The sequence below is a fragment of the Pinus tabuliformis genome, chromosome 1_1 (assembly GCF_031772625.1).
Source record: "Pinus tabuliformis cultivar Carrire ecotype Pingquan chromosome 1_1, CPIR1, whole genome shotgun sequence".
NCBI classification, from domain to species: domain Eukaryota; kingdom Viridiplantae; phylum Streptophyta; class Pinopsida; order Pinales; family Pinaceae; genus Pinus; species Pinus tabuliformis.
Genome location: NC_142297.1, coordinates 561766579 through 561910757, shown reverse-complemented (window position 1 = coordinate 561910757; position 144179 = coordinate 561766579). Strand labels below are relative to the sequence as shown.

General features: G+C 37.9%; 1 protein-coding gene across 1 annotated transcript; it reads left to right on the top strand.

Annotated features, from left to right (window-relative positions):
• Positions 1-32210: 32210 nt before the first annotated feature.
• LOC149214387 (UDP-glucose 4-epimerase-like) lies at positions 32211-106535 on the top strand. The gene is made up of 8 exons (XM_089389377.1): positions 32211-32382; positions 33431-33633; positions 96693-96707; positions 97074-97123; positions 97554-97687; positions 105473-105578; positions 105789-106006; positions 106459-106535. Exons 1-8 carry the CDS (start codon positions 32211-32213, stop codon positions 106533-106535), a joined length of 975 nt encoding a protein of 324 aa, XP_089245503.1.
• Positions 106536-144179: the final 37644 nt, after the last annotated feature.

The following is a 144179-nucleotide window of genomic DNA, read 5'->3' as shown; positions in this document are numbered from 1 at the left end:
GGGCAAGTGTATGGATTCACAATACACATAACAATCATGCGGAAGGTCATGCCTATAGACTGAATTTCAAATGCACGAATAACATGACAGAGTATGAGGTTCTGCTTTTAGGCCTTAAACTGCTCAAAGCTCTAGGAGCTACAAAAGTGTCTATTTTAGGGGACTCTGACTTAATCATACAACAGATGAAAGTTAACTTTGTTACCAATGACAATATAATGAGGGCCTATAGGATTGCTACCACTAATATACTCAATGCATTCACTGAATTCAAGCTGGCCAAGATTTCAAGAGAGCATAACATTCATGCACATAGCCTAGCCACCTTTGCTAGTACATGTAAGATTCCTTTTGAGCCAAACCATCACTTTACAGATGAAATAAAACATAGGCCTACTGTCCCAAATAATGTTAAAGATTGGCAAGTGCTTGAAAATGATGCTCAGATCAACAATTTCCTCACTCTTGAGCATGAGTTTTCGAATATTAACATTGACATGGATGCTATGAATGATGCCCAATAGCAAACAAATGAAAACCAGTAGGTTGTAATAGCTGCAAAAACCAAACAAATCCTAAACCCGACTGTTTTTTATCAAACAAACATAGAACAGCTGAAACAAATGCATTTGGAAGAAATTGCCAAAATAGAGGCAGAGATCATTGACCTAAAGGATAATTTTCTACCTGCTGGATTAACCCCATTAGAAGACATGTTTGACGCCAATGATGTTCCCAGAAAGCCAAAATTACAACCGTTGAACGTTGCTATATAAGAACACAACATTGGGACAACAGAGAATCCCAAAATGATCAAATTGTCCAAAAATTTACCACCTGATCAAAAGCCCAAGTACATTGATTTGTTTAAAGAGTTCCAAGATGTATTTGCTTGGAGTTATGAGGACTTGAAGTCCTATGACACTTCAATAGTTCAACACACCATTCCCTTAAAACCAAACCAGAAACCTTTCAAACAGAAACTTAGAAGAATTAATCCTATGCTTCTTCCCATGATTGAGAAGGAAGTGAAGAGGATGTTTGAAGAAGGCATAATAGCACCCATCAGATTTTCTGAATGGGTATCCAATCTTGTTCCCACAAGAAAGAAGATAGGTGAGATTAGACTTCTTGTAGATCTGAGAAATTTAAATCAAGTCTCCCTAAAAGACCACTATCCTTTTCCCAAGATGGATCACATCCTACAAAGAGTAGTGGGGTCATCTAAAATCTCTTTGCTAGATGGATTTTCAGGTTTCAATCAAATACTTGTTCACCCGGATGACCAAGACAAGACAACCTTTACCACTCTGTGGGGAACATTTAAGTATGTTAAGATGCCATTCAGACTTAAAAACGTTGGCGCTACCTTTCAAAGAGCAATGGATATTGCCTTTGCCAAAGAAATACATGACTTCCTAGTTGTCTATCTTGATGATCTCACCCCATTTTCCAAATCTGATTAGGAGCACCTCAAACACTTAAGGAAAATATTCATGACATGTAGGGAATATGGCATTTCCTTAAATCCCAAGAAGTCCCTGTTTGGCCTTGAAGAAGGCAAACTACTTGGCCACATCATATCAAAAGATGCGATTAGAATTGATCCTGAAAGAATCCAAGCCATCCTCCAAATCCCATATCCCAGAAACATGAAAGAGTTGCAAGCATTCCTTGGAAAAATCAATTTCTTAAGAAGATTTATCCCAAATCTAGCAGAACTGATACAGATGTTAAGCAATATGTTAAAAAAGGATTCCAAGGCAAAATGGTCTCTTGAAACCAAGCAAGCATTTGAGAGTATCAAAACGGCCTTAACCCAAACCCCTGTCCTAACCAGCCCACAATTTGACAAAGATTTTATCATTTTTTCTTTTGCATCTAATCATACTATAGCTGTTGTCCTTTTGCAAAAGGATGAACAGGGAGCTGAAAAGCCGATTGCATTTTTCAGCCGAGCCTTAAGAGATGCCCCTTTGAAGTACCCAATCATGGAAAAGTAGGCCTATGCACTTGTTAAGGCCATCAAGGATTTCAGAGTGTACATTTTATATTCGCATGTGATTGCCTATGTCCCAAATGATGTTGTAAAAGACATACTAACCCAAGAGGGATTAGAAGGCAAAAGAGGCAAGTGGATAGCAAACATCCTTGAGTATGACATAGAAATAAAACCAACCAAGCTGGTAAAGGGACAAGGTTTAGCCAAACTGATGTCCGAAACAAACTTTCAAGCCTTAGACATTAACCAGCTGGAAAATGAACAGGAGCTGGCGACTCCATAGATCAGTGAGACCTTTTTTCAATCTCCATGGTATGCTGATATATGTTTTGTATTGTTAAACCTGTTTGCTCCCCCAGGATTTCCTAGAACCAAGAAAATATTTTTGAAAATGAAGGCTTTAAAGTTTTGTGTCATAGATGGTGCATTCTTTTGGAGAAATCATGAAGGTATATTGCTTAATTGTTTAACCATGAATGAAACTAACAATGTCATGAAATAATTCCATGCAGGTGACTGTGGAGGACATCTATATTGGAAGTCCACTGCTGATAAAATCTTAAGGGCTGGTTTCTATTGGCCCTCTCTTTTTGCAGATGTAAAGAAGTTTGCCATGTCATGTCACAAATGCCAAATCTTTGAGGGCAAAAGAAAGTTGTTGCCCCTGCCCCTGAAATACATATCAACCGAGAAGCCTTTTCAACAATGGGGTCTTGACTTCATTGGAGAAATCCATCCCTCTTCCTCAGGCCAGCACAAATGGATCCTAACAGCCAATGACTATTTCACTAAGTGGGTTGAATCCATTCCCTGTAGGCAAGAAAATGACACCATCATTATCCAATTCCTTGAGTGCAATATCCTTTCTAGATTTGGTTTCCCTGAGAAATTCATCACTGACAATTCCACTGCCTTTAAGTCCAAAAAGATGATCAATTTTTGCCACCAATTTCATATTACCTTGGGCCACTCTACAGCCTATTACCCTCAAGGTAATGGCTTGGCCGAATCATCTAACAAAAGCCTCATCAACATCATAAAGAAAGTGCTAGAAAAGAACAAGAAGAACTGGCACAAGAAGCTGGTAAATGCCCTATGGGCAGACAGACTTTCAACTAAGAGGTCCATTGGGATGAGCCCTTATGAGCTAGTATGTGGCATGGAGGCTAGATTTCCTTCATCCTTGGGCATCCCTACTATCAGACTGTTACAGGAAATTCAGGCTGAACCAAATGATATCCAAAGAAGAATTAATCATACCATTCATCTTCAGCAAACCAGAGAGCAAGTTTATGACAGAGCTCAAATTTTGCAAGAAAAGCACAAAAAGATGTTTGATAAGAGAGTTAAAGCTGAGGATTTCTCCATTGGTGACAAAGTTCTAAGGTGGGACTCACGAAGAGAAGACAAGGGAAAACATGCAAAGTTTGATTTTTTATGGAAAGGGCCATTCGTTATTTCTGTTGTTCAGGGAAATAACACTTATTTTCTCAAATCTGTAGAGGATAGTTCTGCTGAAGAAGGCCCTGTGAATGGCCGTATGCTGAAACATTACCATGATCCCTTTTAAGGGATACAGTGCAGCTTTGTATATATATTTTGTACAATAATATTTGTATATATCAACGTTTGGTTTTATTTTTCTGAATGCTAGAGGAGGAACAATAAATCTTGTGAAGACACAGCCAATACAAGTGTTCCAGATTTAAAAGCTCTGTCTCTGTACTAATTTCAACAAAACAACAAGAGTGGCATAGTCACATCACAAAAATTCAGGGTAAAGGGGAGCTGTTTGCAGTCTTCAGTCAAAAATATCAAAACAAAGGAGTTTTTAAGTTTTATATCAACACCCTTGGTCAAAGCACAAATAAAGCAAACACATCAATTTTTGATCCATGTTTTGAGAATGTTTCAAAGGAAATGCTCAAGCAACATTCTACATAATAGCAAGCACGCAGAAGAAAGCAGGCAGTGCTATGCATTTCACAATATTTCAGTTAAGGAGGAGGTTGTTCATATTACAAAGTTTCAATCACCTAACAGCCAACACCAAGAAGTTTCTTCAATTTACAACAACAACAGAAGATCAGGTAGTCTGACCTGCTGTTCTTGGCTTTTCACAAGGAAAAGCCATCCCCAAGTGGAGCCACTGTTAGCCTCCTGTTGCGACAGGTGTTCATTTTTCATGATTGACATTTTACATACCAAATATGTCATACTTTGCATGCTGCAATGTTCCATATTTCCAGAAGAGATCAAAGAAGAAGCCATAAAGTGTGCTAGTCCGAATTCCACTGCTGAATTCCAATATTGATGACTTAACCATTTAAAAAAAAAAAAGAATGTCCTATAAAATGGATAGACCAAACAGCTTAACCTTGGTCTCCCTAGGTTTCAATTTCCTGATTTAGAATATAGAGAATGATATCTATCGAAACAGCTTAATCTTGCAGATTTGTAGATAGGTAGAGAATCAAAGGAGCCCAACTGCTTAATCTGGGCCCCTAGTAGAAATAAGTGTAGACTTAGATAGGAGAACAGAAAAAAAGAAAAAATTGTTAAGCTGGGTTTGCAAGTCTAAGTGCACCCAAACCAAAAAGAAGAAAAAATGTTAGGAAAGTACGCTGGGTAGGTAGTTTTTGAGGTTGCAGAATGATGATTCATGATCAATTTTATGTTTCTAAGTGTTATATCTTTTCAGATCACAATCATGATGCAGTCTTTCATCTGGAGGAGCTCAAGTTGGACATAACTAACTCCCCTTTCTTCTTATTCCCCAAATCACTCACTAATTTTCCCAAAGAGGTCAATATCTGCTTGAGCCTCTTAGTCTCATCATGATTCCATAACATTGGCCTTGGTGAAGATCTGCCTCACTCAAGGATTTCCATTCTTTTGTTACAAAGTTATATTCCCCCAAAATAGCTTAAGATTCCTTACCTTAGCGCTTTCTCATCATCTTCATATTAACCACTGGCTCTATTATGTAAATCCCCATTTGTTTTCCCCTTCCCCTACTAAATCTATGTTAATAACTCCCCTATGTACATATCCTACCTTGTAGCACTATAGCTATGTATTTTTCAGTCCTGGGACATAGTAGTCCACCTGGGACTATTATGAACCCATCCATGTCATGAAACTGGGATTAGTCTAAACCTCTGGTTAGACCAGGAACCTTTACCCACCTCGCTGTCCTTAAAACCCTGTAACTTTACCCCTCCGCAATTGTTTGAACAAAGATAATGTTTAAAGGTTTTAATAAACATTAAGTTTTGTTTTTCCCCGCCTGTATAAACCCATTGATTAGCCCCAATTTTTGGTACAATTTGGGCTCATTTGGCCTACTTGCTCTGCTCAAACCATTCATTTTTTATTGCTTATGCATTCATTTCTTGGTTTATTCGTGTTGTTTGTAGGAAGAAGGGCAGGCATTCTATCCACGTGACTAATACACGATGATTTCAGGTTTTGGCATTAAAAGGGAGCAAAGACCACGAGAAAGGAGACAAGGAGACAGTGAGGTGGCACTGCTGGTTTTTAGGAGAGGATGTCCACGGTCTTGGGGACCTTCCTCGTGATTCCCACCATAGCTCCGAGCTCCAATCAATCTCCCCACCGAGCTTAGAGGCAGCCAACTGTTCTACAGGAACAACAGTTATAACTGTTCTACAGGATCAACACTTTAACCTTCAGTTGGACAGCCGAGCACCACAAATCAAGGACACCTGTTGGATGATCATTTTGCATAAATACTGAGGCCGTAGCCTTGGATAGAAGCTTTTTGAACTTTTGTATTGCTCTTGTAATTAGGAAGTACGAGCTACAGCTCGGTGTTTTGTTCCTTTTGTAAGCCAGTTTTGGCATGACACTAGATTTTCGTTTATGAATAAAGGCAGGCAGATTTTGATCTCATTCTGAGTTTCTAAGGGAGCTATAGCTCTCAGGTTAGGGCCAAACCTGAGAGCAATAGATCTCCTCGGTGTTGTAATGTTGTTTGCATTTCGTTCCAGCACTTTGAATTTTTACTTTAACATGCAATTCGAATTTACAGTCTATTAATTTAGTCTTTTTCATGAGATTGAATATGATTAGTTTATGGTGAATTTGTTTCCAGTTGCTTAGGTTAGAAGAGGATAGATATAATTCATTGGAGCTCCAAAAAAATGTTGTTAGAGCTCACTGCCATCTCTGCTTAGGGATTGGGGTGCAGTCCATAACCAACCACCAAAAAGAAACGCAGTTCTTCTCACTTCCATGCAAGCTGCAACATAGACATTTTCGTTGAAGATCCATCCATGCACTGTTGATATTGAACCATACTTCTACATTTCACTTCCATGCACGAGTTTCATTTCTTGGTTTTCCATTGTTGTTCATAGGTTTAATGGCACAATTATCATAGGTTAATGAATTCTCGTTTTTGGTGCATAAGTCATTTGTTTCATTTACACTGCTCCATATCATTCCACTTCCTTTTTCTTCTTCTTAACCTCTCCTCAAGTCGCCTACTCGGCCTCTGTCCAGCTCGTTTACCCTCCAATTCATCCATTGCCACGTAGCTTCATCTTTTTGACCTTTTGTTGATCCCATCCTTCCAGCCATCAACCCACTGCATGCACTCTTCCTCCATCTGATTTCTCTGCTCCTGAGCCATCACCAGTTCCATCTCCATCTCACCTATCCTCCCACACCACTCCAACACTTCACCATCTCCCAAAACTTCCACGGTCAAACATCCTGTAGAATTGCACAGACTTCCTGTAGAAATCCCTGAGTTTCCTGTAGGATCCCCTGCAGACTTGCTGTAGAAGCCTGCAAACTCAGTTGCTGAGCATCCGAACGTGGTAAACTTCTGTGGACTGATGCGAGAGACCCTCTGGGACCTCCCCTAGCCATCCTGACCTTGCCCATGCTTTCCTTTCATTCCAACCGCTCCTACACAACCAAACCCTAATCAAAAGCATCATCACAATAAATCCAACCACTTAATGAAAAAATACAAAAACATGTCTTTTCAGATGCAAGTAGCTTAGATGCATGTATTTCAGTTCACTGCAAGTAATGGCATTATTGGTAGTGGTTTCATTCACAGTTTTGCATAGTAAGGGTCTAGCTAGTCAAATTAGGGTTTACTAGGGTTTTCATGCTTTGTTGGCTTTCAGTTTCTTTCTGCAAATAGACTAGTCTCCTTTGAGTTAGCTTTCATCCATCATTCATAAAGCTTCTTCTGTGAGCATATAGAAGTTGGCTTGAGCCCTAGCGGACTTGTGCCAGCTGACCAAGTGACAGCTGCGACAAGAGCTAGTACTTGTGCATACAGTACCATCGCTTCCAAGTTTGTACGAACTACCGGGTTGATAAAATTAGAGATATGAAGCTCCAGGAGTTGTAGCATTATTGCTACAATACTGGAGCCCACCATCTTTTTGGCGCCATTGCCGGGGAAGCATTAGAGTATTAGTAATTGTTGCTTTTCTTCTACTTTCTTACTCTTGCCTTCTGCTAAGTAGTTTACTTCATTTCCATTCTGCAAAAGTAGCATAGACATTTCCTGCTTTCATAGATTAGCATTTCCTGCTTTCATAAATTAGCATTTCTTGCTTTCATAGATTAGCATTTCCTTTCTACAAGCGTAAACTAGCATTTCCATTCTTGCAATTTCATTTGAGCAAAGTAGAATAGTTCTTTCCTGCTTTCATTTTAATTCTGCATCTTTCATAGTTAGTTGTAGATCAATCTGTCTCAGCTTTGCAGGTACCAAAAGAAAAGCAAAGCAAAAAAAATCAAAAGAAAAAGAAAGTCTTTTCCATTTCATGCCTCGTAGGAACTGAGATAGATCAGGCAAATTCCTACCAAACACCCCCACCACATCACTGAGCCACCCTTCTCTCTTCTTTGGTGACAGTGACCCAGAAGAACCTATAAGTGAACATCTTGAGATATACAAAGATCCTATAGTAGAAGAAGAGTTAGAGACCACTCCATCTGAAGCTATGGCTGACAATAGAAGAGAAGATGAGAGAATAGAAGGTGCCTTCCCCATCCGAGAGACTAATGGAGAGATGAAAATGAAGAACATTAGCCCCTCCGCCTTACCTCACTTCCATGGGCTGACCACTGAAGATCCGGATACCTTCCTGTTTTAGTTTGATGTCCTTTGTAGAACCTATGACTATACTGAAGATGAGCAAAAGTTGAAACTTTTCCCTTCCACTCTTAAGGATGCAGCACTACGCTGGTTCATGGGCTTACCTGGGAATAGTATCACCACTTGGGCTCAGATGCAGCAAGCTTTCAACACCAAGTACCAGGATTACTGTAGGTCCAAGGAAACAAAGGGGGAAATCTTTCGGATGTCCATGGGAAATGATGAGTCCTTAGAGGATTATGAGGAGAGGTTCCAACTAAGCTATAAGCGGGCCAGGTGCACACTTGACCCTGAATCCCTCAAGTTGGTCCTGCTCCGAGGAGTCCCTGAAGACCTCTTAGATACCCTTCACATGTTAGCTGGGGGGGACATTTACCAACTGCCTTATGAGGACATCAAGACTATGTTTAGAAACCACTCCAGGGCAGCTCGGAAACGAGGTAGAGGAAACCACCTCTCAACTAGTGTCCCTTTCTCCAAACATGAGCTTGCAAATCAATTAGAAGATGTTAAGAGTGAGGTGAGATAGACCATTGCCATGCAACTTGACACATTCAGGATTCAGCAAAAGAAAGAAGAAGCTGAGAGAGCCTTGGCTGTCTTCTGCCCTAGGTGCACAAGGAGACACCCTAAGAACGAATGTCCATTGCATTCGGTTGAAGTGTGTTTCGTTTGTGAGGAGGACCATCCCACAAATCAGTGTCCAACCTTACCTGGGTTTAAAGCCATGTACCAAGGGGCGGAAGCTCCCACTGAACCTCTCTATTACCTCAACCAAAGGAGGCCACAGGGATCTAGACCTTATCAGCAGGGGATGCAAGGGGCATCTCAAGCTTATTACAGCCCCAACCAATCGACTCTCATGCCTTCCTGGGGTCCCCCTGCTCATCCTTCATGGTCCATGCCTCCTCCATGGTCTTATCCACCTCAGTACCCCACTCAACCTACTTCTCATTCATATCACTCACATGCCCAGCCACAGCCTCAATGGAATGCACCTCAGTCGGGGTGGAGGCCCCAATACAACACTCCTCCTGCCATCTTGCCTCCACCACCAGTTCAACCTCAGCCATTACCTCCTGCTCCTCCAAGGCAACCTCAAATGCCTGCTCAACCGAACCCGAACCCCGACAATAGACAGGCCCAGCAGGTATACACTGGGGAAACCTCATGCCCTACCTATGATGTGGAGATCCAGGAGATCAATCTTCGATCTGGAAAGACTCTACCAGATCGCCAACCTCCTCCCCCAGAGGATGAGGAAGATAAATAGGAAAGTGAACCGAAGGTTATTCCACCCTTTCTTGAGAGACTAACAGCCACCACACAACCCAACCTAGAAGAGGATGAGCTTCTGGGTGAGCTCAAGCAGTTGTGTGTAAAAATACCACTTCTCCAAGCCATCAAGGATGTGCCAATATACAACAAACTGGTTAAGGAGAAGTGTTTCAAACACCCAGGCAGACGAAAGAAAGATGCCTCAACTATCAATGTCATAGGACAACTGTCTGACCTTATGTTAGGACAAGTCATCTGCCCAAAGTACCTAGATCCTGGAAGTCCTGTAGTAGATGTTCACATCAATGGCACCATTATACCTCACACCTTGATTGATCTGGGGGCTGCCATTAATGTGATGACCAGGGATACCATGCTTAAGCTTAATCTTCAGGGTTCCTTGAGGAAGACCTCGACAGTACTGCAATTAACAGATCGCTCCACCGTGACTCCCGAAGGGATTGTGGAGGATGTCTTGGTCTCTATTGACTCTTGGGAATACCCTGCAGACTTCCTGGTTCTGCAACCAAAGGCCAAAATTACTAGATATCCTCTCATTTTGGGAAGGCCTTGGTTAGCTACTGCAGATGCTTACATAAGTTGTCGTGCAGGAAACATGATCATCAAAAATGGTCCCATGTCCAAGCAGCTAGTCCTATAGCCTCCTGCCCAACCCTCCTTAGAGCATGACTTACCACTCTGGTTGGAAGAAGGAGAGGAAGACGAGGTGTACTCAGCACCTCTGTGCACGTTAAATACCACTAGAAGAGACCCCCCAACCGAGGATGACTTGATCGATACCTTGATCCAGAATCCACCTTCCAGTGCACTAACCTTAGAGAAATTGGTGGAGGATGCCCAAGCTAGCACCTTAGTGGATCTTTGTAAAACCAACCTGTTACTCCCAGAGTCAAGAATGTGGTGTTTGGCCCTGAGAAAGCATTGAAGATCAGCTCCTCCCTATCTCCTTCCCAAGAAAAGGAGCTGTGTAGTCTGTTGGCCAACCAGCTAGATGCTTTTGCTTGGAGCTATAAGGAAATGAAAGGAGTCCATCCTTCGGTCTGTACCCATCATATATACATCAAAGAGGATTGTCAACCAGTTAGGCAACCTCAAAGGAGAATGAATCCAGCCCTTAAGGACATTGTCAAGGAAGAATTGCAAAAACTGTTGGATGCCGGGTTCATCTACCCCATCTCAGATAGTGAATGGGTGTCCCCTCTAGTGTTGGTTCCCAAGAAAAATTGGAAATGGAGAATCTGTGTGGACTACCGAGAATTGAACAAAGCTACCAAGAAGGACCATTTCCCTCTACCTTTCATAGATCAAGTGTTGGATGGACTGGCAGGAAAGAAGTTCTTCTCTTTCCTGGATGGGTTTAGCGGGTACAACCAAATCCAAATCAGCCCGGAAGACCAAGATAAGACCACCTTCACTTGTCCTTGGGGTACCTTTGCCTATCGAGTCCTTCCCTTTGGGCTATGCAATGCTCCTTCTACCTTTCAAAGAGCTGTCTTGAGCATCTTCTCGGAGCTGGTCCATGATGTGGTGGAAATCTATATCACTTTACTCCTTATGGGGCCAACTTCCAGGAAGCATTGTCCAACCTGGGAAAAGTCCTAACCAAATGCACCGAGATGAACTTGTCCCTTAGTCCTGAAAAATGTGAATTCCTAATGACTGAAGGGACCGTGCTAGGCCATACCATTTCTTGCCAAGGGTTGCAGGTGGATCCTAACAAAATTGCTCTCATCAAGAGGGTTCCACCTCCCCAAAAGGTAAGGGATGTCCGGAGTTTCTTGGGATTAGCAGGATACTACCGGAGATTCATTAAAGATTTCAGCAAGCTAGCCTCGCCATTGTTTGGCCTGTTGGCAAAAGATGTGGAGTTTAATTGGACTGACGATTGTCAGAGGGCTTTAAATGAATTGAAGGACAAGTTGGTGTCAGCCCCAATCCTGAGAGGTCCAAACTGGGCCCTACCTTTCCACATCCACACTGATGCCTCGAACAAAGCCATAGGTGCAGCTTTAGGACAAGTTGACCAAAAACTTCCATATGCCATTTACTTTGTTAGCAAAAACTTGTCCAAAGCTGAGCTGAATTACACTGTAACCGAGAAAGAATTCTTGGTTGTGGTCCATGCATTGAACAAGTTCCGACATTATATTACTGGTTACCAGACCTTTGTACATACTGACCATGCTGCTATTAGATATTTAATGAATAAACCAGATGTGAATGCTCGTATTATTAGATGGTTACTTTTATTGCAGCAGTTTGATTTGACCATTGTTGACAAACCAGGTAGAGAAAATGTTGTTGCTGACTTTTTATCTAGATTGGATTTGTCTGCAGATGAGGATGGAACAGTGGATGACCAGATGCCCGATGAACATCTGTTTGCTATTTCAGTACTCTCTCCATGGTTTGCTGATATAGCAAACTATCTTGTTTCAGCACAGTTCCCTCCACACCTATCTTCCAGAGAGAAGAGCAGAATCATCAGAAAAAGTGCCTCATTTACTTGGATCGGGGGCAATCTGTTCAAGCTTGGCCCCGATCAGATCTTAAGGCGTTGTGTAAGGGAGGAGGAAGTCTTTGATATCCTCCTCACTTGTCATGATGGGCCTTGTGGAGGACATTTTGCAGCAAAGAGAACTGCCTTCAAAATCCTGCAGGCAGGCTACTATTGGCCCACACTTCATCAAGATGTCAGAAGATATGTCAGTCAGTGTGACCAATGCCAAAGAATGGGGAAACCGACCCAAAGGGATGAGATGCCTCTCCAACCTCAAGTGACTCTTGTACCATTTGAGAAGTGGGGCATGAACTTTGTGGGCCCAATCAACCCCTCTTCGAGGCAAAGGACTTACATCATTGTGTGTACTGACTATTTGAAAAAGTGGGCAGAGACCAAAGCAATCAAAGCAGCAACAGAAGAAAAGGTGGCCGAGTTCCTAAGAGAAAACATCTTCTATAAGTTTGGCTATCCAAGAGAGCTGGTCACCGATCAAGGGAGCCAGTTCACCTCCAACCTGGTTGAAGATCTACTAGCCCATCACAAGATCAAGCATAGGACTTCCACCCCTTATCACCCTCAAGCAAATGGGCAGGTGGAAGTCACCAATAGAGCATTAGAAGGGATCTTGACTAAGGTGGTGAGCAACAGCAGAAAGGACAGGGCAGATCTCCTGGTTGAAGCCACATGGGCTTACAACACCACCTGGAAGACCACCACCGGCTTCACACCGTATGAGCTGGTCTATGGGAAGAAAGCTTTGTTTTCCATTGAGTTTGAATACAACACTTTGAGGATGGCAGCTCAGCTGGACCTAGATCTCAGCCATGCACAACAAGAAAGGCTACTGCAACTGAATGGCCTGGATGAGCACCGAATGCAGGCCCTCGTTCACTCAGAAGTGGTTCAACTTCAGAGAAAGGTGTGGCATGACCAACATATCCATGACAAGCAATTTCAGCCAAGAGATTGGGCTTTGTTGTATGACTCCAGATACAAAGACTTCAAGGGGAAGCTGAGAACCAGATGGCTAGGACCATATGCAGTGGAGAAATGCCATGACAATGGATCTGTCCTCATTCGAACCATTGATGAGGAAGCCATTCCCATGCTTGTCAATGGGCATCGATTGAAGATCTACAAGAGACCTCTCTCAAGACAAGAGTTCATCAAAATCGTGGAGAAATCTGTATTGGTCCTAGAGAGGGGTTCTGCCTCTGCTTTTGGCATACCCTGAGGAATATGAAAAAAAAAAAAAAAAAAAAAAAAAAAAAAAAAGGAAAAAAAAAATAATAAAGATCCTTGGGTGAAAACCTCTCTGAGGCACCCAAGGCAGGTGGTAGGGGTGAAAACCTCATTGAGGCGCCCCTATTGTCTTTCAAAAAGAAAGAGAAAAGGTTTGAAAAATATCCTTGAGTGAAAACCTCTCTGAGGCACTCAGGGCAGATGGCACGGGTGAAAACCTCTTTGAGGCGCCCCTGTTATCTTTCAAAAAAAGAAGAAAAAAAAAAAGAAAAAAAAAAGAAAAAACAATAAGAAAAATATGGTAAAATTGCATGCAGGTTGCAGATGTTCTATGGAGAAGAGGAAGCCCTTCAACTCAAAGCCAAGGGTCCTTATCATGCTGTCAAGATACCTCACCAGCACCTCCTCCAAGGGTACCCATGTTTTTTCAAGGTATGTGCAATTTTATCATGGTTTGAGTCGTCTACAGGAAGATGCAGTCTTTCTACAGGAAGATGCAGTCTTTCTACAGGAAGGCGTAGATTTTCTACAGGAAAGTATAGACTTTCTACAGGAAGGTCGAACTTTCTACAGGAAGCTCTGTGTTCTACAGGAAACTTCCTGTAGAAGTTTGCGACGGCCCAGAATTCATCTTAAAAGGAAATTTAGCAACTACGAATTGGTTTGGATGCATGCAAGCCTCTGTTGGCACCCTTGCACATCGCGGTCACCTTGCTCCACCATCCTTGTCGACATGCAACCGAGTTCCCTGCACCAACAAAGCAGATCGATGAGTTCTCGCGGGAAAAGCCATTTTCAAAGTTAAACAAATGCTGGGATCTCATACCGCAGGCATCAAGAGCTCCGGGAACGTGATTGAAAGGCCAGATCCTCCGTCGTGCAACATGCACCCAAGGAGGAAGAACTGTTACGAGACACCTCGCGGGAATCCTGTAACAGTTCAACCTTCTAGAGTGGATACCATTCACAGCACCGCCATCTGCAAGGAAACGCGGGCGCATGCCACCCAAGCATCCACTCCACCGTCGGCAGCCTGTAACCACGAGCCTCCGGGTCTGTGTAAGTTCGCATGCAGCAGGTAGATCCACTCACCATCGTCCAAAGACTGGAAAAATCGTGTGCAGCCACGCAGGTAGGTGTCTCAACCCTTCCTTCCATCAAATCGCATGAATTTTACTTTGAATTGTTTGCATGGCGTAAAAGTGAATGGTTGAGCGGCCGTATGGCCAGTCGACTGGCCACGTCGGTTAGTTAAAGTGTAATTGGATGTTTGGGTGGCGGCCACGACAAAGAGAATGAGCGGCACGTACGTGAGAACACTCCCGTCGGAAACAATGAGTTTAGCAGGAAAAGGCAGCGGCAGATCTGTGGGAATGGATGCGGCAGCAAGTAAATACGCAGGCAAATGATGGATGACGTCGCCCAACGGTCTGGCGGGGACAGCTCACCCCCTGCGCCACGGATTGCGCCGATTCAAAATCTAATCAGCTAGATCATGCGCATGCATTTATCAACCACCACTTCAAACTCGGGTGGCTATTCTGATCTCCTCTGCACTTTGATACGCCGAGCTGTTGGCTACCAGAACTCCGGTGAAGCACACCTCGAGCGCGGGCCAACTACAGTCCTCCCCGAGAATTGCGCACTGGTCCTACAGGAACACAGTTTCTACAGGAACGCAGTTCTATAGGAACGTAGTTCTACAGGAACGCAGTCTCTACAGGAACGCAGTCTTCTACAGGGAAGCGGGTGGCTCACAAAAAAAGGTGGCCAATTAAATAGGTAACCCTGAACTCTTCATGCAACTACTTAGTAAGAGTGGCAAGACCATCGTCCACAGTCTGGTCATAAAGATATTGGTGGAATTGTTGTTTGCTGTGCCTACGCTATCGTTCTACAGGATATCAGTATAAGTAGACTGTGTTGAATTTTGTGGATTATGTGCATGCTCTGTCTTAATAGACCAAATCTCTTTTGCATTTGCCACCTTTAATTAAAACAACCGTGTTCATCATGCCGGGGGGGTTTATAAGACGGGAACCCACTGATTCAACCAAATTAAGGGAAAACCCGACAGTGGTAGAGCTCTTCGCCAGAGCACAATGGATGCCTTTTTGTGATAAGCTGCAGGGTTACGATGATGAAGTGGCCGAATAATTCTTGCAGGCTCTGAAGCCTAAATCCCAGACACTGGCCACAGTGAACTTCAGAGGTCTAAGCCTCAAGCTCACCCCGGAACATATCAGTCGGATCACAGAACTTCCTATGGGTTTGCCGTGGGATAAGGAAGAAAGAAAGCTGAGCCAGCAGACAAAGAAAGAATTCTTTCCACCTGAGGAAGAATTCAAGGAGGAAAAAAATGGGGTGCAAAGAACGAGCTTGTTGCCACCATGGAATGAAGTCAGTTTGCAAATCATGAAATATATCACTTGTGAAGGCCGTTTCAGCATCGTGTATGCATATCACTTTCAGCTGCTCACTGAATTGAGGCACTGAATTGATCTTCCTGTAGAACAAAAACTGAGCATCCCTTATTACCTACTGCAATCTCTAATGGAGTGTGCCACAAAGCTGAAAGAGGGCATACCAGATCAGATAGCCCACCATGGGTTGATCAAGCTTCTTGTGGAGGATGCGCTGCACTCATATAAGGTCCCCCTCTCATGGGAATCCTTCCGGAATTTAACAAAAGATGGAGACATTAAAATGTTGATCGAAGAAATGTGTTCCTCCAGCAGTGAGGAACAAGAAGCAGTGGCCGAGGGACAGAGAGAAGAAGGCCAGAAGACCCCGACCACAGTACAGAAGAGAGAACAAAGGAAGAAGCATGAGGAAAAGGAGGACAAAGAAAAATGTGGCACACCTATCTTGTCAGCAAGAGAAAAGAGGATTAAGAGTAGAATGGACAAAGCTAAGGTGGTCCACGTCAGCCCAAGTACCTCAACAACACCTGCAACCAAAGCAAAAAGCAAAACTTAGGCAGGCAAGCAAGCGGAGGTGGAGACACCTGTGTCTATAGGAAAGCAGAAACAGGTTTCTACAGGAAGCCCGAAAACAAAAACAAAGGCTTCTACAGGAAGCCCGAAAATCATTGAGAAAAAGGCTTCTACAGGAAGCCCAAAAACAAAGATAAAGGCTTCTACAGGAAGCCCAAAAACAAAGACAAAGGCTTCTACAGGAAGCCCAAAAACAGAGACAAAGGCTTCTACAGGAAGCCCGAAGTTGCAGAAACAGGCTTCTACATGAAGCCCGAAGACAGAGACAAGGGCTTCTACAGGAAGCCCGAAATTGGAAAAAGGGGCTTCTACAGGAAGCCCGAAAGTCATTGAGAAACAAGCTCCTACAGGAAGCCTGAAGACAGAGAAAGGGCCTTCCACAGGAAGCCCGAAGACTACCAAAGCAGGGGCTTCTACAGGAAGCCTGGGAGTGGCTAAAGCCGAGTCTTCTACAGGAAGCCCAAAATCGGGAAAGAAAGAATCTTCTACAGGAGGCCCGGAAGTGGGCAAAGCAGGGTCTTCTACAGGAAGCCCGAAATCTGAAAAGGAGGGACCCTCTACAAGGAGCTCTAGAGAGAAAAACACAAGAAAGAGAAGGCTGGTATTCTAGAAAAGGAGGCAACAGCGGCGCTGGCCGCCCTCAGTACACCTCCAAAGCCGAAGGTGAAGAGAGAGAGGGAGACCCCTCTACCATCTGAAGCCAGGAGAAGCAAGAGGATAACCACGAGCAAGCCACAGCCTCCACCCAGCAGCCAAACCATTTTAGGGGATGTCCCTACTTCACCCAGTGCAAGAACCCCCTCTAAAACATCAGCCACCCCCGAGAAGGGAAGCCCAAAAATAACTTCCTGGACACGAAAAATAGGCCAATCGCCTTCCGAAGCCCGGCTCAAGGAAATAGAAAAGGGGGAAGAAGCACCACCTTCGTCACCACCAGGGGCAGCAAAGGCAGGGCCGCCAAAAACAGGAAAGGAAGAAGCGCCACCCTCGGCAGAAAAGGCAGGGCCACCAAAAACAGGAAAGGAAAAGCATGCTCCGGGCTCTAGTTCTCGGCCAAAGACGAGGAGCCAGAGCAAAGTTGCTCAAGGATGAGCAAATAGTTTAGCTGGGGGGTGATGATGAGCCCCAATTTTTGGTACAATTTGGGCTCATTTGGCCTACTTGCTCTGCTCAAACCATTCATTTTTTATTGCTTATGCATTCATTTCTTGGTTTATTCGTGTTGTTTGTAGGAAGAAGGGTAGGCATTCTATCCACGTGACTAATACACGATGATTTCAGGTTTTGGCATTAAAAGGGAGCAAAGACCACGAGAAAGGAGACAAGGAGACAGTGAGGTGGCACTGCTGGTTTTTAGGAGAGGATGTCCACGGTCTTGGGGACCTTCCTCGTGATTCCCACCATAGCTCCGAGCTCCAATCAATCTCCCCACCGAGCTTAGAGGCAGCCAACTGTTCTACAGGAACAACAGTTATAACTGTTCTACAGGATCAGCAGTTTAACCTTCAGTTGGACAGCCGAGCTCCACAAATCAAGGACACCTGTTGGATGATCATTTTGCATAAATACTGAGGTCGTAGCCTTGGATAGAAGCTTTTTGAACTTTTGTATTGCTCTTGTAATTTGGAAGTACGAGCTACAGCTCGGTGTTTTGTTCCTTTTGTAAGCCAGTTTTGGCATGACATCAGATTTTCGTTTATGAATAAAGGCAGGCAGATTTTGATCTCATTCTGAGTTTCTAAGGGAGCTATAGCTCTCAGGTTAGGGCCCAACCTGAGAGCAATAGATCTCCTCGGTGTTGTAATGTTGTTTGCATTTCGTTCCAGCACTTTGAGTTTTTACTTTAACATGCAATTCGAATTTACAGTCTGTTAATTTAGTCTTTTTCATGAGATTGAATAGGATTAGTTTATGGTGAATTTGTTTCCAGTTGCTTAGGTTAGAAGAGGATATATATAATTCATTGGAGCTCCAGAAAAAGGTTGTTAGAGCTCACTACCATCTCTGCTTAGGGATTGGGGTGCAGTCCATAACCAACTACCAAAAAGAAATGCAGTTCTTCTCACTTCCATGCAAGCTGCAACATAGACATTTTCGTTGAAGATCCATCCATGCACTATTGATATTGAACCATACTTCTACATTTCACTTCCATGCACGAGTTTCATTTCTTGGTTTTCCATTGCTGTTCATAGGTTTAATGGAACAGTTATCATAGGTTAATGAATTCCCATTTTTGGTGCATAAGTAATTTGTTTCATTTACATTGCTCCATATCATTTCACTTCCTTTTTCTTCTTCTTAACCTCTCCTCAAGTCGCCTACTCGGCCTCTGTCCAGCTCGTTTACCCTCCAATTCATCCATTGCCACGTAGCTTCATATTTTTGACCTTTTGTTGATCCCATCCTTCCAGCCATCAACCCACTGCATGCACTCTTCCTCCATCTGATTTCTCTGCTCCTCAGCCATCACTAGTTCCATCTCCATCTCACCTATCCTCCCACACCACTCCAACACTTCACCATCTCCCAAAACTTCCACGTTCAAACATCCTGTAGAATTGCACAGACTTCCTGTAGAAATCCCTGAGTTTCCTGTAGGATCCCCTACAGACTTCCTGTAGAAGCCTGCAAACTCGGTTGTTGAGCATCCTAACGTGGTAGAATTCTGTGGACTGATGCTAGAGACCCTCTGGGAAATCCCCTCGCCATCCTGACCTTGCCCATGCTTTCCTTTCATTCCAACCGCTCCTGCACAACCAAACCCTAATCAAAAGCATCATCACAATAAATCCAACCACTTAATGAAAAAAAATACAAAAACATGTCTTTTCAGATGCAAGTAGCTTAGATGCATGTATTTCAGTTCACTGCAAGTAATGGCATTATTGGTAGTGGTTTCATTCACAGTTTTTCATAGTAAGGGTCTAGCTAGTCAAATTAGGGTTTACTAGGGTTTTCATGCTTTGTTGGCTTTTAGTTTCTTTCTGCAAATAGACTAGTCTCCTTTGAGTTAGCTTTTGTCCATCATTCATAAAGCTTCTTTTGTGAGCATATAGAAGTTGGCTTGAGCCCTAGCGGACTTGTGCCAACTGACCAAGTGACAGCTGCGACAAGAGCTAGTACTCGTGCATACATCACCGTCACTTCCAAGTTTGTACGAACTACCGGGTTGATAAAATTAGAGATATGAAGCTCCAGGAGTTGTAGCATTATTGCTACAATACTGGAGCCCACCACCCATAAAACCCACAAAACCAAAGTTTAACCCTCCCTGCAGCGTTTATGAAGATCCGAATATTCGCGCAGATTCCTCGCATAAAACCACTGCCACCTCCGCGCTCCGACCACCGTCGGATCGGGCCCTCCCCATCTGACGGCTCTCGGCGATTTCAGAGGCACCCCGCTGCTCGGCCGTTAGCTTCCAATGGCGAGGCGGTTTCTCCGCCGTACCTGTCCACCTTCTATTGCATCGGAAGGGCTCTGACGGATACCGCTCCCGTACAGAAAGCGGTCCAATGAAACCGTTTTTTGCCTTCTGTACGCGCGCCCCATGTCACCTATCCTGTTCTACGTGCCTGCCGAGTCACCCTTGCCATGTCACTACCACCGTGTCACTGCCATGTCACCCGTCGTACATGATGACATCATCTTTCTGACGTCACCATGCTGATGTAATCCGCCGTACTGGGTCCCGCCCACTGACGTCATGCTGACATCATCATCAATTTTTGGAGCGAGAGGCGAAAATCGTGCTTAGGAAGCCCGGATTCAAATTCTGAGGTAGTTTTTCATGCACGATTAGTGCCTAGCGCTAATCGCGCATAGCTACGGGAAAAGGGCCGAAATGGAAAACCCCTCATTGCAGAGCCCCCAGCAAGCCCAAAAAGCGTCGAATGACCCATTTTTCTTCGCGAGGCATGCAGAAAGGATCAAAAGACAACTCTAAAGGAAACAGAGGGCCAAAAAACGACCATTAAGTTTTGATTTGACCCATAGCAAAGGAGAGAACCGGCCCGATTCATTTGTCAAAGAGTGTCAGAGGAAAGATGAAGCGACAAAGAGTATCAGTTAAATTTTTTAATGGAAATATTCAGTTCCCAAAGCAGGTCAACATTGAATAGCCTCCAGCAAAGTCAAATCAGATGGTGTAAGCCCATCCCAGCTCTCAAATCACAGTTAAAGCAATTATAGCCACCGAACTACAATGGAGCAGAAGTCCATGCATAGTTATTGCAGAAGCACTGCACCAAGCCACCGAGGACAACACATTAATTCAATTTTGATATGGATGCCCACAACACAGCCCATACATATTTTCTTGCATTTATTCCTGATAGGTTTAGGTTAAAGTAATCTTTTACTTTTAGACCTGTTTAGGTCAAAGCTGTAATAAACAAATTTTGGAGGATTTTTTCTATATATACGACCCTCTGTATTGTTTCAAGGGTTGGTTGATTGATAACTTTTCATTAGAGACTCACACTGTATGTCTGATACTTTTTCTTTAATCAAAGATTGTTGAAGAGATTGGAGGAATGACTGTCTGATGTGTTTTTAATGGTCTCTGGAGACTGAATGATGGAATTCTTGTGCTGCAACATGAATCAATAAGTGCTTCTTACCTCTATTTTCATCTTTTCACCATCTAAATAGCAGAAAGAAAGATTAGCTTAGAACTTGTTTGACTACACTCTAGGCTCAATTTCTATTGTTTCTTTATGTTTTCATCTGAAATGAATTGGACATGAATATGAATTCCCCATGGCTCATATTTACCCTAATTCACATGTGTTTGACAGTTATCTAGGGATTCTTTACTGCCCTTAGATAGAGCTCATCCACCCTTCTCTGTTAAGCTAACTGAGAGATTCTTAATTGCCTCTCCTTCCTTAGCATTCTTTCCATCCTTTAAACTTGAAAAATTGTTCCATGTGCAGCTACCTTGCTCCTTATTCCTCATATGACCAAGAAAATGCACCAGCAGTCTTACTCCTTGACTCCATGCCCAATGGTTTGAAACTTTCACACTATACCTGCCTCTTTACCTGGAAACATCAATCTTCTCACCAAAACACAAACAAAACCCCTGAACTCAATAACTAGCCTAAAATCATCATCAACAAAGCTAAATCAGAAAGAGAGAGCCCTCTCTGACTGTAGGTGGGCTAGAACCTGTAGTCCAAAGTTGGTCTGTGGTTACCTCGGCCATATCCCTTTACTCCAACCTGAGGGACAACCTGAGTGATAAAAAATTCTTCACTCGAATCCCAATCCTCTTGGTCTGACCCATGGCTATGTGTCTCAGGAACGCCTTTCCTTTACTAAAGACAACTTCGTATCCTTTATCCTCCAACATGACGATTGATACCAAGTTCTTTTTCAGTCCTGACACATACTTCACATCAGTGAGGGTGAGAGGAGCTCCATTCTCCCTCTTAAACACAACCGTACCTTCACCTGAAACACGGTACTTTCCATCATCACCCATCTCTATGCACATCTGGAGGTCCTTCTCCTCCAAGGTACTGAATAATCTTTTATCACCGGTCATGTGCAATGACGCTCCATTGTCAATATACCAAACACTACCCATCATCGATGACACCATGCATGGAAAGAGGGTAAAGTCCATTTCGAACTAAGAGGCTAATGCATAACCTTCTGATCCTTTTGAGGATGCCTTCTTGGACTTCTTTGATGGGAAATTAGTTGCATAATGTCCCATCCTGTGAATTCAGTTTGCACCTGCAACCCCAAAATTCAAACTTCGAATTCTTCTCAGTAAACTGTTCACAGCTATGATAACCTTTTTTCCGATACCATGTAGAACTTTTTCTACAAAACCTCGCTCTGATACCATGTAAAACTTTACATCTTGTAGAGAAACTATAGATTAAACTGATTATGCAATGTACTAAAGTAAAATACTTGATCTACTTCTACTATCAAACTTTACAGAGCTTAATCAATTTGAGAAAGATCAAACATAACACATATAATAAAGAAGAAGATTCAATCACACATGAAACATAGAAGAATACTCTGGGGAAATCCTCAACTAAAAACCCTGTTATCTGTATTATCATACAAGTGGAAATATCTCAGGATTACACAAAGCTTTAGCTCACAAGCTATCTAGCTCTAAGCACAATCCCTCACTACTACTCATAGATAGAATAAACATCACATATGCCTTCCTTCAATCCTCCAAGCCACCTATTTCCTTGCACAGTTTCTCCTGGGTCCTCTAGCTGCAACCTGTGTGATTATCACCTGACACACAACATTGACCTCTGAAATAACTGCGCAATCATGAAGGAGATAATTCGTTTTGCATGGATGAGTTTCCTTTATATGAAAAATCCTCCAACTGAGAGTACAATGTCCTTGTCTTTAATCTCAATTGGGTATTTCTCTGAACTGACATGCATTGGTTATTTATGAGAGAATATTCAGTAATCTGGAGAACACTAGTTACATGCATGCATGCATTAATTGACTGAACTCACAATTAGTTCCTCCAACTGTTTGGAACTAATTTAACTGGACTTAACTTAGTTAACCGAGCTAACTAACTACAACTCAAATACAACTCATCCTTATCTCCTTAATTAAGGAATAACTTCCTCAATCAAAGGGATATCTATTGCATGTCTTCACAAGGACTTCTTGTTTGATTTTCTGCAACTAATTAACTGAAGACGAATTAAGTATTTATTTTTCAAACAACTAGTGAGACTAAATTCGAATTTTAATTCTCAATTTTGATTCAAGGACAAACCAAAATTGGAATATATCCCAAAATGCGATTTATAGCAATGCTATTTTTAGCATTTCTATTTTTTGCTATTTCCAACAGAGTTGGAGTATATCCTGAAATGATATTTATAGCAATGCTATTTTTGACATTTCTTGTTGCTATTTTCAACATAGTCATGTGATGTGAACATCCGCTATCTATGTACCATTCATCATCTTCTTCAAATGAGAAAAGTTCAAGGCCACACCTTATACGTTCTTCTTCTTTCTTCTTGTTATGATCACTTTTCGTGGATCCATCTCTTTTAGGTCTTCTGACATTAATATTCTTATCTGTTTTCTAGCATTTTGTCTGCGGAGATCCATAGACTTGTTCCTACATTCTTTTTCTACATGCCCAAACTTGTTACAATCATAACATCTTATATGTTTAATATTCCTTCTATTACAATCAATGGCTTTGTGACCAAATATATTGCAAGAAAAACATGTCCCTTCAAGTACCTGAAAGATGATGATATTTCTACGAGGTGGTTATTATCTTGAAACATTCTACTTCTACAATTGGTTGCAATGTGTCCATAATTATGACATATAGAACATTCAAAATTACTGGTCAGAGTTGAAAATAGATTAACACTTCTATAGTTAGGAGTAAATGATTTCCTTTGAAGATTTAGCTTCCTTGGTTGTTGATGAGGTTGACTTATTATCTCTTTGTTGAGAATTTCATATTTTGCATTAGTATTCATTGCCTCAACTTGTGAACTGGATTCTCCTTTAACAAATTCATGAAAACTAAGATCAGATTTGATGGCAAAAGACCTTTGACTACTAAGAATATTATCCAAAATCTTAGTACTATCTTGAAATCACAGATGTTTATCCTTTTCTTCTAATTTACCTTTTAGGATGTTTACCTCAACCTGATATTTCTTTTTCTTTCTAGATACTACTTCTTCATAACTTCTTCAACCCTTCTTCCTTCCTCCATTTGCTACTTTAATTTAAGAATATATTATTTTAGCCCATTTTCTTGTTCTTAAAATGCTTAAAGTAGTTCTTCATTCTTCTTATTTGATTTTTCAAGATATGTTCGTAGAGGGACTACCTCAGCTTCAAAACCTTCACTATATTTGCTAGATATCAAACTAACATGATCCTTGTTATCATAAGCCTACAACTTATCTTTAAGATTAACAATATTTTTCAAAGCAAGACCAAGTTTTGTTCTAAGATCAAAAATTTCTTCTAACCTCTCTTATTTTGAATCAACAAATCCATCTGTCATTTTGGACACATTGTTAGATATAAGATTACCTGAGGAATCTTCCATTGTGACTTCTTCGTGTATTATTTGTAGCTTATCCCATACTTGCTTTGCAGTAGTATAATGCATAACCTTATTCAATATTGAATTAGATATGCTACAAAATATGTTACTCAAAGTCTTACTATTCTTTTGCACTTCCTTGTATGATGGAGGAAACTTGGTGTAGCCATTGCACACTAGATGCTAGACATAAAGATTCATTAGATTATACTTCATTTTTTCTTTCAATTGCTGATAATTATATTTCCTTAGCATAGGCACATCTGTATTGTCCATTGATTCTAACTTTCCTTAATTTGTTGCTTCTAGAGGCATCATTTTTTAATCTGTTTTCTCTTTAGAGTGCTTACTTTCACTTTTACCCATGAGTTTGAGCTTAGTGATTTCACTATCATTATTGCATACACAAGAAAATGGATCACATTTTGAACAAAAACATAGACATGTTGATGCTTCGTCTTCTTTATTATTTATCAATAGAAAGCGGGTTTCTCCCAAACTTGAATATTTGCTGACATTTGTAACTATCACTGCATCTGATATATTTCTATCAAAGTTTTCAATAAAATTACCCTTTTCTTCTAGGCCATCAAACTCATTACTACTTTTAGTTTCAAATTCCATAAGTAAATGAAAATCTTGATCAGACTCACCTTCTTCACCATTTGAAAGACCATCATTGTCTTCATGTGTATAAAAGCTTCTCCTGTTTTCAAACCTCTTACTATCTATTTTTGTAACTTCTTTTCCTTTCTCCTCAATTTCTTTAGAGGGACACATAGTAGTGTAATGACCAACTCTACCACAAGAAAAACATTGGAAATGAAGCTTATCTCTAAATCTTTCAGTACCCACTTGGAGTTTCTTTACGAAGTTTGCCTCTTCTTCATCTGATACATTACCTGATTCTTCCTTTTATTTTCCTTTTGTAGTAACTTTGAAGGTTTCTTCTCTCATGTCTGAAGGACCACCTTTTCTCATCTCAAATGTCGTCAATATTCCATGGAGTTTATAAAGTGTGAGATTTTTCATATCCTACATTTCTTCCATAACAGAGACTTTGGAATTGAACTTTTGAGTTAGTGATCTCAAAATATTTTCAACAATAACAGAATTTTTTATTTCTTCACCAAGATTTCTCATGGAATTAACAATTTCATCTACTCAAAGAAAAAAGGTTGCAATGCTTTCATCATTATTCATTTTGAATATCTCATATTGTATTATGAGTGTTTTAAGTTTAACAATTTTTTAACTTGGTTTCACCCTCATAACTTTGGATTATCTTATCCCAGATTCCCTCTGTTGTGTTCAGTTGCATTACCTTCACAAACTCAGACTCGGCTAGACTTCCAAAGATGACATTTACAACTTTTTCATTAGTTTCATATTGTTTCTTTCTTGCAATAATTGAAGGAATGGAGGTTAGAAATTGAAATCCACTTTCAATGATTTCCCATATATCACCTCCTAGTGCCTTCAAGTATGCTCTCATCCTAACTTTTAAACAAACAAAGTTAGTTCCGTTAAATATAGGAGGTAGGATAGAAATACTCCTTCATGACTACTCATCTTGGCAGATCTCCTTCAAGTGATCAAGATTTTGCTAAAGGACCTGCTTTGATACCAATTGTTGGGAAAAATACTTGGGGGGCGGGGGAATCAATATTTTTAAATCATTAAACTTTTCATTTTCACATCATGGTTTTTGAATGCGAATTTACTGAAGGGAAATCACGTGTGTATGCAATTGTTATTCATACAACTAGCATATATCAAGTAAAACATATTTTCCAATTCATCTTATGTTTATCTTAATATATTGCATTAGTACTTCATTCAACATTATATAAATAGTAACCATGTGCAGTAATAACAAAATAAACCATCACACATAATCAACACACATGAACACTAGGATTTAAGGTGGAAAACCAATGTGGGAAAAAACCATTGTTGTTGTCATCTCTGCCTTCTTTAATATAAAGAAATGATTTTTACAATCATGTAACTGCACAAACTCTTACTAGCACACAAGAACCCACCTGCAGAAGGCTCAAACCTTCACTTGTTCTCTAGCACCCACTGGAAGGGAGCACCAACCCACTGATCTTGTTTATCGGCACCCATCGGAAGGGAACTCCAACCCCCTGATGTGATTTACCAACTACCACTGGAAGGAAGCTTCAACTCCCTCATTTAAGGCTCCAACCCTCAACACCTTCAAGGAATGCGTTTCATATATTTTCATATGGGACGCACCTGCTTCAAAACATCACAACTTGTAGGCCACATTTCATCAATTTTTCATACTCGACCCATTACCAACATTTAAGCCCAAAAACAAATATCAAAACTGAAATTGATCATTGCACTCAATCATCAATCTCTGACACAATTGAATCAGTGATCAATTGAAACCCAATCACTGAATCAACCAAATAAAACAAAACTCAACCAATCAACTGAAAACCAAAATAGAGCAATCAGATCACTGTAACCAGAATACTAATCAACATATTGCACATCACATAAACCAAATTTTGTTAGTGCAAACCCTAATCAACCATATATCAAAATATACGCTACATTATAGTACAAAACCTGCATGTGTATGCACTTTCCATGAAGCATGCTTGTGTACAAATCTTGCACCACTAAAACCTGAAAGTGAACCATTTTCATCTTGAACTAAATATTGTGTCATACACAAAACCACTGCATCATTCTGAAATAATCACAGAACCTTCACCGAACTTCAATCACAAGCATCAAGTATCATCATTGTTCTTCAATCAATAAATATTCAATCAAAAGATCATTGTTTAAGCCTAAATCATCAAGAAGAATTCACTGACAAACATCAAAAACACAACAAGACTAATTAAACTGATCAGACATCCTTTTCATAAAGAACCCTAGTTTTTGTACGCACTTTCCTCAAAGCATATCTGTGTGTATACATGTATTTCAGTAAACAAACCCACGTATAGAGCGTGATATATACATGACTTAGTAGTATCAAACCCACGTGTATATGCACCTTTCAGGTTATAAAACCACGTACAGGTATGTATTTATTGGCGCAAAACTTTGCTACATCACAAAACTTAAGGCATACCCAGATTTTGACATACACAAAAAAATCGTGGGTCAAGACACTATCAACACATATCAAATCATCTCATAAGAAATATTTTCATCTCAAATATATTGGATTTGATCCATCATCAAATTCTCGAGCACATAATTAGTTTTAGATCAAACAAACATCAACAACCCATTACATGTATATTTTCTTCAGATCTAACTATTCATAAAATATTCGTCACTTGCACACACCCTACCACTTTTATCTTCATCTCCTTATATATCTTAGCCCTTATCCAATACCACAAGTCAAAACCATACTCCAGCTGATGGTCTTCTTAGATGGGATCAAAATATTTGTTGTTGGGCTCAATACTAGAGGGAAATACCATGGTAAGGACCATTGATATTTAAAATATCATGGTGCAGAAATTGTATGCTTCTTTTCTTCTTCATACCTGCATGTGCGCATAAATTTTCTTCACAGAACCCACGTATACTCTACTTTGCTTCACCAAACCTGAGCATGTACTCTACCTTTCTTCATATAACCTATGTATACTCAACTTTTCTTCATAGAACCTGTGTATACTCGAATTCGCTTCACCAAACCTGCGTATGCTTCTTCAAACTTCATATTTATAATTTATTTATCTCTAACTTGATATGCCTTCCAAAAAACTAGTCATCTTCATCAAGTAGGTTTCCATCAAAGGACAACTCATAAAGTAGGTTGTCATCAAGGACAATACATAAAACATAATTACATACATTAGTCATAATTCCAATAGGAGGAACATTGTATATCATGCAATTATAGGTGGTATTAATTAGAGACTTGGGAAGAGGAATTAAAGTAGAATAATGATTTCCTTTTATAGAATTCATTTTAATAAATGGCTCTAATATTTCCTAGGAAACAGTGGGAAAATTTAGGAAAAGATAGAAGCATCATCCTAGAAACAAGCATCTCATCAAGAAGCAACCAAGAAGGAGAAATAAGAAAGACTAAGGTAAGAATAGGAGGAAACTTAGATAGCACATGAAGTTACCATAGAAACTCAAGAGCTTGAACAAAATGAGTAGGGCACTAGTAAAAATGAGAAATTAGTGACTAGGTGACTAAAAAATTTAGTCACGACAACTTTTCAAAGTGAAATGCTACCAAAAATGAGCAATATCAAGTGGCCCAACTAAAAACGACTAACATCATAAATAACTAATTTACTCTTGGTTTAAAATATATGACTGACTAATAAGTAATACAACTAAAAATGACTAACATAAATGACTAATTTAGTTTAGGAACAAAAATACAACTACCTAACAAGTACTACAACAATACAAATTAGTCTTTTATGTTAGTTATTTTAAATGTGTCACTGTAGCAATCTAAGCTTACATGTGATAGGGGATTCAAAGGCTATTAATATAGATTGGTTGAAAGGTTATACTTCCTTAAACACTTCTTTATTGGAATAGTGGATGAATAGAGTTATGGATCTTATTATATCTTCCGGGTTATATCCTTTGATCACATTCGCAGGGGATTAAATCTAGAGGTTGACAGATTATCCCAAATGGGAGTGGGCATACAGTTGGATCAAATACATTATGAAGAATACTTGCAAGGAGTAGTGTTGGTTAATTAGTAGATGACACACTTTTTAGTTGATGACTTAAATATTCATGCGTATCTATATTTCTTACTATTAGGGTCATATTTATTGAACCTAGGATACAACTAGTTTTTAACCAGGATACCAAGTTATTTATCTAGTTTAAACATACATTATGAGCATAGGAAACAATGCAAACATTTAGAGGTAGTGGTTGAACGTGCAATGCACACATAACAAAACCCTTTCCCACATATATATGGACCAATGTTGACCCATGGTCTCCTCAACACCTGCCAAATGACATAACTCAATACCTTAAGGTAGCCATGGGTACCCTACTAGTGTGTGAGGCACACATAACATTGATTGCAAATAGAAATTTGGATTAAAGCCTACACATGTTATCCTTAAGGCCCACCAAAATTAGGGAGGATTATCATATAATCAATTGGTAATGTCATTATTCTTACATGGGAGATGTGTAAGGTTCAAATCTCCCCCCCATGTTCTTTCGACATTGAAATGATTACTACAACTAAGGCCATAATTATTTGGTGTTAGAAATATTATGGCCACATCCATGGGCCATCAATTTCTTCTAGCTAGGACTTCCACCCAACCTTTAACACAAGCAAACAAGAGCATGCACTTTGGGATTGAGACTTGAACCCAAGTCATCATTAAGGTAAGAACTCCAACTTATATGTAGACCACAAGTCAACAAATATCCCATTCCCATATTAAGTGGGTGCTTCTAAAGTCAATTCTCTTGCAAGTGATAGGTATAAGGTTAAAATTTATCCCCCCTTCCCTTGTTTCTCTTCACTAAAATGGTAATTGCAACTAAGCCACGATAAAAAAATTCATCATATCCATGCATTGTCAATTTATTTTAGGACTTCCACCTACTGTTGAATATGTCGACATTATAAGAGCACAATTTTTCAAGTTGTGACTTAAACTTGGGCAATCATTATCATAAGTTTTCCAACTTGCTACCAAACCATAACATGACAAACCTCTCCCCTCAATGTTAAAGTGGGTTTTTATAATGGATTAATGTAGATTATTATTCTTACCTTATTAGAGATCAAACCAAACCAATGATTGAAAATAATGATTGATTACTTGATATCTATCAAAGATTGAACTCTAGCCATTTATGGCATATGTTAAATAACACACAAAATGTAACAATTTATAGCCACGATTTCAGATGGAATTCAATCATGGATTATCATTACATTTGGATCATAGTTTTGCTCATGGCCCTACCATGATTAAAAGTGTTTAAGGATATTTGATTGGATTTAAAACCTCAGAAAAACATGAATAATGTTAGATTAATCAAAGCCTTAAAAATTATTTTTCCCAACAAAACTAGATTAAAATATATGCATTTTGTCTATTATATATACAACATTGTGAATTATTTTTTAAATATTATTTTGATAGCCTATCTTTGTATTTGAGCTTCAACATTCTACTGACTAATATTGACTTTAAAAGGTCATATATTCAAATATTAAAAAATGAAGCAAAACACTACTAAACCAACATAGAAGTTGCCCATCATTTTAATAAAAAGATTAAACTCAACACATATTAACATGGTTAATATCCTTGTCATATATATATATATATATATATATATATATATATATATATATATATATATATATATATATATATATATATATATATATATATTTCTTTCTTCTCGACAATTATCACCATAACCACATTTTCACCATAATTTAGTTTTTCACAATTAAATATATGAGTATACATAGACATAGAATGAGAAGAGATGTATATAAATATGCAATAAAGACTTGAACATAGGAAGTGATCCTTTTTTTCTATTAGCATCTTGAACATAGGGAGTGGTCCTTTTTTCTATTAGCATTTGGCATTGGTGAAGAGGTAAGAAAGACCTCTTTGTTACCCTACGTTTTATTAAAAGGTCATATGTTCAAATCTTAAAAAATGAAGCAAAACACTCCTAAACCAACATAGAAGTTTCCCATCACTCAGATGCGGGTGACATTCAATGGAACTTATGAAGAATAGAATGGATGGTGGCGAGAGGACAGGCCACTTGGCCGATGGCATTTCTCCCCACACCACTCTGAGCCAATCTCATGACAGACTGCAGTCAACATTTAATGCAGGTTTGGATTGAGAAAGAGCTATTACCCGCCCAGACATGGACTCCCCTCATATCATTGTGTCTCCTTCTCCTCTGCTCCACTGCAACTGTCCGCCCCAAGCTACTGAACCCAACTCCCACACGGTTACAGGGCATCGCTGTTGGTCAGGATGTTGTGTTGATTTCGGTAATGAGCATCACCATTCCCATTCTAGGTTTTGCCAGTTAACCACCATCGAGTCGGTCCTTGTTCCCCTTCTCTATCCTTCCACCGTCACTCCCACTGAACACTTAGCTAGGCATTCTGATATGGTTCGCCATCGCGTGAGAAGCCAAAGAGGAGGGACTCAGGGAGGTAGTGTCTGCGTTCAGATGGAGTTGAATCCTGTGCCTACTGCCTCGTCTCCTTCCCCTTATCTTTATCCCCCCCATAGCTATGTTTCGGGAAGATATCCCAACACTCGTAGTGGTCGGGGTCGTGCTCTGTCTCCGGGTGAAGGTCGCAGAAATTTCATGGTTCACACTACCTATTTCCCTTTGCCCCTCACCCCGCTCCCCACTCGACGTAGTTCATATTTCGTAGCACCCTAAACAGACCAATGATTACTGCTACAATCACCATACTTTTCATCGAAGACAATGAGCAGACAGCGACCCAAGTGGAAAACTATGAATTGCGGCAAGAGGAGGCTCACAGATGCAAGAATGGATGGGACACAGGAAAGAATCTGCTGGTTGAAGGAAAAGTTTCTCTACATGGCAAAACTATGGGTGACAGTCAGCATGTTGAGGGTGGTAGTTCCAGTACCACGTGCTTCCCAGGTGGAATAGGGATTGAAGGGCCAGCTCTGAAGGCTGTAGCTAGCAGCCATGGTGTCGTCCAACTTGTGGGTGGGCCACACGGTAAAGCGTTGACAGAGGAAGCGGATGACTAGGTGTGCCCGATTGTTGAGAGGCTTATTCCGGAAGAGGATGACTAGATGAAGGATGACTAGACGAAGGATGACTGGACGAAGAATCTGTTGGGTGAAGGAAACGTTGCTCTGCATGGCTAGACCATGGGTGGCAGTCAGCATACTGAGGGTGGTAGTTCTAGTGCCACGCGCCTCCCAGGTGGAACAGGGTTTGAAGGGCCAGCTCTGAAGGCAGCAACTGGTAGCCATGGTGTCATCCAACTTATGATTGGGCCACATGACGAAGCGTCGATGGAGGAGGCGGATGACTGGGCATGTATGATTATAGAGGAGCCCATCGCGGACGAGCACAAATGATATTTGTTAGTTCGACTAGGTTTTTTCTCCATCTTTTTATGTCATGGTGAAACTTCTCTGGTTTTTGTTTTTTCTGGTCTTAAAGTCTGATATCCCATCTGGTTTTTTGTCTCTGCGGATTGTTTTCCCCAATTTTGGGGTAGTAAAGATATTCTCTGATACACTATGTTAAGCTCGGCTGAGGCCCATGCTTCTTTGTATATTTTTGTTACATATTATTAGATTAACTTAACTTAAAAAAAGAAACATAGAGGTTTCCCATCATTTTAATAAAAAGATTAAACTCAACACATATTAACATAGTCAATATCCCTGTCATATATATATAGATATATATATGTATATATATATATATATATATATATATATATATATATATATATATATATATATATCTTCTCAACAATTATCACCACGGCCACATTTTCACCATAATTTGGTTTTTCACAATTAAATATATGAGTATGCATAGACGTAAAATGAGAAGAGATGTATATAAATATGAAATATATACTTTAACATAGGAAGTGGTCATTTTTCGCTATTATCATCTTGAACATAGGGAGTGTTCCTTTTTTCTATTAGAATTTGGCATTGGTGAAGAGGTAAGAAAGCCCTCTTTGTTACCCTTCGTTTTATCAGGCCTTATTTTTACCTCTTTTAATGATCACTAAGTTTTTTCTAGTTTTCCTTTTTTATTTGGCTCCACACATTTATTAATTTGGTTGGAAAATTCTTTTATATTTCCCTCCACGCATTTATTAATTCGATGGGAAACTCATTTTATATTTCCCTCCATGCATTTATTAATTTGGTGGGAATTTAAGACTTTTGTTGTTTTGCCTCTGAGAACAAGTAGCCATCCAGAATTTGTCTTGCACTACCCTAATGTAAATCTTATCATCCCAAAGCTTGGTTTAATGGCTTTTAGTGGGGTTACTATATGATTGGATTTCTGCAATAACTATGTAACCATTGGCATTTTTATTTTTATTTCGAAAGAGCAGTGTTGCGAAGTGCAGTAGCATGGACAATTAGGGGTGTTGAAGAGTGGAATGGGTCCAGTTATGGCACAGGAAGAATGTCATGTCACTCAATATCCTCAATTTCAAATTTTGAATGCCGGAATGGTACTGGAAGGGTGCAGGGAGATGTTGTAGGTGACAATGAGAACTCGAATAGGCTATTTCCTGAAAATTTCAGTGGAGAAGTGAGTCATCATTCGATGAGCCATAATTCAATGATAATTACCTCTAGTGCAAGCACTACTTCTAATTCTACTCCTATTTTTTCCTCCTCCCCTTTGTCCTTATCACTTAGAAGGTTTCAAGGAAAGGATGGGTTTTCTTATGCCAATATAATGTGATCAGCAAATAAATTTTCAAATTCACTTAGTCTCTATGTAATTATTCTAGAAACATAGCCTACCAATCTCGATGAAAATGTCTCCAAATGCAAGGTCTCATTCTGAAGGCATTTTAATGCTTTGCTGAAGTTATTGCACTTTATCCCCAAAATGCTTATGCTCTCATGCACTGTGGATTTTTGTACAAGGATGAAGGGAACTTGCTAGATGAAACAAAGGTTTGTTTTTCACATCTGACATTGTTTGGAATATTTTTCTTTTTTCTTTTCTGTGCTTTTTTTCGTGTTAATTTTTTGTTCAATCTTATGTATAGTAATAGTATTTTATAATGGAGTGGGTTGAACAAGAGGTGTAACTTCCTAAACATTTTCGAGGTGAGGAGGGTCTATTTGATTGCCAAGGAAATCGCCATCTTGTTAGGAGTGCCAATAATCATGACATGTGAAGGAACGATAGTCAAGGATTGTATGTCCTTTCTAAACCCCCCAAACCTCATTTGTGTTGTCAACTAGGATTGTCAATAGTGTCATACTGTCATCATGATGTTAGGTGATAGGAGATTTTGCATATGGTGAGGGCTTTAGTGGGCTACACTAGATGTTGCAACCTTCAAGTGGATCCTTAATGAAGTCAACCTTGTCCTCAATTTTTTTTGCATTTAGGGGGTGGGAAAAATAGGGTTGCAATAGAGAGCAAGGATGGATATGGTTAAACCATAGGAACTAGGCCTATTGGGCTTGTAGAAATATTATTCAACCACATTTCTTTCATATCTTCTTTAACCCTATCCACTGAGCTATCACTTTGCTCCTTGTATATAAGTGTTAATGATTGTTTTCATATTTTATAGCATATATATAAGAGAAATAAAAAATATGACGAGTATTGGGTAACTATATGCACATATTGACCAAATCAAAGTATAAATGGAATTATTATTTATCTCATGGTCTTTGAGAATTCTCATAGTCTCTACTAAGTGTACATGTATTACATAATTGTTTCCATCTGAATGTTCTTCCACATATGCATTATTTCTCTCTTGCACATTGTAACCTCATGCATTAAATGAGTTTTCCTTTTTAGTTCACTTCTAACAGACATCAGAGTGAGGACTTGGATTTTTTTTTTTTAACTTTATTCTCCCTTAACTAGATACTCTTCACCATCCTTAAGCTATTTGATTACTTTTCTTCCTTCATAGACTCTATCTCCTTCACTTATAGCTACTTTGAATTAAATATTTCTACACATTGCACTTCACATGTTCAAGGTGTATGGAATTTTTTCATCTCAACAGTTTACTTCAATTTTATTCTAGCCACAAAGAAGAAAAAAATCCACTTTGCATAGGAGATTTTATTTTCATATTTTTTTACTTTCTTCTACTATCTATTTTTTGGGGGGTTTTAGCACTTTCCTTTGATTAGCAAAACATCAGACTCCTCATCTATGCTTCACTTTGATAACAATATTCAATGCTTGGTGATTCTTTTGGAAAATAAATTTATTGTTCAACAATGAAAAGGGCTTAACTAATTTACCTTCGCAAAATAAGGATCTTGAGTCTATTTCCCTATGGTGTCTCTAGAGATATTCTTCACTAGCTCAGTGCCTTAGCTTGTGAGGAATATTAATCATCGTTGTAAATTCTTGCTTAAGTGAAGAGAAAGCATGGGGATGGTCAGAGCATAGGCACGAGGTCTATTGGCCCTATAGAAATCTGATTCTACCACATTTCTTTGAGATCCGCTCCAACCCTAGCCACAGAGCTATCACTTTGCTCATTGTGTATGTGTTACTGATTTTTTTCATCTTTTATAGCAGATATATAAGAGAAATCAGAAATATGATGAGTATTGGCTAACTATCTATGAATATTGACCAAATCAAAGTAGAAATGGAATTATTGGTTATCTCATGCTAGAATTTTCATGATCTCTACTAAGTGGACAAGCATTACATAATTGTTTCCATATGAATGTTCTTCCATATTTGCACTATTTCTCTGTTGTACAATGTAACCTCATGAGTTAAATGAGTTTGCCTTTTTAGTTCACTTCTAATAGGCATCAGAGTGAGGACTTGGATGCCTTTTTTAAAACTCCATCCTTAACTAGATACTCTCCACCATCCTTAAATTGTTGGATTCTACCTTCTTCCCTCAAAATACTTTTCTTCTTTCATAGACTATCTCCTTCACTTACAACTACTTTGAACTGAAGCTTTCTACACACTAGAATTCACCTTCTCAAAGTATTTGGATTTTTTCTGCTCAACACTCTACTTCAATTTTGTTTTGACCACAGAAAAGAAAAGAATCCACTTTGCATAGGAGATTTTCTTTTCATATTGTTTTTATTTTCTTCTTTTGTCTATTTTTTGTGGGGTTTTAGCACTTTCCTTTTATTAGAAAAACAATGGACTCTTGATCTATGCTTAACTTGGAGAAACATCTCCAACGCTTGGTGATTCTTTTGGAAAATCACTCTATTATTCAACACTGAAAAAGGCTTGACCACTTTACCTTCACAAAATAAGAGTCTTGAGTCTATTGAGCTATGGTAGCTCAGGAGGTATTTTTCACCAGCTTGGTGCTTTAGCTTGTGTAAAATATTTACGCTGTAAGTGTTCGAAATAATACTGAGAGGGGGGGGGTGTGAGTTAGTATTAGTCAAATCAATAACTTTTTCTTTTCATACTCTTATTTATATACACTACTTCAATGAATGTAACTCGCTTTTACACGCCATTGTATTTAAGGCAACCAATGTATATCAATCAAACTTATGATACAGTTAATTCATCATATTTTGATCTTTAATCAGTGCATTAGTACTCATTAACCATATAAACAGTATCCATGTGCAATAATAATAGAACAAACCATCACACATAAGAAACACACATGAACACCAAGATTTAAGGTGGAAATTCAATGCGGGACAAAAACCACTTCATGTTGTTAGTATTATATATATAATAAGAAAAACATGTTTACAATCTTGTATAGGTGTAGACTCATACCAGTACGTAGACACCCACCCGTAGAAGGCTACAACCTTCTCTCGTTCTCCAGTTTCTACCGGAAGGGACTTACAACCCCATAGCTCTTATACTAGTTGATCCCTTTATGAGTTCGTAGGCACCGATCTATAGAAGGCTCCAACCTTCACTCTTTTTCCAGCTACTACTAGAAGGGAGCTCCAACCGCCTGGCTCTTGTTCTAGCCGATCCATTTACTAGTACATAGGTGCCAGCCTACAGAAGGCTCCAACCTTCACTCATTTTCCAGTTGCTACTAGAAGGGAGCTCCAACCCCGTGGCTCTTATACTGGATGATATGTTTACCGGTACATAGATGTCACCCTATAGAACGATACAACCTTCTCTCTTCCTCCACGGAGCATGTTTCATAAATTTTCAGACTGGATACTCCTTGTACACGACAACATAATATGAAGGCCACATTTCATCCAATTTTCATACTGGACCCATCAGTAACATTGAAGCTCAAAATCAATCACCACTGCAATACAACAATCAAATACATCTGCATCAACCAATCGCTGAAACTAAATCATCAATCTCTGAATCAATCGTTGTAAACCCATCATTACTGAAGCAAATCACAATCAATCAATCTGAACATTCAGAACACTATCACCAGAATACAGACACCAAAACATAAAGTAGAACCCAGAACTCTACATTAACAACTAGAACCAACTACAACTTCAAACATCATATTTCATAACGTATACGCTACTTTGATTTCCCGAACTAGCGTGCATATGCACTTTTACCAAAGCGAACCAGCGTACAGATCTGCAAATACTAACTTAAAACATTAAAACTATTCTAGACTTCAGTCATGCCCAGATCAAAACATTTACAGTGTAAATCATGGATTAGTATTCAGATCTAGACTATCCATGATCAGGCCACATAATGATAATTCATTTCAGGCCTTATGATCCTGGTCCATCATCCATCATCAACCACATAGGTGCATCCTTAGTTCAGATCAAGAAAAACATCAGAAACCCATAACCTACATATTTGATCTAACACTTCATAAAATGTTCAATACTTACAAACATTGGCCTAATGATTTTCTCCTCCTTATATAGTTTTAGGCCTTTCTCAATACCTTGGACCACAACCACTTAGGACCAATACCTTGGACAAAATACCTCAAACCAATAGCTCAGACCAAATACCTTGGACCAATCCCTTGGACCAAAAGCTTGATTTTCCATCCCATACGTGCTTTTCCTTATGTGAAAGTGTGTGTATACGTATACACTCCTTTTTTTCTATTAACCCGCGTGTATACGCTACTTGGACAAAGTGAACCAGCGTATACTTCTTAAACTACTCTCTTTCTTCAATATCAAGAGTCTGGTATGTAATTCTTTGCGGTTATCCTATTTCACTGTGAACTGTCATATGTGTTTGTTTCCATCAAGGACAACACCTATATCATAATTACAACAATCTCCCCCTTTGGAATTGATGGCAACAAAACAACAACACCAATACACTCTCCCCCTTTGACATCAAGGGCAAAGGGTGGACCAAGATATTCTACCCCTTTGATATACATTATGTTGTCCATGCTCCCCCTTAATACATGCTAAGATGCACTAAACCGTCCATGCTCCCCCTGAGCACATGCAATTTCTGCAAAAATAATTTCCAAATAATAACATGACTCTATAAATCAACTAAGTGAGTATGAAATTCCTATCACTAGTGACTCATACATACATCAATCTCCCAATCAAGTGGGGATACACCAATTTTGACTCCTCCACCCAACCAAGTGGGGATATACCAAATGTTTATACATTACTGAAATAGAAATTATTACATAATCCTTCCCATGCATAGTGCGGTTACAAATTAAGTATTTTCATGACCTTTACATCAAATGATATACATGACATTTGTAACAAGGACAACTGATCTAAACAAGACCATGATAGTCATCAACGACTTTCATACACCATATATGATCTACATTGTCAGCATCTGTCAGCAACATTAGGATCAACAACCTATTTTGTAAATCAAAACAACTATGTGGATTAGGCAATATAAGTATCTTCATGTACCAATATCTTCTAACATAATGCCAACAATGCATTATTAGAAGTATATGCTCCCCCTTAACCTGTGCCAATTGTTCATTGTCAGATCCGATCATTGCAAATATCAGTAAGAATCATCAAGGCATCACCATCAACCAATTATTCATCAACTTATTAACAACTTATGAGGGCCAAATACTTCCACATATCATCAAAAAACTGTAACCAACATCAATCAGAACAGATAATTGATAATTGATCGAACCATATTATATCACTTTTATGAGTCTTTCCCACTACTTTTTCCTCAAACCAACATATACGTGACTGTGTAGCTTTGAGCTCACATATATATGCGACTTGTCTTCATGATAACTGCGTATGAGATTTAGAACACTGAAGTCTAATACTTTGAGCTCCCCCTAAGTCTGTTATGTTAGTATACTGTGCTATGCCACATATTTTTTGTTGTACTTCCTTCTTCTTCCATACCTTGGAGTGTGATGATGCTTTCTCCTTTTGGTATGTTGGCCAAAATTTTCTCCTTCATTATTTTGCTATGTGCCCAAAAATGCTACATGCATAACATATTACATGTTTCATATTCCTTCTATAACAGTTAATGGCTTTGTGACCAAACATATTGCAAGAAAAACAATATCCCTTAAAGTACCTAGAAGTTGATGATCTTTCTATGTGACAGTCTTGACCCATTCTACTTTTGCATCTCGCTGAAACATGTCGAAAATTATGACATATAAAAATTTCAACATTATTCATAAGAGAAAATAACTGACTATCACTTCCATAGTTAGGAATAAAAGATTTTCTTTGAAGACATTTTTCCTTGGTTGTTGATGGGGTTGACCTCTCATCTCCTTGTTGAAAATTTCAGATTTTGCATTGGAGTTCCTTGACTCATCCTGTGAGCTAGATTTACCTTAAATAGATTCATGAAAACCAAGACCAATTTTTATGGTAGGATACCTTTGACTACTAAGAATATTATCCAAAATCTTAGTACTATCTTGAAATTGTAACAGTTTATCCTTTTCTTCTAATTTACCTCTTAAGATATTTACCTCAACCTGATATTGTCCTTCATTTTCAAGGTATTGTTTCCTCATGATTTCTTCAGCTTTTCTTCATTCTTCCACTTGTTGCCTTAATGTGAGAATCTCATTTTATTGTTCTTCATCTTCTTGAGGTAGTTCTTCATTCTGCTTATTTGATTTTCCAAGATCTTCTTTTAGAGAGAGGGTCTTAGCTTCAAGAATTTCACAGTAACCAGATCTATCTTTAAGTCTCTTTATTATTGTACTCTTTTCATTTGCTTCATTTCTTAATGATGTCAGTTCATCCTGTAGCTTTTGACATTGATCTTCATTTTCCTTGTATTGATTTGTTACTTTGTTTCCTTCCTCCAACTGAGCTTTTAATCTGGTAACTTCTTCTCTGAAGGCACAATCCCTTTTGTTAAATAGATCTTGTTGATCTATGATTTTATATACGAGTTTTTTAACTTCTGCTTCAATGTTTCTTTCACAGTCACTTTCAATATATTCAACATTGCTTGAACAAAGAAAAGTACCACTAGAAGATAAAAAATGTGTACCTGATACTTCTTTTTCTTGTTCCGAATCCGAATACTTGTTTCCACTTGATGGCGCATTTTCTCTCCTGTTGTCACTAGTTCCTTTGATATGTCTTCTTCTTCTTAGGCACTTTCTTCTTTAGCTTCTTTCCTATTGTTTCTACAAATATCCTTCAAGCGATCAAGCTTTTGCCAAAGGACCTGCTTTGATACCAATTTTTGTAAATAATACTGAGAGGGTTGGGGGGGGGGGGATGAATCAGTGTTAGTCAAATCAATAACTTTTTCTTTTCATACTTTGATTTATATATGCTACTTCAATGAAGGTAACTCGTGTGTACACGCAATTGTATTTAAGGAAACCATCGTATATCCAGTAAACTTATGATTCATATAATTCATCATATGTTGATCTTTAATCAATGCATCAGTACTTCACTAACCATATAAAAAATAACCATGTGCAGTAATAACAAAACAAACCATCACACATAAGAAACACAAATGAACACCAATATTTAAGGTGGAAACCCAATGTCGGACAAAAATCACCTGTTGTTATCATTATTATATATCTAATAACAAAAACCTATTTACAATCTTGTGCTAGTGCATACTCATAGCAGTACGGAGCACCCACCTGCAGATGGCTGCAACCTTCTCTTGTTCTCCATATTCTACTAGAAGGGAGCTACAATCCCCTGGCTCTTGTACTAGCCGATCCGTTTTCTAGTACATAGGCGCTGACCTACAGAAGGCTCCAACCGTCACCCGTTTTCCAGCTGCTACTGGAGGGGAGCTCCAACCCCCTGAGTGTGTACTAGTTGATCCATTTACTAGTACGTAGGCATAGGCCTATAGAATGCTCCAACCTTCACTCATTTTCCAGCTGCTACTGGAAGGGAGCTCCAACACCCTGGCTCTTGTACTGACCAATATGTTTACCAGTACATAGGTGTCCGTCTATAGAAGTATACAAACTTCTCTCTTCCTCCAGGGACCACGTTTGATAAATTTTCAGACTTGATACTCCTTTTACACAACGACACAAAATGAAGGCCTCATTTCATCCAATTTTCATACTGGACCATTAGTAACATTGAAGCTCAGAATCAATCACCACTGGAATACAACCATCAAATACATCTGCATTAACCAATCACTGAAACTCAATCATCAATCTTTGAAACAAACACAATTGGATCAATCACTAAAATCCCATCATCACTAAAGAAAATCAAAATCAATCAATTTGAACATTCTGAACACTGTCACCAAAACACAGTCACCAGAACTCAAAGCAGAACCCAAAACTCTGCGTCAATAACCAAAACCAACTGCAACTTCAAACATCATATTTAATGTATACGCTACTTCGATGTGCTGAACTAGCATGTATACATGCCTTTACCAAAGCAAACCAATGTATATATCTACAAATACTAACTTAAAATTCAAAACTATTCCAGACTTCAATCATGCCTAGATCAGAATATTTACATTGTAAATCATGCGTTACAATTTAGATCTAGACTATCCATGATCAAACCAAATAATGATAATTCATTTTAGACCTTATGATCATGATCCATCATCCATCATCAACCACATAGGTGCATCCTGAGCTCGGATCATGCAAAGCATCAGAAACCCATAACCTGCATATTTGATCTAACACTTCATAAGATATTCAATACTTGCACACATTGGCCTAATGATCTTCTCCTCATATTGTTTTCGGCCTTTCTCAATACCTCAAGTAAAAATCGCTTAGGACTAATACCTTGGACCAAATACCTCGAACCAATACCTTGGACCAAATACCTCGGACCAATACCTTGGACCAAATACCTCGGACCAATACCTCAGACCAAATACCTTGGACCAAATACCTCGGACCAATGCTTTGGACCAAAACCTTGATTTTCCATCCCATTCACATTTTTCCTTCTGTGAAAGTGCGTGTATACGTATACACTCCTTTTGTTTGTTAATTTGTGTGCATACATTGCTTGGACAAAGTGAACCAGTGTATACTTCTTAAACTACTCTCTTTCTTCAATCTCTGGAGTGTGTTCTGTAATCCTTTGTTGTTAACCTATTTCACTTTGAACTGCCATCTGTGTGAGTTTCCATCAAGGACAACACCTATATCATAATGCCAATAATATCCGCCTTTGGACTTGATGGCAACAAACCAAAAACACTAAGAAAATCTCCCCCTTTGACATCAAGAGCAAACGACAGACCAAGATGTTCTCCCCCTTTGATATACATTACGTTGTCCATGCTCCCCTTGAGTACATGTTGAAATATTTGATTAATATCGTCCTTTGTGTTAGAGTCGGTCTGGTCAGCCCTCCGTCAGAGATCAAAGCTCTTTGTGCATTTCAATTTTAGGTGTCCAGCTCCATCCACTCAGCTGCATTTCGCTAGGGACATACCATGATCTGACGAAGATAGTCATGCTACTCATTTTCCCTCATGTCTGGCCCCTGCTGGTTCAGGTCTTGGTCCATAATCACTGAAGTTCATGATAATCAAGGTCTGTTCATATTACAGGACAAAGTCATTTTTATTGTTGGGTCTAGGAAATCATCAATGTGGTCTTTGAAAAACATGTCAAGAACAAGCCATGCAGGCTAGAGGGAGACCTTATACAGCTATAGTTCAGAAAGCTTCATCATCACCTAAAGAGACATCGAATCTTATTCAAAACGCTATTTTGAAGAAAAGTCAAACATGGTCAACTATGAATTTTTTTTCCAAAAATCGCCAGTTAACATTTTCAGATGCAGTCATGGATTTCAAATCCAGAGGCCCAGTCACACAGTCCCCGCAAACAAAATGCTGAAAATTTTATCATGAGAGCCAAAATTTCAAGGAAAAGGGGAAAAAGTAGAGTGTTTTAAAGTCAATAAAAAGTGGGTTTTCAAAGAGGAAAAAATTGAACCCAACTCTCTCAAGGCATATATATATATATTTTGACCCAAAACTAAGTCATTGTGATAAGGAAAAGCTTGAGAGAGGCATTGGTGAAGAAAAGAGAGCTAAGTAGGAGGAATTCGAGTAAGGAGGGCAGATTTCTAGGTGGCGCAGTGCATACACCAGGGTGCAATGCACACGGAGGTGTGACGCATCGGCAACCAACCCATAGTGAAAAATCGACAAGGGCGCAACGCACTCAGGGCGCGCGACGCACTGGGCTTGGCGCGCGACGCAGACAGCCAGGGAGCCCAAAACACTTGCAAATCTGTTCTATATCCCGGTTGAAGGCTAGAAAAGAAGAGGTAGGCTCAAATGGAACCCCTTCTTTGTAAATTTGGTCAATAGTGGTGTTTCTAAGAGGTTGAATGAGATCCAAAGCATATTGGCCATCCATGCAAATCATCCTCAAATAAAAAATGATAAACGGGGTTTTCAAATTCGAAGACACCACCAAGGTTTGGTTCCCCTCCCCTTGTCCCCTCACTCCTCGTCATTTGTCACCTCTATTGCACCTTGCCTCCTAAATAAATCACCCAAAAATTCCCTAAATCCCTCTCCCCTGTTTTTCCAAGCAAATGAATGTCTTTGGACAGTGCGCAGCGCACACACAAGGTAGCGCGACGCACTCAGGGCGTGCGGTGCACTGGGAGCCCGGCCACAGTGTTAACACTGCACTAGCGTGGCGCATACCCGGTGCGCGGCGCATTGGGCAAAGCGCGCGGTGCACAGGCCTCTAAGCCTAAAAAAGCACCGAAATCGCCCAAATTTTTTGAAATTGGCTCTCAACATTGCAAAAGTGGCCATAGATATTTTAATCATTGATCCTTAACTCAAGGAAAAATATGTGTTGGTGACTGTGAAATCAAGGGCAAAACTTTTATTAAGTAAACCCAAAAATGGCACAAAGAATGGAAAAAAAAACTAGGGTTTTGCTAGAGTAACATGATTTCTAAATAAGCTCCTATCCTACCTCTATCAACCAATTTCCCTGTAGCATTTTCCCATTACCATCACCCTAGCTACATTGTAATCATAATCTATGCATCCCTTTCATTCATATGGCCCGAAATATCCCAAACCCTACCCCATCAAAACCATACCCCAAACACTCCCAAATCCCTGATAAATTTCTCCTTTAAAACCCTATTCCCCTTTTCATCATTCCTCTCCTACCACTCCCCTATTTTATTTTCCCCTTGGTAACATATTTTCATAGCATTCATCAGTATCATTGGATTCAAAGGGAAGCATTAAACTCTGGGTACCAGCAGTAGTGATGGCATCAGAAAATTCATCAGATTATGAGGGGGATACACACAGTGACACATCTTCAGGAGAGAGGGCCCATAGGAGACATCACCGGAGTGGCAGACATCTCAGGGACGAGCCAAGCACCCTCGCCGAGCTGCAGGCATGCCCACTTGCCATGTCTTGTTTCCAGCACTTGGCATGTTATGAATTTTGTCAAAGGGTGGCGAATGTCAAAGTCCATCATGAGTTGGACCACCTTTTTGCACTTCATCTACAGGGAGGCCAATCTGTCCTGGCTGGGGTCACTTTCACCTTGACACCAGAGGCTATATCAGTAGCAACAGGGATACCAAACATTGGGGAGCAGTGGCATAAGAAAAAGAGGGTGGAGAGGCATCACTATGAGCCCTACATCAAGAACAGATGTTTGAGCCATCTCACCAGGGTTTTTCCATTCAGATTTTTGAAGGATGAGTATGCCCCACTCATGAGATTGATCATGAAATATTTCAGTTGCGAGGGGAGTTTTTCTCGACTTAATGCCTATCACATCTGCTTCCTCATGCACTTCACCAAGGTGCGGATGATGAGCCTCCCACTTTTCATCTACAACAACATTGAGAAGATGAAAAACTTCATGCAGCGCAAGACCCCATGACAGTAGCTAAACTGTGTCTATCATTTTTCTCTCATCCAGATTTTAGTGGACCATCAGTTGGGATTGCAGGGTATTGCTTGGGAGGAATTCATCTCCCGTGATTTCTTTAGTTCTCCACCGATGATATCAGAGGTAGAAAATGAGGTGGGAGGTCCTTCACATTAGTTTGAGCCTACGATGGGACGTCCTTCACATCAGTTTGAGAGCCATGAGATTGCCACCATGCCAGTTTTCATCACATATCAGAGAGGCTATCCGAAACGCACTAGACCATTGTTCGTAGCAGCAAAGCGAGTGTTATCTCCACCCGGGGTGGAAGGGGCCTCGCTTCCGCCATCAGCATCACAGGAGCAGGGTAACGGCAAGGATTCAGTGTAGGAGGAAGGGCAATCAGGGGAGCAAGAGACTGAGTTTTTTCTCCTCCGGGATGATGAGACAGATGTAGAACCCACCAATGGGGAGCTTATAGAGATCATCAAGGAGCAGCAATCAGAGATTGAAGACTTGACCATTGATTTAGAAAGGGCCAAGTGGAACATGAACTACCTGGAGTGGAGAAAGAAATAGATTGAAGACCAACATATGATCATGGAGCTACAGAACATCCGTGAACAACGCCAAGCTGCTCAAAGAAGAAGGGTTCCACTCACCTTTTTGGAGCAAGAAATCAATGAAGACCGGGAGTCCAACCTTGAGAGAGTCAACATGAATTTGGAGAGGCTGTTGGACAAAGAAAATAGTGAGAAAGACATGCTGAGGTGCATGAATCATCACTACCAGGCCCACAACATGAATTCCAAAGCAAGAATCAAGAGCCTAAAGGCAAAATTGAGCAATGCGAGAAAACAGGCAAAAGAGGCAGAGGAGGCAAAGGAGCAATATTGGCTTCGAATCTTGGCTGAGGATTCCTTGGAACAACAAATCACTTCATAGTGAACCTCCAGTCCAAATTTCAAAAAATTTGGGCAAATTGTGGTCACAGGCAAAATTTTTTAGCACAAAACAGGAAATTTCTCCCTGTGCGCCACTCCACTGGCGTGACGCTAAAATTATATCACTCTAATCAAGAAATGGCTTGCATATTTGGATTCAACATCGAAAAATACGTCTATTGATGTCCGGGAAATAAATTTTGACAAGTTTTGGGTCTCCTAAAGGTCAAAAAATCCCAAAAATTACCTCTCTGCCACTTTTTGGACACACAGAAAGCAGTCTTGGGAGAAAGACGTTTTGGAGGGGCAAATGAGCTTCAAATTCAGAAATTCTAGTTGGGTTGGAAAGTAGATAGGACAGGCTTTCCAACAAGCCCACTTGGGCACATTTTGGACTCCTGAAAGTGCCCCAACATAGGCTCCAACGTGGCACGACACACAGGAAATTTGGCGCGGCACACAGGGGAAAAAACTACCAAATTGCTCCCATTTCGCAAAATTTCGGGTCGCGACTTCTCCAAGTGCTCTTCGGTTTTTTGGCACCAAAGGCGGCTTTTAAAGATTTTTCTCTCCAAGTGGCAAAAGAATGCAGAGGGTCACCCCAGCCAAATGTCATGCTTGAGAGTGCTGCACCTGTAGCTGATGGTTGGCTCTCCATCTCCTTTTCGAAATGATTTGAGTAACTTCCCAACCCCTAGGTGCTCCATCTCTTCTCTACAATTTCTATATATTGTATGCAAGTTATTTGCAAAGGGTTGGATGGCTTGTAACTTATAGGAGACTGTGGGAAAGAAACTCTGTTTCTGCACTGTGTATTTTTGACAGAGAGTTAATGAAAGGCAACGACTTTGTTTCATTAGATTTTTGTGGTTGTGAGTGTAGAAAATGTGTTCTTATGTTCCATATGCATCTTGTTATGTTTCATAATTCATTTCATGTTTCATTTCAGTGAAATTTTCTAAGTGAGATTAGGTAGAATTCAATTTATATTGCTCTGCCTGTGGGAAAATTTCATGTGTAGTGTTATTCTTCTGTTGAAAAGGATTCATGTGACCATGCCCTTTTCACTATATTCAGCAATCTTTTCATTCCGCGTCACCTTAAGTCAAAATTGTTGCGCTTCCCACCTACCTTGCCTCACGGAATAATCTGTGCCTTCATTCTCAATTCTCTGTTCTTTGCTGAGCGCCGGTCCCATATACACCCTATAAGCTCGGTCACTTAAAAAATCTTTTCCAAAATCCTTTTTCACTTACTAGCCTAAGGTAAACATCGCATTGTAAGTCATCTCAGACCATTTTGCCTAACTATTCACTGAGTGTGACTCGGAGAGAGCCCTCTCCTGCTCTGGTAGGGCTAGCTACCAGACTGAGCATGGTTTGTGGCTACCCTAATTTTTTCGTTCCTTCAGCCTAAGGCAGATTTAGGTGCTAACATAGTGGCGACCATGCTGGGGACAAGTTCAAAATCAAATCCCCTTGTTTCATAATAATTCTAGGCTTTCGGATGATGAGCTTAGGATTGGAAAGGCTGAGTAAGTTGGTTGTGTCCTGTAATTCCTCTCAATAGCACACTGGCTTCAAGATGATATACCAGAGCGAATCTGGACCTGGACCCTCCTCATATTTACGAAAATCCCAATTTCATTCCAAGACTCCTTCGTCAAGAAAGCACCATAACTCTCGTGTTCAAATCCCATTCATGTCCCGACATTTTTGAGTATCTTGAGGAGCTTGAGTTTGACGAACGATTTGAGATATCACTGTTTGAATCTAAATCCGAAAAGGTCGTTGATTACACCGTCCCTGATCCACAATTTCTTGTAGACCTTAAGACAGAAAGAGCTAATAGATTAATTGATAACTACATTGCCACACAGCCCCAAACTCCAAGTGCAAGCCCCTTGCAAACTGTGCACACTCCTCCAACACCTCCAAGGCCAAATCCACCAAGAATGATGGCTGCCCGTTTCGCACCCCTTGTTCTGCCCCAAGTCCTAGATGACATGCTAAATGACTATCAAAGTAAAATCCCGTTTTTTTATGGCACTCCTAATAGTATTACAACTCAACAACTTGTGGATAAAATGGCAGATTTCTATGAACTTCATGAGATCGATGCGGAGAACGTGACAATGAGGCTCTTTGTACAAACATTTGCAGGTGATATGTGTTGAAAAGTGTGCAAAAAGAAATGCTTGTTGAGAGTGCAATAAGATGATGGAGCTTAGTGAAAAGAGTCGCCTTCACTAAGTGGGCCCGCAGGCTATTTTTGGTGCAAGTCTATTTTTAGACTATGTCTATTTTTAGACATATGGATCATGTCTATGGATGATTGATCAAGTTGGGAAAAATAGATGGACTTCTATTTTTGATGAAAGTGTGAGTGATCACAGTGTGAGTGATCACAGTGTGAGTGATTACAGTGTGAGTGATCACAGTGTGAGTGATCAAAGTCAAAAATAGAAAAGTCAAATATTATTATCTCACAATAATATTTGGACTATAAACTTAATCTTATTCTCTTGGAGCACTTCAGTTTGAGCTACGGAAGTGGCACATGCAGCTGTCAGAAGGAAATTCATTTTTCTTATGAGTCAGTTGAGTTGTTGCATGCATGACTTCAGTTAGAACTCAAGTGAGTTGAGTTTAGTGGACTGGAGGTACAGTTGATGGAGTTGTGTTCAGTTTAGCTTTGTTAAACTGGTTGTATTTAGTCTAACTGATCAATAGACTAAAGATGAGTTGGGTGAATTAGTTATTAATTAATTCACAAGTTATTACTCATAATGCAACTATAGAATACATCAGTTAACTCAGTTGCATGTCAGTGCATGTTCAGTTCAGCAGGGACAGGTGTTAGAGGATCAGATTGCTATTAGTTGTGACTATAGTTGTGCATCAGATCTTGCACAATCAAAGGATTGAGTATGCCAATGAGTTTGCTCACGTATCTTCATGATATTATAGCTGTTGCTCACGTCCAACATAGTGTGGGTGACTATTTTGCAGTGTAAAATCGAGTTTGGGAAGCTATTCTCATCAGTTCTCGAGCAGGTTTGAGCAGTGGAGGCAGGCAAGCAGCGGGAGAGATTTGGAGATCAAATCTGAGCTGTATTGTGTGTAACAGGTGGAGATACTTGTGAGAAGTATTATGCTTTGTATTGTTACATGATTCAATCAATATAATATATAGATAGTGTGGGGTTTTTAGCGAGATGCTTTCCTCGGGATACATACTGTGTTTATGAGTTTGATTGATGCTTCTATGTGTGCCTGTGGATGTTTCTGCTTCTGTAAATTGATGATCAACGTAGAGGAGATTATGTATTATACATGTTCCGCTTAAATTGTATGATCAGGATAATCTCTGTTGAATATGTGTCATATTATTCAAAATTTCTACATGGTATCAGAGCTAGATAATTATAGAAAAAGTTTCTACATGGTATCAGAGCTAGATGATTTGTAGAAAAAGTTTCTACATGGTATCAGAGCAGCTTGATTTGTAGAAGAGATTTTTACAGGATATCAAGCGAGGATTGATCATCAGATCTACTATTAAAGAAGTGTTTACATTCTATTTCTTTAGGCAGAGTCTGTAATCGGGCCAGGTAGCCTCTGGATTCATCCTTCCTTTGGAAGGTGAGATATCCGGTGAATGCCCGTACAGTCAATCTCTGTATAAGAAATAATTTGTTCTCACGAATTCTAGATCGAAAGCGGTTGAGTTTTGAGCTGGTGGAATTCGAATTTAATTCCAAAGCGAGAGATAAACTCAGAAAAATTCAGTGTGAGAATGGAGATAGTATGCCCCAGTATCTCACGAAGTTCAACCAATGCCGGGATGAGCTGGGAAGTGTCGGGGTGACTATCGGATGAGGATGGTGAGTCTAGCACTCCTTGACCTTCCTAAGAGTTGGCATAGCTACCAGGACTCGGTGAATGGAAGGGAGAAACTGCCAAGATGGGAGAGACTTTGGTTAGATCTTGTGCAGGAGGAGATTAGACAGAGCACCAGAGACAGTTCTTCATCCATGCAGGATGAGGAGAACTGTGCCTTAGTGAGTAAGGCAAAGAAGGGGAAGGGGAAGGTTTCTCTTTCCGAATCCAGTTCTTCCAATGATGGGAAGAAGGTTGACAAGGCGAAGGTGAGATGCTTTCGTTGTCATGAGTTGGGTCATTATGCTACTAATTGCCCAAAGAAGAAGTCCAAGAAGGGATCCGGGGAAGGATCTGAAGGTGAGGCAGCCTCACTTGCTTCACAGTTTGAGTTGGACTTCACACTCTTCGCATGCATGGTTTCATCCATGATGGGAAGTGGTTGGTTTCTTGACAGTGGAGCTTCTTTCCACATGACCGGTGACAAAAGTTTGTTCAGTACTTTGGAGGAGAAAGATCTTCAGATACTCATAGGGATGGGTAATGATGAGAAGTATAGTGTCTCAGGTGTAGGCACGGTTATTTTTCAGAGGGAGCATGGAGCTCGCCTTACCTTGACCGATGTCAAGTATGTACCAGGACTGAAGAGAAACTTGGTGTCGATCGCGATGTTGGAAGACAGAGGATATGATGTGGTCTTTACTAAGGGAAAGGTTTTCCTTAGACACATCATCACTAGACAGGTGAAGCAGATTGGTTCACGGGTCAAGAACCTGTATGCTCTTGAGGTTCAAGATGCATGCAAAGCCTTGAGCAGCAAGGCAACTGATGGAGACTTGGTGGTTGAGAGGGAGCGTATATTACCTCTCAACATGCAGAGCCAGAAGAAGTCTCAGACGATTGTGGAGGAGCCACGATTGGTGCAACAGCTTCAGGAGGTTGTGGAGGAGCCACAACAAGGGAAGCTGAGAGGAGATCGAGTAAAGACATCTACTCATCCAGAGACCTCCAGTAGGGGGAAACTTCAAACCAGGTGGGCTGAGGGATCGCATGCAGCCATACCTCTAGGTAGGAGGTGGGGTGATGTGGATTGATTGTCCCAAGGAGGAGGGGCAAGATCCTTGAGGTACCCAACCTCTTGGATGAGACCTTGCTATGGGAGCCCCGATGTGTAGTAGCAGGAACTGACTGATTGGGTAGAGACAGATGCGGATGGAGCGGCAGAGAGAGCGACAGTGCAGGGAATCCCAGGACAGCGCATAGCTAGCAAGATGTAGCAATGCGAGAGGCACAAGTGTTTTGCACAGTGTTAGGTGGCACAGAGAGGTGTGCAATGGTGCGAGATGCATGGAGATGTTGCAGTAGCACAGATGTCAGAGAGGGAGCACTTGTCAGCAGCAGGTAGAGCTTCATCATCAGAGGATGTTTCTATCCCAACAGGGAGGTTAGTTGGGAGGTGCAGTGCGGATGCAATGCTGGGAGATAGAACCAGCAGCAGCACGGATGCAGTCAGAGTTTCAGTCGACAGAGGCAATAGCAGTCAGAGACTTTGATGATAGAGCAAGTGGACCGGCCAAATGTGTTGCATGGAAAACATTCCAGAGTTACAGGATCGGGTTTGAGAGGAAGCCTTTCTTGTTGAGAGGGAGTGTTGAAAAGTGTGCAAAAAGAAATGCTTGTTGAGAGTGCAACAAGATGATGGAGCTTAGTGAAAAGAGTCGCCTTCACTAAGTGGGCCCGCAGGCTATTTTTGGTGCAAGTCTATTTTTAGACTATGTCTATTTTTAGACATATGGATCATGTCTATGGATGATTGATCAAGTTGGGAAAAATAGATGGACTTCTATTTTTGATGAAAGTGTGAGTGATCACAGTGTGAGTGATTATAGTGTGAGTGATCACAGTGTGAGTGATCAAAGTCAAAAATAGAAAAGTCAAATATTATTATCTCACAATAATATTTGGACTATAAACTTAATCTTATTCTCTTGGAGCACTTCAGTTTGAGCTACGGAAGTGGCACATGCAGTTGTCAGAAGGAAATTCATTTTTCTTATGAGTCAGTTGAGTTGTTGCATGCATGACTTCAGTTAGAACTCAAGTGAGTTGAGTTTAGTGGACTGGAGGTACAGTTGATGGAGTTGTGTTCAGTTTAGCTTTGTTAAACTGGTTGTATTTAGTCTAACTGATCAATAGACTAAAGATGAGTTGGGTGAATTAGTTATTAATTAATTCACAAGTTATTAACTCATAATGCAACTATAGAATACATCAGTTAACTCAGTTGCATGTCAGTGCATGTTCAGTTCAGCAGGGACAGGTGTTAGAGGATCAGATTGCTATCAGTTGTGACTATAGTTGTGCATCAGATCTTGCACAATCAAAGGATTGAGTATGCCAATGAGTTTGCTCACGTATATTCATGATATTATAGCTGTTTCTCACGTCCAACATAGTGTGGGTGACTATTTTGCAGTGTAAAATCGAGTTTGGGAAGCTATTCTCATCAGTTCTCGAGCAGGTTTGAGCAGTGGAGGCAGGCAAGCAGCGGGAGAGATTTGGAGATCAAATCTGAGCTGTATTGTGTGTAACAGGTGGAGATACTTGTGAGAAGTATTATGCTTTGTATTGTTACATGATTCAATCAATATAATATATAGATAGTGTGGGGTTTTTAGCGAGATGCTTTCCCCGGGATACATACTGTGTTTATGAGTTTGATTGATGCTTCTATGTGTGCCTGTGAATGTTTCTGCTTCTGTAAATTGATGATCAACGTAGAGGAGATTATGTATTATACATGTTCCGCTTAAATTGTATGATCAGGATAATCTCTGTTGAATATGTGTCATATTATTCAAAATTTCTACATGGTATCAGAGCTAGATAATTGTAGAAAAAGTTTCTACATGGTATCAGAGCTAGATGATTTGTAGAAAAAGTTTCTACAATATGAGGAAATGGTTCAGAGGTTTGATGACTGCAAGCATCACCACCTTGGCTGAGCTACAAAGACAATTCTTGAACAGGTGGGAAGTGAAAAAGAATCCCCTTCAAATTCTGGTCGAGTATGAACAAATCAAGCGGAATGTCGGTGAGTCAATCCAAGATTATTGTGTTATATTTAATACAGTCTACAACGACATCCCAGACCATCTTAAGCCACCTGTGAGACTAGCAATGATGAATTTTCTGGATGGTTTTGATGCTGACATGGCGTACCAGTTGAGAGAGGGAGAACCGACTACAATGGAAGATATGCAAAAAATTGCAATCAGCGTTGAGGCTAACCTACTGTCCAAAAGAGCAAGAGCAAAAGCAGAGAAGAAAACCATGGTGAAAGAAGAATCTTCTTCAATGGATGAGCTGATCAAGAAGGTAGAATAGATGCTTGAAAGGGTAAAACTTGACAAGCCAGAGCCACAGCTTAGGAATCCTAACTTTCGTGGCCAACAACAGCCACAGTATAGGATAATACAAAGGGATCAATGGACTCAAGAGCAAACAGCACAACAGCCGGTACAAACACCTTTGTAGCAGAATTTCATGCATGGACCAGAGTCAGATGTGGAAGGGAATGTAATTGGTGAGGAAAACCATCTCTTTACTCCAGATGAGCTGCTTACTTACGTCACCGAAGAAGAGGAATGTGTAGTAAATTCAGCTACACACCAAGACACTGATTTTATTCTAGCTAACGAAACCGTGTTGGAGGAAGAGTCAGATGAATATCAAAGTGGGTATATGAATGCTTTGTCCACACAACAGCAGCAATATTCCCTTTGAAACAGAGATGTACCGACTAAACCAATTCAGAAAAAGAAGGAGGATGAAACAACAAAGAAGGATCTATCAGCTACATCAAGAAAGGGAAAGGAGGCGGTTGTTCCGGAGAGCAGCAAATCGAACTCAACAGAACAATCACAACAAACAGCCACCTCAAAAGAGAAGGAAAGGAAAGAGATCCCAGTCAAAGAGGTAGAAAGAACTCCCACTTTCAGCCTAGAGAATGAGATTTCTAAGCTAAAGGTATCCATCCCTTTGACTGAAATCATGAAGAACATCAGCTATAGAGGACAGGTTTCTAGAATGTTGAATTTGGACCTAATGTCCAACATGGTAAACATGGAAGATGATCATCCTGAAATTATTTTTGGGCCAGCGAAAAATGGTGAGTCTCATGAGAGCGAGGTGCCACCCTTCTATATCAATTTACGATTGCATGACTTTGTGCTACACAATGCCATGTTCGATTCCAGAGCCTCTCACAATCTCATGCCCAAGGCTATCATGGATAAGCTTGGTTTGGACATCACCCGCCAATATCATGATCTTTATTCATTCAATTCCAACAAAGTAAGGTGCATAGGGCTCATCAAAGACTTAGTTGTGAGTTTGGATCAGCTCCCTATGAAAAATGTTCTGATGGACGTAGTGGTAGCGGACATTCCTCCAAGGTTTGGCATGCTTCTTTCCAGGTCTTGGGTAGCGAAATTGAAGGGGACACTACAACTAGATTTCTCCTATGCAACAATCTCGGTGTTTGGACAAATGAGGAAATTATATCGGGAACAAAAGATGAAGTATATAATCACAAGAAAGGAGAAACTGATAAATCATCCTATAAACTATGTACTTACAGATTTAGCGTATTTTGTTTGGTTTTCAAATAGTTTAAATGAAATAGATAGTTAGATAGTAGAAGCAGATGACATTCCAGAGATAACAGAAAATTTTAGAGAGATTTTGAAGAAAGAAAGACAATAAAAGCAACAAAATATTGGGCAATCAGTTGAAAACGATGGACAACAAACAACGATGGACAACAAACAAACAATGGACAGTAAAAAAACAATGGATAGCAAAAAGATTTTCAACACTTGCAAGAGGAACAAGAAGGCTTATGGACCATGGATTTTGATGGAGCAGTAGGGAATGATGGAGCTGGTATTGGAATTTGGGAACGCAGTCCTTTCTCTGCCCCAAACAAAGTGCCTAGCAGTGTGAGAGTTTGCTCTTACAAGCTAACCTTTGAATGTTCCAATAATGAAGCTGAATATGAAGCTCTGATTGTTGGCTTGAAGATTCTTAGAAAGCTGAATCCGAAGAGGATTTCAATATATGGCGACTCTGAGTTGGTGATAAAACAGGTCAGAGGTGAGTATCAAGCAAACATCCTAGGATGCGGGCCTATTGTAATGCATTTTTGGACATCTTGAAGCTATTTTCCAAATACACCTTGACATGTGTGCCACAAATACAAAATAGCATCGTTGATGCTCTTGCCAAGGTAGCGAGCAGCTTGAAGGTCCCCATGAACTCCAACAACAAATTTGAAATCCATGTCAAGCATCGTCCAACCATTCTAGACAATCAACGACATTGGCAAGTGTTTCAAGAAGATGAGGAGATTAAGGATTTTCTGCTCAACAAAGGAAAGTTCAAAGAAACCTTAATTGATGTGGAAAATGATGAGAACAAAGGGAATGGTGCAAAAGAAGTGCAGATCAATCAAATGGACGTATTACAGCTAAAGAATAACATCATTCCTAAAGGCTTGATACCCCTAGAGGAACTTTTTGATCAGGATGATGTAGCCCGCAAGCCAACTTTGCAGCCCACGGAGAAAGGTGTAGAAGAAGTCAACATCGTTACAGCTGCAAATCCAAAGTTAGTGAAATTGTCCAAAGCATTACCGCCAATGATCAAGGATAAATATATTAGTTTGATGGCTTCATTTGCAGATGTATTTGCTTGGGATTATTCTGATTTAAAGACCTGAGAAGGAGCAATCCAAAGTTGCTGCCATCCATCGAAAAAGAGGTAAATAGGTTGTACAAGTCAGGTATCATTGTGCCTATCAGATTTTCAAATTGGATATCTAACTTGGTGCATGTACGAAAGAAGACCGGTGAGATCTGCCTATGCATTGATTTCAGAAGTCTAAACAAGGTCTCATTGAAGGAAAACTATCCACTGCCCAAGATGGACCATATACTTTAGTGAGTAGTGGGGGCATCTCATATGTCGCTGCTCAATGGTTATTACGGATATAACCAAATTTTAGTCAATGAAGATGATAGGGATAAGACAACATTCACAACTCCATGGGGAACATTTCACTATGCCAAAATGCCATTCAGTTTAAAGAATGCAGGTGCCACATTTCAGCGTGCAATGGAATTGGCATTTGCAAATGAAAAGGATGCGTTTTTGGTGATGTACTTGGAAGACTTGACAGTGTTTTCAAAATCTGATGAAGAGCACATGCATCACCTAAAAATTGTCTTTCAAAAATGCACGAAATATGGTTTATCGTTGAATCCTAAGAAGAGCTTGTTCACCATGGAGGAAGGAAAATTACTTGGGCATATCATTTCAAAGGATGGCATCTGCACAGACCCAGCACGTGTCCAAGAAATTCATCAAATCGATCTGCCTAGGAACAAAAAGGAGATACATTCATTCAATGGTAAGATGAATTTTTTGCGTCGTTTTGTGCCTAATCTTACGGAACACTTGAAAGAAATGACCAATATGCTTAAGAAGGACAGCCAGGTGAAATGGATAGATGAGGCTATAAAATCTTTCAACTTGGTCAAATTGGCCCTCTCTTCAGCTCCAGTTCTAGTCAGCCCGGATTATACTCAAGATTTCATATTGTTTTCATTTGCTACTGAGCACACTATGGCAGTGGTATTGTTGCAGAAGAGGGATGATCATGAAAGACCCATTGCATTCTTCAGCAGGGCTATAAGGGATGCAGATTTGAAGTACAACATCATTGAGAAGCAAGCCCTGGCATTGGTGAAGGCACTGAAAGATTTCCAGGTGTATATCCTACATTCTCACATTTTGGCCTATGTTCCTAATACTGTTGTGAAATATGTTTTAGTGCAGACCGATCTGGAAGGGAGGAGAGGCAAATAGATCGCATCCTTGCTAGAATACGATGTGGAGATAAAGCCTACAAAGCTGGTCAAAGGACAGGGGTTGGCAAAGCTAATGGCTGAATCAAATTTGCATGCATTGGACATAAATCTGATCATTGCCATGTCCGATGAGAATGAGGAAGGAACGCCAATTCAGGTATTCGAAATGTTTGCTTTGTCCCCATGGTACTATGATATAATATATGTGCTGAAAAATCTATCACCACTACCTGGCATGGCTAGAAGCAAAGCGAGAACACTTAAATTGAAGGCTGCCAAGTTTTGTATCTTAAATTTTGCATTGTATTGGAAAGATCCCGGTGGCATTTTGCTAAATTGTCCGGTGGAAGAAGAGGCAAAGAAAGTCATGGAGGACTTCCACAGAGGAGAGTGTGGTGGACATCTTTTTTGGAAGTCAAAAACAAACAAAATCTTGAGAGTAGGGTACTACTGGCCTACTTTTTTTACTGATGTGCATAAGATGGTAAAGCGTTGTCATAAGTGTCGAATTTTCGAAGGAAAACAGAAATTACAGCCTTTTCCACTTAAGCCTATCAAAGTGAGCACTCCATTCCAGTAGTGGGGGTTGGATTTCATTGGGGAAATTCATCCCACCTCTTCCAGATAGCATAGGTGGATCCTTACAGTGACGGATTACTTCACAAAATGGATTGAGGCAGCTCCTACTAGACAAGAAATGGATGTGGTAATCATTTCATTTCTTGAAAATAACATCTTATCTCGCTTTGGTTGTCCAAACAAATTGATCACTAATAATGCAGCAACTTTCAAATCGAAAAGGATGGTAGAATTTTGTCATAAATATCATATAATTCTAGGTCATTCAACTGCCTATCATATGCAAGGCAATGGATTGGTGGAATCTTCGAATAAATCTTTGGCCAACATCATCAAGAAGTTGTTGGAAATAAATAAGAAGAGCTGGAACAAGAGGCTGGTCCATGCACTTTGGGCAGATCGAATCAGTCAGAAAAAGTCTATTGGTATGTCACCGTTTGAGCTAGTTTATGGAGTGGAGATAGTATTTCCCGCTTCCCTTGCTGCCCCTGTGGTCAAACTTCTTCAGGAGGCCGGTAGTGAGGAAGATCCCATGCAGAGAAGGCAGAATCAAATGATCCACTTGCAGCAAACAAGGGAAGAAGTTTTCAAAAACACATCCAAGTTGTAGGAGAAGATAAAGAAAATCTATGACAGAAAAGAAAAAGCAGATAAATTTCAGTTGGATGATGTGGTTCTGAAGTAGGATGCAAGGAATGAAGAGAAAGGAAAGCACCGAAAGTTCGAAAATCTATGGAAAGGTCCTTTCAAGATTGCAACATATAGAGGTCAGAATGCCTTTCTTCTGAAAGAAATGAATGGGGAAGACTGTCCTGGAGGGCCGATCAATGTTTGGTTTCTCAAGCGATATCATTGTTAATCCATTAACGTTGCTTCCACTGTCATTGTAAATACCATTTTTATTTCAGTTTCTTTTTAGTATGTAAAGTCAGTTTTTGAGTTATTCCAATTGTCAAGTTTGAGTCAATTTCTTGGTTATTCCAGTTTTATAAATAAGTCAGAGTCTATGTTGTTTATCAAAATGATGACTCCATAGCCCAATGGACAAAAAGGCACTATCTAGCTCCTCTAGAGATATGTTGTTCTTGGCACCTCCAAGGAGCTACCATCCCCCATTGGAGCCAATGTTAGAGTCATTCTAGTCAGCCCTCTGTCAGAGATCAAAGCTCTTTGTGCATTTCAATTTTAGGTGTCCCGCTCCATCGACTCATCTACATTTTGCTAGGGACATGCCATGATCTGATGGAGATAATCATGCCACTCATTTTCCCTCATGTCTGGCCCCTGCTAGTTCAGGTCTTGGTCCATAATCACTGAAGTTCATGATAATCAAGGTCTGGTCATATTACAGGACAAAGTCATTTTTATTGTTGCGTCTAGGAAATCATCAATGTGGTCTTTGAAAAACATGTCAAGAACAAGCCATCCAGGCCAGAGGGAGACCTTATACAACTATAGTTCAAAAAACTTCATCATCACCTGAAGAGACATCGACTCTTCTTCAAAACTCTATTTTGAAGAAAAGTCAAACAAGGTCAACTATGACAAAATTTTCCAAAAATCGCCAGTTGACATTTTCAGATGCAGTCATGGATTTCAAAGCCAGAGGCCTAGTCACACAGTCCCCGCAAAGAAATGCCGAAAATTTTATCATGAGAGAAAAAATTTCAAAGAAAAGGGGAAAAAGCAGAGTGTTTTAAAGTCAATAGAAAGTGCAAAACATAAACATTATAAAGTGGGTTTTCAAAGAGGAAAAAATTGAACCCAACTCTCTCAAACCCTATATATATTTGTTTTGACCCAAAACTAAGTCAGTGTGATAAGGAAAAGCTTGAGAGAAGCATTGGTGAAGAAAAGAGAGCTAAGTAGGAGGAATTCGAGTAAGGAGGGAAAATTTCTAGGTGGCGCGGCACATACACCAGGGTGCGATGCACATGGAGGTGCGACGCACCGGCAGCCAACCCACAGTGAAAAATCAACAAGGGTGCAACGCACTCAGGGCGCACGGCACACTGGGCTTGGCGCACGACAAACACAGCCAGGGAGCCCAAAACACCTGCAAATCCGTTCTATATCGCGATTGAAGGCTAGAAAACAAGAGGTAGGCTCAAATGGAACCCCTTCTCTGTAAATTTGGTCAATAGTGGTGTTTCTAAGAGGTCGAATGAGATCCAAAGCATATTGGCCATCCATGCAAATCATCCTCAAAGCAAAAACGATAAACGAGGTTTGCAAATTCGAAGACACCACCAAGGTTTGGTTCCCCTCCCCTTGTCCCCTCACTCCTCGTGATTTGTCACCTATATTCCACCTTTCCTCCTAAATAAATCACCCAAAGATGCCCTAAAGCCCTCTCCCCTGTTTTTCCAAGCAAATGAATTTCGTTGGACAGTGTGTGGCACACACACAAGGTGGCACGGCGCACTCAGGGCGTGTGACACACTGGGAGCCCTGCCACAGTGTTAACAATGCATTGGCGCGGTGCATACCTAGCGCACGACACACTAGGCAAAGCACGTGGTGCACAGGCCCGTGAGCCTAAAAAAGCACCGAAATCGCCCAATTTTTTTGAAATTGGCTCTCAACATTGCAAAAGTGGCCCTAGATATTTTAATCATTGATCCTTAACTTAAGGAAAAATATGTGTTGGTGACCATGAAATCAAGGGAAAAACTTTTATTAAGTAAACCCAAAAATGGCACAAAGAATGGAAAAAAAATCCAGGGTTTTGCTACAGTAACATGATTGCTAAATAAGCTCCTATCCTACCTCTATCAACCAATTTCCCTGTAGCATTTTCCCCTTACCATCACCCTAGCTACATTGTAATCATAATCTGTGCATCCCTTTCATTCCTATGGCCCAAAATATCCCAAGCCCTACCCCATCAAAACCATACCCCAAACACTCCCAAATCCCTGATAAATTTCTCCTTTAAAACCCTATTCCCCTTTTCATCATTCCCCTCTTAACACTCCCCTATTTTATTTTCCCCTTGGTAACAGATTTTCAGAGCATTCATTAGTGTCATTGGATTCAAAGGGAAGCATTAAACTCAGGGTACCAGCAACAGTGATTGCATTAGAAAACTCATCAGATTATGAGGGGGATACACATAGTGACACATCTTCAGGAGAGAGGGCCCATAGGAGACATCACCGGAGTGGCAGACATCTCAGGGACGAGCTAAGCACCCTCACCGAGCTGCAGGCATGCCCACTTGCCATGTCTTGTTTCTAGCACTTGGCATGTTATGAATTTTGTCAAAGGGTGGCGAATGTCAAAGTCCATCATGAGTTGGCCTGCCATTTTGCACTTCATCTACAGGGAGGCCAATCTGTCATGGCTGGGGTCACTTTCACCTTGACACCAGAGGCTATATCAGTGGCAACAGGGATACCAAACAGTGGGGAGCAGTGGCATAAGAAAAAGAAGGTGGAGAGGCATCACTATGAGCCCTACATCAAGAACAGTTGTTTGAGCCAGCTCCCCAGGGGTTTTCCATTCAGATTTTTGGAGGATGAGTATGCCCCACTCATGAGATTGATCATGAAATATTTAAGTTGCGAGGGGAGGTTTTCTTGCCTTTATGCCTATCACATCCGCATGCTCATGCACTTAACTAGGGTGCGGATGATGAGCCTCCCATTTTTCATCTGCAACAACATTGAGAAAAAGAAAAACTTCATGCAGTGCAAGACCCCACGACAGCGGCTAAACAGTGCCTATCATTTTGCTCTCATCCGTATTTTAGTGGACCATCAGTTGGGATTGCAGGGTATTGCTTGGGAGGACTTCATCTCCCATGATTTCTTCAACGCTCCACCGGTGATATCAGAGGTAGAACATGAGGTGGGAGGTCCTTCACATCCATTTGAGCCTGAGATGGGAAGTCCTTCACATCAGTTTGAGAGCCATGAGACTGCCACCATGCTAGTTTTCATCACATATCAGAGAGGCTATCCGAAAGGCACCAGACCGTTGTTTGCAGCAGTAAAGTGAGTGTTATCTCCACCTGGGGTGGAAGGGGCCTCGCTTCCACCATCAGCATCACAGGAGCAGGGTAAGGGCAAGGATTCAGTGCAGGAGGAAGGACCATCAGGGGAGCAAGGGACTGAGTTTTTTCTCCTCGAGGATGATGAGACAGATGCAGAACCCACCAATGAGGAGCTTATAGAGGTCATCAAGGAGCAGCAATCTGAGATTGAAGACTTGACCATTGATTTAGAAAGGGCCAAGTGGAACATGAACTACCTAGAGCAGAGAAGCAAACAACTTGAAGACCAATAGATGATCATGGAGCTATAGAACATCCGTGAACAATGCCAAGCTGCTCAAAGAAGAAGGGTTCCGCTCACCTTTTTGGAGCAAGAAATCAATGAAGACCGGGAGTCCAACCTTGAGAGAGTCAACATGAATTTGGAGAGGTTTTTGGACAAAGTAAACAGGGAGAAAGACATGCTGAGGTGCATGAATCATCACTACCATGCCCACAACATGAGTTCCAAAGCGAGAATCAGGAGCCTAAAGGAAAAATTGAGCAAAGCGAGAAAAGAGGAAAAAGTGGCAAAGGAGGCAAAGGAGAAAGATTGGATTTGAATCTTGGTTGAGTCTTCCTTGGCACAGCAAAGCACTTCATAGGGAACCTCCAACCCAAATTTCAAAAAATTTGGGCAAGTTTTGGTGACAGGAAAAATTTTTGAGCACAAAACAAGAAATTTCTCGCTGTGCGTCGTGCCAATAGACGCTAACTTTCTAGGACTCTAATTGAGTAATGGCTTGCATATTTGGATTCAGCATCGAAAAATACGTCTACTGGTGTCCGGGCAAGAAATTTTGACAAGTTTTGGGTCTCCTAAAGGTCAAAAAAACACCCAAAAATGGCCTCTCTGCCACTTTTTGGACACAAAAAAAGCAGTCTTGGTAGAAAGAAGTTTTGGAGGGGGAAATGAGCTTCAAATTTAGAAATTCTAGTTGAGCAAGAAAGTAGGCAGGACAGGCTTTCCAACAAGCCCACTTGGGCACATTTTGGACACCTGAAAGTGCCCCAAAATAGGCTCCAAAGTGGCGCGACGCACAGGGAATTTGGCGTGGCGCACAGGGGAAAAAACTGCCAACTTTCTCCCGTTTCGCGAAATTTCGGGTTGCGACTTCTCCAAGTGGGCCCGATCATGTACTCTTCAATTTTTTGGCACCAAAGGTGGCTTTTAAAGAGTTTTCTCTCCAGTTGGGAATCTATCCAAGTGGAAAAATAATGCAAAGGGTCACTCCAGCCAAATGTCATGCTTGAGAGCACTGCACCTGTAGCTGATGGTTGGCTCTCCATCTCCTTTTCGAAATGATTTGAGTAAATTCCCAACCCCTGGGCATTCCATCTCTTCTCTACACTTTCTATATATTGTATGCAAGTTATTTGCAAAGGGTTGGCCAGCTTGTAACTTCTGGCAGACCGTGGGAAAGAAACTCTGTTTCTGCACTATGTATTTTTGACAGAGAGTTAATGAAAGGCAGTGGCTCTGTTTCATGAGATTCTTGTGGTTGTGAGTGTAGAAAATGTGTTCTTATGTTCCATATGTATGTTTTTATGTTTCATATTTCATTTCATGTTTCATTTCAGTGAAATTTTCTAAGTGAGATTAGGTAGAATTCAATTTATATTGCTCTGCCTGTGGGAAAATTTCATGTGCAGTGTTATTCTTTTGTTGAAAAGGATTCATGCGACCATGCCCTTTTCACTATCTTCAACAATCTTTTCATTCCGCATCACCTTAAGTTGAAATTGCTGCGCTTCCTGCCTACCTTGCCTCACGGAATAATCTGTGCCTTCATTCTCAATTCTCGGTTCTTTGCTGAGCGCCAGTCCCATATACATCCCATAAGCTCGGTCACTTAAAAAATATTTTCCAAAATCCTTTTTCACTTACTAGACTAAGGTAAACATCGCATTGTAAGTCATCTCAGACCATTTTGCCTAACCATTCGCTGAGTGTAACTCGGAGAGAGCCCTCTCCTGCTCTGGTAGGGCTAGCTACCACACTGAGCATGGTTTGTGGTTACCCTAATTTTTGCCTTCCTTCAGCCTAAGGCAGATTTAGGTGCTAACACTTTGTACATGCTGAGATGCACGAATCCATCCATGATCCCCCTGAGCACATGCAGAGTCTATAAAATTAATTTCCAAAGGAATAACATGAATCTATAACTCAACTAAGTTACTATGACCTTCCAATCACCAATGACTCATACATACATAAATCTCCCAATCAAGTGGGGATACACCAATTTTGACTCCTCCACCCAACCAAGTGGGGATATAGAAAATGTTTATACATTACTGAAACAGAAAGTATTACATCGTCCTACCCATGCATAGTGGGGTTACAAATTATGTCTTTTCATGACCTTTACATCAAATGATATACATGACATTTATAACAAGGAAAGCCAATCTAAACAAGACCATGATAGGCATCAACAACTATCATACACCATATATGATCTGAACCATCAACATCTATCAGTAGTATCTGGATCAACGACCTGTATATTTCCATCATCAAAAGAGTCTTCCGAATCAATACAACTATGTGGATCAAGAAATATAAGTATCTTCATGTACCAAGATCTTATAACATAATTCCAACAATGCATTATTAGAAGCATATGCTCCCCTTGAACCTGTGTCGACTGTTCATTGTCAGATCTGATCATTGAAAATATTAGTAAGAATCATCAAGGCATCAACATCAACCATTTATTCATCAACTTATTAACAACATATGAGGGCAAAAAATACTTCCACATATCATCAACAGATTGTAACCATCATCAATCAGAACAGATAATTGATAATTGACTGAACCATATTAGATCACTTTTATGAGTCTTTCCCACTGCTTTTTCCTCAAACCAACATATATGCGACTGTGCAGCTTTGAACTCACGTATATACGTGACTCTGCAGCTTTGAAATCATGTATATACGTGATTTGTCTTCATGATAACTACATATGAGATTAGGAACACTGAAGTTTCAGACTTTGATCTCCCCTTGAGTCTGTTATGTCTATTTACTCTGCTATGCCACATCATTCTAGCTGTACTTCCTTATTCTTCCATACCTTGGAGTGTGATGATGATTTCTCCTTTTGGTATGTTGGACGAAATTTTCTCTTGCATTCTTTTGCTATGTGGGAAAACTTGTTACATGCATAAAATCTTACATGTTTTATATTCCTTCTATAACAGTCAATGGGTTTGTGACCAAACATATTGCAAGAAAAACAATATCCCTTAAAGTACCTAGAATTTGATGATATTTCTGTGTGATGGTCTCAAACGATTCTACTTCTGCATCTCGCTGCAATGTGTCCAAAATTATGACATATAAAATTTTCAACATTTTCATCAGAGAAAATAACTAACTATCACTTCCATAGTTAGGATTAAAATATTTTCTTTGAAGACTTTCTTTCCTTGGTTTTTGATGGGGTTGACCTCTCATCTCATTGTTAAGCATTTCAGATTTTGCATTGGATTTCCTTGCTTCCTCTTTTGAGCTAGATTCACCTTCAATAGATTCATGAAGACCAAGACCAGTTTTGATGGTAGAATACCTTTGACTACTAAGAGTATTATCCAAAATCTTAGTATTATCTTGAAATCATAACAGTCGATCCTTTTCTTCTAATTTACCTTTTAAGATATTTACATCAACCTGATATTGTTCTTCCTTTTCAAGATATTTCTTCTTCATTTTTTCTTCAACTTTTCTTCCTTCTTCCACTTGTTGCCTTAATTTGAGAATCTCATTTTCTTTTTCTTCATCTGCTTGAGGTAGTTCTTCATTCTGCATATTTGATTTTTCAAGATCTTCTTTTAGAGAGAGGATCTTAGCTTCAAGACTTTCATAGTAACTGGATCTATCTTTATGTCTCTTGATTGTTGTACTATTTTCATTTACTTCATTTATTAATGATGTCACTTCACCCTACAACTTTTGACATTGATCTCCCTTTTCCTTTTATTTCTTCCTTACTTTTTTTCCTTCCTCCAACTGAGCTTTTACTCTGGTAAGTTCTTCTCTGAAGGCACACTCCCTTTTGTTAAATATATCTTATTGATCTATGATTTTATCTGAGTCTTTTAACTTCTTCCTCTATGTTTCTTTCACGATCACTTTCAATATCTTCAACATTTCTTGAACAAAGAAAAGTATCCTTAGAAGACCAAAAATTTGTACCTGATACTTCTTTTTCTTGTTCTGAATTTGAATACTTGCTTCCACCCGATGGCCCATTGTCTCTCGTGTTGTCACTGTTCCTTTGAGATGTTTTCTTCTTCTTAGGCACTTTCTTCTTTAGCTTCTTTCCCATTTCTTCTACAGAGCTCCTTCAAGCGATCAAGCTTCTGCCAAAGGACCTGCTCTGATACCAATTGTTGGAAATAATACCAAGAGGGGGGGTGAATCAATATTAGTCAAATCAATAACCTTTTATTTTCATATTATGATTTATATACACTACTTCAATGAAGGTAACTCGCGTGTACATGCAACTATATTTAAGGCAACTAGTGTATATCCAACGAACTTATGATTCAATTAATTCATCATATGTTGATCTTTAATCAGAGCATCAATACTTCATTAATCATATAAATAGTAACCATGTGAAGTAATCACAAAACAAACCATCACACATAAGAGACACAAATGAACACCAAGATTTAAGGTGGAAACCTAATGCGGGACAAAAACCACCTATTGTTGTCAGTGTTATATATCTAATAAGAAAAACTTGTTTACAATCTTGTACTGATGCAGACTCATACAAGTACACAAGCACCCACCTGTAGAAGGCTACAACCTTCTCTCCTTCTCCATGTAGGTTTTAACCCCGTATAGAAATTACCTGCATACAAATTCTAAAACACAAAAAATAAACAATGCGATAACATAACACATAAAACACATATACACAGAGATTTTCCCCAGGATCCAGAAATGAGACTACCAGCTTGATTTTTCATTATGTTCCTTTCAATGCTATAATACATATTTATACATGCCGAAGCATCCAATACCATGGACCAAAAACCATTGCGTCCAAAACCATGGACCGAAAACCATCGCGTCCAAAACCATGTGCGAAAATCATGCACAAAACCATAGGTAGGTTTTCCCAACCTAATATAGGGTCCAAAAAACAAAATTTTCTGGGGCGCTACCCTGGACCCCATTAAGGGGGGTTACTTGCACTCCTCAAACCCCCTTTTTCCCCCCCCGCTACATAATCGGCGCAACGAAGGGGGTCCCCCTCCCCCCTCTAACCCTATAGTTAACTACGCGGGCTAGTCGTGGAAAGAATATAACACAACCCAACATTCTCCCACTTGTTGTTCTCTTTCCACAATGGGCCATAAGAGAGCTTAGTCATTTATCCGACCCTGCAATGCCCATTGTTTCTCTACACCAAGAGAACTTCTTAGAGCTCATATATTTTGTCAATGCATCTGCAGTATTCTTCAAAGTGTCCACCTTTACCAGCAAAACATTTTTGTCTTCTATCATTCCCTCACAAAGTGATACTGAACATCAATGTGATTTTCCTTTGAATGATATGAAAGGTTCTTTGCCAAGAAAATTGCACTTTGGTTGTCACAGTCTATCCTTATACCTCCCTGTACTAATCCCATACTTGAACACAATCTTTGCAACCAAACTGCTTCCTTGCTTGCATGAATGGTTGCCTTGTATTTTGCCTCTGAGTTGATAGTGCCACTACAGATTGTTTCTTACTCATCCAACTAACTACACCTCCAAATAGGTTAAACACATACCACTTGTAGATCTTCTCTGATCCAGATCTCCAGCCTAGTCTACATCAACAAAGCCATGAATATCCAACACTCTATGCAATCCTGGTCTTCCTTGGTAATAGAAACCATAATCACTAGTGCGACGCAAATACCTGAAAACCCAAACCTACTCAATACTCCCACTGCATGTGCAATGTTTGGTCTATTACAGACTATTGCATACATCAGGCTACTGACAACACTTGCATATGGAACATGGGACATGTCCTCTTCCTCTTCTTATGTCTTGGGACACTATTCAACAAATAACCTCACACCTACAGGAATAGGAACCTTCACTGGTTTACAATCCTACATATTAAACCTCTGTAGTATTGTCTTTACATACTTCCTCTGGTTTAACCAAAGCTTCCTCTTTTCCTGGTCTCTTTTAATTTCCATGCCCAAAATATAGTTTACAGTATCAAGATCTTTCATGTCGAATTTGGAGGACAATGAGGTCTTCAAAACCTGGATAATTTCTTTGTCATTTCCAACCAGCAAGATATCATCCACATAAAAGACCAGATAAATAACACGGTCACCAATTAATTTAAAATAAACACAGTGATCTACTTTGCTTCTGGTGAAGCCAAGTCCTCCTATAAATGTATCAAATTTTTGATACCACATCCTTGGTGACTATTTTAACCCATACAGGGACTTCTTTAACTTACATACCATTTCTTTCTTACCCTTCACCGCAAAACCTTCAGGTTGCTTCATGTAGATATCCTCTTCTAGATCCCCGTGAATAAATGTTGTCTTCACATCCATCTATTCTACCTCAAAATCAAAAGCAGCAACAACAAATAAAAGTAATCTAATAGAATCCACCTATGCAACAAGAGAAAAATATCACCAAAATCAATTCCTGGCACCCGGGAATAACCTTTTGCTACCAACCGATCTTTGTATTTCTCTACCTTCTCTTCTGCATTTATCTTCTTCTTGAACACCCATTTGTTGCCAATGGGTTTCCTTCCAGCCGACAACTCCACCATATCCCAAGCCTCATTTTTTTGCAAGGATGCCATTTCATCAACCATGGCCTCTTTCCAGAGTTTTCCATCCTCTGAATCTACTGCTTTCTTCACAGTTTTGGGATCATAATCAGTAACAGATAAAGAAAAATTTGAACAGAAAGCAGATGGACTATACCTTTCTGGCTGCCTTCTTTCTCGAACTCATCTTCTCACACCTGGAGTTTGTGGTTCTTCATCTTCTGATTCCTCCTCTGTTGTAGAGTCTAATTCTTCCTCCTTAAGCTCAAACTCTTTCTTCTCAAGTTCCTTTGGTTGGACTTCATGTTTAATAACATCTTTCACCTCTCTGAACACCACATTTCTGTTGTACATAACCTTCCTTATTACTGGGTTCCAAAGCTTATAACCCTTTAAACCATCCTTATATCCAATAAAGATGCACTTTTTATATTTACTATCCAACTTGGTTCTTTTCTCCTTTGGATCATGTACATATGCATCACATCCAAATACCCTCATATGTGAAAGAGAGGGTTTCTTACCAGTTCATGCCTCTTGTGGAGTCTTATCCTCCAACACTGATGAAGGTGATTTGTTGACCAGGTAACATGTTATCTCCACTACCTTCTGCCTAGAATTCCTGTCTTAGCCCGACACCATTGAGCATGCTTCTTGCCCTTTCCATCAACGTCTTGTTCATTCTTTCTACAACTCCATTTTGTTCATGTGTGTATTGAGTAGTCTTCTACTATGCTATACCACACTTCTTACAAAATTCTTCAAATTCCTTACTGCAAAACTCTCCACCATTATCTGTCCTCAACACTTGTATCTTCTTCTCTGACTAGTTTTCCACCAAAGCCTTAAATTCTTTAAACCCATCAAAGACTTCAAATTTCTTCTTAAGGAAATATATCCATGTATTCCTTGAGAAGTTATCTATCACTAATACATAGTACATAGACTTACCCAATGATGGAACCTTCACAAGTTCAAACACATCACTGTGCACAAGCTCTAACATTTGTTTCACCCTCTTACCACTAGAGGGGAAACTCACCCGATTCTGCTTCCCATATACACAATTTTCATAGAAATCAAAATCCAGAGAGATATTGCTCATACCTTCTACCATAACTTTACCATGAAGTATTTGAAGGCCCTTCTCTCGAATATGTCCAAGCCTTTGATGCCACAACATGGTCTTGTCTCCAGAGACCAATAGATTTTCTGCTCCTCTTTCAGGAACCACATAACTGTTGCACCCATCAACAATAGTTCTACCTTGTAGCTTGTACAAAGTTCCAATACGAACTCCCTACATCAATACCAGTGCTCCCTAAACCATCTTGCAGGTATCCTTCTCGAACACTACTTTTACACCTGCATCATCCAGCTTTCTTACGAAAATCAGATTTTCGGCCAATGCAAGAATATGCAGAACAATCGGAAGTGTTCTAACCCTTCCACCTTGCAACTTCAACTTTACTTTTCTACGACCAATGATTCTAGCCTTCCTGTCACCCCCCAAGAAGACATCACCACCATCATATTTCTCATATTCGCAGAACCACTCTCTATGGGGAGTGAAGTGAAAGGATGCACCTGATTCAATCAACCATGCCTCATGATCTACATGTGTACTTGAAGAAGCCAAGTACACATCCCCACCTTCATATGAGGTGGTTTTCACCTTTGCAGAAGGATCATCATCAGATCCCTTTCCTTTGTGAGGAGATTTAGATTTACAGTCCCTTTTGTAGTGCCCTTCCTTTTCGCATTTCCAACAAACCACCTTTATAGGTTTTCCTGGAGATCTAGATCTCCCTCTAGATTTATATCTCCTCCTCGATGACTTATTTTTGTTTCTGTTTTGGGAGTGCCCTCGTACATACTAGGCATCACTGTTCTAGCTCTCCATATTTTTCCATCTCATCTCCTCTATCAGCAAGGATGAGACTATTTCATCAAACTGCAAGGCAGTTGCATTGCTACCTATTGCAATAACTAGACTATCCCACGAATCTGGTAGAGAACACAAAAAACTAATGCACTTATCTTCATCTGAAATTTTAATATCAACACATAATAACTGACTTACCACAATATTAAATGTGTTTAGATGCTCTGTCACCGAGTCTCCATCTTTCATCCTCAGGTTATACAACTTTTTCCAAAGGAATAGTTTATTCACCAAAGACTTGGATTGGTATAAAGTCCCCAACTTGTCCCACAAAGCCTTCATCATAGCTTCCCTTGATACATTCAACAATACTGAATCTGATACACACAATCGTATTGTGCTCTTTGCCTTCCGATCCAACTTCTTCCATTCTTTATCGGACACTTCGGTTGGTTTAGCACCCAGATCTACCATGATCTACTCATCTTTATCCACCAACAGATCCTCCATCTTGAGTTTCCACAACTCAAAACTCCGACCATTAAATTTCTCGATCTCTATCTTTCCACTGCTCGCCAGCTTCTTTCACCACCAGAATCGATGTCGCAGATCTCCCACTAAACAGGGTCTACCATAGGCTTCAACGAAACCCCTCAGCATCAAAAGGTGTCCCCTTGAGGCCAAAATAGCTTTAATTCCAAATGTAGGTTTTAAACTCATACATGAATTACCTGCATACGAATTCTAAAACACATAAAATAAACAATGCGAGAGTAGAACACATAAAACACATATACACAAAGATTGTCCCCTGGATCCCAAACCGGGACTACTAGCTTGATTTTTCATTATGTTACTTTCAATGTTACAATACATATTTATACATGCCGAAGCATCCAATACCATGGACCGAAAACCATCGCATCCAAAACCATGGACCGAAAACATCACATCCAAAACTATGTGTGAAAATCATGCACCAAACCATAGGTAGGTCCACCCAACCTAATATAGGGTCTGAAAAACAAAATTTTATGGGGCACTTCCCCGAACCCCATAGAGGGGGGTTACCTGCACCCCTCAAACCCCTTGTGATCCCCCCGCTACACAATCGGTGCCATGAAGTGGGGGCTCCGCCCCCCCTCTAATCCTCGGTTAACTATGTGGGCTAGTCATGGAAAGAATATAACACAACCCAACATGTTTATCTCTGATTTTATCTACAAGTATTTTAACTTTTGCCTCTATGTTTCTTTCACGACTGCTTTCAATATCTTCAACATTGTTTAAACAGAGAAGAGTATCACTAGGAGACCAAAAATTTGTACCCGATACTTATTTTTCTTGATCTGAATATGAATACATTCTTCCACCTGATGGCCAATTGTCTCTCTTATTGTCACTGTTCCTTTGAGATGCCTTGAGGTGCTTTCTTCTTTAGCTTCTTTCCCATTGTGTCCACAGATCTCCTTCAAGCGATCAAGCTTTTGCCAAAGGACCTGCTTTGATACCAATTGTTGGAAATAATACTAAGAGTGGCGGGGGGGGTGAATCAATATTAGTCAAATCAATAACTTTTTCTTTTCATACTCTAGTTTATATATGCTACTTCAATGAAGGTAACTCGTATATTTAAGGCAAAAAATGTATATCCATCAAACTTATTATTCAGTTAATTCATCATATGTTGATATTTAATCACTGCATCAGTACTTCATTAACCATATAAACAAGAACCATGTGCAATAATAACAAAGAAAACCATCACACATAAGAAACACACATGAGCACCAAGATTTAAGGTGGAAACCCTATGCAGGACAGAAACCACCTGCTGCTGTCAGTACTATATATATAATAAGAAAAACTTGTTTACAATCTTGTACTAGTGCAGACTCATACCAATATGCAGGCACCCACCAGAAGAAGGCTACAACCTTCTCTCGTTCTCCAACTTCTACTAGAAGAGAGCTACAACCCCCTACCTATTGTACTAACTGATCCATTTACTAGTACATAGGCGACAAACTACAGAAGGCTCCAACCTTCACTCATTTTCCAGCTGCTACTGGAAGGGAGCTCCAACCACCTAGCTCTTGTACTAGCTAATCCATTTACTAGTATGTAGCTGCCAGCCTATAGAAGGCTCCAACCTTCACTTGTTTTCCAACTGCTACAGGAAGGGAGCTACAACCCCCTGGCTCTTGTATTGGTCGATATGTTTACCAGTATGTAGGTGCCATCCTACAGAAGGCTACAACCTTCTCTCTTCCTCCAGGGACCATGTTTCATAAATTTTCAAACTGGATTTCTTCAACTTGTTGTCTTTGCATCCATCTGAAATAACTCCAAAAACTGATGCTAAAGACGTAATAGTCCTGATAGAAGTATACCTGGCAATTGGAGCAAAGGTATCCTCATAGTCAACTCCCTCTCTCTTGTAGAATCCCCTCACTATGAACCAAGCCTTGTACTTATCTATGCTGCCAATAGCTGCATGCTTCACCTTGTAAAGCCACCTGTAATAAACAACGGATTTCCCCTCTAATCTAGGCACAATAGGGAAGCTGGGGGCTCCCTACAGGATATGGGGAATGAGCTTGATATCCATCTGCTTCTGGAACTACAATTGGAATTGGATCGGGAACTGGATACAGATATGCAATTGAATCTGGATCTCGATCTATTGTGGTGCCCACCTTTGCCTATGCTGACCAAGGTATAAGAGCTATTGGTGGAGAAATAGGCTATCTAACCGCCTCTTCCATCTCACTTGCAAGCATTAATTCATAGCGTCAGCATTCATGAATCCATCCCCTCCATGTCCATCCTTTTGCCTTAACTGCTCATTATGGCCCCCTTGTCCAACTATCCCACCCACTACTCTATTATGGGGGCAAATGCACTTCTTTCTCTGTATCAAATATGTTACGCCTTACCGGCCGGCTGACTCGCTCGACTTGTGAACCTCCGAGCGGTAGAGAGAGGACGAGGCACTCACTCGTATTTTTGCCGAAATCGAGGTACGTAGTGACTCGACTGATAAGGAGAGGAACCAATCCATCCAATACAGTAGGCACCTGATAGGAGGGGTTAGGTAAACCACAGAGAATAATGCTGAACCAACCAAACTATGGAGGTTCGACCACAGAGAGTATGACGATGAACTTGATTTCCGATACAGCATTGAACCAGAAATCTTCACCGATACAGACGGACAGACAGCTGGAGAAGAATTATGTATGCCTCTATGCTGGCTGATTACTGGGGAGATCTAAGGCAGTGCAGTAGGATGGCTATAATCCCTATATGGATGGGTGGATGACTGGGCTTTGGTGACCCCGGCTGTGAGAAGAAACCTACTCGGAAGTAGTTGCCATAAAGCTGGGTAATAGATCCTCCCTGCTTGCTTCCAAGTAGTTGCCTACCCCAAACCCCTTCGTTCGCTATTTATAGCCCCGGCTAGGACCGGAGGGGGGCCTTAGGTGCTCGTCCTTGGTTCATGCTTCCCTAAAGATAGATGGCTAATAGGTAGGTAGGTGTGGAAGAAGCTTCAATGATTTCATTCCAATATTGGGAGGGGAGCAGCCAAACATAAAGCCAGCGCGGCATGGAGCAAGCAGTTTTGTTGTAGTGTCATAGACTAAGGAGTGAAGTTTTTCGGTTCAACAAACAATCCATAATCTATCTATTAACATTGAAGCTCAGAATCAATCACCACTTCTATACAACCATCAAATACATCTGCATCAACCAATCACTAAAACTCAATCACCAATCTCTAAATGAACCACAACTGAATCAATCAATGAAAACCCATCATCACTGAAGCAAATCACAATCAATCAATCTAAACATTCATAACACTGTCACCAGAACACAAAATAGAACCCAGAACTCTGCATCAATAATGAGAACCAACTGCAACTTCAAACATCATAATATTTCATAATGTATACACTACTTCGAGGTGTTGAACCAGCATGCATACACACTTTTACCAAAGTGAACCAACATGGAGATAAGAAAATACTAAACTAAAACATAAAAACTATTCTAGACTTATTCAGATCTAGACTATCCATGATCAGACCACATAATGATAATTTATTTCAGGCCTTATGATCCTGATATAGCTTCCATCATCAACCCCATAGGTGCATCCTTAGTTCAGATCAAGCAAAACATCAGAAACCCATAACCTGCATATTTGATCTAACACTTCATAAGATATTCAATACTTTCACACATTGGCCTAATGATCTTCTCCTCCTTATATAGTTTTAGGCCTTTCTCAATACCTCAGACCAATACCTCATACAAAATTCCTTGGACCAAATACCTCGAACCAATGCCTTGGACCAAAACCTTTATTTTCCATCCCTACGTGCTTTTGCTTCTGTGAAAGTGCGTGTAGACATATACGCTCCTTTTTTTCTATTAACCCGCGTGTATACGTTGCTTGGAAAAAGTGAACCAACGTATACTTCTTAAACTACTCTCTTTCTTCAATCTCTGGAGTCTAGTCTATAATCCTTTGATGTTAACCTTTTGCACTGTGAACTGTCATCTGTGTGAGTTTCCATCAAGGAAAACACATATATCATAATTCCAATAGTAAGGCGTTCCCTTTGAGAACAACTCCCCCAGTTGCAACTGTGTACCCGTCTACACCATCATATGGAATGTTAGACAATTGAAGATTTGTAGGCCATTGGATTAATAGTTAATAGTTAAGAGAAAACTAATATCTAGGGCGCGTAATGGGCATGTTCAGAAGGTAATCAAAATAGTTTCTTGATGGCTTAACATGGAGGGTTTTTCATTGTAGATACAACAGGCAACTCTTCTCTCTTTGATGACAACATGTACGAAGATTAGAAGTGGGTAGGGTTTACTCTGAGTACCTAAATTTGGCCTTTTGGTTTCCTTTCTCTTTCTCTGTTACCTGAATTGTCTCCAAGAACTCCATTTGGGCTCTTGTGAAAGTCTAATTGTGCTTCCTAGCAGTTTGGAAAATCTTACATCATTGCAATAACTCTCCATCTATTTAAAGTCGGTGTATATTTACACAAGTCGGACTACAATTTCATTCAAATGGCATGGGTTAGTGGTGCATGCAAAATGCCTAATATTTTCCTCACAACTGACCCTCGAGAATTCATACAGATTTTATTTATTATATTGTTGTGCAGATCGTTCATTAGCATAGGTTGTTCTCAAGACATTCAAACTTTGACAAGCCTGAAAAAATGCTTCACAAACGAAATTGTCCTCACTGACTAGCGAGAAAGAAAGTCTTATCCTCGTGCATGGATGGGTATACAATGTATATAGGGAAGTGTTTTCTCCCTATATTTCTCCTGCAATAGGAAACCTGACATTTTTGCAGAGTCTGAATGTGAGCAATATTGCACTGAGAGGGAAACCACCTTCACAGCTCTAGGGTCTTCCAAAACTCGAATATATAGACTTAAGAAGAAATTATCTATATGATGTGCTGCCCCCTAAGATTGCTAATCTTTTCAATATATTTTAAATTTTAATTCATTCTCTGGTAGCCTTCCTATTGAGCACGACAATATTGAAAATTTGAAGTATTTTGATCTCAGTTCCCATATATTTTCTAGTAGCATTCCCCCCCCTAGACGGGGAATTTGATAAAATTATTGTATTTCGATGCCAGTGAAATGTTCCTTCTCTAGAGTTTTCCCTACTGAATTTGGCCATCTTACTAATTTAGTCTCTCTAGGTCTCAGTTATAATGCACTATCTGCATTGTTGCCAAAGGAAATTAGTGGCATGGAAAATTTGGTATGTCTATGGATAGGATCAAACTCATTTAGTGATGAAATACCATCTAAAATTGGAAAACTTGTTAAGCTTAATATATTATATTTTCAAGGCTATAAGTTCAATGGGCACATTCCCTCAGAAATTGAAAACCTTAAATCTTTGACTAAACTTGACCTCTCAGAGAAAAAGCTTGAAGGATCATTACCATACAACATTGGTATTTTGCACAAACTTTTGTATCTAATTACTACGATTAATGAACTAAGTTGGTGGATTCAAAACACAATTTCAATTTGTAGAAAATTGCAGGTACTAGATTTGTTATTTAATGTGCTAACTAGGCCACTCCCCGATGTTTTCTCAAATCTGGAGTCAATTCAAAGTTTTGTTGTTGAGGCAAATCTTTCGATAGTACCCCTTCCATCCTGGCTTGGTGGATGGAGAAGAGTAACTTCTATAAGGTTATCCAAAAACCAGTTTGAAGGTCATTTACCTCGGGAACTAGGCAACTGTTCGTCTCTCAAAACATTGGGAATTGATGCTAACAGGCTCTATGGATCAATAACATCAGAGCTTTTTCATGCCAAGAGCCTAGCCTCTCTCTCGTTATCACTGAATCAGTTTACAGCTAGCATAGAGGACACTTTCTAAGAGTGCATGAATTTGATAGACTTGTTATTGGATGGGAACAATTTTTCTGGTGGAATCCCTTGCTATCTTTCAAGTCTTCCTTTGGTCACCTTAGAAATGGAACATAATAATTTCTCTAGAAAATTACCAGATGAGCTTTGGATTTCACAGACTTTGCCTGGAATATCACTCAACAATAACTTCATTGTGGGTGGGTTGTCTCTATCCATGTCTACTACCAGCAATCTCCATAGGTCTCACCTTGATAAAAAATATTTACAAGGATTTATTCCTAAACGGGTTGGAAAAATGAAGAATTTAACAAATTTATCACTTCATGGAAACAGACTAAGGAAAAATTCTTCTTCAACTTTTTGAATGTTCCAATCTTGTGGTTGTTCATTTGGGAAGTAATGATTTCTCTAGCACAATCGAAGAAATTTTGGGCAACTAAAAATGTTGGATAACCTTTTACTTTCTCATAACAAGCTTTCTGGTTCCATTCCAGGTGAAATTTGTGTTGGATAAAAGAAAATATTCCCATTACCTAATTCCGAGTTTACATAGCACCATGGAATACTAGACCTTTCCTAGAGAAATTTGACTCATAACAGTCCTGAGAAGATTGGGAATTGCATTGTGATAGTTGAGTTAAATTTACAAGGAAACCTACTTACTGATCGTGTTCCTCAACAAATTTCTTGGCTTGCAAATATGACTTTGCTAGATTTTTCCTTTAATTTTCTTAGTGGGCCCATTTTACCTTATTTCAAGAAACTCCAAAGCCTTCAAGATATAATTTTTGTCTCATAACCAGTCTTCTGGTAGTATTCCAATGGGGTTAGGAAAGATTTCAGGCCTTTTGACGCTTAATTTAACAAATAATAAACTAACGAACACCCTTCTTACAAAACTTGGAAATCCAAAAAGGCTCGCTCATTTATATTTGAGCAACAAAAATCTCAGCAACAGTATCTTAACATCATCTTTACCAAAACTGGGAAATCCTTTATTGTTTTTGGGTTTGACCAATAACATATTTACTATAGGAAATCTATCTTCACTAGTGTTTTTTGTTGTTCATAATAATCGTATTACTGGAATCATTCTTGCGAATAACAGCTAACCTAGCATTGCTGATGTACTTGGACCTATCCTCCTATTATCTTGAAGGTATCATTCCTCCCAATTTGTGTAAAATATTTTTCATCGAGTTCATAAACTTATCGGAAAATTCATTACTGGGAGAGATTCCGAGGATATGCAAAAATTTTAATTTGTCATTGCTTGCCAACCCAGGACTATGTGGGCAACCAATTGGTATTGTGTGTCCGTCAGGATCCTTCTTGAGCAAAGGTGTTGTATGGGGCATAGCAATAGGGAGTACAATTTCATTGCTTTGCTTGATCTTGGCCATTATTAGGTGGAGTATGTTGAGTCAAGTGGCTTTGGTGAAAAATCCAGAGAAACCAATGCTCACATATCCTCTTGAAACCAGTGACTATGGCTCTATGCTTCTTGAGTCTTTATCATCCTAGAATTTAGACTTACCATTGTCTTTGCTAAGTAGACATGTACTAATTTTTGTTTCTATTTGAATTCTCTTTCACATCTGTAGTATTCATCTCTCACAAATTCTAATCACACACATTAAATGAGTCCACCTTTTTAGTTCACTTTTAACATGTGTCAGAGTGGGGACTTAGATTTTGTTTTGGAAAATCAACCGTGCCTTTAATTTGAGAATATTCCATCATTAGGCTACTGTATTATGTTGCCTTCACTGACCATGCTTTTCTTCCTTCACAGACTATGTCTCATTTTCCTACAATTTCTTCCAAGTGAAGCTTTCCACACATAGGACTCCACCTTCTCAAGGTGTTTGAATTTTCTCCAGTCCATAACTCCATGTTTTCTGAAAGTTATATTATATATTTGAAATATTAAATTATTTCTTGCCTACAATAAGAGTTTGTAGAAATAAATCATGAGATAATGGAAAGAGATCATAAATTTGAAATTGATGTTCCTTTTTTCCTATTTGTTAAAAAGACAATGATTCAAATAAATCACATAGGAAACATCAGCTAGAAGAGTATATTTATATAGAAAATCACCCAAAGAGGGGGTTCCAAAAACAAATACTATTTCTTACATATTATTAAGAGCTAAAATGTTAGGAGAAATTTCATGTACAAGGGTACAAGGAAGAGAATATCATGAATTCTTTGAGCTGTTATCTGGATTTTGGAGGAAGACTGAGAAGGATATTCCTACTCCAAGTCAACAATCATTGTATATACATCTCTACTAACATCCAAGGTTGTACAGAAGAAATCCTGTATAGATGGATGACTAGATGAACTTGTGAAATGTGTTGTTTCCTGGAAGAGGCATATCACTAATGGTGTGTAGAGGAACTTAAATTCTTGTTGGCATGACATGAACTATCTCAAGCTCTAAGATGGAATTCTACGGGTCCCCTTAGGAGGGCGAGGCAACTCATTGATGAAGAGAATATGATCCACTGAGGTCTCATGGATCTAGAATCAAAGAAGGTGTTGCACTTGGCTTGCCACATGGTGCCTCTAGTAGATGGGAGCATTGAGAAAAAATATGTGATTGTCCCAAGGGTCTCCTGTATGAAAAAAGAAATGCCTATATAATTTAAATATTAGAAGAAGGTAAAATTTGAGTTTGGTAATCCTTCAAATATATAGTAGAGCCCCCTTTTGATAACATAATGAATGGGACAATGGAGTATGAAATTTCCTTATTCTTAGTCTCTTGTAGATGTGTAATAACCTAAGTGGGTGTTACCCAAATAACCACCTAAGCTAGACATCCAACTGAAAAACTAACTTGTGAGAGGTTAGCATATGAATATGCTATATTTATTGGTGTTATGATTTTTTGGTGTCATCTTATTAGTTATTTGAAAAAAAAAAATCTTCTTTGATTTATGATAAAATTCTTGATAAACTTACTGTATTTGTCTTGTTCAAATTAGTTGCATATTTGGTAGTCATTAATATATTTCCATGCATATGTTATAACCTTAAAAAAATAAAAATTAGAAGATAATTATTGGCTCAAAATGTGCATGATTATTACTATAGGGGTATATAAATGTTGGTGTTGCAGTGAAAAACCAAAAACGAAAGATGATTTTTGAGCCAAAGTTGAAAATTTCAAAAGAGAGTATGCAAACAGAAAATTGTGGAAACAAAGTGATTGATGGAGAAGAGGAGGTTGCTTTCATTCTTGGTCAGATTAAGGATTATGAGGAAAACCTTTCATCTAGGAAGAATCAAATTTAGGTAGAAGGTGAAAACCAAGCAATGTTGCTTAATGTGGAATATGTGAAGAGAAACAAACTTATAGAGAACTACTCTGTGTAAATAGAACCAGATGAAATGAATTATGAAGAATGTGGTATTTCTCTTATGAAAATACACAGAGCCCCAGTGGCTGTACCCAATACAATAGGGAATTTAACTGAGGCTGTAAGAAGCTTTGTTGTGAAAAATGACGTGGAGATTGAATCTGTTGTTGCTGACAAATATGATAAGCTAGGAAAAGAGACATTTATGGCTCAAACTCAAAATGAAGGTTTTTTAGGAAAGGATCATGGAGTAAAAATTGAAGTGGATCCATTACTCAAAGTTCATTATAATTTGGACTAGATAAAAAATTCTTATGGTGAAGATGAGTTTAGTTATATTGATAGAACAAAAGTTTTGCATAATATTCATAACCATGATTTGAAAGTGGACTAACAAATCGATAAACAAGAATCCAAGTGAAATGCAGCATCAGAGGTCAATGATGGAAATTTGTTTTAGAAAGTCGAAAAAGGATAATTGTTCTTGGTGTAGGGCCTTATGAGCTAACATTTACTAGGCATTTTTAGTCGCTAAATTGTCATGTAATTGTTTTGGAAGCATGAGAAAAGGTAGTTTGAAGAATTTATATAGATTTTCCAACACTTTTAGTGCCAATGGATCTAGGTGGTAGCATTATTACTGGTGTTGAGGATGATGTGGCAACAGTAAGAAAACTATATCCATCTACATTGCTTTGTACACAACTTGGCCTGGAGTTGACAGTGTTAAATAGTTACTTCCCTCTATATGATTTTGTGACTGGTAAAAAGTTATTGCCACCTTAGATGAGGCACTTGAAGCAGAGTATAACATCCCACTTGATGATATGGTGATTCTTCTTGCTCAAAATGGAGATGTAGTAAAGAAACTTTCTATGGATGAGGGGTTAGAATATGCTCTAAAAAAGGCAATGCATTGCTTGATCAAGCTCAATTGGTTCAGAGTTGGCAAGCAATAAAGGTCTTCTTAACAATTATGACTCTCAATTCACAATTATGGATTCCTTAGTGGGAGACTTATAGGCATTGAGTGCAACAATTGATTCTATCAAAGGAAATTTCTGAAAATAACGTTTTAATAGTTTCAAGTATGGAATATGAAATTAACAACGTAATCTCAACCCGATAAACTAAATTTATCTGACAATTCCAGTATAGAATAAGAGAGCCTCAGTCCATTTGAAAGATGAATTATGGATTAGCATTTCGCTAATTTGTAGTATGGTTGTGCAACAAAACTTAGTTGGGTTTCACTCCCTTACTGGAATTAGGATGATTCATACAAAGGTTTTGGAGGAGCTCATTGTATGATTAAAGGAGTTTATAGCACTATTATGGAGGCATTAACTGAAGGTCTTAATATCTAGCTAAGTCAGGTTGTAGCAAAGACTTCATACTCTACGAAGGACCCAAATTCAAAAGGTGGAATAAATAAAGAGGTCAAAGTTTGCACTAAGAATAAACATGAGTTGTTGATGATGTAGTTCTAATAACTGTACCCCTTAGTTACTTTAAATAAAATACAATAGATTTTTCACTAGCTCTTCCAGATTGGAAATTAGCCTCCATTCAGAAACTTGGATTTGGTGTCTTGAACAAGGTAGTTATAGGATTCCCGAATGTCTTTTTGGATGAGAGTGTGGATTATTTTGGGGAAACCACAAAGAGCATAGAGTTATGAGGCCACGAACAATTTTAGGGGCTAATATTCCTAGGTGGGCTAATATTCCATGGTTTTTCAAAAAAAAGATTCGCCAATTTCCATTTTGCTAAAAATGAATTCTTGAAAGTTTTATAGTATAAGATTGTTGTACCTTAAAAACCACTAATACTATATATTGACTAATATAAAATACTTAGAGATCTAAACATTTTTGCAAAATTATCATCAAACATTTTAAAATTTTGATATTAGGGACTAGTAAGATTCGCCAAGTTTGCTAAACTTTAAGATAAACTTCCATCCTTAAAATTTTCCCTATATGAGGCTGTTATTTTATGTTTTGGAATATGAAAAAAATAGCTGGTGCACCAGTTCTAATTGCTATTATAGTTAGAAACATTACAATAAATGGATATGATTTAGAAACCTTTGATCATGTTAAACATGTACTCATGATCCTCCGAAAGTTTTTTGGAGAAACTGCTATACCAGACCCCATTACATTTGTTGCTAAAAATTGAGGTGGGGACCAATTCATTAAGGGTGGTTATTTGTATGTTGTCTTTGGTGCTTCTAGAGAGGACTACGATGTTTCGGGAAGGCATGTAGAAAATTTTTTATTCTTTGTTTGGGAGGCAACCAAAGAGAATCTTGATACTTTGGTGGTGCACTGATCAGAGGTCTTTGAGAATTTGTCTGAAGCATTGACATTCTATAAAATAGGGAGGAATCCATGGAAAAGGCTGAGGCTATGGTTGTTGCACAAAGGCGGTCTGATAGTGAAAGAATTGAAGTGAGAGACATGGTTAAGAAGCTAGATGCGGGAGAGATTTCCATTTTTCTTTGAAAATGATCTCTTATTGGGGAACAAAATCCTTTGAGGAAATATGCTTTACTTCAAGACATGTTTAGAAATGCAAAGACAACAACTGGGTGTTTATGTTTATCAAAGAAGATGTTGTAGCTACTAGTTGAAGCTATGAAGGCTTTTGCTGGCACAAAAGAAAGGTTTGGAATTCTTAACATATGGATCCTAGTATGCTAAATGAATTTTTTTGAAAAAAATTGCAAGTCCATCTAATGGATTTGAATCAATTATCAAGGATTACCTTGTCATTTCATTTTGCAAGGATATTGTAAAACTATGAGTTATTTCAAATTTCATTGGTGGCATTCCATTATTTATAGATAAATAAATTGTGTATATTATAATTTTTTATGCATCAATTTTCCTCTAATAAGCTCAAATGGAAGTGTTGTATGGCTATTTTCATGTGGCATTAAATTGCTCTCATTCCCTCTCCAAAAATTTCCAATTTTCTAATTGAAATGGTTGTTCATATTAAACTGGCATGGTTTGTGAATTTAGGAACTTTTGATTTATTGTCTCTATATTCTTCAAGTTTAAAAGTGTAATGAAGCCTCATGCACCTTATTATTATAAATATATTTTCAGTTTGTACTCATTTACTCTATATTTGTGTACTTCTATAACCTAAACAAGTCAAACTTTAATATAATTGTAATTGTATTTAGTTCTTGATTTGCAAATGACATTAAAGGTGTTGTTGAAAAAATATTAGAAAGAAACATGGGTGAAGAATGAAACTTTATGTTATAGTGGACTAAGGGAATCTATATTTTTTCCTTTTACATGGGGCAAACAAGATTTCATGGGTAAAGTTGGAACACAACACTTGTGCCACTGTGTACGGTTCCTACTGATTGCTTTAGCTGATATGATTGCAGTACAACAATCTGGTAAAGACATTGGAACTTCACCACACCTTGTCATTCTTTTTTGCTATTTTTTTCCTATGCTATTTTTTTAGTGATATAGTTGATCCTAGATTGATCAAGTGCTCAAGTTTATGCTCAAAAATAAAAGTTCATAGAATGGAATGGAAACTGTATGGTTGGATAGATCTCGGTGATTTGACTCCAACATAACTTGTTTAATCGAAAATGGAGTTCGGATGCTCCCAAAAATGAGTTCTGATCATTTTTATAAACATGAAAAATAAGTGCACAATCAGCAAGTTCAAGTCTCTTCAGCCAATCGAGAGGCGCCAAGTATCACTCTATCACTGGTCCTGCAAGTTTTCCCATCGTATCGTATCAACATAAGGTTGTTGTTAAAAATTGGCCCTTGGTCTCGCCGAGATGTGATATCCAATATCACATGGATCTTATCGCAAAATTGCATCACATTAGGAAGTCTTGTTAAGAATCACCCACTTGCACTAATAGTGAAACACCGATGGAACCAGATGTGAAAAGAGAATAGGTTGTAATGTACGTAATGGTCAGGTCCTATGCTGATTGCGACAAGCTGATATATACCAGACGAAAAATTGTTATGAACTGTGGTGCATAAATCGTTAAGTTTTCCATCGCAAATCGCTCATTGCAGTTTCAAATGTGTGGCGTATTATGTGTGCCCATTTCTTCGCTGATTGGTGATCACAGTTTTTGAAAGGATTTGTTCCGTCCGTCTCTCTACCAACGCTGATTGAAATTTCCGAACCCACCGAGAAGTATGGCTCTGATGGCCAAAATGTGGAAAAATTGGCATATTTCAGGTCGAATTTGATAGTTAGCGGATGACAGAGGGGAATTTGTTGAGAAAATTGTGGGAGAACTGGGACAGGTCATCAATTCTTTAATTCTTATCCAAATTAGGTGAAAAAAGAGTTAATTCTAGTAGTTTTGGCTATTCTAAACTCATTGAGACAGGTTTTAGAGGCATTTGAGCATTGTAAACACACTTTGTTGTAATTTTGAGCATAATAGAGAGGCCCAACCATTGGAAGCTATACCAAGGAGACATAACCCAGGAGGGGTGAACTCCTCATCAAATAATTGTGTTGTGTGTTGTATTTTGAGGTTCTTTGCTGTTATTTTGTTCTTGTTCAACATATGTTTTATATTAAATTGTTTATAACATTTACATAAGAATCTCTCATGAGAATTAGTTAATTAAGAAAAAATGGTGAATCCTTAAGCACTTGATAAGCAAATGATAAGCATATTGGGCTTTATTCTAAATGGGGAATTAGCAAAACATTACTAATTTGCTCCATGTGAGATGATATATCCCTTGAATGCTTTAAATGAATATATCAATTTTTTCATGTTCCAACAATGCTCTTTTGATAAATAACAAAGTAAATTTGCTTCTTGATTTTACAATTAAGAGGAAAGTTTATATTTGATTCATTATATATTTGCAAAAGTTGCTAGCCCACTTCAAAAAAGAAGATACTCATAGTTCTATGGTATGTTTAGTTAGTAAGAAGTCTTATTTTCTTGTTCACGATGTATATTTCAATCAAAAGTGTTCAAAGTTCACTTCTATCAGGGAGCCACAAAGAATCCATGGTTGGGAAAGCATTGTTATGTAGTAGAAATTCATTAGGTGAGAAAGGCTCACACTCTAGAAAATTATCTGACAAGGGAATAAATATTGCTCGAGGGGATATCATTAATAGGTTTATACTTGATACTAAGCCTTCCTAACCCATCTCGAAGCCCTACTAGAAGTGTAAATTGTGGATTGAATGTAGATAAAGAAATTCTTAGAAACCATGGGCTTTCTCATGGATATAAAGAAAACAAGATGTGCACTATGGGAATATAAAAGAACAGAATATTATTTTTTATGATAATTCCTCTCCAAAGGTGAATATAGAGAATTTCTAGAGAAATAAAACCAAATCTGTAAGTGTTATACCTATTGAGGAGTGCAACATTAATGGTGAAAATAGTGAAAAAAATGTTGTAAATGTGCAATACATCTCAAATTTTATCTTCAGACCTTGGTGAAAGGGAAGAGTGAAAGGAATACTTGGTAGAGGGGATTGTTGAGATAGAAAGATGATAATATTGTGAGCCTAATGAGAACTTAGAAGGTTCTAGTGAAGGCTTCTCTATCCATTCTCAACAAAAAATAGTAGCATGGATGAAAATGTATTGAATTTAATGGAAAGAACATTTGTGACTGAAATATCAAAAGATGAGAATGAAAATGTTGTAGGTAGTCCTGCAACAACTTTCATGAGAACATGAGAGAATTTAGGGCATGATGGTTTGTCAAGTTAGGTATCCAAATTCAATTCACCTCGTAGTGATAAAGTAGTAGGTCAAAATGTGTTGAATATGAAGAAAGATGAGAATGATCACTATTCCATGGATCATCTAGATTCTTCTAGAACCAACCTGGATACATTTCAAAATGTGGGATTTACTGGTAAATAGGAGGATGCTTTGAATTCCTATATGAGGGTTTTGGAAACTGGAAATGTTGCTATGGTAGGGGATGATACACTGGGCCTTATTGAAAATATAATAAACATCACTCATGTTCAAATAGGGGTGGGGAACAACCAAGGGATGAGTTCTATTATGATGTTGAAGAACTGTGCATTAGAGGAAAATATGGATTGGATTCAAACTATGAAAAAAATATGAAGTAGAGAGAAGAAACGAACAAGAGGGACTTGGTGGACACCAAATAAAAGATGCAACTAATTTACAACAGGAAAAGGTAAATGTTAGGGGCATTAGTGTACAAGGAGACAACCAAGGAAGTAGTAAACACTACTTGGAAAAGGAAGAAGATGTTGGAAGTGAAATACCATAAAATCCCAAGTGAAGGATATGTTTCGTGCATAGGGACCTTCGATTCTGATGTTAGGGAGCTAAATAATTGTTATTCAGGCCTTTCTAACAATGATTTTGTGCAATCCCACAGGGATTTGGATTGACGGTGAATGGGTGCACTGTTAAGGCACTCCTTGCGATAGGTCACCAGTTCAAATCCCCTGTGGGTACTTAGGTTAGTCTTAACTACAAAAAAAAAACAATGATTTTGTGCAAATTACACATCGAGTGGAAAACAACGTTGGCAAAAGAAGAGGGCCATAACAAGTGGTCTGACTATAATAAGATGCTTGATAAATATGTAGAGGATATAAGTTTGTACTATGAACACAATAAAAGTAATGATGTGCTTCATTGCAAGGAACATCATTCTACCTCTGGAATTGAACATGAAGACTAAGAGAAGGGTGAAAACAAATGTAATACACATCTTCATGTTTCCAGGAGCATCACATATAAGGATGATAGTTAGGAAACTTTGATCGAAAAAGAGAGTGCATGGAACTAGAGAAGACTGTGGCATCTGGAGAAGTAGAAAATAAAGGAATTGGTGTGACTACTAGTTATGACAAGAAAAATGTTACTACAGAGATGGGATCTTGTATTGTTCTTGATATTTGTGGCATTGAAAGGAAAATTCAAATCAAACATAATGAGCTTTCAGAGGTATCTTCTAATATTATTTATGAAGGTCCACAAAGAATTATAGTTGTATCTTCAACATTTGTAGAACATCAAGAATTATCTTTGAAAACAACAGTACAGAGCGTGTGGTAAGATGAACTGCATTCTTTTCACCAAATTATGGAAACGACTGTCCCTCTACAAAATTATGATGGAAGTAATGATTCATCATAAATACCTACTTTTGACTTGATGAATCTATTGAATTGGATGAAGTAGGTCGTTTTGACACAACATTATCCACATCATCATCTCGATTATTAATTATTCCTTACACAAGTGCTTTTGTTCCCCTTACTGTATCGTGCACTGGCTTAGAAACACTAATTGTAGTGGTTTCTAGGTCAAATGAACCTTTCATTCCTTCAATAAATATATTGCAAAGCATATGAGAACTAGGTTGGAAAGGATCTGGAGCAACAAGTGCTTTTTGAACAGCATATACTAGATAAATAATTGATCTACAACATCATATCTCCAAAATACCATTTTCATATTCTGATGCGTTTAATTAAATTGGAAAAAAAAATAGAGCTTTATTAGATATTGATCTTAATGTGGCTTATGAGAAAACATCTAAATATGGGGTAATAACAATGCATTTATCTCCTCAAATATGTGAACCATCAAAACACTTTGGATGCAAAGATATGAGTGTAAGAGAATTTTTATTTTCAATTGTTGAACCTTTTTCTCCTACCAGGCCTTATAGTCCTTTGAAGTCATATTTAGAATTGAATTGAATTGAGCGGGGAGAATGAACTGATCAAAATGCATCTTGGTATTGGTGCTGAAAATTTTGGATTGACTTTGAAGACTGACACCAGTGCATCATCTCTTGGAGCTTCATGTGTTCTGAGAGATTTTGACTTGAATAATGGGCCCACTTTTTATTATGGTGTAGATGAATTGTTGCCTCATAATTTTAGCTCATGTTCCCGACATGTTGCTGACCTGAGAATGAAGGTCGATCTATTCAATTCATCATATTATTTTTCTGCTAGAGATTCCTTTCAGTCATTTACAATACCTTTGCATTTTAAAGATAGTAAAGATGACCAAGTTATCACTATAGTTGCATCTACATCTCATTTTAATAAAATTTCATTACCTAGTCCTAATTTTTTCAGTGGTGATATACATATAAAGGGCAGACATCATTCTCTTCAAATCTTATTATTTCCTTTTCAAATGCCACAAGTAAATCATACCCATTTACTGGATTTCTTTTTGGGTCATGTTATCTTAACTCTGCTTCTTTTTCAAGTGTCTCACCTTCCTATCTAGAATCATTAGGACTGGGATGTTTTCCATCCACTGCTCAACCTCATCCATTCTCTATATGTCTAGTCACACACGAGTAGGAAAATGGATAAACCTTGAGATGATTGTGTCAAAAATTATTCTAGAAAAGGATTTCATTGAAATTAAATGCTTTCGAGTTCCAACCGAAGGAATGCAAATATTTTTCACAGAGGTGGTGTACAAGTGTTCAAATACAGAGCATGCAATGCAATGTAAGCAGGCTCCATAGGACTGGACCCCAAATCTTGTCATGTAAAAAAACCATGCTTTCTGGTACTGCAGTGCGGGCACTCTAAATTTCACAAGCATATTGTTTTCTTCATTTACACAAAACCAAAAATCCCTGTAATATTATGACTTTCCAGTGCCAGATCTAGAATTTTCCTATCATTAATGCCCACATCACACTAGTTATTTGCCATGGAAAGGATTACTCTCATATTTTTTATTGGAATCCAGTGAGATATTCAAGGATTAAAACAACATGATTCGTATACTCTACAAATTTATTATTTGTGAATCCATCTGTAAAATAAAATGAACTATTTCGACTCATTTTTTACTGCATGAATCATTGGAAAAAGATTTGAAATCCAAGTACCTTAGCATGTTTTGGTCCCAAATTTTTAATCCTCTGGAAAGGACACGTAAGCACATTCCTATAACTAAATTATAGTAGACACCCATAAAAATTGACTCTTTAAATTTAATTTTAGGCATCATCTCCAACATCTTTTAGATGAAAATTGTGATGATAATATCACATGTAAAATATATCACATGTCAAATATCTAATATCACATGTTTTTGGAGACTGAAACTCTGCAGTTGGGGAAAGGGTTTTTAGATACTTGAATCTATATTGTTGGAAAAGGGATTGTTCACAGATACTTGAATCTATACTGTTGGAAAATATATTGTTCACGGATACTTGAATCTATACAGTTGAAAAAGGGATTGTTCACCAAACCACTCAAGCTAGATCCACATAACTAGCTATTTATTTCTCTAAAACCATCTATATATTGGGATAAATCAACATTATTTTCATTTGGAAGCTGGAAACTAGCATCTCATCAAAAAACATCTATGTATTACGTACTCATGTAGATGGGTGTTGTTTTCTTTCGAAAGCTAGAAACTACCTTCTCTATTGGATTGAGTGTGTGGAACCTATGAGTTTTTGTTTGTAATGTGAGTGGATGGATAAGATTATTTCTACAAAAACTCCATGGTTGGGTTTAAATTGTTTTATATTTGAGGATTGCATCCTCACAAATTGAACTAGAAACAATAAAATCGACATGTGGGTCCTATTTCTCTGCATGTAATTATATTTGTGTGGCCCCGGTAATAATAATAATACAGTGACCCATTGTCTGAGTGTGCCATGGATAAAAATCTGACTCAAGGATGACAAGTGAAGGATGTAGTTAACCTCACATTGAGGATTGGTTGGTAATCAATATTTAATTATGACAAGTCGTGATAATTTTCCTTAGATATGAATTGAACCAATAATGGCACATTCATTACACTCTATTATTCTCTCGCGCTAGCTAGTATAGGGAAACAAAAGCTTTGAACGATTCAATGTTAGGTTTAATTGGTGTAGGAGGAAATGGTTCTTTTACCTAAAATTTGGTAGACATTTCTAGGAATTATAAGTTTAATTTGTTTATTTTGTGGAGTTCCAATGCCGCAGTAGTTTTTTTTAGTGCCACATAGATCAATCTTTTGACTGGTTGATTCAGGTTTAACCACATCCATAGGGAATTGTTCAAATATCCAAGTTTTCAGTAGCGACATGTGTTTCAAGCATAGGAGAAAATGTTGGGTTCCTATAATACTAGTGATTACCCCATTACTATTGTAGTTATACCCCTTATTTATATTGTTGTGCCCCTATTACCCCCATATTGTTATTTCTGTGCCCCATAGAATCCCTCTATTGTTATTTTTGTGGCTTTGTATTATTATTTTTAGGTCGGCTGGATTATATTGTGACTCCTTAGACTCCTATATAGAAAGGAGGTTTTGTCATTTGTATCATCCAATAATTGTTCATTTATGTAATGTAAAGGAGGTTGCCCCCTCGAAGAGGCTGAATTATAAGGTGTTAATCTATCTTTTCTATCTTTTCATGAGCCGGTTTCATAACATTTGGTATCAGAGCTTTGGATTCTAGGGTTTTACTGCTACAAACAGGTCATCGTCGCATTTTCGCTATAACTTTTTTTCTGTGATGTTTCAGAAGTCGCAAAAAAACCCATTTGAGAAGAAATCGCACTGAACCTTGGATCCAAATTTTAGAGCTTTTCGCGTGACATTTGTGGAGATATGATCTGAGGAATTTGGTCTTTTTGCAAACTCCTGAATTACATTCAAAACAAGTGACCCTGGGAAAATCGTCATAACTTTCTCTCTGGGAATCAGATTGAAATTTCATAAGAAGGTACAGAAATAAGACGGACTATAGTTTCTTTTATATCTTTTTCAGAACCAAAGATCGAAAATTGTACACGTGGCACTTCATACAAGTTCGCTCTTCTGGAAAGGTCTATAATCAGGTCATCTTGGGAGATTGTGCATAACTCTTTCTTGGAGAATCCAATTTGGATCAGACTGGTGGCATTGGAAAGAGGACACAGAGAGCTACTACAGGTCACAAATTCAAAACTAGATGATTGGCAAGTACAAAGATACATCAGAGGCAATATCAAGCTCCTACAAAGTGAAAAAAGGTGTGTAGATTTTTTTAAGCTTGGTTTGAAAATTTATTTTGAAGGAATTCAAAGGGCATAGTAGAGCATTATTATCGGTAACTGATGCCCTGAGGAAAGAAAATCTAAACACCTAGTAAGGAACCTGAAAGCTCTAGCTTGACTCATGAAGAAGAGGAAGAAATGCTACATGATATATTAAAATTACAAGAACAAGTGCAACAAATGTCACACTCACAAAAGTTAACAGAAGCTAACATAAATGGCATGGAAGCTAAGATGAATGGCATGGAAGCTAAGATGGACAAATTGAAGATAGATTTGAACACAAATTTGAAGACAGGCATGGCAGATTTGAAGACAAATTTGACAAATTTTCTACAAGAAATACTTACTAATGGTGAAAAGGTAGTAAAGGAAACTCATAATGAGAAAAAAAGAAATGTTAATCATGATTCCATAGACGCTAATGTTGGGTCGAAGAATCGCCATATTCCAAAAATCGATTTGAGGAAGTTTGATGGAAATGATCCCACCACATGGATATTACAGATGGAGCAATTCTTCGATCTCAATAATGTGCAAAACGCACAAAAGGTACGTATGGAAACTGTATATTTGGAACCAAATAAATTTGTATGGTATCAATGGCTTTGTTCTCGTAAACAATTTATCACTTGGGCAATTTTTATGGAAGAATTGATAGCACATTATGAGGATACAAAAAGCAACACTTTTTTTAGCCAATTGATAAGTCTCAAACAAAAGGGTTCAATAATGGAGCACATTGAGGAGTTCCAAAAATTGAACATAAGGGTAAAAGATATTCCAGAGGAGCATAGGATTGATGTGTTCATAGGGTCTTTAAAGGATAATATCCAACATGATGTTCGCCTTTGGGAACCTGATTCATTAGAGAAGGCATTCAGGTTAGCAAGAAAAATGGAAAGCAAAATTATGGCAACTAGGAAGCATACCGTTCACAACTATAAAGACGGAAGTGTTGTTGCCCCTAGTCTTCCACAACCTACAAGGTTGACACCACAACAATTGGAAGAAAAAAGAGCAAAAGGGCTTTGTTACAATTGTGATAGCAAATACACAAAAGGTCATAAGTGTGCTGAGAAGAAATTATTCTACATAGATTGTGAAGAGGAAGAAGAAAAGGAGCAAGAAAGGTCAAAAGAAGAGGATATACTCCAGGAACAAAGCCTAGATGAAGAACAAATAAATCCGACCATATCTTGTAATGCATTGGTGGGAATTACCACTCCTCAAACCATCAAGATAGAAGGACAAATCAAGAAGAAAAAGGTAATAGTGTTGATTGATTCAGGAAGCACCCACAATTTTATTCATTGTAGGGTAGAAAAAGAATTGAATTGCTTCCTATATCTAGCACCAGAGTGTCAAGTGATGATTGCAAATGGAGGAACAATAAATTTCTCTGGAAAGTGCCATAATATCAAGCTATCCATGGGAGAATATGTATTGACTAGCCCAATGCTTTCCATTCCAATGGGAGGTGCTGATGTTGTACTAGGAGTCCAATGGCTACAATCCTTGGGTACAATAGCTTTTAATTTTCAAGAACTTTTCATCAAATTTTCTACGGAAGGAAAGGAAGTTGAATTAAGGGGTATTGCAGGGAAACCAGGAAAGATAATCAACTCTAATGGCATGACAAAGCTTCTAAAAAAGGAGCAAAGAGGTGTAATTGCACAATTATGTTCGCTAGATGTTTCCACATTGGGATCATCTATTTCTCCAGATCTCCAAAAAGTCCTGGACAATCATTCCAAGGTATTTGAGACTCCCAAAGGTCTCCCACCTATGCGTGATCATGATCATGCTATTCATCTGATTCCAGGAAGTGTTCCTCCAAACATCAGGCCGTACAGATATCCCTATGTCCAAAAAAGTGAAATTGAACGTATGGTTGCAGAAATGCTAGAGGCTGGTATAATTCAACCGAGTCAAAGTTCTTTCTCAGCTCCAGTAGTATTGGTGCACAAGAAGGATGGATCATGGCGCATGTGTCCGGATTATAGGGAGCTCAACAAGCTCACTATTAAAGATAAGTTCCCCATTCCTGTCATTGATGAATTACTGGATGAATTGCATGGATCAATTTACTTCACCAAGTTGGATCTTCGTTCGGGATATCATCAAATCAGAATGAAGATTGAAGACATTCCGAAAACGACATTTAGAACTCATGAGGGTCATTATGAATTTTTGGTCATGCCTTTTGGCCTTACCAATGCACCTTCAACATTTCAAGGTTTGATGAATTCAATTTTCAAACCATTCCTTAGAAAATTTGTGTTAGTATTTTTTGATGATATACTAATCTACAGCAAGTCTTGGAAGGATCATGTTGAACATGTTGACAGGGTGCTACAACTATTGGAGGAGAAACAATTATATGCAAAAAGATCCAAATGTTTCTTTGGAGTCCAGGAGGTGGAATATTTGGGTCATATTGTATCTCATGAAGGAGTTAAGGTAGACCCTAGCAAAATTAAAGCCATTAAGGAATGGAAAATCCCCACATCCATAAAGCATCTGCGAGGATTTCTTGGGTTGACAGGGTATTATCGCAAGTTGTTAAGCACCTCTAACAACATTATTGAAGAAAGATTCATTTTCATGGACTCCAGAAGCAACAAAGGCCTTTGAACATCTTAAAGAGGCAATGTGCCAAGCACCGGTCTTAGCTACACCAGACTTCACAAAAACCTTTATTGTGGAATGTGATGCTTCAGGAAATGGAATTGGTGTTGTTCTAATGCAAGATGAAAGACCCATTGCTTTTGAAAGTCGTCCAATCAAGGGAAAGTTTTTTTAAAAAGCTATTTATGAGAAGGAAATGTTGGCAATACTCCATGCACTTAAGAAATGGCGACCCTACCTAATGGGAAGACACTTCAAGGTAAAAACGGATCATGATAGCCTTAAATACTTTTTAGAACAAAGATTATCCTCTGAAGAGCAACAAAAGTGGGTCACAAAGATGTTGGGTTATGACTTTGAAATCATCTACAAAAAAGGGAAGCAAAATGTGGTGGCAGATGCACTCTCAAGAAAGGATGAGGATGTGGAAGCATTGTTGTGTGCCATTTCTATTATCCAACCAGATTGGATAAATGAAGCAAGGGAGGAATGGAAGAATGACGAAGAAGTGTGGGCACTTATTCGAAAGCTACAACAAGATTCCAGTACTTCTGATACATTTAGCTGGCAAAATGATTCGTTATGGTACAAAGATCGCTTATACCTCTGTAAGAATTCCCAGCTAAAACAAAAGATTCTTATGGAATTGCACACTTCTCCCTTAGGAGGGCACTCAGGATTTTTAAAAACTTACCACAAGGTTAAGAAGGAATTTTTTTGGGATGGCCTTAAATCAGATATTCAAAAGTTTGTGGCGAAATGTTTGGTTTGCCAACAAAATAAAGTTGAAACAATTAAGACACCGGGTCTATTACAACCTTTATCCATTCCAAGCCAACGTTGGGAGGAGGTTTCAATGGATTTTATCACAGGTTTACCCAAGTCTGAGGGAAAGAGTGTCATCATGGTGGTAGTTGACAGACTTACCAAGTATGCACACTTTTGTGCATTATCACATCCATTTAAAGCCAGTACAGTTTCTACTGCATTTATGGAAACAGTTCAAAAGCTACATGGAAACCCAAAGATTATTGTAAGTGACAGAGATCCCATTTTCACTGGAAATTTTTGGACAAAATTATTTTCTTGTCTTGGTACTCAGTTAGCTCATAGCTCATCTTATCATCCTCAATCTGATGGGCAAACTGAGATAGTAAACAAATGTTTGGAAGGATATCTTCGTTGCTTTGTATCTGATAAACAGACACAATGGGTCAAATGGTTGCCTCTGGCTGAATGGTGGTATAACACTTCCTTCCATACAACAACAAAAATGACCCCATTTATGGCACTTTATGGGTATCAACCACCATCCATCACATCATATTTAAGAGAAAATTCTAAGGTTCAGGCAGTGGAACATCACATCGAACATCAACAACAAGTCCTCCAACTCTTAAAGGATAACCTCGTGTTGGCACAAAATAGAATGAAACAACAGGCAGATCAACATCGCAGTGAAAGAAGTTTTGATGTAGGTGATTGGGTATTCCTATGGCTACAACCATATAAGAAAATGTCCCTAAAGCAAGCTAAGAAGGATAATAAATTATCACCAAAGTATTATGGTTCGTACAAGGTGTTGCAAAAGATTGGTACTATGGCATACAAATTGGAGCTTCCTGCAGCTTCTCGATTGCACCCAGTTTTCCATGTTTCATGTTTAAAGAAGGTTATAGGCAACAAGCTCCCAATTCAAACAATATTGCCAGAACTTGACGAGGAAGGAAAAATTATATTGGAACCGGAAGCAGTCACAGAAACAAGAACTCGACAGCTATGAAATCGATCAATTTCAGAGTATCTTATCAAGTGGAAGAACTTATCCGTTGAAGATTCCACATGGGAGGATGAGAATTTTATGCAGAAGTATCCAGAACTACTCAAGCATTGAGGACAACACTTTTTTGAAGGAGAGGGGCATGTTGGGTCCCTATAATACTAGTGATTAACCCAGTATTATTGTAGTTATACCCCTTATTTATATTGTTGTGCCCCTATTACCCCCATATTGTTATTTCTGTGCCCCATAGAATCCCTCTATTTTTATTTTTGTGGCTTTATATTATTATTGTTAGGTCGGCTGGATTATATTGTGACTCCTTAGACTCCTATATATATAGAAAGGAGGTTTTTGTCATTTGTATCATCCAATAATTGTTCATTTATGTAATGTAAAGGAGGTTTTCCCCTCAAAGAGGCTGAATTCTAAGGCGTTAATCTATCTTTTCTTGAGCTGGTTTCATAACATAAAACTAAATTGCTTCAGGAAGAGGCACAAACTATATTTCTTCCTGAAAACACACAGACTATATTGCTTCAAGAAAAGGCATAGGTTGTATTGTTTTAGGAACAAAATTTCAGCTTCCATTGGCGTTTGGGGACACAAATTACAATCACTTTAGCAACAAAAACAAGAGATAATGTATTGGGAGAATTGACAAGAATGTATGATAGGTGAAGGTATCAATTTTTTTTTTTAAATTTAATTTACTTCTATATAACTAAAAAAAATCATGTTAAAAGAACGAATTCCTATAAAACACTATGATTTCAATTGCGGGATTTGAAATTTGAGGAATTTTCAACTTCAGCAAAACAAATTGGTAAGCATGGTGACATAGCATATGTCCTTAGATAATCTGACTTATCTTTTGTATTTTCTTAAAATATATACTTACTCTTTATATTAAGGCTTGTCTTACTGTTTGTTTTGGGAAGATATATTTTTTTGTGGTTTTTGGGAAGATTCATTTTTTAGACAGAACATTTTAACTAGCTGTACCTTTCATCTCCTTTTGATTGCATTGATTTCAACAAAGAACCATGATGCTTGAATTCTGGATATTGAATTGTGTGTAAATTTTGTAAAATCTCTAATATTTTGAGAGGAAATTACATCCATCATTATGGACAACAAGCCTTTAATTTGCATGTCATTTGCAACAGTGAAGTCTCCTCTGTAAATTAGTTGGATTTTGTTTTTCTAGAAGAATCGATTATATCTTTGAATATATATTAATCTGTGATTATGGTGTAATGATAGAAAAATGGTGCTATAATGACAAGAATAATCAAAGTGAACAATGCTTATGATTGCAGGGAGATATTTGCAACAAAGAGGATATAGAGAAGGTTTTTTCATTAGTCAAGTAAGTAGTATATCTGGTTATGCATATTGCATTCTTCATTCTAGATACTAAATTCAATTTTATATGTTTATTGTTGTTATTTTAATGTTTTTATTGGGTATAAAAAATTTTAATCATTCCTTTACATATTCCATTTGTATACCCATTTGTTTACATTTGTAGCTATATTTTGTTTCAAGATTGCTTAGGTCATAATTTTTGTTTTGTCATCTACAATTTAGTATGTTGATTAGCACCATATATAAATTAGAGACAGTTGTAGACTATTGAATATTATCTAGCTTTAGACTACTTATTTCGATGGTTGAGTTGTTGATGAATGGTTCTCTCTTCTTTCTTTTATGTATAATCCTTCCATTTCTTGCACCAGAACCCTTACGAGTAGTAAATTATATAATATAATTAGAAGCTTTGCTTTGTCATGGTGCAGATTTGATGTCGTCATACATTTTGTTGGATTGAAGGTTGTTGGTGAAAGTGTAGCAATTCGATTACGTTATTATAAGAACAATCTAGTTGGCACTTCAAACCTATATGAGATTATGGCCAAACATGGTTGCAAAAAGGTAATGCTAAACCTTGCCACTGTTAATGATGTTTATAATTATGTATATTATAGAATTGTGCCAATGTAGAGACATTCTAGTAGAGTTATCAAATGATATCAACATAGTGCTCCTTGAGTTTATTTTGCATATACCTACCAATTTTTGCAATGTAAATCTTTCCAAAAGAACATGTTATACCGTGGATTCCTTTCTACATTTTAGGATCGATTAGGTCATTTACATAGTCTAGCTTACCTGGTATGATATTTGGGGGGGAGATGGTGACTTGTGTGCTACCCCTTTTCACATTTTCTATGATTTTATGTCACTCCCTTGATGTAAGGAAATGTTATTTAATATTGTATTCTCTTCTTCCTGCCTTCTTTGGGGATCATCCTTTCCTTTAGGAGTCTGTTGTAATATTTTCTCTCACTATAACCATTTATTTTGAATACCTTTGCCAAGCATTGTACTTCTTTCTTTGTGCTCATCTTCAAAGGTCCTAGTGGCTCATTACTAGAGTTTTGATTATATCTTGTTTTTGCACTAGATAATTAGGAGAATCTACGTGCAAGTATCTAGTGGTATGTGTTTTATTCTAGTAAACTTGATGGGATAAGCTAATATGGATTGATATAAATTATTTTTTATGAGAACCTCAATGAAGGGAATGCTCCTATTATTTTCCACCTCCATCATGAATCTGATGCTTTCATTTTGGTTGTTGAGATGATTGAGAAAATTATTCAGGATTTTCATTCCATGAGAGCATTCGATATTCATACATCTACGAATTGGTCCCTTGGATCTAGTTTTAGTGGAAGGGATCCTGTTATGAAACGAGCTCAAGAAAAGATAGAAAAGATAGATCAACGCCTTAGAATTCAACCTCTTCGAGGGGGAAGCCTCCTTTACATTACATAAATGAATAATTCTTGGATGATTCAAATGACAAAACGTCCTTTCTATATATAGGAGTCTAAGGAGTCACAATATAACCCATCTGACCTAACAATAATAATATAAAGCCACAAAAATAACAATAGAGGGATTCTATTGGGCACAATAATAAAAACATGGGGATAATAGGGGCACAAAACTATTAATAAGTTATGCAACTACAATATTAATGAGGTAATCACTAGTATTATAGGGACCCAAGAAGCCCCTCTCATTCAAAAAAGTGTTGTCCTCAATGCTTAAGTACTTCTCGATGCTTCTGTATAAAATTCTCACCCTCCCATGTGGAATATTCAACGGATAAGTTCTTCCACTTGATAAGATACTCTGAAATTGAACGATTTCGTAGCTATCGAGTTCTTGTTTCTGTGACTGCTTCCGGTTCCAATATAATTTTTCCTTCCTCGTCAAGTTCTTCAAATATTGTTTGAACTGGGAGCTTGTCACCTATAACCTTCTTTAAACATGAAACATGGAAAACTGGGTGCAATCGAGAAGCTGCGAGAAGCTCCAATTTGTATGCCATAGTACCAATCTTTTGCAAAGCCTTGTATGGACCATAATAATTTGGTGATAATTCATTATCGTTCTTAGCTTGCTTGAGGGACATTTGCTTATATGGTTGTAGTCATAGGAATACCCAATCACCTACATCAAAACTTCTTTCACTACAATGTTGATCTGCCTATTGTTTCATTCTATTCTGTGCCAACACGAGGTTATCCTTTAAGAGTTGGAGGACTTGTTGTTGATGCTCGATATGATGTTCCACTACTTGAACCTTAGAATTTTCTCTTAAATATGATGTGATGGATGGTGGATGATATCCATAAAGTGCCATTAATGGGGTCATTTTTGTTGTTGTATGGAAGGAAGTGTTATATCAACATTCATCCAGAGGCAACCATTTGACCCATTATGTCAGTTTATCAGATACAAAGCAACGAAGATATCCTTCCAAACATTTGTTTACTATCTCAGTTTGCCCATCGGATTGAGGATGATAGGATGAGCTATGAGCTAAATGCGTACCAAGACAAGAAAATAATTATGTCCAAAAATTTCCAGTGAAAATGGGATCTTTGTCACTTACAATAATCTTTGGGTTTCCATGTAGCTTTTGAATTGTTTCCATAAATGCAGTAGATATTGTACCGGATTTAAATGGATGTGATAATGCACAAAACTGTGCATACTTGGTAAGTCTATCAACTACCACCATGATGACACTCTTTTCCTCAGACTTGGGTAAACCTGTGATAAAATCCATTGAAACATCCTCCCAATGTTGGCTTGGAATGGATAAAGGTTGTAGTAGACTCGGGGTCTTAATTGTTTCAACCTTATTTTGTTGCCAAACCAAACATTCTACCACAAACTTTTGAATATAAGATTTAAGGCCATCCCAAAAAAATTCCTTCTTAACCCTGTGGTAAGTTTCTAAAAATCCTGAGTGCCCTCCTAAGGGAGAAGTGTGTAATTCCATAAGAATCTTTTTTTTTAGTTGGTAATTCTTACATAGGTATAAGCGATCTTTGTACCATAAAGAATCATTTTTCCAGCTAAATGTATCAGACGTACTGGAATCTTGTTGTAACTTTCGAATAAGTGCCCACACTTATTCGTCATTCTTCCATTCCTCCCATGCTTCATTTATCCAATCTGGTTGGATAATAGAAATGGCGCACAACAATGCTTCCACGTCCTCATCCTTTCTTGAGAGTGCATCTGCCACCACATTTTGCTTCCATTTTTTGTAGATGAATTCAAAGTCATAACCCAACATCTTTGTGACCCACTTTTGTTGCTCTTTAGAGGATAATATTTGTTCTAAAAAGTATTTAAGGCTATCATGATTTGTTTTTACCTTGAAGTGTCTTCCCATTAGGTAGTGTCGCCATTTCTTAAGTGCATGGAGTATTGCCAACATTTCCTTCTCATAAATAGCTTTGTGTAAAAACTTTCCCTTGATTGGACGACTTTCAAAAGCAATGGGTCTTCCATTTTACATTAAAATAGCACCAATTCCATTTCCTAAAGCATCACATTCCAAAATAAAGGTTTTTGTGAAGTTTGGTGTAGCTAAGACTAGTGCTTGGCACATTGCCTCTTTAAGATGTTCGAAGGCCTTTGTTGCTTCTGGAGTCCATTAAAATTCATCTTTCTTCAATAATGTTGTTAGAGGTGCTGACATTCTCCCATAATTCTTAACAAACTTGCAATAATACCCGAGAAATCCTCGCAGATGCTTTATGGATGTGGGGATTTTCCATTCCTTAATGGCTTTAATTTTGCTAGGGTCTACCTTAACTCCTTCATCAGATACAATATGATCCAGATATTCCACCTCTTGTACTCCAAAGAAACATTTAGATCTTTTTGAATATAATTGTTTCTCCTCCAATAGTTGTAGCACCCTGTCAACATGTTCAACATGATCCTTCCAAGACTTGCTATAGATTAGTATATCATCAAAAAATACTAACACAAATTTTCTAAGGAATGGTTTGAAAATGGAATTCATCAAACCTTAAATGTTGAAGGTGCATTGGTAAGGCCAAAAGGCATGACCAAAAATTCATAATGACCCTCATGAGTTCTAAATGTTGTTTTTGGAATGTCTTCAGTCTTCATTCTGATTTGATGATATCCTGACAAAGATCCAACTTGGTGAAGTAAATTGATCCATGCAATTCATCCAATAATTCATCAATGACAGGAATGGGAAACTTATCTTTAATAGTGAGCTTGTTGAGCTCCCTATAATCCGGACACATGCGCCATGATCCATCCTTCTTGTGCACTAATACTACTGGAGCAGAGAAGGAACTTTGACTCGGTTGAACTATACCAGCCTCTAGCATTTCTACAAGCATACATTCAATTTCACTCTTTTGGGCATAGGGATATCTGTACGGCCTAATGTTTGGAGGAACACTTCGTGAAATCATATGAATAGCATGATCATGATCACGAATAGGTGGGAGAGCTTTGGGAGTCTCAAATACCTTGGAATGATTGTTCAAGTCTTTTTCGAGATCTGGAGAAATAGATGATTCCAATGTGGGAACATCTAGTGAACATAATTGTGCAATTACACCCCTTTGTTCCTTTTTTAGAAGCTTTTTCATACCGTTAGAGCTAATTTTCTTTCCCGGTTTCCCTACAATACCCCTTAATTCAAGTTCCTTTCCTTCCATAGAAAATTTCATGAAACGTTCTTGAAAATTAAAAGCTATTGTACCCAAGGATTATAGCCATTGGACTCCTAGTACAACATCAACACCTCCCACTGGAATAGAAAGCATTGGGCTAGTTAATACATATTCTCCCATCGATAGCTTGATATTATGGCACCTTTCAGAGCAATTTATTATTCCTCCATTTGCAACCATCACTTGACACTCTGGTGCTAGATATAAGAAGCAATTCAATTCTTTTTCTACGTTACAATCAATTAAGTTGTGGGTACTTCCTGAATCAATCAACACTATTACCTTTCTCTTCTTGATTTTTCCTTCTATCTTGATGGTTTGAGGAGTGGTAATTCCAGCCAATGCATTACAAGATATGGTCGGATTCATTTATTCTTTATCTAGGCTTTGTTCTTGGAGTATATCCTCTTCTTTTGACCTTTCTTGCTCCTTTTCTTCTTCCTCTTCGCAATCTATGTAGAATAATTTCTTCTCAACGCACTTATGACCTTTAGTGTATTTGCTATCACAACTGTAACAAAGCCCTTTTGCTCTTTTTTCTTCCAATTTTTTTGGTGTCAACCTTATAGGTTGTGGAAGACTAGGGGCAACGACACTTCCATCTTTATAGTTGTGAGTGGTATGCTTCTTGGTTGCCATAATTTTGCTTTCCATTTTTCTTGCTAACCTGAATGCCTTCTCTAATGAATCAGGTACCCAAAGGCGAACATCATGTTGGATATTATCCTTTAAAGACCCTATGAAAACATCAATCCTATGCTCCTTTGGAATAGTTTTTACCTTTACGTTCAATTTTTGGAACTCCTCAATGTGCTCCATTATTGAACCCTTTTGTTTGAGACTTATCAATTGGCTAAAAAACATGTTGCTTTTTTTATCCTCATAATGTGCTGTCAATTCTTCCGTAAAAATTGCCCAAGTGATAATTTTTTTACGAGAGAAAAGCCATTGATACCATACAAACTAATTTGGTTCCAAATATAAAGTTGTAATACGTACCTTTTGTGTGTTTTTCACATTATTGAGATTGAAAAATTGCTCCATCTGTAATATCCAAGTTGCGGGATCCTTGCCATCAAACTTCCTCATATCAATTTTTGGAATATGGTGGGTCTTTGATCCCACATTAGAGTCTATGAAATCATGATTAACATTCCTTTTGTTCGCATCATGAGTTTCCTTTACAACCTTTTCACCATTAGTAAGTATTTCTTGTAGAAAATTTGTCAAATCTATCTTCAAATATGTCTTCAAATCTGCCATGTCACTCTTCAAACCTGTCTTCAAATCTATCTTCAAATCATCCATCTTAGCTTCCATGTCCTTTATCTTAGATTCCACGCCATTTATCTTAGCTTCTGTTAGCTTTTTGTTAGCGTGACATTTGTTGCACTTGTTGTTATATTTTTGATATATCATGTAGCATTTCTTCCTCTTCTTCATGAGTCATGCTAGGGATTTCACGTTCCTTACTAGGTGTTTTCATTTTCTTTCCTTGAGGCATCCGTTACCGATAATAATGCTCTAGTATGCCCTTTGAATTCCTTCAAAATAAATTTTCAAACCAATCTTAAGCAAAAATTTAAAAGAATCTACACACATTTTTTCACTCTGTAGGAGCTCGATATTGCCTCTGATGTATCTCTGTACTTTCAGGTCATCCAGTTCTAAAATTGTGATCTGCAGTAGCCCTCTATGTCCTATTTCTAGTGCTGCCAATCTGATCCAAATTGGATTCTCCTAGGAAGAGTTATGCAAAATCTCCCACAGTGACCTGATTATAGACTAGTTCAGTAGAGCGAACTTGTACGACGTTCCACCAGTCATACATACAAGAAACTACAGTCCGTCCTCTTTCTGTAACTTCTAATGAAATTTCAATCAGATGCTCATAGAGAAAGTTATGACGATTTACCCCAGGTCACCTGTTTGGAATGAAATTCAGGAGTCTGCAAGAAGACCAACTTACTCAGATCATATCTCCGCAAATATAACAAGAGCAGCTCTAAAATTCGAACCCGAGATTCAACGTGATTTCTTCTCAAATGGGTTTTTTTTTTTATCTTCTGAAACGTCGTAGAAAAACATTTATAGCGAAAATGCCACGATGACCTATTTGGAGCAGCGAAACCCTAGAATCCAAGGCTTTGATACCAAATGTTATGAAACCATCTCAAGAAAAGATAGATCAATGCCTTAGAATTCAACCTCTTCGAGGGGGCAAACTCCTTTACATTACATAAATGAACAATTCTTGGATGATTCAAATGACAAAACCTCATTTCTATATATAGGAGTCTAAGGACTCACAATATAACCCAGCCGACCTAACAATAATAATATAAAGCCACAAAAATAACAATAGAGGGATTCTATGGGGCACAGTAATAACAATATGGGGATAATAGGGGCACAACAATATTAATAAGGGATGCAACTACAATATTAATGGGGTAATCACTAGTATAATAGGGACCCAACAGATCCTAATACCTGCTTTTCAAAGTACTTTATGTACATATTAGTGGACATTGATGAAAACGGTGATCCCATGGCTATTTCTTCATTCTATTCATCAATGATTCCTTGAAGGCTAAAGTATGTGGATTTGAAATATCCTTAATTTTCCTGATTTCTTTTTTAGCTACGTTTTTAGTAGATACTTTCTTATCTTGTAAGAATTGGATCAACTTTAGAAATAATTATCAAAGAACTAATAAACTTGCGCAACCACAAAATGTGGTGGCTCATACAATTTGTTATCCTGGTGGTTATTCGTGTTGCCAACTCAATCTACTTCACGAGTTCAAATGATAGTAGAGTTATCAAGACACTATTTGAGGTATTTTAGTTGATCAAATCATCATTGTGATATTCTGTCTTATTATTACAAGTACATAAATCAACTCCCAAATATTTTTCAAATAGGACATTATAAAACCAATTTGACCTGAGAATATTTTTCAAAAATTTACATTGTTTCACCTAGATCTAAATAAGTCATCCAATAGGTTAAAATGGCATCATTTTTTGTGATACCTGATTCACTATGATTACATATATGAAATATGCAATGGTATGGACTTTCAAAATACTTGTGTTTCATAACATAAAAGCACACAAATTCCTGATTTTAAGTAAATTTGTCATATGTTTTGATTGTGTGAGAGTTGCATGTTTAATTTTATGTAGAATCTCATAATATATTTTATTATTTTTTCTACTTAAGATGTGTATCATCTTGATGCTTCCAATTTCTCTCTAGTGGCATAATAAATAGGTCAATAGAGAAAAAAATGAAAACTATAAGGAAGGATAACATCTGTGTTTAGTGTTTCTCTAAGATCAATATATAAAATGTTTTCATTGAAGTTGATGCAAGTGAGTAAGATAGTTGGGGATTATTGTGATCCATTTCAGTATGCATACAAGGATATGTGTATCAATGTTGTCTATTGCTCATTTATGGATGATTGTGATTCATTTTAGTATGCCCAACCCATACAAGGATATGGGTATCAATGTGGTATGTTGCTCAATTATGAAACTACTAGATGTTAATTTCATAAATTATTTTTACTAATTTAACTTGAAGCTTAATAATTTTTTACTGAAATATTTTTATCAAATGGTTTTCTCATCATTAGCTACAATTTATGCACAAACCAAGGTGATTCCTTGTGTAGAATACTTACAACTTTCTACAGTGAATCCCTATGGATGCACTAAGGTCTATTGTTCAACTTGATGTGTGCACCAATAGTTATATCTCCATATTTTATTTTTTAGTTGTTAAGTGCCATTGCTATTTTAATAACTATTCATATTTTTTGAGTAGATTCTTACATCCTTTTTCCTTAAAATAATTTCATTATTAGTGGTTAGATGGACCATGTAGCTACAAAAATTAATGTCTTTTCCATCTGTTTCTTCAACTCTTCCTTTCCTTGAAGATATAGCCCATGATATTTATAAGGTAGATCCAGAGCGGAGAATGATTTTACTGAGCTACTTCAACCCAATTGGAGCTCACCCAAGTAGCAATATTGGTGAAGATCCAAAGGGAATTCCAAATAACCTCATGCCTTTCATCCAACAAGTGGTTGTGGGTAGAAAACCAATGTTGAACATATATGGTAATTATTACCCAACAAAGGATGGCGCAACAATAGGATAGAATACTATCTTCAATATTTGATGCTATTACAATTTTTTATAGAGATGCCAGTTTGTTTTTTAGATTACATATAAATTTGTGGTTTTATAGAGATGCCAGTTTGTTTTTTACATATTTACAAAAATTTCCTATTAGTATGTGGCAGAGTTAGTCTCTTAGGATAATTTATGAGACTATTATAGATTACAAAATATTAATTTCGAATTGAAATACTTGCTACTTATTGAACATTGATACTTGGACAACTTTAAGAGACCATTTTATAGATTATAGATCTTTGAACCTATTTCTTTTGAAGCTTGGATATGTTTCTGACTCTTGTCAAATCTCTTTATTATGCTACTTTAACTCCTCACTCATTTATTTGTTTATGCATTTTAGATTGTCTATTTGCAACTATTTATTTTCTTTCTACTGTACTTGTAATCGTATTAGGTTCAAGATTAATTCATGTGGTAGACTTGGATGATGGTCATCTGTGCTCCATAAGCTATTTAATGCCAGTTACATAGGTAAATTCCCCCCGAGTTTCATGATTGATATTTTTCCCATAAATTTAGATCACATGATAAGGAGATATCAAATTGTTTTAAGTGACAATGCATCTTTTCTATGCTCGAAAAAAGGCTTCTATATCTTTTGTGTATTGATTCCTTCATTTTTTTATTATAGTCCTTAAATTTGGTTCTCCGATATGAAGAATTCATTGATATTTTGACATTTCAATATGTTAAGGGTCTTAGCTTAAGACATTAGGCCTACATTTCACATTTTCATTAAATATATGCCCTTTTCGGCTACAAGTAAATATTAGTATTGTGAATGATCAGTTAATATATGGGAAAATTTAAATAGCTTTTTTTGTTATTGGATGTGAATTTTTTAGGTGTTATTTTCTATGGTGATGCTTTATTTTCTTTGTTTAGGTAGGTCATATAGAGACATAGTGGCTATTATTGCCCAATTGAATAAAACTAGTTTGAGTTTCTTGAGTTTTGTGATTGATATTTTTTCCATAAATTTAGATCACATGATAAGGAGATCTCAAAACCGTTTTAAGTGACATTGTATCTTTTCTATGCTAGGAAAAAGGCTTGTAGATCTTTTGTGTATTGATTCCTTCATTTTAATATAGTCCTTAAATTTAGTTGTCTGATATGAAGAATTCATTGACATTTTGACATTTCAATATGTTAAGGGTCTTAGCTTAAGAAGACATTATGCCTACATTTCACATTTTCAGTAAATATATGCCCTTTTTTGCTACATGTACACACTAGTATTGTGAATGATAAGTTAACCTCCATCAAAATGATTAGATCAAAATACTAGCTATTTTATATCTTTTAACTATGCATTTTTATGTTTATCAACTAAATGCTTCCTAATTCTCACCTATCTTTTAGTAACTAGCTAGCTTATATTATTTTCATTTTATATTTAGATATTTTTGGTTTACAATATTGCATCTTCCACTATTCTAATCCATATTTCATAGCATTTATTAAAACAAGCATGGTTGTCGAGCCAAAATCTAGATGGGCCTCTTACCCCAAATTATGTGAGGTCTAATTGGGACATTATACCAAAGAGAACCCATTAGTAATCGTTGCTTGGCCACTTATCCCTATCAACAATGTGGAAATACTTTAAATTCAAAATATTCAAGAATTCTCCGTTGATCTCGTTCCCTACGCCTTATTGCAATCCCAAGAGGAATGAGGTGTATCATTTGAAACCTTGATCCTTGGAGCAGCATATTTTATGCCGAATTGAGATTCTTAACTAAGATACATATAAGGTAACATGATTCATATTATCCTTAGATATATTTAATAGGGATTTTCCTTTAACATCCCAGTCTATCATACTTTTTTTTGCATGGTTTAAGAAATAGAGTGAGAAATCAATGTCCTAAATAAGAGACACATATTTGGTGGTCTTATGATATTTCCTCTTTCTTTGTGTTTGTATTGACCTTAGAAATCTCCAAGTTATAGACACCTTAGACTACATATTAAGAAACTATATTTTATTGTTCCTAGAGCCCTATAAAGTAAGTAGGCTCCCTTCATGGATTTTATAGCGTTTAGATGAGATTGCTTGTTTCAATAAAAAAAACACAAGTTGTAGAACAATTTATTCTTTTGTAATGAGATATACAACACACATGACTCTCATGTTCAAGCATGACTATGATATGTTGAAGATATAAATCTAGATTGTAATTCTTACTCATGGTATGGAGTGACACACAATAAATCCTCTCTTTTATGGGTGTCCATAAAAAGCTTTTATTTTTATGTTGTACCTAAAGAGTTAAATTATCATTTTTAAATTTTTGAAATTACTTGAAGATTTAAACAAGTATTATTTGGTGTTTATGATTTTTATTTTTTATTTATACTATCCATATAACTCATAAAAGTGTTACATTTTTTTTTGTTTGCTAGCATGTCTGTGGCTTGTCATGCTAACCCATGGTCTAAAAAATAGCAACCTAGCTGCATCTATGTTGACAAAATATAACCTATAAACCTCCATGGATATTCCACTAGATATTTCATCAAAATAGATTTGATAAAATAAATTGAAATTTGTTGGAATCATGATTTCCATTACACCAAAACCCATAGGTGTTAGTAAATGGATGCATCACTGAAGTTAACTAATCCTCAAGATCTGGTTAAGCACATGGTGTGAAACTCATGGGGAGTGTTGTATTATCCAATGCCAAAAAATATCCCCCATAACATGATCTAGGGGTGCTTCAAACTCAAATCCTTTGGCTCTGACACCACTTATTGGAATCACGATTATCATTACACCAAAACCTGTACGTGTTAGTAAATGATTGCATCACCAAAGTTAAATGATCCTTGAGAGGCACTTAAGCACATGTCGAAAAACACACAGGGAGCACTAGATTATCCAATGCCCAACAAAATCTATACATTGAAAGGAAAATTCCTTTAGATTCCAAATTTGGTAATTACTAATTTTTTTCTTCTGCAAGAAACAAATAAAATACAAATAATAGAAAACAACAAATATAATCACACACCGTTCATAATGAACAAATACTTTCTAAGTTTCTATAGGAAATCCTTATGGGAGAGAACCCAACTAGAAGGTGAGGTTGTTGTACTCTCTTTTCTAGAATGGAAATAATGAAATTACAAAGGAGAAGGGAATCTCTATGGAATTACCTAAGACTTATGGCCTACTAGGCTACTACATAAAACCAACCCCCTATTTTATGCTCTCTAAATACCATTCTATGTTGCTTTTCTCTACTATGGAAAAATATACAAAAGCATAGAATGGAACTCCCACTCCTCTTAGTGGTCTAATTTTAACATATTTGAATAACCAACTATGGTTGAGGTTTGACTCGTTCAACTCTTAACTTGAGTGGAAAATTTGAACCTTTAAGGATCTTCTTCATAGTAGTGGATATCCATTTTGCATGAGTAAATGGTATTGATGTGGTATTCTCTTGAACCATTTTTGTTAAACATGGTAGGTAAACTTGTAGGAGGCATAACTTTTCTATGCGAACTTCAATTAACATGATTCTTACATCATTGGAAATGTACCCAAGTGCATAACATCATATTGGGTTTCAAAAATTAAGCAAGACCATATTGTTGGGGAAATTAATTGTTATTGATGTCAAAGGTTATCCAATTGAAGAAGAAAATTTCATAGGCTTAAAGAGGACTTTAAGCCCTTTCCCAACAAGTACCAACATGTCTCTTAAATACCTACCTTTCAATCTGTATCAAGTATACCTACATAAGTACAAGTCATCCCCCCTCCTCAATAGTTGTGATGGTTTAGTGTGACTAAACTTGTATAAATAAAAGTCATAACTCCATTTTGTTCAAGCAACTTGATGAAGAGAAGACAAGAAGAAGCTCAGGTTTGAAAGAGAAGAGCAGTGGTTCATAGCTCATGAACTCGAAGGAAAATTGAAGGAGAAATTCAAATTTTTGGTTTTTTTATTAATAGGTAATGGTTACTGGTGTTTTCTTGATCAATTCGTTGAAAACTCTTGGAGATAAATCTCATCCAGTTTTGGAGGGCTGAATTTGGCTTAACCTCGGTCTTACTTTAGCACAAAATTTCATCCTATTATAGATTTGAGGTTCTACCTACAGTCTGAGGCAATTCAACCCCTCTGTGGCCAACAAAATTTGACCTTGAAGTAAGATTTTAGAGCTCATTAATTCAACCTTCCAATGTTTTTTTCTGTCCTGTGACTAGGACACATATGTTATAGACTTCATCCCTATGATAAGAGTGAATTTCAGCCCTACAACTCAGGGATTTATTAGGTGTGATATAGGCCTGCAATTTGGCTTCTTGGAGACAAATTTTTGGCCCCATTTTTTCCTTAGGTTTCAAGCATATTTTCGAGACATTTATGGGAATATTTTGGAAGCATTCTAGAGCATTTAATGGAGACCTCTTTGAAATAGTATTTTCAAGGAATTTCTTACACATTCCTGGGTGAATTTTTGGAGAAGAATTTCTAGATTTTTCTTTGAAGTAGTCCTATATTAGACCTTAGAGTAACACTTGAAGAACATTTTGAGAATATTATTGTAAACTTGACTTTGAAGAATTCAATGGACCATCTTGGAAACTTGTTGATATAGCCTTGGAAGCCTTTTTTGAAGTAGATTTAAAGCATTCTTGGAGCAGACATAGAGAATATCTCGAATACCTCTTTTGTGAATTTGGAGCTGAATATGGAAATCCCCTTTGGAGACATCTTGAAGAAGTTTATTTCAAAGGTTGGAGCCTAGGAGTATTGGAGTCCTCATTTTGACCAACTTGGTGATTGGATTTGTTGAGAGAGGATTAGAGTCCTCATTTTTACCAAGTTGGTTCTTAGATTTGTTTTGAGGATTGAATTCCTCATTCAAGGTTGGATTATTGAAGAATTCGAAGATTTTAGTGTACAAGTTGGACCCTAATTTTTTTAAAATATTATTCAATTCCCCACTATCCATCAATAACATTATTGTATTATATTTCTTATGTTTCAGTTTAACTTATGATAAAGTTATTAACTAGAATAGTATAGAAATTGAAAGAAATATTGATTCACACCCCCCCCCCCCATTATTTCCAACAATTGGTATCAGAGCTAGCTTCTTCAAGATTGATATAAAAACTAGGAGAAGGATCTTTGAATCCCAATGGCCAGTGAAAATGATATGGCCCCCAAATTTGATGGAATAAATTTTTCATTTTGGAAGATCAGAAAGAAGTACTACCAAATGTCTCTTGGAGTTGAAGTTGGCAATCTGACATAGATGGCTAAAAGATCCCATCTCCTCTTCTAGTAGATCAAGACAAGAAGAAATCATATGTTGCAAATTCCAAGGCTTTAAATTCTATAGAAAGTGGTTTTTCAGATTAAAAATACACTAAATTTATAGGTATTGAAGTAGCTAAAGATGTGTGAGAAAATCTCATCAGTATTTATAAGGAGATGAAAAAGTCGAAAAGGTAAAGATTCAAACCATTAAGAGGAGATATGAAAGTCTCAAGATGAATGATGAATAAGATATTGTTGCTTACTTTCTCCAAGTAGATGAGGTAGTCAACACTAACAGAGGACTAGGTGAAAATTTCAATGAAAATATGATTTTCCTAAAGCTCTTAAGATACCTTCCAAATTGATTTGATGGGCTCAAGGTTTGTGCCACAAATTAAATAAAATATTTGGACTCTCTATGAATGGATGAGCTTCATGGGATCTGATCTAGGTGGATATTGGTAGCCACCTGGCTATTCCACTTGGACCCCCTACACTATCTCCTTTCAGTTTCCTTAATTCTAACACAACTTTCCATTTTCAGTAGTTTTTTGGGTCTTGAACTTCTGAATCCATTTTCAGGGCTTGATTAATGTTTTTTTTACAAAAACACGTCAAGCCCGAAATGCATGGGCAATGAATTTCCCTGATTTTTTTTTTCCTCAGATAGATATTTATAATGAGCTATCATGCATGCCAAATAGAGATCATAGAACCAAAATAAAACCCTAGGAAGTTGGTGTTCCAACTAACCCCAATGGGGCCTTTAGCGCTTCATCTCCTAGGGTTAGGTTTTTGGATGTTTAGGGATTTCTATTACTTTTCAACAATAAAAAAGGCCTTCAAGGGTCATTGTGACATAGTTTAGAAGGCATGTAGCTTCCAAATCTCTTCTCAGAGATATATACCATTGCTTGATCTAATTTGTTTCCTTTCTAAATGTAAACAAATTTTTAGTATTCTGTTATTAATGAATTGAAGTTCAGATTTTGCTATAGCATTGTGTTTATTTTTAAATCTGAATTTCATTTCATTCCTGCACAAATATATATTAGTGGCATGAGAGCGATCTTCTCTTCCTCTATTTTTTGTGCATGTCCCCAAGAAAGAGTTAGGACTTGAACTGGTTGAACCCTTTCAAGACTAGCCTCACTGACCTTGACGACCTCCCATAGCAGAAGAAAAGGAAGACAAGGTACTGGGAGATCCTTTCAAAATATTGCTCGAAGAAGCCCTTGAGTAACAAAGGAACGAGATGATGGATAACATTTCCCAAATCCTTCAGCAGGTAGCAATGGGTGAAGTTTCATCATCTGGAAGCCACCTTGGGGGCACCACCCCATTTGAGGTATAAGTGAACTTTTACATTCATATATTTGAAGGCCAAATAGATGTAGATGTCATAGATAAATGGTTAAATTTGTTGGAAATATACTTTTCAGTCCATAATTTTTCCAAAGGGGAAAATATTACTTTTTCATTCCTTAAAACCACCCCGCACTTCAAGGACTGGTGGTAAACCTACTATGAGTGGAGGGACGAGAAGGAAACCTCACTATTTGCTAGAATATGTTGTCATTGATGGAAATAAGGTAATGGCAACAAATGTTCCAGTTACATAAAGAGGTGGCATAGACAAAGCAAAAAAAAAGACAATGGGAAAGGTAGGATAGGAAAATCACAGGCAAGGGAAAAAGCATTGCAACTGGTAAAGGCAATAGCAAAGAGTGGAAAAGGAAATTAGAAGGTGAAAAGACTTTGTAGCTAGTTCTTAGAGAGTATATCATCTCATATGCCAATGGAATCACCGAGATGGATAGAGCTCTAAAATATCTTTCCAATGGTTTTTGGAAGTCTAAAAATGGCCTCCTGGATCGAAATTTAGAGCTAGTCAAAGCTAGGAACCCTCAAAATCAACATAGAAGACCTAGAGGTGAATCGCTGAGATTTGGTGTGCATCCAAAGTTGGCACAAGTGCCAAACCTAGAGTTGTATCCTCTATGTGAAGCTCTAGGGTGACTTAGAGAAACAACACAATAGAGGGGAGCATTTTCAATGGACCGGAGGAGCACGCATTACAGCTTAGTTTGATGGAGTTAACCCAGAGGGAGCACCCTGACGGTATCTTTTATAAGGTCAAGGTCTAAGTGAAAGGGATTGCAATGGAGTGGGTGGATCCCACACAACAGAGGTATAGCCCGACAATATATGACTCAATGAAAAATTTTGGTGCACAAAAGGAATGGTCTGGGTGGTGAAAGCTAAGACATAACAACTAAGCATTGTCCTATGAGGAGTCAAACAAGAGGCCCACTCTGACAGCTCAACCCACTAAGGACTAGCCTGGAGGTATAATGGAGCTGCAAGAGAGGGAGAGTCGGCCCAAAGGATTTTGATGTGAAATACAAAGGAATGGTGGATAAGCCCAAAAACAAATTAACAAAGGAAATTATCTAAAAACATGCCTCGGAGGACACTCTCTCTCCTCTCTAACAACATAACAGGTGGCAGTAGGTGATTGTCTAGGACAACAAAAAAAGATGACATTAGCACAATGAATAGGAACATGATATGTGGCAACCATTTTTGGCAATTTCAGGTACCCAAAAGGCCCATATTTGCGTGACACCTGTCACCACTCACGGATCAACAGATGGCAGGAGTGACATCATTGTGATGTCATTTCAGAGGCATGACATTGGTGGTTAATAAAAAGGCACAGAGAGAGAGCATTCGGCAACAAGAGTTTGGACACGTCAACAACCAACTAAGCCTATAAAGTCATTCCACTGGTTCTTGTTGTAGCAAGAGGACCCCATAATATAGTTATTCTTGTAAGGTAGAGCACAATGGGTGTATTTTGGTGCATACAGTTAAAACATTAGGCAGTAGGTATTAACACAGAGAGGAATAATAGCACAACAAAATAAACCAATTAAAAAAGTTTCAAGTGATTCCCATGGGACATGTTAACCCAACAGCATGATCTCATTGGGTGAATAAAGGGGAATACAAACAAGCGTCAAGATAGAGGGGGTTATGGGCTAAGTTCCCACACAGGGTTATATACAATAGGTAAGCACCTATGGCATCGAGGTTATAAAGAGCCAAGGAGGCTGTTCGAGTGGCTAAGTGTCAACTCTTGGTCGTTTCACATAAAAATGAGACCATTGACGTGTAGTTGTTAACAAAGAAATTTGGCCCATGAATGGCTTAAATAGGTTAAGCGCCTAAATCCTTGAACCGATAGTTGCAAAGACTTGGTCCAATGGCAAGAAAGAAGAAAGGTGCCACCGTGAAAGGAGATAAGAAAAATTTGGTGGAATCGATAGCATTTTCTGATAAACTTAAAAAGGACTGAGTGTTAGGAAACCAGCTCGCAAAAGATATAAAAGATAGATCAATGCCTTAGAATTCAGTCTCTTCAAGGGGGAAACCTCCTTTACATAACACAAATGAACAATTCTTGGATTATACAAATGATTAAACCTCCCTACTATATATAGGAATCTAAGGGGTAACAATATAACCAAGCCAACATAACAGTAATAACATAAGGGCACGAAAACTAAAAATAGTGGGTTTCTATGGGGCATACTAATAACAATATGGGGATAATAGGGGCACAATAATAACAATAAGGGATACAATGACAATAGTAATGGGGGAATCACTAGTATTATATGGGCATAACATGCCCCTCTGCTTATGAAAAGCATTGTCATCAATGCTTGAGTAGTTTTGGATGCTTCTGTATAAAATTCTCATCCTCCCATGTGGAATCTTCAGTGGATAAGTTCTTCCACTTGATGAGATACTATATAATTGATCAATTTCATAGATTTTGAGTTCTTGTTTCTCTGACTGATTCCGGTTCCAATATGATTTTTCCTTCCTCTTCAAGTTCTCGCAATATTGTTTGAACTGGAAGCTTGTCACCTATAACCTTTTTTAAACATGAAACATGGAAAACTAGGTGCACTCAGGAAGCTGCAGGAAGCTCCAATTTGTATGCCATAGTACCAATCTTTTGCAACACCTTGTACAGGCCATAATACTTTGGTGATAATTTATTATCCTTCTTAGCTTTCTTGAGGGACATTTGTTTATATGGTTGTAGTCGTAGGAATACTCAATCACCTACATCAAAACTTCTTTCACTACGATGTTGATCTACCTGTTGTTTCATTCTATTCTGCGCCAATGTGAGGTTATCCTTTAAGAGTTGGAGAACTTGTTGTTGATGATCGATGTGATGTTCCATTGCTTGAACCATAGAATTTTCTCTTAAATATGATGTGATGGATGGTGGATGATATCCATAGCGTCCCATAAATGGGGTCATTTTTGCTGCAGCATGGAAGGAAGTGTTATACCACCATTCAACCAGAGGCAACCATTTGACCCATTGTGTCTGTTTATCAGATACAAAGAAAAGAAGATATCCTTCCAAACATTTGTTTACTATCTCAGTTTTCCCATCAAATTGAGGATGATAAGATGAACTATGAGCTAATTGAGTACCGAGACAAAAAAATAATTATGTCCCAAAATTTCCAATGAAAATGCGATCTCTGTCGCTTACAATAATCTTTGGGTTTCCATGTAGCTTTTGAATTGTTTCCATAAATGCAGTAGAAACTGTACTGGCTTTAAATGGATGTGATAATGCACAAAAGTGTGCATACTTGGTAAATCTATCAACTACCACCATGATGACACTATTTCCTTTGGACTTGGGTAAACCCGTGATAAAATCCATTGAAACCTCCTCCCAACATTGGCCTGGAATGGACAAAGGTTGTAATAGACCTGGGGTCTTAATTGTTTCAACTTTATTTTGTTGGCAAACCAAACATTCTACCACAAACTTTTGAATATCCAATTTAAGGCCATCCCAAAAAATTCCTTCTTAACCCTGTGGTAAGTTTTTAAAAATTCTGAGTGCCCTCCTAAGGGAGAAGTGTGAAATTCCATAAGAATCTTTTGTTTGAGTTGGAAATTCTTACATAGTATAAGAAATCTTTGTACCATAACAAATCATTTTTCCAGCTAAATGTATCAGATGCACTAGGATCTTGTTGTAGCTTTCAGATGAGTGCCCACACTTCTTCGTTATTCTTCCATTCCTCCCTTGCTTCGTTTATCCAATCTAGTTGGATAATAGAAATGGTGCACAACAATGCTTCCACATCCTCATCCTTTCTTGAGAGTGCATCTGCCACAAAATTTTGCTTCCCTCTTTTGTATATGATTTCAAAGTCATAATTGAACATCTTTGTGACCCATTTTTGTTGTTATTCAGATGATAATATTTGTTCTAAAAAGTACTTAAGACTATCATGATCCGTTTTTACCTTGAAGTGTCTTCCCATTAGGTAGGGTCACCATTTCTTAAGTGCATGTAGCATTTCCAACATTTCTTTCCCATAAATAGCTTTGTGTAAATACTTTCCCTTGATTGAATGACTTTCGAAATAAATGGGTCTTTCATCTTGCATTAAAACAGCACCATTTCCATTTCCTAAAGCATCACATTTCGCAATAAAGGTTTTTGTGAAGTCCGGTGTAGCTAAGACCAGTGCTTGGCACATTTCCTCTTTTAGATGTTCGAAGGCCGTTGTCACTTCTGGAGTCCATGAAAATGCATCTTTCTTCAATAATGTTGTTAGAGGTGCTGCTATTCTCCCATAATTCTTAACAAACGTGCGATAATACCCTGTCAACCCAAGAAATCCTCGCAGATGCTTTATGCATGTGGGGATTTTCCATTCCTTAAAGGCTTTAATTTTTCTAGGGTCTAACTTAACACCTTCATGAGATACAATATGATGCAGATATTCCACCTCTTGTAGTCCAAAGAAACATTTGGAGATTTTTGCATATAATTATTTCTCCTCCAATAGTTTGAGCACCCTGTCAACATGTTCAAGATGATCCTTCAGACTTGTTGTAGATCAGTATATCATCAAAAAATACTAACACAAATTTTCTAAGGGTTTGAAAATGGAATTCATCAAACCTTGAAATGTAGAAGGTGCATTGGTAAGGCCAAAAGGCATGACCAAAAATTCATAATGACCCTCATGAGTTCTAAATGTTGTTTTCAGAATGTCTTCACTCTTCATTCTGATTTGATGATATCGTGAATGAAGATCCAACTTGGTGAAGTAAATTGGTCCATGCAATTCATTCAATAATTCATTAATGACAAGAATGAGAAAATTATCTTTAATAGTGAGCTTTTTTAGCTCCCTATAATCCAAAGACATGTGCCATGATCCATCCTTCTTGTGCACCAATACTACTAGAGTAGATAAAGAACTTTGACTAGATTGAATTATACCAGCCTCTAGCATTTTTTCTACCATACGTTCAATTTCACTCTTTTGGGCATAAGGATGTCTATACGGTCTGATGTTTGGAGGAACACTTCCTGGAATCAAATGAATAGCATGATCATGAACACAAATAGGTGGGAGACCTTTGGGAGTCTCAAATACCTTGGAATGATTGTCCAAGATTGTTTGGATATCTGGAGAAATATATGATTTCAATATGGGAACCTCTAGTGAACATAATTGTGAAATTACACCTCGTTGTTCCTTCTTTAGAAGCTTTTCCATATCGTTAGAGATGATTATGTTTCCCGGTTTCCCTCCAATACCCCTTAATTCAACTTCCTTTCCTTTTGCACAAAATTTCATGAAAAGTTCTTGAAAATTAAAAGCTATTATACCCAAGGATTGCAGCCATTAGATTCCTAGTACAACATTAGCACCACCCATTGGAATGGAAAGAATTGGGCTATTCAATACATATTCTCCCATGGATAGCTTGATATTATGGCACTTTCCAGAGAAATTTATGGTTCCTCCACTTACAACCATCACTTGACACTCTCATGCTAGATGTAGGAAGAAATTAAATTCTTTTGTTATCTTACAATGAATAAAATTATGGGTACTTCCCGAATCAATCAACACTATTACGTTTTTCTTCTTGATATGTCCTTCTATCTTGATAGTTTGAGGAGTGGTAATTCCAGCCAATGCATTACAAGATATGGTCGAATTCATTTCTTCTTTATCTAGGGTTTGTTCCTAGAGTATATCCTCTTATTTTGAAATTTCTTTTTCCTTTTCTTCCTCCTCTTCACAATCTATGTAGAATAATTTCTTCTCAGCACACTTATGACCTTTAGTGTATTTGCTATCACAACTATAACAAAGCCCTTTTTCTCTTTTTTCTTCCAATTGTTGTGGTGTCAACCTTGTAGGTTGTGGAAGGCTAGGGGAAAAAACACTTCCATATTTATAGTTGTGAGTGGTAGGCTTCCTGGTTGCCATGATTTTGCTTTCCATTTTTCTTCTAACCTGAATGCCTTCTCCAATGAATCAGGTTCCCAAAGGCGAACCTCATGTTGGATATTATACTTTAAAGTCCCTATGAACACATAAATCCTATGCTCCTCTGGAATATCTTTTACCCTTATGTTAAATTTTTGGAATTCATCAATGTGCTCCATCATTGAACCCTTTTGTTTGAGATTTATCAATTGGCTAAAAAGGTGTTGCTTTTTGTATCCTCATAATGTGCTATCATTTCTTTTGTAAAAATTGCCCAAGTGACAATTTCTTTACGAGAGCAAAGTAATCGATACCATACAAACTGATTTGGTTCTAAATATAAAGTTGCACGACGTACCTTTTGTGTGTTTTTCACATTATGGAGATTGAAAAATTGCTCCATCTGTAGTATCCATGTTCCGTGATCCTTTCCATCAAACTTCCTTATATCGATTTTTGGAACATGGTGGGTCTTCAATCCAACATTAGACTCTATGAAATCATGATTAACATTTCTTTTGATCTCATCATGAGTTTCATTTACTACCCATTCACCATTAGTGACCATTTCTTGTAGCAACTTATTCAAATTTATCTTCAATTCTTCCATCTTATTGTCCATGCCATTCGTCTTAGTGTCCATGCCATCCATCTTAGCTTCCATGCCATCCATCTTAGCTTCCATGCCATCCATCTTAATTTTCATGCCATTCATATTAGCTTGCACACCATCCATCTTAACTGGCATGCCATTCATATTAGCTTCCATGTCATTCATCTTGGCTTCATTTACCTTTAGTGGGAGTGAAATTTGTGGTACTTGGTCTTTAATTTTGATATATCATGTTGCATTTCTTCCTCTTCTTCATGAATCATGCTAGAGCTTTGAGGTTGCTTACTAGGTGTTTCCATATTATTTCTTCTAGGCATTAATTAATGCTAATAATTCTTCACTATTCCCTTTGAATTCCTTCAAACTAATTTTTCAAACCAATCTTATGCAAAATCTAAAATTAACTACACACCTTTTTTCAGTTTGTAAGAGCTTGATATTAAATTTATTGTATCTCTGTAATTGTAGATCTCGAATATCTGAAATCTCATCCTGCGGTAGACATTTGAGTTGTCTTTCTAACCCCACAAGTCTGATCAATATTGGATTCTCCAAGGAATAGTTATGCCAAATCTCCCATGGTGACTTGATTATAGACTAGTTCAGTAGAGTGATAGTGTACGATGTGCCACATGTCATTGTTTCGACCTTCGTATCTAAAACTGATACACAGAAAACTACAAGCCATTATCTTTCTGAAACTTCTTACAAAATTTCAATATGATGCTCAAAACAAAAGTTATGGCGATTTTCCCCAGGTCGCCTGTTTGGAATGTAATTCGAGAGTCTACAACAGCCCTAACTTCCTCAGATCATATCTCCGCAAATATAGCGATACAAGCTTTGAAATTTGGACTCGAAGTTCAAAATGATTTCAGTTCAAATGGGTTTTTTTGTAGCTTCTGCAACGTCGCAGAAAAAGAGTTATAGAAAAAATTCCACGATGACCTCTTTGGACCAGCGAAACCCTAGAATCCAAAGCTTTGATACCAAAAGTTAGGAAACTAGCTCACAAAAGATAGAAAATATAGATCAACGCCTTATAATTTAGCCTCTTCAAAGGGGAAACCTCCTTCACATTACACAAATGAATAAATCTTGGATGATACAAATGAATAAAACTCCCTACTATATATAGGAGTCTAAGGGGTCACAATATAATCAAGCTGACATAACAACAATAACATAAGGGCACAAAAATAACAATAGTGGGTTTCTATGGGGCATACTAATAACAATATGGGGACAATAGGGGCACAATAATAACAATAAGGGACACAATGACAATAGTAATGGGGGAATCAATAGTATTGTAGGGTCCTAACACCGAGATTTTTTTTGGAAGCACAGTTGGCAGCAAATATTTAAAGGCTTTGATCCTATGATTAAGAGCATGGAGCACATGTGTGGATGAACGAGTTGACAACTATATGATTAATATAGCCTTTATGCTTTGACATGAATGAGTCAACAGATTGGACAGTTGAGTTGATAGCTTTGGTAAGTGACAGTTTAGTGGCATTGTTGGGCAGTTAAACCATACATAATAGCAGAGAAGAGTAGAGTATTAAATGCATGAACAATAGAACATATAGTTAAGAGGAAGACCTAGCAGTTTGGATAAAACTAGAGATTCACCAAAATTAGATAGTCCTAGTTAAATCCTGTAACAAAGCCAGAATTGCGAAAATCAACAGTTTAACTCAGAAATTGAGCCCATAACCACAAATTAGAGATTGAGATGTTAAGAGAAGAATTAAAAGACTAAATTTAATAAGACAAAGGAAAGAATATAAATAAATCCATGCGGTAGATCAGAAAATAAGTTAACTAAATATCAATCCAAAAAATATCAGTCAAGAATTATTTAAAGGCATAATTTGAGTAGTTGAATGGTGTGGTGAATGAGTGAGTGTGTGGCAAATTAATGAGGTGTAATTTGTAATATTTTGGATTGATAAGGGATACAAAATATTGAGAGTGATAAGTTTATTTTTGTTATATTTTGAGTGATAAGAAATTATTTTTTGGTAATGTTTTTTGGAGTGATAAGTGGAAGAGTTGAAAGTTCAAGAAATTTTCTTAACAATAGGGTGCATTCTCGATTGAACCCAACACCCAAGCCTTAATTGAATCATTAAGTCAACATTGATAGGTGGTTAAGTTCTTTCAAAGTCATAAAATTTCATTTGAACATGTAAAAATCATTAACTTGGGTGCATTTTGGGTGGTACCCGACACTCTAAGGTGACATAAAAATCAAGCAAGTGTGATAATCAAGAGAGAAAGTACAAAGAAGTGTGTTAAATACAAAAATGGGTAAAGGAGAAAAGCACCTACAAAATACATCTCTAGAAATTAAAGAATTGCAAGAGTACAATCATGAATTTCACAACAAAATTGAAGTATTTGAGTGGAAGATAAAGCAAAATCAAAACATAATTAATCAAACGACTAGCACTTTAGAAGCAACAAAATATCTTCAAAATGAACTAGATATGAAAGAAAAATTGATTAGTGCACTCCAGATAAAATTAAGGCCAAAATAATATATGCTTCATGAAATATGTACAAAAAAGATAGATGTAGTCTATGACATAGAAGACCTCATCCAAAAAACAAATGAAATTTGTGAAATAGATGTTCTCATTCAGCCCATTGATGAAATTTGTGACACAAATGATCTAATCCACATGTTGATGAAAGTTGTGACACCGATGATGTCATCCAACAATTTGTGCTACTAAATAAAAATGATGCAACTAGTTGTACTGAAGATCTCATTGAAAATTTTGATGCAACATGTGATATAGATGAATTGTTGATAGAGATGATTGATGCTCAGTGTGATACAAATGAATTAATGAACCAAGTAGAGAATATCAACAACAGTAGCAGTAGTGAACAAAAAAAACAAAGAAATGGCCTTTCCAAGATGGTGATCATACATTAGGAAGAAATTCCATTCAATAAGAACTACATGATTTAGGATACACCAAAGAAACTAGTTTTTATATTCCAATTTTTTCAAAACTAGCTCAGTTTTAAAGTGTAGATTTTCTCGAAAGTACCCATAATCTTGTTAAGTGTAACCATTGTAAAAGAAATGGTCATATGGAGAGTAAATTTTTTGACCTTCATCCTTATATTCATTGTCGGAAGAAAAATCATCTATCAGAGAAATGTTGAATGTAGAATAATACTAAAATCACAGTTAATTATGGATGGATAAACACTTGGATATGGAATCTAGAAGTAAAGAAGCTACATAAGTCCTACAATCTAATCAAGACATAGGTAAAGATAAACTTTCCTGAAGATTTGAATAAAAAATAAACTCTCATACACCTTAAGGGGGGGAGTTCAAAAATAAAATTCATATGATCAGAGGTGAAACAAAAACCAAATGTTGTCTCTCCTTTCAGCTAACAAAGGGGGGAAATGATGATGGAATTAAAGATGCTTGTTAGACAAAAAGTTTCGGCAAAATCAAAAAAATTTCCAAAGAACATTAACAAATATATTAGTGGGAACTGTCAAATATGACAATGGGCATCATAAAATCTACCAGTGGACATCATCAAATTTTCCAAATGGGCAAGTGAACTTTCAATTTTCAACATCCAGTTTTAGTGGTTTTTTAGGAAGTTCTTCAGTAGCTCAATGCATGAGTTTTTCAACAACTCAATATAGTAGTTCTTCAGTAAATCAACAAACAGGAGTATCAAAGGAAATACTTGGAGATGGTACGAGGTTATTACTTTGGACTTATGATTGAGCGGGAAATGTTAGCCTCATACAAATATTAACATTCATTAAGTCGAAATTAAATATTGATCAATTATTTATTAAAGGAAGTGTTAATGAATAATTCATAAGAAAATATGAAATTATTCATTATGAAAGTAGACCTACTCTAGAAGTCTATGTATGACTAAAGATGAGAATAATGAGATAATTTAGGATGGAAATAACACAAACTCAACTTAGATATTTGTGGAGATATTCATGAAGATATTGTGGAGAAAATTGTGGATGAGGTTCAACCAATTATCCAAATTCGTAATTTTTTATGAGAACCTCATTTCTATATTACAAGGCCTCATGTATTGTGAGTGTGTGTGTGAATAATGTATCATTTTGTGTAAATTAATGAATTAAGGCTTGAAAGCCTTTTCTCCCAATTTTCTATCTCGTGTTTCTAATATTTTTTTATTATTAATTACTTCATAACAGTTGTTGGTGCAACATGATGCATAATGATGGTATGCATTAGAGGTGTATCACAGACCAATATTGGTATCTGAAAGGCATGTTTAAAGATGAAAAGAAGTGCATTGATGATTATTGATTGGTGTTGGTGTTGTTGGTGCTTGATTTGTTTAGTAATCAAAAATTGTTGAAGGTGATCTTATTCATGGTTTGCATTAGTAATGAGAGATTGTTGAAGGTGTTTTCATCAGTAATGTGAAATTGTTGAAGGTGTTTGTAAGGTCGATCTTGTGAGTAGTACTAGTGAGAAAGATTTATTTGATTGGGACATACGTGAAATGTTGATTTGAGTTTGAAAATATATGAAATATGGGTCAGTAGGGCCAACAAGTGGTAGCTTGCATATCAGGGGGTAGTAGCTCATTCTAGTCAGTGCTAGTAACTGTTCAGGGGCATCAATCCCTTTCTGCTGAGACTCATAAATGAGCAAGGGAAAAATTCCCTTCTAGCGAGTATTGGTAAATGAGCAGGGACAATATTCCCTTTAATTGGTAGCTAATAAATGAGCATGGATTGAATTTTCTTTCAGTTTCAGCTAATAAACCTAAAAGTGGTAGCTTGTGGGGCCATGATGTAATCAAGTTGAAGCTTGTAATAAAAATAAGGTTTCTATCTTGTGTATATGTTTCTCATGTGCTTTATGTTTATGATGTTATACATGATTGAGTTGTGTTGTTGATCCATGAATAATTGTTAAAGAGATTAAAAAGTGAAATTTGTGAAGAATTATATAATTTGGCCACACTACTAATTCACCCCCCTCTAACTAGTGTCATGGTTTCCATTGTTTCTAATAATTGGCATTAGAGCCAGTGTCCTTAAGGATCAGTTTAATAGCTGGGAGGAAGAGCAGGGATCATGGAGAACCAAGACTGGATTACCTCAGATGGAGTTCCATTTTTTAATTTCTCAAATTATACAATTTGGAAGGTAAGTACGATAATCTATTTGCAAGCTCTTTATTTGGATGTATGGCTATATGTGGAGTATGGAGTAGTAAATTATAAGATTGATAGACAAGACAGGAAGGAAATCATGAGAGGATTTTTAAGTCATATGTAGAAAAAATAATCTTTTTTAAAACTACAAAGGAGATACGGGACAAATTGCAGTCCATTTATGAAGTAGGAATTCAAGTTGCATGTAATTTCAAGAGGATTTCCATGGAGGATGATGCAGTCAAAGATTCAAAGACCATTGAATATCATGGATCAGATGATGATTCTTCTGTATCAGTAGGCCAAATTTTTTATCAACATCTAGAGGATATGCACTTTGCAAGTAAGTTGTTGTTATTATAGAATAATAGGTCATTTATTTTCAAATTTCTTTTCTAGTGAAAGTAAGAGTTGCTCATTAAGTTGTAGTGATGAAAGGACCACCTTGATGGTAATAGAAGACCTTGGCCATGGTCAAGAAGAAAATGGGTCCATCTTTGGTGAAGAGGAAGAGTCCCTCGTGGTATCAAGGGAACAAACTATTGAACAAAATGAGAGTGCGATAGACACTCGTTGTGAATCCAATTTCTCCTCTAGTGACTTGGAAGATCTTGATGAAAATATCTATTTGAAGAAGGATCTCATATCAACTCTTGAGGAGATTAATAAATTTAGAGCTATAAATGCGAAGTTCGAATAGGAGAATAGAGCATTAAAAGAGCACGTGTTGAATCTTAAGGAGCATGCAGAGAATTCTAAAGCATTTAAAGACAATCAAACCAATGATTGTTCCTCTCAGGATAAGATAAAAATTGAAGATGATGATGACTAAACAACATTGTTAAACAAACCCATGAATTTGGATAAAAAAAGTTTTGATAGCGCTGCAATGGTAAATAAAAGAATGCAACAAAATAAAGGGACTTCCAGGAGTCAAAATAAATGTATGCAAACCATCATATTCTTTTGTTGTAATAATGCAAGGCACTTTGCCTCCAAGTGTCCAAAAAGGAAAACGAAGGTGCAACAACATAGGTGGAATGCATAATTTTAGCCACAACCGCGAATTCCTTGGAAGAGAAATTTGACCAGCCAAGCACAGAGAGCATTTTCTCCTCAAAGGAAATATTTTTAATGGCCCAAGAGCAGCAAGAGAGAAAATTATAGTCCAAGAAATTGGACAGGCACAAGATTTGGTAAGAAGTATAATTCTTTTGCCCCCTTCTTGAATATAGTTGAATGTTGCAGGTGTAAGAATTTTTGACATAAAGCTGCTACATGCCAATCTACTAAGAAATTAATTTTCCAAAATGTTACAAACAAATTTGAGAGCCAAAAAGGAGAACTGCATAAGAGATATTTCAACATCCAGAAGAAAGGCATATCAAATGGTTAATGGAGGCAGTGTAGAACAATGATTGGTGAGGAAGATTCAAAGTATGAAATTCTAGTGGTTGATATTACAGGCATAGACTCTAATCAATTAAAAGAAGCAACATAAATCATGAAATATCTCCAAAGCAATACAATGAGAAAGAAGAGTAATAGTGGTATGTATGCTTAAGCAGAAATCCACCCAATCAAGCAAGTAAACACAATAAACCAGCTCATGGTGTTGCGAAAATTCAGCATATGCAGGTGTGGAAGAAAAAGGAAGATAATCAATTCAGGGGGAGTAGATCTCTTATTCCTCTTCATTGAAGAGAATAAGGTGGCTTCAAGGGAAGCTAGAAAGGCCAGATGCAAGGATCAGAAAGGGACATTCCAAGGAATTCATGTGAAGGATAAAATAAAGTATGCCATTTATGATTAATTGTTGAATAGTGTGGTTGATTGAATGTTGTTGTAAAATCAATTGGTAGCTTGAGTATGTGTAGATGGTGATGATATATTTACTTCTGAAGTTTCTTTAGCAAGTATTGTTTGTATATTACTAATGCAAAGAGGGACCATGGCCATAGGGGGATCGTACTCGAGTCAAAATTTGAGTATTAAATTATGTATTAACAATTCATATGATCACTAAATAGTATCAATTGTGTACTACATGACAGAGGCTAATACTGTTTGTTGCATATGTGAGTAATCAGAATGGACTGGTTGTTTTGATGTTGTTCTAATAAGTAATTAGTATCACATGGTATAAAAGGTATTATCAAGTGGTATTTACAATCAAATTATGGTGTCTATATTTTCTAATGTTTATAGGAAAACATTGGTTTACATGATTGTTGTTCATGGTGAGTTTGTTTTCATTAGAAGTATGTCAGGTCAAGCATAAGATGAGTTGTTAGTCTAGGAATGCATTAGCAAGATTCAAAGTGTTGTACTTTGTTGAAAAGTGATGGTGTCATGCATAGCAATGGTTGTTATTATTGCTAGAGTTTAGGTGTATGTGTCTAGGTAGTCATTGTTATGAATGTAATACTAGATGAGACCCAGACCAACAAGAGTTATTTTTTCATTGCTCAGTTGCACAAGATTCCTCTTATTTTCTTGAGGAAAATATTAGGGAGTAAATACCCTTCTCCCTTCTATTCAATCTTCTTCATAGTACAAAAAGGAAGCTACTTGGATCAGATCAGAGGCATCTGAGTTTCTCAACTTATGAAGAAGCAGTTGAGAGGTCCACAAGATCAAAAGATGCAGGGAGATTGTTGATAAGGGGAGCATGTTAGTATCTTTCCAATTGATGTAAAAGGAGGAGAAGTATTGATAATAAAACACAAGATGGTAATGATAATGATGTGTTGTTTGATTTTAATGTTGCCATCAATGACAAAGGGGGGTATTGTTGAAATATGTTGTCATTGATGGAAACAGGGTGATGAAAACAAAGTGTCTAGTTATGTAGAGAGGTGGCCCATGAAAAGTAAAATCAAAGGCAAGGGAAAAGGTGGCATAGGAAAAGCACAAGGAAAGATGAAACCCACTCAAATGGACAAATATCTAAAAGATATTTCCAATGGTGTGTGGAAGTATGAAAATAGCCTCCTGGATTGAAAGTTAGATCTAATCAAAGCTAGGGACCCCAAAAGTGAACCTAGAAGACCTAAAGGTGAATGGATGAGATTTGGTGCGCATCCAAAGTTTGCACAAGTGAAAAACCTAGTGACAAAGCCTCTACACAAAAGCTCCAAGCTGACTTAGAGATATAGCACAATAGCAAGAAGCATTTTCATTGGGCTAGAGGAGCCCATATTATAAGCTATCCTGATGAAATTACCTTGGAGGGAGCACCCCGACAGTATTTGTATAAGGCCCATGTCTAAGAAATTAGGATTGCAATGGAGTGGGTGGAGCCCACTTGAAAAAGGTATAGCCCAACAGTGTATAACCCAATGAAACGTTTTGGTGCATAAAAGGAATGGTCTAAGCAGTGGATGCTAGGACATGACAACCAAGCGTTTTCCTATGAGGAGTCAAGTGGGAGGCCCACTCTGACAACTCAACCTATAGAGGGCTAGATTGGAGGTATAATAGAGTTGCAAGTGAGGGAGATTTGACCTGGAGGATTTTAAAGTGAAATAAAAAGAAATGCACAGCAAGCTTAAAAATAAATTAATAAAGGAAATGGTTTCAAATCATTCCTCAGAGGAACTTCTCTCTCCTTTCTGAAAATGGGACAAGTGGTAGTAGGTGATTGTCCCGAATGGAAACAAAATATGATGTCAGCACATACAATAGGATCATGACATGTGGCATCTATTTTTGGCAATTTCACATACTCAAAGGGCCCATATTTGAGTGACACATGTAATCATTCACAAGTCAACTTATTAGTCCAAGCAGTTAGTCCCATGGATGGACTACCTGGAGCCAGACTAGCAGAAAGAGTCCAAGCCTGCCAACAAGATGCCACCTTTAATTACCAAATTTACCACACCTGTTTCCATGTTTACATTCTCTTACCAGTTGTCGGAGCTTTCACTAACAACTTATCCATTTCTAACTAACAAATATTGTCAGAGCTTCTTCATCACATGGTCTCATGGATGATTGTAGGAGTGACATCATCCCTTAGGCACAACCCCAATGGTTAATAAAAAGGCATAGAGAGAGAGTGTCGGGTGGCAAGAAATGGGACACATCGGTAGCTCACTAAGCCTAGAGAGTCATTCCATTGGATATTGTTATAGTGGGAGGACCCCAAGAGTTAACTCATCCCGTAAGGAAAATGCTGATGGGTTTATTATGGTGAACCTAGTGAAAACACCATGTATTAGGTATGAAGACAAGGAGGATAGAAAAAATGAGAGTGGAAACTAATTAAAAAGATGTTGAGCATCCCCACGGGACACGTTGACCCAATGACATGACCCTAGTGGGTAAATAAAGGGGCACATAAACAACTTGGGTAAGTGATAGTTTAGTGGCATTGTTGGGAAGTTAAGTCAAACATAAAAGTAGATCATAACAGAGTGTTAAATTCATAAATAAAAAAACAGATAGTTAAGAGGAAAATTTAGTGGTTTGGATAAAATTGGCGATTCACCAAAATTATATAGTCCTAATAAAATTCTGTAACAAAGATAGAATTTCTAAAATCAGCAACTTAACTCAGAAATTGAGCCTAGAACTATAGAACGTAGAGTGAGAAGTTAAGAGAAATTTTAAAAGACTAAATTGGACAAGACAAAGGAAAAAAATAAAGAAATCCATGCATCAGATCAGAAAACAAGTTAACTAAATATTAATCAAGAATTATTTATAGGCAGAATTCAAGTAGCTGAATTGTGTGGCAAATGATTGAGTGTGTGGGTAAGTGTTTTTGGTGTAGCATGATGCATAATGATTGTATGCATTAGATGTGCATAAGAAACTAACCTTGGTATATGAATGGTGTGTTTAAAGATGAAAAGAAGTGCATTGGTGATTAGTGATTGGCGTTGGTGTTGTTGGTTCATGATTTGTTCAGGAATCAGAAATTGTTGAAGGTGATATTATTCATGTTTTGCATCAGTAATCAGATATTGTTGAAGGTGTTTGCATTAGTAATGTGAAATTTTTGAAGGTGCTAGTATGGTGGCTTTGGTGAGTAGTACCAGTGAGAAAAAATTATTTGATATTGATATAAGTGGCCTATTGATTTGAGTTTAAAAATAGATGATAGGTGGATCAACAAATCCAACAAGTGGTAGCTTGTAGATGAAGGGGTAGTAACTCCTTCTAGTGGGTGCTAGTAAATGTTCAGGGGCAACAATCCCTTTCAGCAGAGATTGATAAATGAGTAGGGGAAAGATTCCCTTCTAGTTAGTACTGGTAAACGAGCAAGGGTAGTAGTCCCTTTCAGTGGTAGATGATAAATGAGCAGGGATTGAAGTTCCTTTCAGTATTAGCTGATAAACCTAAAAGTGGTAGCTTGTGGCGACATGATTTAATCAAGTTGAAGCTTGTAATAAAAAGAAGATTGGTGTCTTATGTATATGTTGCTCATGTAATTGATATTTATGATGTTATACATGATTGATTCATGTTGTTGATCCATGAATAATTGTTAAAGAGATCAAAAAGTGAACTTTGTGAAGAATTGTATAAATTTTCCACACTATTGATTCACCTCCCTCTTAGTAGTGTCTTGGTTTCTATTGTTTCTAACACTATTTTAGGTCACGCCTACCTGGAATTGTTTTTGAGACGTCGTTAAGGAACAATATTATCCTGTCGAGAGCTATGAATATAAATACATAAAATGGAATACACTGCAGTAGAGAAGGGACCAACACGTGTCGGAGTTCACAAACATTTTTCATACCCTTTGCCTAAAGTTGGGTATCAAGGATTATGAGCAGCATCTAGTACTCAAGTACTGCGGTTTTTTACAAAAATACATCTAGGATGATATGGATTTCTTATACATCTCCTCATTGGGTTCTGCCTACCAATATGTTGTCAAGATAGAGAAGAAATTTAAACAAAAGAACCACAACTTTTTCTCCACAAACCCAAATCAGGTAAAAGCCCCCTCCAAACCACAAAACAAAGGACAGAGCTAAGGTGGGGTAACTAAAGAAAACACACTGAAGCCACCAACACAGAATAGCACCACAAAGAAAAAGAAGTACTTAGGAAAGTCATGTGACTTCCACAAGAGTCCCACTCACAACACAAATGAGCGTTGTGCCAAGCAATCACTTGTGGTTGAGTTGAAAGGCTCAATTTAGATGCATGTTTTGACTCTGAGTTAGAACCCAACACGGGGAACAAAAAACGGAAGTAGATTATCGATGCAGAGCCCAGTGCCACCATTACCACTACCAAGGTCTAGAAAATTGATCCTGAAGATTCATAGGAAGGGGAGTGTCTCTTCCACTCATAGATGTGGGTGAAGGGGTCTCCATTGCAGTTCATTATCAATAGTAGGAGACAAAAGAACCTCATCTCAATAGAGGTCATTTAGAGGTTGGTCCTGCTGACAACACCAGACCCAAAACCATACACCATCAGGTGGCTCCACCAAGGATGAGATATCAATGTTAGCTATTAGTGTCACCTTCCCTGTAGAATCAAGCCCTTCACGGATGAGGCCCTTGTGTGAAGTTGTTCCTCTTCAATTTTGTGATGTGTTATTATGCCAATAATACATGTGGAAATGTCTTGTTTTGTATGAGTCTAGGCCTCACATTTTTATTATTACTTTGGGCAGTAAGTTGTATAGGATACTAGAGGTAGCCATGCCCACCACCATCTCTAACCTTTGCTAAGAAATGCAGTAAGATCATCTCCCATACTATAATTTTATTTTTCTTTCTAATTTTCTCTCAAAGTAAGGAGAAGATCGTGGCTACATCCATGGCTGCTAGGAAGGGTTCCTCCACATAATATAAGCAAGTGGATAAGGCCATGGAAGAATAGAGGGATATCATTTCCTCACCTATAAGGGTACCTTCACGCTTCGAGGTCAAGCATTTGTTTTATCTCACTTCTGGAGAAACACTACCCAATGGGCTAATATATCATTGTTCTATTATGGAAAACAAAGAAATCAAGTGACAGATCCAAGAATTGTTGCAAAAAGGGAACATCCAACCAAGTTCCTTATGGGAGCCCGATTGTACTTGTGCAAAAGAAGGATGGAACCTGAAGACTTTGCATTGATGATCATGAAATAAATAAAATCACCGTCAGAAATAGGTATCTGATGCCATTCATTGATGACATTCATGACCAATTCAAGGGAGCCAATTACTTTAGCAAGATCAATTTGAAGTCTAGCTATCACTAGGTTCCAATAGAACCCACATATGTTTGGAAGAGCACCTTCAAATCCAAAGAAGACATTTTTGAGTGGTTGGTGATGCCTTTCAAGTTGACAAATGCCCCTGCAACTTTTATGAGGTCGATGGATGATATCTTCGGGTTTTTCACCAACTCATTCATGGTTGTATATCTGGACAACGTAGTCATACTAAGTAAGAGTTGGGAAGAGCACTTGCAACACATTCAACATATCCTTCAAACATTGTGGCAACACAAACTATGTTCCAACTAGGAGTAATGCACCTTCATCATGAGCCAAGTCCAATACTTGGGTTATATCATTGATGAGAAAGGCACACATGTGGATTCGGCTAAGATCCAATTCATTCAAGATTGGCTAGCCTCGACCACTTTAATAGAGCATCACATATCTTTGGGACTTGCCAATTTTTATCAGAGGTTGGCATTAGGATTCTCTCATATCACTTGGTCGTTGACTCAAGTTATCGAGGGAGGAGTGAAAGAAATTTTTTATGGTCTGAGCCCCAACAGAATTCGTTCATTGAGAACAAGCATCGCCTCCGCTTTGGACCAGTACACACATTTCTAGACTTTAAACAACCATTTAAAATTGAGACAGATGCCTCTAACTATGCTATTGGTGCAATTCTCACCCAATAAGAGAATCTCATGGCCGATCACAGTGAAACACCTTTCGATACCATTCAAAAATACCCCATCTATGAGAAAGATATGTATTCCATTGTGCAGTCTTGTTAGCAATGAAAAAGTTACATTATGGGGAAGGAGATGGTAATCCACATAGGTCATCTACCCCTTTAGTTTATACAGACATAAGGGAAATTGTAGAATGGTTTCCATGAGAAGTGGTCCAAATATCTGTTAAAATTCCATTTAAACATTCAATACAAGAAGGGAAACACCAATCATGTTGCAGATTTCCTCAGTTGGCCCCTGGTTGTAGCATTGACTACTGTCCCAAAATCTTGTGCCCACGAGACCTTTGGATGGCTGCAACAATATAAAAATGATCTAGTGTTCAACACCACATACTAGATGCTAGTGGATGGAAAGAAGTTATCATACTACCACCTACAGGACACATTATTATGATACTTGGGGCACCTTTATGTTTCTTTAATCGAGTGTTCCAAGCTGATTTTGAAAGCGCACTACAATTGAGTTGCAGGACACTTTGGTTTGGAGAAAACCATGGCAGTCATACACAAGTATTTCTATTGGGCAAAACTCTGTCAAGATGTTCGGAATTATATTAGATATTTCACTACATGTGCCACCGCCAGACCAACCATTAAGAACCAAGGCCTCTACATTCCTCTACCCACTCCTAGCTAGCCGTGGGAATCGATCTTCGTTGACTATATGTTGGCTTTACTTATACCAAGCATGGAAACGAATGTTTATTTTTGGTTGTTGATATATTTTCTAGGATGGATATATCGATGGCCTATAAGAAGAGCATTACAACAAAAGACACTGCAAAACTTTTCTTCAAATGAGTCTAGCTACATTTTGGAATTCCATAGACCATTATAACATATTGGGATAGCCATATATTGACCTCCTTTTGTTCAAGCCTATGGTCAATATTGGACACTAAGCTCACTAAGTCGACTGCATTCCATACCTAGACTAATCATTGGATGGAGGTTGTCAATAGGATGACAGTGCACATACTCCACATGTACAACTCCAAGAACCCACAAACATGGGATGGGAGTATTCCCTATATTGAACACATTTATAATAAATCTCTCCATAGCTTGACTAGCCATAGCCCCTTCCAAGTGGGCCTGATATTCAAACCATTGTGCCTCATTGATGTTGCCATGCCTCTTGCAACTATATTACTAGAGTCTGCACATGTACAGTCTGAGACTGATAAAGCCACCAGATTTATTGAATGCATCCAACACATCCACCAACAGGTTCATGATATCTTGGAGAAGGCAAATTCCAATTATAAACAATGTCATGATCAACATCAGGTGCCACACAAGTCTCAGGTGGGTGACAAGGTATGGTTGAATATACAAAAAGAACACATTGTCAGAGCCCATCAAATTTTTAACTACTTCAATATGTGCCTTACACCTGTTATCACTGAAAATGCTGTAGTCAAAATTTTTTAGCCTGGCTTAAAGAGTGGGTGTTTTCGCAGCGCCTGAATTATTTTTAGCAGTTTCGCAGCGGTACCTATTTGCGTGGTTTTGTAGCGTGCTACGAAATTGGGAATTGGTTCGAGTTTTCAGCGAAGGTCCAAATCCTAGCATGCCTATTGTATAGAGTTTTGCTTCCCTCCAGGAATGTTGATGAGAGCAGTGACAGTGTGTCCAAGGAGGCACCCTATGATGATGCAACTATTGTGGGATTGGCATCAAGTACATTAAGGGAGTTATCTCTGAATTCTGGCTCATGGGTGATTGTGAAGGATGTCCATACTAATGTGGGAGACTTGCAAGAGTTTTTGTGTTGAATCCTCCAGACAAAAAATCTATTAAAATTCCACAAATCATAGAGAGTATTATGTTCTCAGCTGGCATGCTTGAAGCATATGGGCCTTCTGTCAGCGTTCTGTTTGTCTGAAGATTATGCTTTAGTCATTGATCCACTGGTGGTGTATCTATCACTTCAACTGGCCTTTGATATTGGGTTACATTTAGCATGCCTGAAAACATATAGGGCGCAACATCAGGTGTTATAAAAATGCTTCAGGGGTCCTTTAATAGACTACTCAACAATGTCACCAAGTTCAGCTATGCTCAAAACAATGTCTTCAACACCTCTTTGAATGTTCAAGAACTGCTTCTCAGTGGTGACTTCAAATCTGCTATTAATCTGTGATCTGTACTTCTACAAGAGGAAATCTGGTTTACAAATTCAAGGCCTTACTTCACCAAAGGAGGACTTGCTTCTAATATGAGGATAGTTCCAAAATTCTGAACAAATCCGAAGCTGACCTCTCCACAGATTTAATTTGTTGTCCAAACAATGATCCACGTGTTCTTCGTCCTCTTTAGCTTTAGGTTCCTTCAAATCCAAGTTTTGTGCCTTTGCTTTACTAAATTATCCTTAGTAGAGTGCCTTCAAAAATTTACCACAGGGTCGAGGCAGAATATCATCTCAGGTGCAAGGATGATGTGTTATCGCAGGTTTGAAGTTGATGTGGGTTTGCACAGAAAAAGAGGGATTATAAAAAAAGAACCAATTTCAGATCTTCACTTTTGTTCTATCTTCTCTGCACTTCCTCGCTTCTGTTCTGTTTCAGAACCGAGCTCATTATCTTGACCGAAAGTTCTGGGCTGAAATGGACAACCTCAGTTGGATATATATACTTGTTAGAGTCTATGAAGAGACACGTCTCTTGGTATAATGGGCCGACATAACTATTTGAAAGCCAACCTGTGCTGTATTAATTTTTCTTTTTAAATTAATTTATGGCATGTAGGTTCACCACCTCTGGGTGACATTTGATTTTTCTGAGGGAGAATTGTCATTGGCGGACCAAACAGCAGGGTTAAAGGTTCTTCGAAAGGATATGAAGATGCACACCTGCGCCATCCGAACAGGGTTCTTTCGTTTAGACTTCCGTCCTATCCACGTATACTATCTGAGCAATCTTAGGATAAAAGCTAATGTAATTTAAAGTGGACATAATGTACTTTTAAATAAGAACCGAAATTTCAGGTCGTTGGTTTGGCACCGACATGAGTCATAATACAGATGGCACTGAAGGAGTTAGGCTTGGCCTTTTGGCTGATCTATATACGTCCACATAATCGGTATCATGATAAATCCGATCCTCATGACCGTGAATGGTGTTAAGGAGCCCGAGTATTTTGTAAAGCTGGGTTGTATTTTTATGTACATGGAGTAGGATGGCGGAGAGTTCAAGTAGCAGACAACATAGAGCATGATTAGTGGCTTCATGCTAATGGATGAGCGTCTATATGAAGAATTCACTGTTAAGGATCAAATAAATGATGGTCTGCATCATACTAAAAGTCCATTTTTGATTCCCATGATGCAATGACACCGCCTCCATTTTCTCACGGGTTTCTCTATATTTGTTGACATTAAATGAATTCCAGACAAGTTTCGGTAAGCCAAGGAAGAAGTTTGGATCCATGAAGGCCAAGCGATGGCAGTAGCGGCCAAGGCGTTGGCTTACTAGAATACAGAGTATGTAATTGGCTAAACTTGTACATGTCCCCAAAGCTAGGACCATTTCTGCGTGGGAGCAATCCTATTCGCACATTTAAACGGGGTTTTGATTTGGTAGCTTTTGATGAATGTACCCGATTCCTGGCTTTATATGATGCACAAGTATCCAAGGTTTTAATATACAGATTTGATGAATCATTCCGGAATATAGACTGGACAGGTGTTGAAATTACGTTGGAATTGTTTTCTGGGAGTACAAGTATAATATGGATGCAGTGTATTCCTGGGAAAGCAGAATTGCTTCTAGTTGATGACATGAACAGGGTTAGGGTGGTAGAACTTCATCATCAGCCTTTGATGAAACCGAAAAGTCTACAATGTGTTCAGACCGCAAAGAGGATATTTTCTCATCTTCTTCTCAAGAAACTTCTCAAGCTGTAAGCAAGGCTTCATCAGAATTTGAGCTCAAAGTTTACATGCTAGGTGATGCCATGTCCTTTTTGAAGAACATTTCCTTAGATAAGATTGCTGAAGATGTTGGTGATTTCCAGCCACAGAAGTTTTGGAGTTTAAAGAATTACCAAAGCACAAGTCAAATTCAGAGGGAGATTGTAAATATTCCAAGAACCATGGCTCTCAGAAGACTTGCGCTACATTAGATTACATCTATCACATTTTTGATAAGTATGCTGATTAGTTCTGCACTCTGTAGCGGAAGTATTAGGCATCTTACCTTCCATGTTTTGTTGAACTCAAGAAATACGATTGGAGAAGATGATGGACAAAGAAAATGTAAAGAATACTTGCAGCTTCTGATTGAGCAGTTAGAAAAAGAAAAAGGAAAGGATTTTTCAAATCTCGGGATTCAGTTTCAAGTTATCATGTCTGAAAGCTGGGACTCAAATGTTGTAGATGTTTTGTTCTCTTCTTATAAAAAGAGGCCTTTGGGAAACTGGATCTGTCAACTTATTTGTCTTGTACCCATCCAAATAGCCCGGGCTGAAAACAATGGACTACATCCTTTGCTTGATGGGCTTCAGATACCTCCCCATCACACTTATGCAGATAGCATATCTCTAGCAAACTTGCTCCGTTTTGGCTTATATGACGCTGTGTTGAGTCAGTGGGATGGTAAAATCATGGTGGTCTCATCAATTGCAGTTGGTTCATCTGTTGGAGGTTCATGTTATAGGGAATGTGATTCTGAATCTCAGCATAGCAAAGGTGAAACTGAAGATTGGCAACATCAGCTATTCAATTTTGTGAGAAGTTTAAAGGAAGACTGTGGTTTATTTAAATCACACAGCAGTTTCGTAGCGCGCTACGAAACTGCTGTAGGTGATGATTTTAAAGCGCAGAGCAGCTAGTGTGATACTGTGAGCGGGAGTTGTGGAAGAGAGATATCTGTTTATCAATACCATCTACAACACATTTAAAAACATGGTAGTATTTCATATCTGGGGTTGTTAAAAGATTTGGGAACATGTTGCTACACTTTAGGAGAATGTTGGGAGACAGAAGCCGTGAAAACAGAGCACCTTCCTTGGTTAATTAATGAAGCCATCTACGTGACTAGAATCCAAGGCCAACTCATTTAGTGTACTTTCCTTCAGTCATCTCAGCTCAAGCAGCAAAAGGACATGTGTCAAGAGCCAGAATAGCATCATGCTACGAGGAGCAAAGATTGTGGATTTTGATTAAATTAAAACCATTTGTAATTTCAGTTTAGTCATTATGTAATTAATAAGTTAGTTATGCACTAGATAGGGATAGTCAATAGCCACCTTCGAGGCTCCCCTCATGCTGGAGGAGGAAGCTCGAGGTGGATAAGTTTGTTTGCCTATAAAGGGATCAGATTAGAATGTAGAAGGTGTGGGACATTTTATACAAAAACAGAGTTGTTTTGGGCCATTGTAAAGCTTATGACAGTAATAGTAAAACAGTGTTGATTTCTTCTCAAGATTCTCGATGGATTATTGTGTTCAAATGTAATGGTGGTGTTTTATATCATATGTTATTTTACAGCCTTGTTATAGTACAATCACTCAGAATTCATATCCTATGCTCTGACTTCCTGTGTATTTAGCAAGCTGTGGTTTTTATGGAATATGTTTGGACATGTAATGCAAAGAGCCTTGACTTCCATGAAATGACTTTGTTTCTCTTGTTCACTTAGTGTATGAGACTCCATAGCCCAATGAGAACTAGTTTGATATGTTTCCAACCAGCTTTTGCTTTCATGAATGAATAAAGAGTTAGCCATCTATTGTAGTGAAGGATTTTATCAAGAGTTTGTGAGAGAGCCCTCTCTGATCAAAGAGGCTAATCTTTGATCTAAAGTTAGGTTGAAAGAGTTACATGAAATCTTGCTTGGTTGCAGCCCTCAGTAGTGATTTTGTGATAACAACACCATCACCAAGGATATGGGTGACAATTATTTAAGACTAATCATCCCTTCATTCCTTAGCTTGTAATCGATATTAAATATGGACCTCCTTCAACCATAATTTCCGTGATTGTTGGATACTTCACATATTTCCAAGTAGCCTACACCAATAGAGTTCGTCCCAAACTGCATGGAACATGCAACTACTCATTGGATCATAGGCACACAAATTAAGAACATTCGTCAATAGAGGATCTAATTGTATTGGGTTTTCAAAGTTAGCCAACTCATACACCAAGGGAAGTATCTCACTAAGGATCAAGTTCAATAGAAGTCTCCCGATCTCATGGAGGCACTCAATGAAATGGGGACCATTACTTCCTAAGGGGGCAGGACTTGTCCAAGTATATATTGGCAGCCATGCACCTATTCCCTTTGGACCCCCTATATTGTTCCCTTTAAGTTTCCTTAATTCTAGCACAACTTTCCATTTTCAGTAGTTTTTTGGGTCCTAAACTTCTGGAGCCGTTTTGAGTCCCTAAACAATGTTTTTTTCAAAGTTTCACTAAGCTAAAACCCAATAGGAATGGGATAATTAGGATTTTTTTCCTTGGATATATCTTTCTAACAAAGTATCATGCATGCCAAACAAATATCACATTCCTAAAATATGATCTCAGGAAGTTGGCGTTCCAATTAACCCCAACAGGGCCTTTAGCGCTTCATCTCTTAGGGTTAGGTTTTTCGATGTTTGGGGCCTTCGAGCTTCATTATAACATAGTTCAGATGGCATGTATCTGCCACATCTCTTCTCAGAGATAGCTACCATTGCCTGAGCTAATTTATTCCCTTTCTACATGTAAACATTGTTTAGTATTATGTTATTAATGAATTGAAGTTTAGTTTCTTCTATAACACTATGTTTAAGTTTGAATATTCATTTCATTTTATTCCTGCATACATTTGAATTAGAATCCTCACAACATATGAGATGATTTCAAAAAACTTAACTTGTTACTACAAAATCTAGCAGGGCCCTAAGGAAGGGAAAACCTAAGGGATAACTACTAAACTACAAGAAAATAATGGGATAATTACCCACTATCACTTTAGTCAATGTCCCCTACTCTTTATATATTATCACTAATGGGAGGAGTCCCAGTAGGAGGGGAAGCACTTAGAATGGGTAGATCAATTATTTAGATGTGAAGTGATTCCATAAAGCCCATTTAAGGAGAGACACAAAAATGGCTCAATGCTTCAAGGAAGCTAATATGCTCTCTAAGAAAGGCTTTGCGATGAAGAGATAAATACTTTGGATTTGAAATATGATGATGCTACTAGTTATTACTAAGGTCAAGACTCTAAGTGATAAGGTGGAATCCCTCAAGGGAGCTCTTTATGATGTTTTAACACTTCTAAGGGGCTCTTCACTCCCTTTAAGAGACATAGGAAATAATTGTAATGGACCTAGGGTCTTTTTAATAATTGTGGGAAGAAATTATTCCAAGGTACTCACTAGGTCAACGCAAGGGAGGGGAAAGAGTTTCTTGAGATTTATTTCAAGAAATACTATGCGTATACAACCCTCAAGAAAGCCACATATCCAAGGAAATACAAGTTACAATTCCCTTCTGTGGCACACCTAGGGCATAAGAATTTATGAATAGAGCAGCATGAGAAATCAACCAAAATTAGAGATCCTATAAACAAGGCCTCAAGGAAGAGTCTTGTCCAAATATAATCCAAAAATTTTCTATCTAAAATATTTCGCTTGATGTCCTGGCTAGCTATCTTAGTAAAGAGGGGTTGAAAATTTAAGGAGGAGAAAATATGGAGAAGGCAAGTGTTGATCACCAAACGACTTAGGCGAGTGCCTTCTCCCTTGGGTTTATGTAGTTCTAGATGTGTTAAATAGGCCAAATTTGTTTTCAAGGAGGTTAAAAGTTGATGACCTAGCTACCAACCTTCAACACTTACCTACCATTAGAATATGGGGTTCATGAAGAAAAATAACATATCATCACCAGTAACATTCATTGTGTGCCATCTCATGAATACTATATTAAAGATCCAAACAAATAGATTTCAAAATTACCTTCAATGAAATTAGGGCACAACGACATTTACTGTAGTTACAACAACTACATAGATTATACAATCTGCAAAGAAATATTTCATCAAAAAGAGAACTTACAAGATAATCATGTAATATATCCATCCATATTGAAGAGGTAGATCAAAGACAAGATGTAAAATCAACTCCAAATATCATAGGGCATCCAACATACTTCAAAATTTTCAGGAGAAAAAGTGTGAAATTCCCTAAGAGGGACAAAAATCCCAAGTGATGATGATGCTCTGTCACAAATGAGAGTGAGTTCAATTTATATGATACCTTATAGGTCGAACTTCTATCATAAAGCCATTAACATTAAAAAAATGTGCAAAATAAATGCCTTGGTCACAATCCAACCAAGTAGATATGATATACTATGAATTAACCATCCAAGATCTAGCTGAAATGGTGATGTCATGCTAATTTAGGGTTGTTGAAGAGCCATGTTGAGTCCTCTTTATGACAAGATGTGAGAGAGGGATTTATATATATTGAACAAGGGGGTATACCCTTCGTCTCTGTTAGTGTATGTTAGTCCTTCCATTCACCAGTGATGAAATATTCTCTTACAAGGTTTTTGTTAGGGTCTCAAGTCAAATTTTAATCATTTCATTAGGCTTTCAAAATAAAAATTTGGTCACTAGCTAGTGTGTCTAGATCTATTACTATTCCTTCTAAAAATTTCATGTTTCATTCATTTCCATCACTTATTTGGATATTCCATCACTAAAAGGCCATCATCATCATCTCAGTCATATCATCATGGTCCTCATTCAGATCAGTGTCACCATTAGGTCATTAGGGTCAAAGTCATCAAAATATGTCATTTCATTCATAAATCTGGAAAATCAAGGAGTAGTAATAGGGAATTTGCTAAAAAAGTTTTTGTTTCAAAATGTACTTTATTTCAAATATGATGTAATAAGTTCTAATTCTCTAAATTTGCATTCAAATGTTCCAAAGATACATAGTTTTCAAAGAAAAAGTGAAAAACACATGGTGGGCCACCCTACCACTATGGAGAAATTAACTTCCACAAGCAATAAAGTCCATCACAATTCATTTCTCTTACTCGTTTCATGAACAAATAACTCTCACTCACCAACAAGCACTTCCTCGATGTTTGCAGGGCCAAAGGATACTTCAAAAGGTGATTCCAAGTAGCCACATTTCGCTTTCACTCCAAAGGCCACAAAACCTGTTCTCAAAGGTTATCAAAGGAAATTGAAGTTTTTATCATCATTCCATAGGTAAGCTAAGTTCCCTTGATATCTCTATCAGCTTTATTTCCTTGTTTGTATGGTTCATAGCCTCCATTTGTCCCCACGCTATGTTTTTGGCAGTTTTCCTAGTTGGGATTGTGTAAAAATTCCCTAGACTAAATCCTAGACCCATTTCATCCCTTTCCACTTCCCAAAGTTCACTAACACTCTTACCTACTTCCATAAATTTTCCTACCCTCATTTCCCTTCCCTAAACCCTTCATCCTAGCTCGTCACTCACTTACCCTATTTTTCCCACTAGGGTTTTCTCTTGCACACTGTCAACATGGAGGAAGAAAATAAATCTTATAGTAAGGGAGGTCAAATATCAAGGTATGAACCACTTAACACCCATGAGCTGATGTCCTCCTCATTTTCCAAGAAATGCTTTTAGAATGTAGTGTGTTTAGGGTTTTGTGAGCAAGTTCAACAAGTCAATTATTATGCCAAGTTGAGTAGCTTGTTTGCCACTAATCTTAGGAGAGATAAGGTCATTGTTGGAGCGGTCAGCTTCACAATTTCAACTAAAGCCATAGAAACAGCCACATGAATACCAAACAGTGGAAAGAAGTGGCTTAGGAGCCTTGACTTGGATGTGCAAAATTATAAACCCTTCGTCAAAGGTTACTATAAGCACAACATTAAGAAGGCTTTTCCTTTTGGACAACTCCTTGAGAAGTTTTCTCCATTGATGAGGATCATTATGAAGTATTTTACATGTGAGGGCAGAGTTTCGAGATTGTACAAGTATCATGTCAGATTTCTCATGCATTTCACAGGGGTAAAACCACTTAACTTACCCTACTACCTCTACAAGAGATTGGCTAAAATGACAGAGAAGGTGTAGCATAAACAAAGTGATCATCAACCAACCTTTTTCACCATGCCCTCATCAATATCATTGTATTGCATTAGCTTGCACACAATAATATCACTTGGGAGACATTCATTCAGTCAAATGTCTTTTTGTCTTCTTCTAGTCAGTCTACAAGCTAAAGTACACCATCAGTACCATCCAAGCATATAGAGATTGGCTCATCTAGCATAATTGTAGTCAAGAGGACACCTAGGCCTAAAGTGACTCAAACATATCAGAAAGGAAGGAGGCTTGTGTTTAATCCAAACATTGTGGAAAGGGCTAAACCTACATCAGTGGAACAGGGATCACCATCACATCATAAGGCACCTTTGCAAGATGAGGAGCCATTCCATATTGACACTGATATAGTAGACTTGAAGGTTAATGAAGAGAATAAGATAGTAGAGCAGGTCATCATGGAGAAAGATGTTGAGATCAAAGAGCTTAAGGACAATTTTTCTAAGGCCAATTTCATGATTTCATTCTAGAGTAGAAGAATAAGCAATTGAAGGTAAAGAAACTAATCTTGAATAAGTATAAGGTTGGTGTTAGCAAAGAAAATGTAAAGGGAAAAGAAGTAGTTGACACACATGATTCAGATGAGCATCAAGATCAGGTGACAAGGAAGAGTCCAAGGACTAGAGGACTCAAAAGGGCACTTTAGTAAGAAAGAGTGCAGATGTCTTTAGTTGACCTAATTGAAGTAGAAATCAATGAAAATATGGAGTTTTGGCTTGAAAAAGTAAATCTCCAATTAGAAAAGCTTCATAAGAGGGCCAACGGAGACAAAAAGTTGAAAATACATAGGGCTTCTCGTTACTACACAAGGAATCAGGTCTCCAAAGTCAAGATCAAGCAGTTGAACGAAAGACTCAAGGAAATCGTGATGAGGAAACTCTGGACCAATTTTGGAGAAATTTTGGTTTTTATGAATTTTTGGAAATTTTTGAGACAATCACTAGGTAAAAACACAGCATGCCCCACACTGTGATTTTGATGGGGAGCTCCAAATGAAATTTGGTTTTCATATTTATATCCCTTATCACTTTTACATCACTTTTAGCCCTTGGGAGCAAGATTTTAGTAGGTTCTGGTAGGTGGAAAGGGCCAAAAAACTACTCAAAAATCACCTCTCTGCCCTTTTTTTGAAGAGTTCGTTGCTCTTTTGGAGTACTTATGGGAGAATAAAGTTTTGGAGGGCTAGAAGAAACCCTTTTCATTACTTGATGATTCTATCATGTAGAATACATCGAGTCCTATCTCCATCACTTTTCAGATCAGGATTTGGAGCTCGGGAAGGCCTCCAAAAATCAATTCTACCAAGTTCATTGCGCTTTCTGCTGGCATGCTACGCTTTTGCCTGAAACTACTGTTTCTCAGTTTTATCAGCTAGATTAGAGTTACCATGACGTACTTTTGTTTGGTGTAATAATTATTTAATTAAAGGTAAATAAGCTTGTTAGGTTGTTTTCATGTAAATTTAGGCCTCATTTATGAGGGCAGTCCAATCAAAGTTTAAATGGAGGATTTGTTTTAACCTCCCTAGACATTAGGGTATTGTTTAACACCTCATGTAATTAGTTCCTAAACTAAAGGATTCAACCCTGAGAGAGGATAAAA

Excerpts from the sequence above, each read along its gene's own strand:
- LOC149214387 (XM_089389377.1), top strand. The coding sequence starts at position 32,211 with ATGGGTGGCAGTCAGCATACTGAGGGTGGTAGTTCTAGTGCCACGCGC. Across the intron at positions 97,124-97,553 it reads AAGGTTTTTTCATTAGTCAA|ATTTGATGTCGTCATACATT; the intron begins GTAAGTAGTATA and ends GTCATGGTGCAG. Across the intron at positions 106,007-106,458 it reads TTATTACCCAACAAAGGATG|GTTCAAGATTAATTCATGTG; the intron begins GCGCAACAATAG and ends TAATCGTATTAG.